General features: G+C 38.3%; 9 protein-coding genes across 11 annotated transcripts in view; 4 read left to right on the top strand and 5 right to left on the bottom strand.

Moving 5' to 3' along the window:
- Window positions 1-6,172: 6,172 nt before the first annotated feature.
- On the bottom strand, window positions 6,173-7,329 carry sst1.2 (somatostatin 1, tandem duplicate 2; the record flags this gene model as incomplete). Its single annotated transcript, XM_079481455.1, has 2 exons — window positions 6,173-6,382; window positions 7,171-7,329. The coding sequence occupies 2 exons, from the start codon at window positions 7,327-7,329 to the stop codon at window positions 6,173-6,175; spliced, it is 369 nt and encodes a 122-aa protein (XP_079337581.1).
- A 1,474-nt stretch (window positions 7,330-8,803) lies between these two features.
- col4a3 (collagen, type IV, alpha 3) lies at window positions 8,804-34,379 on the bottom strand. Its single transcript, XM_079480675.1, has 52 exons — window positions 34,177-34,379; window positions 28,135-28,191; window positions 25,092-25,181; window positions 24,455-24,499; window positions 24,312-24,356; window positions 23,820-23,882; window positions 23,545-23,598; window positions 23,271-23,297; window positions 22,750-22,824; window positions 22,603-22,665; window positions 22,446-22,481; window positions 22,327-22,374; window positions 22,097-22,171; window positions 20,839-20,883; window positions 20,648-20,710; window positions 20,445-20,489; window positions 20,238-20,291; window positions 20,105-20,146; window positions 19,913-19,994; window positions 19,693-19,728; window positions 19,437-19,601; window positions 19,019-19,108; window positions 18,700-18,795; window positions 18,528-18,598; window positions 18,209-18,397; window positions 17,964-18,132; window positions 17,714-17,806; window positions 17,518-17,622; window positions 17,352-17,446; window positions 17,089-17,239; window positions 16,878-16,991; window positions 16,620-16,787; window positions 16,429-16,518; window positions 16,204-16,338; window positions 16,014-16,112; window positions 15,844-15,933; window positions 15,595-15,734; window positions 15,146-15,272; window positions 14,948-15,028; window positions 14,745-14,846; window positions 14,618-14,665; window positions 14,342-14,527; window positions 14,132-14,262; window positions 13,801-13,873; window positions 13,619-13,690; window positions 13,276-13,401; window positions 13,099-13,197; window positions 12,789-12,998; window positions 12,395-12,572; window positions 11,588-11,702; window positions 11,251-11,423; window positions 8,804-10,921 (listed from the first exon to the last, which is right to left on the bottom strand). The coding sequence occupies exons 1-52, from the start codon at window positions 34,261-34,263 to the stop codon at window positions 10,846-10,848; spliced, it is 4,989 nt and encodes a 1,662-aa protein (XP_079336801.1). The 5' UTR covers window positions 34,264-34,379; the 3' UTR covers window positions 8,804-10,845.
- A 66-nt stretch (window positions 34,380-34,445) lies between these two features.
- On the top strand, window positions 34,446-63,870 carry col4a4 (collagen, type IV, alpha 4). The gene is made up of 48 exons (XM_079481452.1): window positions 34,446-34,682; window positions 35,549-35,698; window positions 36,219-36,261; window positions 42,507-42,578; window positions 48,824-48,958; window positions 49,050-49,094; window positions 49,222-49,338; window positions 49,657-49,725; window positions 50,441-50,476; window positions 50,597-50,659; window positions 50,836-50,871; window positions 51,019-51,060; window positions 51,153-51,233; window positions 51,446-51,490; window positions 51,673-51,735; window positions 51,970-52,014; window positions 52,129-52,182; window positions 52,299-52,359; window positions 52,440-52,544; window positions 52,653-52,748; window positions 53,207-53,269; window positions 53,599-53,688; window positions 54,047-54,207; window positions 54,306-54,378; window positions 54,493-54,599; window positions 55,099-55,282; window positions 55,378-55,446; window positions 55,516-55,623; window positions 56,013-56,231; window positions 56,740-56,901; window positions 57,225-57,392; window positions 57,474-57,617; window positions 57,706-57,813; window positions 57,993-58,174; window positions 58,306-58,369; window positions 58,446-58,520; window positions 58,671-58,778; window positions 58,974-59,081; window positions 59,210-59,281; window positions 59,382-59,510; window positions 59,724-59,831; window positions 59,921-60,076; window positions 60,268-60,375; window positions 60,458-60,598; window positions 61,191-61,307; window positions 61,434-61,622; window positions 61,709-61,992; window positions 62,070-63,870. The coding sequence occupies exons 2-48, from the start codon at window positions 35,655-35,657 to the stop codon at window positions 62,325-62,327; spliced, it is 5,007 nt and encodes a 1,668-aa protein (XP_079337578.1). The 5' UTR covers window positions 34,446-34,682; window positions 35,549-35,654; the 3' UTR covers window positions 62,328-63,870.
- rhbdd1 (rhomboid domain containing 1) lies at window positions 63,690-67,470 on the bottom strand. The gene is made up of 8 exons (XM_079481453.1): window positions 67,264-67,470; window positions 66,760-66,912; window positions 66,362-66,641; window positions 66,079-66,211; window positions 65,902-65,990; window positions 65,692-65,745; window positions 65,365-65,565; window positions 63,690-65,073 (listed from the first exon to the last, which is right to left on the bottom strand). Exons 1-8 carry the CDS (start codon window positions 67,264-67,266, stop codon window positions 64,985-64,987), a joined length of 1,002 nt encoding a protein of 333 aa, XP_079337579.1. The 5' UTR covers window positions 67,267-67,470; the 3' UTR covers window positions 63,690-64,984.
- Window positions 67,471-69,611: 2,141 nt separating this feature from the next.
- Window positions 69,612-71,413, top strand: seraf (Schwann cell-specific EGF-like repeat autocrine factor). Its single transcript, XM_079482117.1, has 5 exons — window positions 69,612-69,885; window positions 70,092-70,187; window positions 70,291-70,395; window positions 70,650-70,745; window positions 71,098-71,413. Exons 1-5 carry the CDS (start codon window positions 69,657-69,659, stop codon window positions 71,208-71,210), a joined length of 639 nt encoding a protein of 212 aa, XP_079338243.1. The 5' UTR covers window positions 69,612-69,656; the 3' UTR covers window positions 71,211-71,413.
- Window positions 71,414-71,530: 117 nt separating this feature from the next.
- vwde (von Willebrand factor D and EGF domains) lies at window positions 71,531-85,499 on the bottom strand. Its single transcript, XM_079480845.1, has 32 exons — window positions 85,185-85,499; window positions 84,299-84,489; window positions 83,851-84,082; window positions 83,604-83,669; window positions 82,925-83,157; window positions 82,760-82,849; window positions 82,532-82,661; window positions 81,983-82,197; window positions 81,402-81,475; window positions 81,038-81,314; window positions 80,709-80,905; window positions 79,511-80,319; window positions 78,764-78,900; window positions 78,124-78,270; window positions 77,942-78,046; window positions 77,369-77,483; window positions 76,989-77,239; window positions 76,546-76,765; window positions 76,308-76,457; window positions 76,139-76,225; window positions 74,643-74,786; window positions 74,173-74,544; window positions 73,997-74,092; window positions 73,821-73,916; window positions 73,621-73,716; window positions 73,423-73,518; window positions 73,245-73,340; window positions 73,026-73,121; window positions 72,812-72,907; window positions 72,553-72,648; window positions 72,347-72,444; window positions 71,531-72,258 (listed from the first exon to the last, which is right to left on the bottom strand). The coding sequence occupies exons 1-32, from the start codon at window positions 85,261-85,263 to the stop codon at window positions 72,250-72,252; spliced, it is 5,196 nt and encodes a 1,731-aa protein (XP_079336971.1). The 5' UTR covers window positions 85,264-85,499; the 3' UTR covers window positions 71,531-72,249.
- A 2,250-nt stretch (window positions 85,500-87,749) lies between these two features.
- On the top strand, window positions 87,750-88,905 carry cUnh7orf78 (chromosome Un C7orf78 homolog; the record flags this gene model as incomplete). Its single annotated transcript, XM_079480674.1, has 4 exons — window positions 87,750-88,196; window positions 88,300-88,384; window positions 88,582-88,724; window positions 88,825-88,905. 4 exons carry the CDS (start codon window positions 87,750-87,752, stop codon window positions 88,903-88,905), a joined length of 756 nt encoding a protein of 251 aa, XP_079336800.1.
- Window positions 88,906-89,402: 497 nt separating this feature from the next.
- On the top strand, window positions 89,403-91,932 carry arl4aa (ADP-ribosylation factor-like 4aa). The gene is made up of 2 exons (XM_079482313.1): window positions 89,403-89,530; window positions 90,431-91,932. Exon 2 carries the CDS (start codon window positions 90,459-90,461, stop codon window positions 91,104-91,106), a length of 648 nt encoding a protein of 215 aa, XP_079338439.1. The 5' UTR covers window positions 89,403-89,530; window positions 90,431-90,458; the 3' UTR covers window positions 91,107-91,932.
- A 33,865-nt stretch (window positions 91,933-125,797) lies between these two features.
- Window positions 125,798-126,764, bottom strand: part of etv1 (ETS variant transcription factor 1) — a 16,438-nt gene continuing 15,471 nt past the window's right edge. For all 3 annotated transcript variants that reach the window (XM_079480859.1, XM_079480861.1, XM_079480860.1), the window contains one exon: window positions 125,798-126,066. In XM_079480859.1, coding sequence (XP_079336985.1) covers window positions 125,845-126,066 — 222 coding nt within the window. In that variant the 3' untranslated portion in view covers window positions 125,798-125,844. The remainder of the gene's footprint in view (window positions 126,067-126,764) is intronic.

The raw sequence follows: 126,764 nt of genomic DNA, 5'->3' as shown, positions 1-126,764 counted from the left end.
GTTCTTTCCCTGCTGATGGTGCAGTGTGCAGCTAATGAAGTTAATGTTGGCCTAAAATGACTGGGAGGCAACACTTTCACTTACTGCCTTTGAATGTTTTGTTAGAAGACACAGAACCTCATTTAAAGGTGGAATGAAAGGGTCTCTTATGTAATGCAGGATCAGATACGACATACGGACAAGCTTGTTGGTCTTTATGGGTACTTTAAATTTACATAGCTCTTTAGTTATAATTAGTATAGATAAACCCCAAACTAACGGGTGGCATTCTTTTATTGTTGAAATGTAGGCCTACTTTTCTATTACATTTTGCAGCACTGCACAAAATATTTCTATAAGTGCATACATTTAGGGTATTTTCAGTATATAGCTGTCAATGTCTGTGATGTAATAAACAGATCTGTCATCAGTTTAGTAGTCAGCAGTAGTTCATCTTCATCAAAGCATATTTAAACATACACCACATGCTCAAACACACATGTTGGGAGATCCTTACAGAAGATATAGCTGTGGGGAGTGTGTTAATGGGATGAATAGTAGGTTGTAGCTTCTATTAAGAGAACCTCAAAGACTAATGGAGCAGTACAGAGCATGCAGACAGAATGCTGATCTTCTCAAACACACACACAACACACAGTTTGTCAATTATGAATATTTCGCATTATGCAAAAAGTCAAAAGCCAAGCAAAACTATATGATCACCTCACTGCAACCACTGTACACTTTGCAGTAAAATATATTGTAAATTGGTTATTGGCATTGGTTTTATTATATATTATATTTTTATATTGTTTTTTGTTTCCTGCAAAAAACTATACTCTGTAAAAATATTTTTCATGTATATTTGAAATACGGTAATAAATGCCAGCAAATTTACTGTTACGATTTATTTTTGAGGCGCCAAAATGTTGTTTTTCCTGTAAGTTTTCCCCAGTAATTTTATGGTAAAAATGTAAAAAAATACATGAAAGATCTGCAAAAACAAACAGCCAATTTCTTTAAAATTATGTTTTACATACATATAAAGTATAGATTCATATGTTGTGACAAAATAAATATTAAAAAATACTTGAATAATATTTATATTTATTTAAATGAAACGGAGCAATCTATTCCCCATCGGACTCACGTGAGCCTGACCCCCAGTTAACTTCCGGTTTGTGTTTGGCTAGTGTCTAATAATATCACATTATTTATTTATTATATAAATAATGTTCATTTTATTTTATTTTATGTTCATTTTAATTTATAGATTTTTTTACTGTATAATAATTGTATTGTGTCATGATTCTGCCTGCTCTTGTCTTGATTTTCTGGTCTAGGGGCAGAATCATGACAGACCCACGTGTTTTATGTGGAGAGGATCATATTATGGTCAATCAGGACATAATATGCGTTCTCTCCTGTCTCGTCATTTGGCCCTGCCCCTCTCGTTTCTAGTATTGCTCTCCTCCTGTGTCGCATTACCCACACCTGCCCATCGTTATCCCCTTTGTTAGTCTCCCTATATAATACCCTCTTGTCTATTGTCTTGTGCTCTTTGGTTGTACATATTCTTGTGTCCTGCCCTGTTGGAGTGTTCATGTTTCCTGATATTCTATTGAGTGTTTGCTGGTCTTGTTTGGTTTTCAGTTGGTGTCTTGTTTAATAGTGTTTTCCCCATCGAGGGTGTTTATGTTTTGTTCCTGTTTTATTATTAAAGTCTATTCGTTAACCCCTTCATCTCCGCTGCCTTGCAAGTGGGTTCTTCCACTACCACGATCGTGACAGAACCAAAGAGCCACTACAGAACCCAGCGGCAGCATGGACACTGACCGGTCCAGCTTGGCCCGTCGCCTCTGCAGTCTTCGCCAGGGGAATGAGACTGTGGATGAGTATGTGGGGAGGTTCCTGGACATTGCCGAACAAGGTGCGTTCGGGGAGAGGGAGCTGGCGGTGCTTTTCAACGCCGGTCTCAGAGAGCCACTCTCTCGCTCCGAGATGAGGGCGATGAGGCCGTTGGATTTCGACGCCGTGTGGTTAACTGCCGCAGAGCGTTCGGAGTCCGCGACCTCATCGAACCCATTTTACTCATCTCCGCTGGTAGCGATACCTGAGAGTGGTCCTCTGCAGATGGGTGTTGTGGGCATTGCCACGCACCACTCTCCAGCCTCTGCAGCCTCTCCACAACCGCCCACTCTCACTGGCAAGCGGGGGAGACGGGAATCCTGGGGGTCCTCGTCCGAGGCCTCCAATCCCGAGCTGTCCATCCTATTCTCGTCGTTCCTGCAGCCGACCACCAGGCGGGTGGCTCGGCTGAGGAAGAAGAGGCAACGGAGGGCGGCTCGGAGTCCGGTGGTCCCAAGTCCGGTGGTCCCAAGTCCGGTGGTCCCAAGTCCGGTGGTCCCAAGTGCACCCAGACCAGAGTCAAGTCCTGCCCTGCCGGCCTTCCAGCCGGCGTCAAGTCCTGCCCTGCCGGCCTTCCAGCCGGCGTCAAGTCCTGCCCTGCCGGCCTTCCAGCCGGCGTCAAGTCCTGCCCTGCCGGCCTCAAGTCCTGTTCCTCAGCCGGCCCCTCCCAGAACCTCTTGGCCTCCGCGATCTCGAGCGCCGCCCCCCAGGGTGTACCCTGGTACTCCGCGCTTCCGAGCGCCAGGGACAAAGACTGTTCCCCCTTGTGCCAATCCCTACGGATTTACCCCCATGGACTCTTGTGTTCCCCCCATGAACTCTTGTGTTCCCCCAGCCCCCCTCCCCTGTTTGTTATTTTTATTACGTCACCCCAACCCATTGATTATTCTTGCCTGTCTGCCCTTGTTGTTTTTTACCATGTTTTGTTGGATGTTGTCCGTTTCCCAGTCAGTCTTGTCTCGTTAGTCTGCTCCTTTGGTGAACACCAGGGGGCGTTCATTAAAGGGGGGGGGGGGGTCCTGTCATGATTCTGCCTGCTCTTGTCTTGATTTTCTGGTCTAGGGGCAGAATCATGACAGACCCACGTGTTTTATGTGGAGAGGATCATATTATGGTCAATCAGGACATAATATGCGTTCTCTCCTGTCTCGTCATTTGGCCCTGCCCCTCTCGTTTCTAGTATTGCTCTCCTCCTGTGTCGCATTACCCACACCTGCCCATCGTTATCGCCTTTGTTAGTCTCCCTATATAATACCCTCTTGTCTATTGTCTTGTGCTCTTTGGTTGTACATATTCTTGTGTCCTGCCCTGTTGGAGTGTTCATGTTTCCTGATATTCTATTGAGTGTTTGCTGGTCTTGTTTGGTTTTCAGTTGGTGTCTTGTTTGGTTTTCAGTTGGTGTCTTGTTTAATAGTGTTTTCCCCATCGAGGGTGTTTATGTTTTGTTCCTGTTTTATTATTAAAGTCTGTTCGTTAACCCCTTCATCTCCGCTGCCTTGCAATTGGGTTCTTCCACTACCACGATCGTGACATATTGAGTAAACGATTTGTTGAACATTCATTTTATTAAATTAACACGTTTGAATAGGTCCTGTTTTGACGCATTGCGGTTGAGCATGGTATCGCAGTCTAAATTCAAAATATTGTAGAGACAAGTTTAGCCAAGTAATGGTTCTTCTTGGTTTCTTTTGATTGTTATCAGAAATAATCCATAGGCCCTCTATCGTTTGTGAATGTGTACCACGTTAAGCTTGGGTTCACAAAAGTGCACATTGTGCAGTAAGGTTTGTTTATGTTGTTAAAATGAAATCGTCAATATAGAAAAATGTATAAATAAATAATGAAAAAGAAAGAAAGAATGTCCGAACACTCGACTGTTAATCTCATCACAATGTGAATTTAAACGCATCTGACAGGATTCACATCGACACAAGCGGTTGTCATTAAATTGGTGTTTAAATGTAAAAAAACTATAATAATAACTGTGAAACAACTAAAAATAGAAATTAAAATCCCTAATATATGCATTTTGTGCATTTTAAACCTAACTAGGCAATGTCTAATTTGTGAGAATTTGAATAGTCACAAAACCTGAAACTGGTAAACAAACATGTCCACTATGTATATATTATATTTATTATAAATAGAATATACGCGTAATATGTAAATACTTATAAAGTGTGCCCATATTTACAGATTTATACGTACAGGTAACATACAGGTATGTTCTCATTTTTGCTTGTTTGCGTCTGCACAGAAGTTTGGCAGAATCACGTTGCAACATAAGCAAATATTTGTGTTAAACACAAGCTTACTGAAATACGTCTCCCCAAATGACAGCTGCTTGTGGGTGGGCAGCACGAGCTGATAAAGAGAAATCAAGCAGCTGAAACCACGACTCACCAAATTCAGATAAACACTCATTAATTGTCTGTTTGATTGACAGCTGGGGACGTATCTCTATCTGACCAGACTGAAAAGAAAGAATAGTTAGGAAACGAAACGCCTATAGCATAAGCTGTATTCAAATTAATTTACTCTGGCTGTGTGCCCACTGATATTATTTGTACATGATAAAAAAGCATGAAAGACAGTAATGAGTCCTTTGTTTGGAGAGCGTGACACTGAAGGGGCTTTGCCAGAGCTGTTTGGAAAGTGAAGATACTCACTCGATTCATGGTGAAGGCCTTGCATTGCCCTTAATAGAGGGATTGTGGTATATTTGCGTTTTGTTTTTAGGTGGATGAGGGAAGAATGAGGTTGTTTTATTTCTTTCGTTTTTATGTATTAAAATAATCCAGGTAGTTGGTAGATAATGCAACTTTTGGAGTTCATGGCGCACTTCATGGATGTTGGCGTTATATTGCACATCTCATGAATGCAAATGTCGTACCTGTTACACAAATGTCTTGTGCAAGCACAATTCATGACCTAAGTGTGTCAGCATTAAAAATAATGCGCACGCGCACACACCACGCGCACTCAAGGAAATGTGTGTACTCAGTAAACACAGAGGCGAAGAGGAGTTTATAATGCCTGCCAAAATCTCCTCTCAAGCTTGCTAATCAAACAGTCCAGATGTGTCGAAATATTTGCGCTCCTTTCAGGACTATAATTAAATCACAATTACAACTGACTAACAGTTTTTTCCACCCTGTCTGTACACTTGTGCGCTTGCTGGTTTGTGTGTGGGGGGCACAGACTAGGAGCATGAACACGGTGTGTTTTCACAACCAATAACACTCTAATGAACAACACATCAAATAGGAGTGTGTGTGTGTGTGTTTGTGTTTCTGTGCGCGTTCGTGCGTGTTTTCTATTCACGTATTAAGATGAGGAAACGTGTAAATGGTGGAAAGGTGCAGAGTGTCCATTAAAACTCAATTACAGAACACAATGCACTTGTTTGATCTCTCTCTCTCTCTCTCTCTCTCTCTCTCTCTCTCTATCTCTCTCTCTCTCTCTCTCTCTCTCTCTCTCTCTCTCTCTCTCTCTCTCTCTCTCTCTCACTGTATGTCATTCTTAATCATACTGGTATGTCGTGACTCTCATCATCTCTAATGCCCGTTACGTGACACACATAGGCTACTGTGAACAAACACAAACGTTTGTTATAGTCCAGAGAAGTTGGATTTTACACTTTTAAAAATAAAGATGCTTCGCACTCTTTTTTATGGCGGAAATGAGCTTTTTAAACTATGAAAAGGTAAGAAAGAAATGTTTTGTGACATCACTATGTCACTGGTTTATGTTATTAGATGTAAAACAAAGTATATTTTATAAGATTTAAAGCGATTTGTAAACCACATAGACAAAAATAAACAGGATGACTTTACAGTGAAAATACCCTGTCAGATTATCATACCAGTTTAAAATAAACACATAGAATGAGTTTACAGCGTTATAAGATTTGTCCTGCCAGTAATAAATAAATATGTAGAATGATTTAGGAAAATACCCTATCAGATTGTCGCAGCAGTATAGAATTAACAGGTAGGATGGTTTTACATCGCAAAAATGACGTATTGATGTACGCATGCCTGATAGGAAAATCTGACGGGATGAAATTTCAGGACACCCGTTCTCGTGGTTTAGTCAAACCTGTAGGCTACATGACTACTAGCCTATAGTATCCATTTACCAACCACATCGAACAACTAGACCGTCCACAATAAAACTTTATATTTATTTCATATTTATTAAAATACAGTCAAGCAGATCAACTCACATAAATCTGAAATCATAAAATCGGAACGTGAGTTTCAGTGACTGGTGAATTAGATCTTCAACAAGAAGTGTAACCCTTCCAGTAGAAGTTTCTGCATCCTGATTTGCGTTCTCGAGGAGGAAGTGCGTTCGAGTTCTCCGCCGAGCGTTCTAGCTCCATACGCAGATTCTCATTGGCACCCGCTGGGGAAACATCATTCTCACGATCCTCCATGTCAGGCACCGACAGTGCAGAAAGAAGCTCCTCCAACTCCTTCCTAGTCCAGTCCTAAACACAGGAGAGATAGTAAATCGTGATTTTCATTTTTTCAGGATAAACACCCGTGAAGCTGTCTGATAAGGGTGAAGCACACGAGGTGCCTGGGAGGAAAGACAGTTTGCCTTTATTAGAAGATTTCATTAGAAATTATTCCATTAGTTATGTAGTAAAACAGAATGCATTTGCTTATCAGGACGTAAATGAAAGATTTCGAGAGAGAGAGAGAGCAAGATAAATGACTCAATTTAGAATTACATAGGCATCATTGTAATGTTTTTTTACTCCTATTAAAAATAGATTAAATCAGAGTCATAAGACAACCAAACAATTTGATCTACAGTACAATTGTCTCTAGAATTACTTTGTGTAAATACATTTTCATAACTGCTCATTTATATCCTGGCCTTTAATTCGTACCCTTTGAATTAATATTATTTTGAAACACAACATTGTAAGTGGATCAGAACAGTGAAATAATTGTTTTGGGTTAAATATGATCTATTCAAGATGATATGGTGTTTTTCATTAAATAAAATATTATTTAATAACAAAAATACAATAATTATTATTATTGTTGATGTTTACCCCAAAAAACTTTCAGTGCATAAAATTATATTATATGTTTCCTTGAAAATCAAACCCACACCCATGATGAACATAGAATGGCAGAAAAGGAAAACAAGTGATACGTGATGGTATGATGGTGCCAGCAACGGCAAAATCCAGGAAACAAACATACTATTTATAACCGCACAAGTACCTTGTGATTCACACTGAATGAAGTCTTTAGGACTCACCTGTGTGGCCACTCCGATGGCTTTTGCCCTCTGCAGAAGTCTGTGATGGCGACTGTCCAGGTCTGGACCAGGTCCCAGCTGGGCATCAGCACTGCGGCCACATAGCACAACAGACAGACCCAACAGGACCAAGTAACACTTAAGCTCACACAGTCTCATCTTAAACTTCTGATCCGGTCCGCTCATGAAACACTTCTCACTAGCTGGTGGTTCTGGAACTTCGTAAACCCAGGCGCTCTTTTTATACACACGGGATTGACTGACAGCTGCCGGGGTTGCTGGGTGATGGTGGATTGTGATGTCATAAAGCTTTTCGATTATTCTGCTTGCCCACTAATGGGATTCTCTCTCATTAAGATAACGCAACTGCACGAATCCTGACTTGACAATGACTTACAATGAAAGCATTAAACAGAATGGATTCGGCTAATCTAAAACAAATACAACAAAGACATGCTCGTGTGTTTCCCTTTCTGTGAAGCAAGCGCACAGTGACATAAGTGAAGAATAAACACTTTTGTAAACTTCATAATTGATTCTGAAGGTGTCTAATGTGTCTTTTATGTGGTGTTAACCAAAGTAGTAAGTGTGTTTGGGCTGGATACACATTCCACTTACATCACACATGCACCTCAGATGTCAAAGCTACATTGACAAGTTAAATGAACAAAATTGATGATTAATGAATGTTGAATAAAGTTAAAAGCATTGCTAAAAGACACAGTGACAGGATTGATTTGAAATGAAATCGAAGCCACGTCAACAAAACAGGAACATATTATGAAAGTATACTTGGATGTGCATCATTTTAACTTTTGTTAATACTTTAGGATTGGAAAGATTTAGAAGATGACACACACTTCTTCACTTTTTGTGCTACCAATATGAATTATGCTCCAAATCTTAGTTTGTTAAGGAGAGGGCAATGACCCACAACACCCATGACATTGTGACCTGCATCTACAAATCTAGTTCATTACAGTATATAATCTTTTGGGTGTATAAAATCTATTTAATAAATACATATTATTGGCAAGTAGGCCTACTTACTTTTGGCACTGTGGTTAAAAGAGTTTAAGAGTAGTTAAAATCTTTGAGCATTAACAGGTTGTGCCACTTTAAATGTCAGTTTCAATTAAAGTAATGGCTTTTTAACTTTACAAAAAATATATTTTTAAGTGAAAAGACTCACTATTCTGACATCTTGTGGTCAATATTTATAGATAGTATAAAGGGATGCTTCACCCAAAAATTCTGTCGTTATTTACTCATCTTCCAGTTGTTCCAAATCTGTATAAATGTATTTGCTCTGATGAACACAGAAAGATATTTGGGAAGAATTCTTATAACCAAACAGATCTTGCCCTCGTGGACTCCCATAGTAGGAACAATTGATTTATTCATTTCTTTGTTCTGTGGAACACAGAAGACATTTTGAAGAATGAAGGACAGCAAACAGTTCTGTGGAACTATCATCGTAATTTTTCCTACTATGGGAGTCAATGGTGGACAAGAACTGTAAGCATTCTTCCAAATATCTTTCTCTGTGTTTATCAGAACAAAGAAATGTATACAGATTGTTGGATGAAGTAACACTTTAAATAAAGAATTATACATTTGAAAAACAAATCTTAAACATGTAAATAGATTTTAATTACATAAAACATTTAACTTGAAATGTCCCCAATGTAATTTCTTATCATGTGGTGAAAAATATATTTTCATCTTTAAGTACAACTTACACACAAGACATACAGTATATTATCCAAAATATGTACTGAATTAGTGCAATGGTACTACACAAAATAACACAATCATTAATATGCATGAACTGGCGGAGTGTTAAAAAAACTAAAAACATTGCTTCTGCTAATTAAAATCAGTATGGATGAGCACTAAGTAGTTACAGAGAATGAATGGAACAGAATTAAACATGTTTTCCACAGAAAATTCCACATGTATTCCACAAATACAGTAAACTACAAAAAAATGTGACTTTGTATAGTTAAAAAACATTACAGTATTTTAATACAAATGGCACAGGTTCTCCCAATATAAACACTTCAGTCATAAAGATGAAGTTATAAATGTTAGTGCCATGTTTTGTGTTTTAGTGTCACTACCATAAAACACTATAAATTGTACAAAATTCTTACTTCCTATCAATCCTGCTTAGTCATCAGTATAACTAAAGTTATCAACATTAACCTTGTTAAAAAATGGTAAAGTTCCTTAATGAAATACGACAAGTGTCTCTTGAACACATAAATATACTATAAAACACATATATTTTCTCTAGTCGTGGTTTTCAAAAACTTTTCCTATTCACCCAACAAATAGCATCATTAAAGGGATAGTTCACCTAAAAAGGACAATTCTGTTATCTTTTACTCACCTGTACAAATCTGTACAAATTTCGATGTTCTGCTAAACACAAAGGAATATATTCGGAAAAATGTCAGTAACCAAACAAATCTCATCCCCCGTTAACTCCCATAGTATTTATTTTCACTACTATTGCAGCAAATAGAGGATGAAATCTGTTTGGTTACTGACATTCTTTAAATGTGTTCAGCAGAACAAAGAAATGTTTAGAGGTTTGGAACAACTTGAAATGATGACAGAATTTTCATTTTTTTGGAGGAACTGTCCCTTTAAATCATTTAGAGTTAAACATGAATGACCTTGCACCAGAAAGGCTATAGCACTTTAGGCATGACAGGAGGAAAACACGACTTTTGGATATTTCCACACAACAGATAGAAAACCCTAAAAATATGCAGGCTGTGCTTACTGTACATTGATCTTTTTTAATAGTCTTTCAAATAGTCTTCTGCAGGAATCTATTGAATTTCAATTTAGGATTATTAGGGGTTTCAATAATCAATGACAGGATATTGGGTATTTGACAAGTAATTTGTTACTGTTTGTTTTTAAAATTAGAAAACGCTATGGAATATCTATATTTATAGATTGTTAATCAAGAAGACATTAATGAGTAAAAGATAGCTTTACACGTTAGTTTTTCACAATCGATAAAGAATATTACCAATATGTTTTTACCATATTGGTCAACTATTTCTCCGTAGCTTTTCTACATTTCTAAATTAATTTTTAACAATTGAATTAAATATACAGTGTTTACTCAATATGAGCAACCCAAAATCAAAGTGCTAAAATATTCACGAGTCAATGTTTGAATGCTGAATTCATTATTAATTATCTACATCGGGGTGTTTCTGTAGATTCTGCAATCCATGGCTATTCCTACACTATACACAAATTACACTGATGTTATTTATAACCAAATGAAAGATCATTCACACCGCAGATTATGAAAGCTATTTCAAAGTAGTTTAGTATGTAGTCTCAATGGCAAAACTGGCTAAGCTTAAACGAACCGCGGCAAACCTTTGAATAAACACCACATCTTTAAGTGCTTGAGAGACAACAGAGGAGGAGCCACTGAAGAAATGCACAAATTTCTCTCTCTGTCAACAATTAACTTGTCTTCTAAATCTACAGTATACTGTCTTTATGATAAAGTAGTTTTGATTTACAAAACCCTAATGACTTTATACATGTCATGAAAATACTGTCCTAGTAAATTGTTTTATGTCATCGACCAGAGACATAAAATATTAGTTTTGCTTCTATAGGTCATGACCGCTGACCTTAGGGTTGCAGCTTCATACAGACCCGACAGCGGCTGATGATGTCTGGTTGCGGGGTTGTCCGACGGACCGGTACACTGAAGAGTGAAAGTTTAAAAACACATTTACAAATGAGCGTATTTAATAAATATCTGATTTAAAAGGATTGTTCACCCAAAAATGAAAATTCTATCACCCTTTTCTCACTCTTTTGTCATTTATGACTTCCGTTTTTCATCAGAACACAAGAGAAGATATTTTAAAGAATTTTGTTTTTTCTGTTACCAACTTTGTTCCAAATGTCTTCTTTTGTGTTCTGCAGAAGAAAGAAAGCCACACGGGTTTGAAATGACAAGAGGAAAGTAAATGATGACAGATTTTTCATTCTGGTCACCAAAATATTTTATTTTTGGTTCAGTTACATCACCTGAACATTTTGTCGGGGTCAAGCGATGCCAGCCAGTAGCTGTAGGAATCCGGGTAAAAGTTACAGGTGCCACGGCCATGACACTCGATAAAGGGAATCCTCCGAAACTCTTCCAAACATGAACCTGGAGAGACCAGCGACTGCCCGGAACCTTCTGCACCTGCGCCTGTTTGCTATGAAACACATACCCAGAGGTCAGAGATATAATATCCCACAATTTTTGTGAAATATATACATTATTTTCCATTTGAAAGATGAAGTGATTCCAACTTTTCAGCTTTCTTCATAATAATTCAAGGTTGTTAATGGCATAGATTACAAAATGTCTGACTCTTACCATTACAAAGGAGTAACCTTTCCACAGTGACAGCCATCCTGCAGGGCATTGTGGGATTTTTGTTGTCTGGCTATGAACTGCTATTACATTAGCTGGTGCTTCACATACTGCACATCTTTGAGAGAGAGAGAAACTAAGTTAATTTGTCATTCTTAATTCAACTACTAAAGGAACAGTTTACCAAAAAATGACTTTCATCTGTAACACAAAGGAAGATATTTTGAGGAGTATCTCAATAGTTTTGTGTCCATACAATGGAAGTCAATGATAGTCCTTGTTGTTTGGTTACCAGCATTCTTAAAAATATATTCTCTTGTGTTCTGCAGAAAAAAGGATTAACTATCCCATTAAAGGACCGATTCACCCAAAAATGATTCTGTCGTCATTTACTCACCCTCGAGTTGTTACAAATCTATATACATTACTTGTTCCGATGAACACAAAATAAGATATTTTGAAGAATGTAGGAAAGCAAACTGTTCTGGGCACCTTTGACTACCATTGTCATTTTTCTTACTATGGTAGTCAATGGTGGCCAAGAACTATTTGGTTATAAGCATTCTTCCAAATATCATTCTCCTGTTCATTGAAACAAAGACATTTATACAGAACTCGAGGGGGATGAATAATGTAAGAATCTTTATTTTGGGTGAACCGTCCCTTTAAAGTGTACTAACACAAAGAAGAATTCCAAAGAAACATTGTTATGTATTGCCGTCATATAGATTAATATAAGTCTACATACAACAGCTCAAAATTGCAGAACAACAGGGTATAAACAAAACCAGACCGGCAAAATGTGTTTACCTGCTGATGTACTCTTCCAGTATGTTACCAGAGATAAACGGTTCGTCGCTGGATATCGGTTTGTCTGTAGACAGCCAATAGGAATAATCATTTCGAGAGGCATAGCGGCAGGTGTTATCAGGATTACACACCACAAAAGGCATGGTGGAAAACCTCTGCATACAGCTTCCCAGCGTTCCTACACACACACACACACACACACACACAGATTATTGCCCTGGTTGAAATATGTGTGTTTGTGTTTTTAATTAAATATGGCTCTTCAGGACTGTATTGTTATATTTATGTTTATAATGTGCTCACATACTGTATAATTTTTCATCTCACATTTTCATATGTGCATGTGTGTGTCATCCTGTCAGTGTTTGTGTGTATGATTTGCTGCGTTTCATGCCTAAATCTTGACCATGTCCACGGTTATTGCCGTGGATGAAGAGAAGAGAATATCCATCATACAGACGTCTTGATCCTTTGGGGCAGGGTGGCACATTAATTTTCTGACTATGCTTGGTATAAAGAAACCCATCATTTGTGACGTTTTGTATTGGTCCCTGGGGACCAACCGCACCCTTGCGACCCACTTCGCCAGACAACCCGGGAGCACCTATATAAAGGACCAGACAATTTTTCTATAGTATGTGGTTTTTGTGATCAAATTGATTTCATGAAGGATATGTTCTAGGAGATATAGCTTTTAAACTTGCCTTCCTGTCCGGGTGGACCAAAGTCTCCTTTCGGGCCAGGGTTTCCAGGCCGTCCAGGAGAACCATCTGAGCCTGTGTCTCCCCTATACCCCTGTGTTCCTGAAATGAATTATGTAAGATTAATAAAACTGAATAAAAAAATTGTTTTTGGGTGTGATTTGTGTGTTTATGGATTACCTGGAGGTCCATGTAATCCTTGAGGGCCAGGTATTCCCTGTGTGCCCTTTTCACCGACTAGGCCAGGTAAACCAGGGTCTCCTGGAATTTGGATGACCTCAGGCACCACATCAGAACCTTTAGGACCTAATACAGTATAAAAGTTTATTTATTCATGTTTTTTGTCAAATGTTGAAAGAAAGGTTGTTGTTGTGTAAACTAATGATTGGCATGACAAAAACAAATCGGCAAAAATATTTTGGCTTCACATGCAAAAAACATGACCATAGAACAACTCAGATTATCAAAAATCATTTAGTCAGGATGGAAGCTTGATAAAGCATCACCAGTCATGAAATATCACCTTTAGATCCAGGAGATCCTTTACAACCTTTTGACCCAGGAGGGCCAGGTGGTCCACAATTTCCTTGTTGACCTGCAATACAAGCACAAAACACATTTTAAACATGTGTTTAAAATACATTTATCTACCAGTCCCACGTTTTTACATTTTCATTAGAACTACATCTAATTAGGATGTCTTACCATTTGGCCCCATGCAACCCAAAGGCCCAATTTCTCCTTTCACACCCCTGTAGCCAGGGCCTCCATCTCCACCCTGGAAAAAAAAAGAATTACCTCAGGTCTTAAAAATGTAATCCAACAAACAAATTCGGTGAGCTTCAGAATTTTGGTTTACATTTTTTCTTTTACCTACTGTATAAAGGTCATTTAAGTTTGTGTATTGTTCTTTTTACAAATTTTTTACAAATTAAAGAACTACAAGTTTCTCAAAAAATACACATGATGATGTCAAAATTGTTAAAGATCTGCTTAGGTTAACTAGCATACACATTTGTCTTTATTGTCCACTTACTGGTGTTCCTGGAAACCCCCGCTCACCAATGCACCCTGGCGGTCCTCTATGGCCCAGTGGCCCAAAGATGCCTTTATCTCCCTTCATTCCTGGACCAGGAGGACCGGGAGGCCCACGTGTTCCTGTGAAACCTGAATTTGCATATACATGCACAGAATTAACAGAATGAGAAATTGTTCAAATTCAAGAAACTCAAAGACGACTAACTACCGTGTCGGCCATGTAGTCCCATTGGTCCTCGATCCCCTTTTGGTCCAGGTATACAGATTCCAGCTAAACCTTTACATCCACGTGGCCCCGGATCTCCAAGCAGACCAGGGGGACCAAGATCTCCAACTGGCCCACAGGGTCCTGGTGGCCCACATAATCCTTGAGGTCCGAGTTCGCCTTTATTACCTAAAATTGTTATATACACCACACATATCATACAGACATAGTGAAGTGATAAAGATCTACATTTAAAACTGGTCAGCATTAATGACTTACCTTTCTCACCCTTGTAACCATGTGGGCCAGGATTCCCGTTAACAGTGGCTAAAAATAAAATGAGGATTGTTTAATAAAATTAATCCTGTATGTGTGTATATGCATGTGCTTGCATATGACGTCTTACGGCCTCTATCTCCTTTTGTTCCAACTGGCCCAGGAATACCATCCCTCCCTTGATCTCCACGGGGTCCCGGAGCTCCAGGATCCCCACACGGACCAGGAACCCCTTGAGAAAACAAATAACACAGACACTTACATGCATCCAAGCTCTTAAGGTTAGTTCTTTATCTAAAGGTGATCTAAAGTTGTTAAAGAATCAGATCATACCTGGTCCACCAGAAGGCCCTTGATATCCAGGTGCACCCGGAAGACCATCTAAACCATTATCACCAGGAAGTCCTGGAGATCCTTATAATGAGAATCAGAAACAAACAGTTTCTGTGAAATTGTACGTAAAGTTGACACAAAATGAGAAATAAATGGTGCATTCGTTAGGATTAGTATTACAAATTAGTTCATGAATACCTGGATCTCCTGGAACTCCAGTTTTGCCTTTTTCCCCAGGACGCCCCGGTAAACCTCGGAAACCAGCATTGCCAAATATACCCTTGTCACCCTTCCCACCTTTATTCCCTGGACTACCCGGCTCCCCCTGACAGAATCAGAAAGAATGAAAGTGGGTAGCCAATGTAATATCTGTGTTAATTTGCTTTGACAAGATAACTTCCGTTTTAAAACGTAGTAGGCTGGTGACCCAGCTGCCTAGTCAGTATAATCAAATAAAAAAATGCATATTTATTTTAATACTTAAAGTATTTTAACTCTTTCCCCACCATTGACAAGTTATCTCGTCATTTAAAAAAACAACCGTTCCCTACCAAAGACAAGTTATTACGGCAATCTGTGTTTGTACTGCAGGTGGCGCTGTTTCACACCTGGCATATTAAATTACTCCAAATTATAGGAGACAATACCTTCACACCAGGTGCTCCTGGAAGCCCGAGCCCAGGCTGGCTGGGTTCACCTTTGATCCCCTTTGGTCCATCAGATCCCGGGCAACCAGGAGTCCCAGCCTCCCCACGACCACCAGGTGAACCTTTGCTACCTTTCAAGCCTGTAAGAAAAAGTCCCTACATTTAAGTATGTAAAATAATATTAAAGCATCACTGCTGTTATAAATGAGTTCAATTCAAGGCACTTAATTGGTGTGCATATGAACATACCCGGAAACCCTGTAATCCCTGGATTCCCATTGCTGCCATCAATACCTGGATTTCCAGGAACCCCCCTTATGCCAGGGTCACCAGGAGGACCTAAGAATGAGATGTACAATTGTCTTCTAATATGTATAGTATGCTTTTTAAGGAATATGTATGAAGAAAGGCATCTGTACCTGGTGGACCAGGATCACCCTGAAGTCCATTCTTTCCACATGCTCCATAGTTGCCTGTGACTCCCTGGTCGCCTTTAGAACCAGGGAGACCAATAATACCTAAAACATAGTATTTTACAATGAATGTCTTGATGAGCCACCAACAAATATGTAAAACGTGCACAGTGTATCCCAGAGGCTGAAAAGTCACCTGGTAATCCGGAGTCACCAGGATCGCCTGAAGACACCATGCTTGTGGGCTCTCCTTTGGGACCAACAGCACCACGGTCTCCTGGTGTTCCACATTGTCCTATATTACCTGGCACTCCATTGCTTCCAATTAAACCTGAAAAGAGATTATCACAATCATTATGATAATTTTATCAAACAATACACATAAACAATTCTTTGTATTTTGCAACTTGTTTATTTAAACCTTTAGATCCAGGGGGTCCAGGAGGTCCAGGATTTCCATCTGGTCCATATGGGCCAGCGCTTCCGGGACTCCCCTGATGTCCCCGTTGACCTTAAACAAGCAGATAGAACAAAGGTGAACTCAATTAGGTTAATAAGTATATGTTTGTGTAACAAGTGTGCTATGCTTGAGTGTTCACGTATGTTGAGTACCTGGGACACCTGGTAAGCCATCTCGACCTTTGAAACCTTTCTGTCCCTGGTTACCAATCAAACCTGTCTCTCCATTTATCCCTGGTATCCCAGCCTCACCTGTTGTACCAGGTAAACCTTGCCCAGGTGGTCCAGTGTCACCCAGAGGCCCCATAGGACCCTTCAGCCCTGAAGAAAAATTACAATATGTCACAGGGAGTACAAGATTTTGGGTTACTTGTGTACTTTTGCTTTTCTAACAAATGTGAGATTTCTAACCTGTGGGTCCATCTTCTCCTTTGAGTCCTAAGGGGCCTTCATCACCTTTGGCCCCTGCAGTACAGGATCCTGGAAGCCCTTCTACTCCAGGCAAGCCATCAAACCCCTGCACACCTGTCAACAGTGTGAAAACAATGCATGTACATGTGTGCATTTGTAAGTGATTTTGATGAAAACAATTGTGTGTATACAGTATCAGAAATCCACCAACCATGTTCTCCTGGTGGCCCATCTCTCCCATTTTGACCTGGACATCCACGTGGTCCAGGAATGCCGCAGTCTCCTAGATCCCCGAGGGTCCCTTCTTCTCCTGGCAGCCCCTGCCGACCCATGGGCCCTGGACTGCTGAACGTTGTGTCCCCCTATAGATACAATTGAAGTTTATTGTCAGTCTGTTCTTGATCAATAAAGATGCACAGCCAGCTGACAAGTTCCATCCAATGGTACACATTCCTTCCATATCACCGCTCTGACCTTTGTGCCTGGCAGCCCTGGTGGTCCCGCTGGGCCAGGGCGGCCTATGCATCCTAAATGAGGTGGACCTGAACTCCCCTTCACACCCTTATCACCTGAGAAGAGAAGCACAGATTTGAGAACACCCATCCAAATCCAAAATCCACAAACCTATGACCTACTGTACCTTTAGGACCAGTAGGTCCACAAGCTCCCGGTATTGACAGCCCTTTCTCTCCTTTTAGCCCAGCTAGTCCGGGGAATCCTTGAAATCCGTTGTCACCTGTATTACCTTTAACAAACACACAGAGGAACATCTTCATAAAATCTACATCTGGAACTCTGTGCAGTTGTTCATACATCAACGCTCTCGTCTGCTTTACCCGGAGGTCCTGGTAGACCATGTGTACCACGGCATCCAGGCATTCCCGAGTCTCCGGGGGTCGACAGTACCAATCCTGGAGATCCTTTCTCACCTGTGTGATGTAACTGCAATGTGTGAGCATGTACGTTTACTTTGACACCACTAGTGGTACTTTACTGCTGTTTGTCATCACTTCTCTTAGAAAAATGCCATTGTCTTTTATTAACCTAGACTCACATACTTACTTCCATTTATATATTCTTGCATACCTGGTTCTCCTGGATTTCCCGGTTGGCCCAAAACTCCCAAGCTTCCTTTTTCTCCAGGTGGGCCTGGTTGGCCCACACCCACAGGTCCCTGATTCCCTGTTGGACCTTCAATTCCAGGTCCTCCTTCACGTCCTGGGTCTCCACTGTTTCCTTTAGGTCCTGGAGGCCCCTGGAAAAAACATGGTCAAAATATTTCAAAGCTGTTCCCGGTGTACAAAATTGGTAAAGACTATTCTAAAACGAACCAGATTTCCTTTTGCTCCTGCCGGGCCTTTATAGCCAGGATTTCCAGGTGTGCCAGCTCTTCCATGTATCCCAGATGGTCCTGCTGCACCAGGGTTTCCTTTCTGGCCCTTCTCCCCTGTCTCAATTACTGTCCCAATGTCTCCTTTGGATCCTGGGGGCCCTGGTAAGCCTGAAGGACCTAATGAACCCTATTAAAGATTTTGATTCTTGTTACAGACATGTTCAACAGTTTCTTGTTGAAGCAAAATGCGGAGACGCATTTGCAGATCATCAGGTATAGCAAAACATTTTTTAAAACAAGTGTGCTGGTAAACTCACCTGAGGACCAGATTGACCCTCTGGGCCTCGATTGCCTTGAGATCCTTTGATACCTTGATTCCCAACAACACCTACAAAGAGACAGGCCTTTATTAATAGTTCTCCTACCTGTTGCCAAACCCATCCAATCCGTAAAATCCCAATGAGCTTTAACACGGAGAGATGACTTCACCAGGATCTCCAGGTTGACCAGGATCTCCACGTGGTCCGGGAGGTCCAGGGTCAGCATCAATGATGACACACAACAAACACAGATCTCCTTGCTCACCTTAGAAAGAAATTAAGAATACATTTTATTCACATGTATCTACTCAGGTCGTTGTTAAATAGACAATTATTGAATAGACTGTTTTGAGTTTGTGTGTGCAAGGTCAAATCTGACAGCATGTCACAGGTGTCAACTTGATTTGAGCACAACAATAAAACCTTAAACATTCCTATATTCAATTCAATGTCAAAATAAATATGAATGAATGCCATATGAATCACACCTGGTTTTCCAGGATCTCCATGGAAACCCTCAGGGCCTTTTAGGCCTTTCTCACCCTGAAGCCCTCCTTGTCCCACATGGGCAATGACATCTGAGGGAGGGAACCAGACACATAGGAAAAAAAACTTTGATGTCCTAGATACCTTATTTATGTGCTTGCTGAAAAATATGTCCCTTGTGCATTCTTTAAATCTTACGATAACATAATTTGTTTTACTTAATTAAGATTCTTCTAAAAAAAGACAATGCCATAATGTCTTGCTCCGTGAATAAAATATATCCAAGATGTCAGACAATGTGTGAAAATATTATAATTTTAACCTTCTATATTATTCTGGACTGAAATAATGTGAGGTTCAACTATATTGTTCAACAAATATTGTTCATGTTCCTATTGAAAGTAAATAAAGAACACTTACTTGGGGTTCCTGGAGGCCCAGGGTCACCAAGGAGTCCTCGTTCTCCTGGTAGTCCATCATATCCTTTTGGTCCAGTGACGTAAGGTGCTGGTTCTCCATGGTCCCCCTTTACACCCCTTAACCCTGGAGGACCTGGAGGTCCTTGAGGTCCAGGTTTAGCAGTCCCTGACGTATTTGAGTAAAAAAGATGTTAAATGTGTGGTTGTGCGTAAAGATGTGTGGTTGAGAAACAGAACGATAAAGATGCATCATTTACCTGGTGGTCCTGGATTTCCTGGAAAGCCATGGAAACCTTGCAAAAGACAATTTTATAGGAATCTAATTAATTAATGTTTCTTTGATCTTACAACAGGCTTAAGTTAGATCATTGGTAATGTCAATGATTTGCTATTTGTTAGTTTGTTGGACTTTGTTTTTCTTTGTTGATTGTTTTTAAGCAACACAACATTAATTAATTTAGTTATTTAGTTACTAACCTTCACTTCCCCTGAGGCCACGACATCCTGGTGGCCCGAGAAAACCTTTTGGACCTTTAACATTCCCATTTACTACAATGAACTAAATATAGACACGCACATCACTTCTAAAACCAAAATAATATCTACATTTCAATAAAAAAAATTCAAAACCGTATAATAATACTTGAACTGGATGTATAGGGCAAGTACCTCTCCAGGGAGACCAGGGGGACCAGTGTCACCCTTCAGACCCTAATGGGAACAAATACTAACAGATTAATTTAGGAATGACTGAAATAAATTCCACTTAAATGAAGAATCCAGACAGAAACAGTAAATATACCATTTCCCCGGCTATCCCAATATATCCTTGATATCCGGGATCTCCATGCACACCCTGTGTAAACACATAAAAAATAACTTAAACCTTCTGTTCCATTTAATCGTTTCTTGGTTTCTTTAGATGAATGTCTGGATTGGCTGGTTAAAAATAGTTTGGTGACCTGCATGCATTTGTCAGGCGACTAGCTGTAATGGGTTAAGTTCTTACCGGTTGGCCGACCTCACCCTCTAGTCCATCCGAACCATATTTACCCTGAAAATCAAAAAACAGTATAACAAATCAGGTTAAACTGATTTGATTGAGGCCATAAGAAATAAAAAAATTCTGAATATATGAGCCAGAGATTTTGATAATTTGGCTAATGAATGTTGTGTTTTTTTTTATTAAAAAATTTGAATAATGTTATTTACTAGGCCGCCGGGATCCCCTGTTTCCCCTTTCTCCCCCTCTGAACCAGGAAGCCCAGGAGGACCCTGTGGAGCAAAGCGAATAGGATTTGTCAATAAAAATCTAATTTGAAGCTCTTCACAATTGTAAAAACAAACAAACATAACATAAACAAACATAACATTTCTGTATGTGAGTGTATTTGTTTCCTTACACATGGTCCAATGCAGCCAGGGTCTCCAGGATCACCCGGGTCACCCTGAAAACAAAAAAGTGACAATAAAAACTTATTTAAAAGTCAATTTAAAATATATAGCACTTTTTACAATGTTGCTTTGTTTAAAAGCAACTTTACATGAAATAAAGAAAAGACATAGCAGTACAGTAAAAGAGTGGAAAGAATAGAAACAGAGAGGTCCATCCTCATAAAAGCAATGTTAAAGGAATTTGCAGAAGATAATCTAATATCAGCAGTCTCCCGGTGAACAAGTCAACACGGCACTCTGGCAAGGAATCAAAAATCTAATGATGAAAAAAATTAATGGAAAAAACTCATGAGAAACCAGTATCAGCCTGGAGTGCCAGTTCTCCTCTGACACATTACAGATTCAGTAAGTGACTTTTGAGTAAACGTAAATTTTTTATGATTAACAAGGAGAGACTATGAGTAGTAATTGCTTTAATTTACGTTTGCTGAAAACAGTTTAGATATGATTTTGTGGAGTCATTTTGTGACTGATATCATCCAACAGATGGAGGTTTGGGCAGGGATAATAATAGAGGAATAATGTAACTGTGCAGCTTACATACACATACCTGTATACAGACTTGCTCAAAATTGTTGGTACCCCTCCACAAAAAACAAAGAATGCACAATTTTCTTTTAAATAACTTGAAACTGACAAAAAGTAATTGTCATCCACCATTGTTTATTCCATATTTAATAGAAATCTGACTTTTCTTTTGATTTTATTTAAAAATTATGGGAACCCCTTACGGGAATCCTTTTGAATTTTTTCACTGCATGCAAACGTTTTCTGTAGCTTGCGGCTGCACCCAGTGAGGTTGGCTACAATTCCATGGACCTTAAACTTCTTAATAATATTTGCAACTGTTGTCACAGTAACATCAAACTGATTGGAGATGGTCTTGTAGCCTTTACCTTTACCATGCTTGTCTATTATTTTCTACAATTTTTGATGTATTATCTTTTCTAAGGGGTACCAACAAATGTGTCCAGGCCATTTTAGAATATCTTTGTAGAATAAGCATATAATTATTATAAGCAAATAATTCATCTCTTTCCACAGCTTCTTTGCTTTATTCTCTGACATACCAAAGGCATGCAAGTATATATGATACAATAGGTTTTAATTTCATCACTCTTCAGGAGGAATGAAGCATTATTTCAATGAGCTGTAAGGGTACCAACAAATTTGAGCACGTCTGAATAATATATAGCTCTAGGCTACCTTAGGCTCCTTCGGTCCTGATGCAAATAACTTGACACCTTTGTCTCCTGGTATGCCAGGCAGACCCCTGTCCCCCTACAACAGAGCCACAGCAAATAGATTAATTACATAACAAAAGCCTTAAGAGATAACACAATCTAGTTTGCTCTGGATGTTCACATTAGGTGATGCACAAAAATTATTTAAAGAGTAAAAGTTCAGCAGTATAGCGTCTGGTTGGAAATACTGACCATCTGACCTCTGGGTCCAGGTATTCTTATGCTTCGACCCTCGATACCCTAAACATAATACAAACACATAGAGTATACCCATACTGGTCATGTTAGAAATCTATGTGAACAGGACTAACCTTCTCTCCCTGCAACCCTGGAATCCCCTGTATTCCCTATAGATATTTTTAAATGTGGTAAAGTTAGATAAATACATCTTTGAAATTATTACAAAAAGGATTTAAATCACATTGTCATTTGTATCAATAATAAAGATCAAAATGCTGAATAACTTACTGGTGTACCTATAGGGCCTTCTGGTCCCACCGGTCCAAGTATCCCCAGTGACCCAGGCTTACCCTACAGATCCACAACCAGACAACTGAACACACTGTTTGTCCACGTGTTTGTTCTAAATGTGAATCTTAGAATTAATCCTCTTACTTTCACTCCTTCTTTGCCTGGAAACCCACAAAGTCCCTTCACTTGCTCAGAGGGTGGGAAGTATAAGGTGTCTCCCTAATAAAGACAATAACATTTGGTTACATCGGCTTGGCCGTAAGGTTATTTCATAAAAGGATATATTAAATTGGACACATCTCCCAGTTAAAACTCCAATTAAGGTCTTGTGGTTTCATAATTTCCTCACCCTCAAGTGATTTCAAACCTGTAGGACTTTCGTTCTTCGGCAGAATAAAAAAGAAGATATTTTGAAGAATATGGTAACCAAACAACCCTGGCCCAGATTGATTTCAATTGTATGAATACAAAACCACTAAGACATTTCTCAAAATATCTTCTTTTGTGTTCCACAGAATCATATACAGGTTTTGAATGAGATGAGTGCGAACACAGTAAATAATGACAACATTTACATAGTTGGATGAATAATATATGTACACATATATTTATGTATTATGTCTTTTGTAGGGATTCATAACACTTAAAAACAAATAAAAACACACCTTAGGTCCTTGGATGCCAGGTTTTCCCTGAAACAACAGTTTTACACTAGTTTGGTTTTAAGTACACACATAGCAAATTAGAAAACACAGATAGAGGAAAATAAGCAGTGTTTGGTGCAGTTTAAAACTTTAAAGATTTTTATCTCATTAAACTGTTTAAGTTTATTTGGCAAAATAAAGCTGATTATAGAAACACAGCTTTTTCCGGTTCTTGTGTTCCCACCTTATAATGTCATTCAATACAAATTTACATTTACAGTTATTCAGAACTCACCTGCTGGCCACGACACCCCCTCAACCCAGCAATGCCTGGGGAACCAGGGTCACCCTGAAAAAAGCACAATTGAGGTATAGATACAAGTGGTTAATGTTAAAAATCTGAAGGTGAGCAGGACACCGCGTGTTGGTGCATTACTGAATTAAACCTATATGAAAATGACTTGACTATAATGTCATTTAAAGTCCAGTACGAAATAATAATACAAATTTGCTGATAAATAACAAATCGTTCTCAAATGGTGATTATAAACAATGGAGTCCTTTGTCTACCTTTGTTCCATTGCATCCTGGAAGACCCGGAGGCCCCCTAGGACCCTCTTTCCCATGGAGCCCCTGAATAAGAAAAACATAACATACTTTAATGAGTTTCTGGCCAACCCTGATAGTACATATCTCGGTGACATCTATTGGATGTCTGCATTTACATCTGCAAGATGTCTCTGAGATGTTTCCTGTGATCTAGAAGATGTCTTTAAGGTGTTTATGATTAAGAATGTATGTAAAACTGCCTTTTAATGTTCTTTCACAGAGAATGTTTTTTTTTCAGACCTTTACCTGACGGACGTACCTGTGCAATCTGGCATACAGTAATATGAGGAAGCTTGAGGCCCCATCCCCAAACAAATGGGGATGACATTATTATTTATAGCTTACAAGATTACATACAAGGTAAACAAAACATTTTACAAAATAGTGTGGGCGAGGTAAACAATTTTTTGATGGTATATCAAGCAAACAATGTAAAATATTCTGAAAACATACAGGAATGCCTGGTGAGCCAACGTATCCTGCTTCCCCTGGACTTCCCTAATGATGAGAATAAAAAAGAGCACAAAATTATGTACTTTTCAATTATGTAAGGGTCCCAGAGATTATATATTGATATACAGATACAAACGGCATACCCTAGAACCTTTCATTCCTGGTTGGCCCGGAATTCCCATATTTCCCTGTGATAAAAATTTACACATTATTGATATCAAACCACGGAATCCATGATACATAAAAATCACAGTGATGACAAGAAAATTCACCCAGATATTTGGACAGTATATACAGCCAAAGAGGAAATATAAGAGAGCACTTCAGTTTAGCCTTTATTAAGCTTTTCTATATGTATCAGGCGATTTTAGTTGCATTTTAATCCTTTACGATTTCTGAATCCAAACTGGTTATAAAATATATTTTAATATGAACTTGTTTTATTTGCAGTATTCAAGTTCTGTAAAAAATGTTAACACTGTTGGTAATGTTTTTTTACCAGTTTGTTTCAATTGTCTGCAAATAAGTAATAAAACATTTTCATTTGGAATTTGAAATAAATGTTGTCACTAGTCCACAAACTAAAATTATATATTTACTTAAACACATACAAAGATCAAACTAAGAAAAACTCAAAATAATTCTGAAATGATGACATATAAAGAGATACACTCAGCGTACACGCTAAGATATGATTAAAAACAAAAGCAACTTGAATAATGATTATCTTTCTTATATATTGTTATCTGTGATGTATTAACAAAACCGTAAATGACAAACATTTGGACCAGGGATTCCAGGAAGGCCTTCTTTTCCTCGATGCCCTTGAACTCCTTGAACACCATCCAACCCATGAAACCCAGGCGCACCCTGAGAGAGATACAGATAGAGAAGTCATGTCAAGTCACATTTGTTTCTTTTTATCTCTATAGCACATTTAAAAAAAGAGTTGCGTCAAAGTGCTGTACGTTTAAAACATAATGCATAAAACAAATCTTACATTAAAACAACTAATCTTAATCAAACGCTAAAGAAAAAAACTACTATTTAAGAGCAGATCTAAAACTTGCTGAGTGAAGGGACTAGCCTCACATTAATAGCCAAGCTATTCCAGAGCCTGGGAGCTGTAGCAGAGAAGGCGTGAGCACCTTTTGTTTTGCAGCGAAAACGAGGGACGATTAAAAGAGACTGTTTACCAGATCTGAGAGCACTTTGAGGAGAGTCAGAAGATCACAGATATATTTTGGTGCCTTACCCAACAAAGCCTTGTACACAATTTCAAAATAGATCCTGAACCTGACTGGGAGCCAATGGATGCTAAAATGGAGAGTAATGATCCCTTTTTTGTACCAGTGAGAAGCCTTGCTGCAGCATTTTTTGCAGACAATATCAGACAATTAGGCAAGCCGCTAAAAAGGGAGTTGAAGTAGTCCAAGCACTGTTATGAAGGCGTGGATTACAGTCTCCAAATCTTTGTGGGACAGAAGCTGTTTTTATTTCGCAACTGAACTCAAATGGAACAAACTTCCCTTCACTACGTTTCAAACCTGTTTCTCAAAATTCAACAATGAATCAAATACAACCCCAAGATTTCATACGTGAGTTTGAACACTAGCAGAGAGAGAGACCAAACCAGAAATGGTTATAGACCTAGGTTGGCATAAAATCAGAATTTCATTTTTGCCTTTATTTAATTGCAATAAATTATTAGTCATACAACATATTATCTCTTCAAAACAGTCAGAGAGCGTGTTCCAGGAATCCCTATTATCGATCTTTGCTAGAAGAAAAAACTATCGTCAGAACAGCAGTGGTACAAGATCTTATATTTCTTCAAAATGGCACCAAGGGGAAACATATACAGCGAGAAAAGTAAAGGGCCTAAAATGGACCCTTGGGGAACATTGCATGAAAAGGGAACTGGCTGAGAACAGAACTTCTCAATGCTCGCTGAGAGGGTTATATCCTACAGATAGGAGGCCAACCATTGTAACGCGACCCCCTGTATACCCACCACAATTTCCAGCCTATGTAACAAAATGCTATGGTCGATTGGTCTTATTCAGCAGGTGTCATTCTGTTAAGAGATACATGTACAATGTTCTCTGCAACAGAGTCTATTTCCATAAAATGTTGAATGTTCAATAGAATGATAACTAGCATGTAAACAAATGGAGAGAAACTTACATAAAAAAGGTTAAACAAACATAAAAGAGTTTCAAAATGAAATGTATTCTAGAACCGAATGACCTCAACAAACCCAACTGAGTAAATTTGTGTAACTGGATGTAATTTTAAGATATGATGCACATTTCAAGATTATTTTCAATTATCCATCAACAAAGAGATCAAAAAGAGCTGGTCAGCGATTCAGCAAAATAACTTTGCATGCATCAGATCCCATTTATAAATCCCTTGGCTTTTGTTGCAGGGAACATACCATGACAGGTATGCCAAACATACATGTATAGAAAGAACTGGAACACAGACTTACACACACACACACACACACACAGTGACATACAGAATAGCAGATGCGTGACTATTCTTGATAAATGTCTGTATTTTCGGGCATCAATAGTGTTGTAGATTATCTGATATGGACACCTGGGTGGCCAATTCATCCATATCTGTTGTGTCACGTAGAAATATCGAGGAGACCACCCACAACCATAAAACAACATCATTTTTTAATATGTCGTAGCCAAGCCCCGAATATTACAGTTGTCATAACAGCCACATCCAACCATTTATTTTCAAGAACTAGACAACTTTTTTAAAGTGTTTAAAGTATTTATTCTCATTTGTGTTTAAAAGATACTTTGTGTTTGGTGATTATTTAATCTCAGAAAACTTGATGGAGTTGTTTGAAATGTTTCAAATTGTTATACAATATCAACTTTGTCTCATGTTTCTCTAATTGTTCTAGATCTGTAGAAATGTCTTTGTTCTGAAAAGAAAGATATTTGAAAGAATGTTAGCAACTGACAGTTCCGGGGCACCACTGACTACCATGGTAGAATACAATTATAGGATAATAGAAGGTGCGCCAGAACTGTTTTCTTTGCTAAATTCCTCAAAATATCTTTCTTTGTGCTCAACAGAACAAAACAATACACATTTTTCCTACTATGGCAGTCAATGGTGCCTCAGAACAGTAAGCTGCTAAAATTCTTCCAAATATCTTTTTTTGTGTTCATCCGTTTCTTTGTTTTTGTTTCTTTAAAGGAGTAAAATTCTGTCATCATTTACTGACCCTCTTGTCATTTCAAACCGGTATGACTTTCTTCCGCAAAACACAAAATAATATATTATGAAGAAAGTTGTTCACAGCCCCCCATTTACTTGCATTGGTACAATAGAAGTAAATGGGGGCTGGGCTGTTCTGTTACCAACATTTTTCAAACAATCTTCTTTTGTTTTCTGTAGAAGAAAGAAAGTCATACAGCTTTGAAATGACAAGCAGGGTGTAAATGATGACAGAATTTTATTTTTGAAGGTGAACTACTCCTTTAAAGCATCTTTAGTAAACAGATTACAGTATGGATGAAGTCATAGCCTTAGATACTATGACTTCATAGTGGTTCTCTAGTGCTACCAGAAGGGGGCAGCACTTACATAAAGTTTATATCATACAGCTGATCGGGCATCTTCTGAGTCTAGACACTCTCCAAAGTACACACATGTATGTGTCTAGCCCCAACGATTACAAATTCTAAAAGTGTCGTGACCAATATGTGCACATATTTTAATGTGTATATATATATAATTTATTATCTGTGTGAGTCTGTGTATAGATTTATCTGTGTTCTTATACTCTTACCTTATCGCCTTTAATTCCATGACAGTCACACCGGGATTTCCCGCTGCAAGAACAGCCCTGTGTGAACAAACATATATGTGAACAAACATGAACACAGTATGACTTGTACATTTTTTTAAGGAAAATGATAAGGGTGAGCCCATGCAAACACAATGGTATAGTGTTGCACAGAGATCCATGACACTAGTTTAAGTGCCTGCTCTTTTTTTGGATTCCCACCAACCAAAAATATTAATGAGATGAATGCACACAGGATTTACAATGCTCATAGTTTCCGAGAGGGTCATAGTAAACAATGTCAGGCACGATGAATGCAATTTTACTGACAGTTTTTATCAAAAAAATATAAACAAGTATGGCAACACGTAGTTCAACTTTATTAAGCTGTTGGGGTTGGGGTAGGTGCAGGCGTTAGCCTGTAATTATAAGGCGAGATTTTGCGAGCAGTGACTAATCAAATCAAACAAGACTGAGCTAATGTCACGTCTTCAGCTGTTCAGCAAGACAAACGACTAATGCTGATTTAGATTAAAAATATGATTATGATTATGAAATATGATATTTTAAGTAAAATCTTTGCGAAAAGTTAAATGCATTGAAAAATTATTCCACAACCTTTGTATGGTCTGTGCTAAAAAAGGGACAGTTCAACTAAAATTAGTAGTAATGAAATTATCAAATGTTTTGACAATCACAATAAACTTTAAATGTTTTTATGACATTCCTACATCCCAAACACAGTTACAACTAATAGAATTGGGTGTGTTAGCTTTAAAGTGTGCTTGCAAATAATCAAACATAGACAAAAGTCGATTTTGTCGGGACAAAGGGGGACCCCCAAATAAAAAAATTTGGGTCTGGTTTTGTGTGTCAGTCAGTGACTTGGAAATCTCACGTGGATTGAGTCTGCATCGATCAAGGAAGTCAAATATACGTATTCAATAGGGAAAATCGAAAATTTTAAGTTTATTTTACTAAAGTAAAATTATTTTTTACCATAGTTTAGGTTATCACAGAGGGCCCTGATGGTTCGTTACAGGAACACACTGAGACAAAACAAGTCTCCTAGTGATCTCAGATTGTTGAGGCTGTTGTCATTGGGACAACCCTTGTAACTGCCATTGTGTGTGTGTGTGATGGAGGATGGAGTTGCAGTTCTAAAGAATGGGAGAGTCTGTAAAACATAGACACGACGATAAGATGGAGTGTAATAGATGATTTGTACACCAGTTGTTTGGGTTTTACTGTGCATGTGACAATAACATAAAAGAGAGATATACACATGCCAACAAATGCACACGTCAATGCGCTCACATGCATGGAGAGAGAAATGAGATAAACAGAATTGTGGGGATTAAACAGAGCGGTTCAGGAATGTTTATCAATTCAGAATCCATTTTACTTTGTTTATACATGTGATTTATATGTTGTTTGTGTGTGATGATTCGTGCAAAGGCCGGTATATGAACTTTGGTGAGTATGGGTTGCGCATGTGCATGTTTATCTTATCAGTTGTGATGGATCTGTAGTCAGTGTTGTGGAATCAGCTTCTGAACCAGATGCCATTATGGAGATACCAAGATAACAGACCAGAGTCAGATAAAGACCTGCGCCTGCCTGAAGGAAAATAGAATGTTGAGGGTGTGCTTAAAAAGTTTTGTTGGCTGTTGACAGAGGTGTTTTGTAAAGACGCTTAGTTGCAACGTAGCATAATCCAAAGATAATCGTTTTTAAATACAGACGTGTTATTTATTTATCATCAGTACAATCTGATTCCATCAATTGACTATGTGACTGTAACTCCAAAGTATGTTTTTGTGAGACATATATATATATATAAAAAAAACTTTTTGGGGGCTTTAATACCAAGGAAGCACTCTTCCTACTAAAGATTTGGAACAACTCGAGGGTAAATATAAATTTGGGTGAACTGTTCCTTTACTTTGCACAGGTTCTTAAATCAATTCATGTTAAACACCAATTCCCTGTTTCGCCTCTCTGAATTCAGAATTCTAAACTCTGCTGATGTTGTAGATAAGATGTATGGTGACGATACATACTAATACACACACAGGCCCTCAGCGACACATGTAATAAAATATCCAGCAACTGTGAGATCTGAAGATTATTTGAGAAAGGCCTCAAGTACTGGTGCACACATGCTGTGGGCTTCCCCCTGCTTCAAAGACGCCTGCAGAATGAGTTTATTTGTGCGTGCTCGCAGATGCACAGAGCCTCTATGCAGATAAGCTAAAGGTGAAGTCACGTACTGACAGGTAAACACAGACGGACTGAAAACATGTCATGTGTTAAACATCGATTCATCAATCGTTCCCAAAATAATTTTCTCCATCAAAACTAGGGATGCACCGATATGTACTTTTTGGCCAATAACGATAACCAAACAATTCTTGAACATTGGAAGCCAAATGTTGGTCGATATACAGAACAGTGCACCTAAATATTAATATAACATTTTCTGAGACTGAGAAATAATTTTTCCCCCCTGAAAATCAAGCACCAAGCCCACTTTTCACTTATTCAAGATTCTTTAACTTACAAACTTTTTTGGTATAATGTTTATTCAATAAACAAATTAAAGATGCAACCCAGAAAGGTGTTCTCAATAGCCACAAGTCTCACAGGTCTCAAGACAGCAAGCATTCAGACAGCAGTCGGATTCAAACAAATTGTTTTTACACATGAATCAATATCTACATACTACATGAAAAATGTTTTGTGAATGATCATGCGGAAAGGCAGTACTGTACTGGTTAAATGTGAGCAGCGTGCAGCTGAAGGGGTTCAGCCAGAGGAAATGATTCAAAGATTATAGGCTATAATATATCGGCTTAAATTTTGAAAAATGACCATTTATCGTCCGATGCCGATATGCCCGATAATTTATCGTGCATCCCTACTCAAAACAAAGTCCCAAAAAAATGAATGTATGTGATGCAAATGTGGGGTGTGTAGATAAGAGGTGCGTAAAAGAATGAAAGAATGGAATGAAAATGAAGACAGAAAAAAAAGTGTGAAATTTGACCGTGGCAAAGCGCTCCTGTTGATTTTAAAATAGTTGAACCGAACCCAAACTAAGAGCAGTGCAGCGATGAATAGAAAATATTCCTAAGCACCTCCCAGTCTATCAGCCCACAGGAACAGGCTCAGACTGACACACACAAACAAACCCAGATTCTTCGACACCTGTCTGAAATAATCAAGCTAATGTTTATCTGCTTGTGAACAACTGCCAAATGTCTCCTCACTTCAACATAAACTTCACGGTCAGGCTGTCAGTAAAACTCCAGTGCATTTATGTGTGATGTGAAAAAGAATTACACAGAATTTAAACAAATCAGTACGATGACAAAACAGCTGTAAAGTAGATAGAGGCACAAATTACTTCATTGGTATTTGGATGAACTTTTATTTGGGGGAATCTCCTTAAGTATTTTATGCATACATCTTCAGATCATAACGTTTGTAAGGTCTGAAGAACCTCAAGTGACCTAATACTTTAAAAAGTAATGCACATAATATATAAAATTACACAAAGACTCCCATACACGTAACTACCATAAATTTGTGAGAGTGTATTGGACACCATGATGCCACGAGACTTTGAGTGGGTGTCACGTTGTGATATTTTGATCTTCTATTGGTCTCACGCATTCACGTAACACAAATTCAGATGTCAAAGTTAACAATAATTTGGTTTGTTTAACAACGCCAACGTACGTCATAGGTCAAAGAGCATACAGGTCACATGATAATGAAAAACATGGCAGATGCAGTATGTCCGAAATGTATAGAACGTTTCATCGGACGCGTGCCTCAGCTAACTTCCGGTTTGTGTTTGGCTTGTGTCTAATAATATAACGATTGATATTTAATCTAATGTATATTAATATTCATTTGTGTTATTATTTTACTGTATAATAATTGCATTAAATAAACCATTTGTTGAATTTGTTGAAAATAAACCCTTTGTTGTGTTCATTTTTAAATAAACAATTTGTTGAACAGTCCTGTTGTTTGTTTGTAATTTAAACAAATCATATGGTACATTGACATCTAGTGGTTGAGCTTGGTATCAGAGTCTAAATTCAAAATATTGAAGAGACAAGTTTAGCCAAGTAACGGTTCTTCTTGGTTTCTTTTGATTGGTCTCAGAAATAATCTACAGGCACTCTACTGTTTGTGAATGCGTACCGGAAGTTAAGTTGGGGGTCACAAAAGTAACATTTATTTATGTTGTTAAGATGAAACCGTCTATTCTATATACACTACATAGAACGTACGCTCGATAGGTAGGTGCTTAATCCAAATCAGTCTGTACTGTGACAGTATGCGATTTCGGACGCAGCCACTGTCAACTCTGACTTCCTAAAGCTTGGAATGGCTGAGCTCGCTCTGGCCTTTTGATTGGTCAAACATGCAGAAAGATAAACGTGGCGGGGTCCATACTGCCTCAGTAAATCCACCAGGCCTGACAATTAGTCCTACGGCTTTATCTGAATAGAGGGAATCTGAATCAACAAGCAGCTTGGACAAAGGGCTGAATCCATGGACTAAAAACACACAGGTCAGAGCGGGATATGGGATTAGTGTTTAGCAGAGGAGAAGAGACGACAGGATAGGAGATGAGAAGAGAGTTTCTTGTGCTTCCCCTCTGATCTTTTTTCACTCCTTATTGATAACTTCACCCTGGGGGCAGATGCACAGGTTATTTCCTTCATAACATTCCGGGCATTTTCCCTGCTTATGTCCCAAATTTCCATCCCAGAGCAGAAAACATCCCGGATCACTTCAAGGCACACACAACAGTCTGTTGCTTGAAAACGAGAGACTTAATCATGTTTAATTTCGATATGCTGTACAGTATTTACATGAGACTTGTGTGTGTGTGTGTGTGTGTGTGTGTGTGTGTGTGTGTGCGCGCGTGCGCGTGTGTGCGTTTGTGCGCGCGTGTGCGTGTGTGCGTGCGAGAGAGAGAGAGAGAGAGAGAGAGAGAGAGAGAGAGAGAGAGAGAGAGAGAGAGAGAGAGAGAGAGAGAGATGGGTCTGGATAAGGGGCAGCATCTACAAGACAGAACCTGCAATAGATGTCTGCATGTGATATAAGAAGCAGTTCTCATAGAACCATACTGACCCCACAGCCACTTCTTCAACATAGCACACAATCCCCCAGAGAGTGAAACAACCTGGTGATTTCAGTATTGTTGTTTACAAAATAAATAAATGTAAGTAAACAATATTCAAATGGTTCACACCTTTAGCATTATCCTCAAGTTGGGAAATACAAAAAAGCGATACATAAATGAAATCAAATGGTAAGATGGTTGAATTTCACATAAATTCACATAAAATGTAATTGTATGAAAACAATAGTGGACATTTTTGGCCTCAGACAAACTTTAAACAATTCCCTGACACAAAAATATACAGGTCGTTAAACAAAATACGAGACATAATTTAGAGTTGTACTTAATTATTGGACGTGACAGATAAAGCGCCCCTACTGGATTCTGTAAAAACTAAAGTCAGAAAAGTATAAGGATTTCAAGAGAAGTAGAACAGAACATTTCCTGTTTCAAGCGTAGATTAATGCAACATTGTAACATATCAGATCGTTTGCTTATCTCTCATCCATACTGTCATAGTCAGGAAAAGTCCATATGGTTGATTTATGAATGACCCTGCAAACTTTGGTGTTTACTGTTTATACTTAAATTATTCTTATAATTGATAGACAACACCACAACACTTCTAATGGATTGGATGGTTATAACAAAAATGGTACTGGGGAAGACTATAATTGTCTATATTTGGGTTTTTACTGTTAATGTGTTGGGTGCTATTGGTGGGATGTTATATGGCGCATGGAAACCAATGCAAAACTATTAAATCCTACTGGACTAAGATCCAAAACACGTTACATAAACAAATATTGTATGGTTTCAATGGAATACAGCTGATGGTTCATGGGAACCATTTGAATTTGTATTACTTTTATCAGCAAAGTATTAATTATACTCACCCCATCAGTCATTGCTGGTGTAAGAAGTCCAAGCAGCAACAGTCCAACAAGTGTCGTTCGCAATATTGAGCAAGAATCCATTTTCATATTGATATTGGACGTGCGCGCAGTTCTCACAATCGGTCAATCCGCAGTCACCTCAGTCAAACTCTTTTTAGGCGTCCCGCACGGAAACGCAAACTCTCCAAATCCCTGCGACCATCTCGGGGAAAAAAGCGCAAACCTAAAAAAATGCAAACATGACGCCTTGGATGCACCAGTAAACCCACAGGAATCAAAGGTTGGACGGAGAAAGATTGTTTCCTTCTGCATACGCGCGTCTTGACGTCTCATTTATTACGTCATTCAAACGCGGAGCAGCAGTGGGTTCCCGTTCACTTTACCTACGCTGAAAAAGTTTATATCGTCCTTGTGAAAGCTTTCGGAGGTAATCGTGGTCTTCGTTTGGTGTTTTATTTTGCGCATTGATGTGGGACCGTGGTGGCGCACGAAACCGCAGGGCGCAGGTGAGCCAGAGTTTGATTTTGTTTTGCATGTAATTGAATGTTTGGTGATGGTCTTGAACTTGTCAGTGGCGATTACTTGTTGCCTGCAGGTAATCTTGTTACTGCCGCAACCAATATATACTCTTGTATTCATTTAACGTAATATATCTGTGGTGTCCAGTTTAGTTTGCGCAAACGTTAACATTTCAAGTTGCATGTTTTGAGGTCTTTGGGTGGATTTTTACTGTTGCAGCATTTTGCCACCTTTTGTGACAATACGCAAATGACTACATTGTATTTGCTCACATCTGCTGTTTTTCCCATCTAAGTACGCGCTGTACGGCACGGGGTGCGCGCAGGAACCGTGCACATCTATTGCAACAGTGGTGCGTCTTTTGCATAGCAGAATTGTTGATTTTAATTGTGCGTATTGTATTTCTAGATCGTGTTTGTATGATAACTGTATATTTGTAATAATGACTATGATTATTAATTATAAAATCAGATCATTGGTATCCATGGGTCGGTTTGGACATGCCGTCCTGTTATCTGTTCAATTTAGCCATAATTACCCAATAGTTATAATAATTCAAATGGAAAATATTTGGTCTTTATCTGGCGGTTTGTTGCCGCCATTTTCTGTGTCAAAGAGTTTTAAATCGTTGTCATTATTGACTTGTTGTGTTTGGGAAAAGAAGCCATCCGGAAAGATAAACTTTGTCTCCGCTTCATCTGTTGCATTAATTCTGTCTGTCATGTCCACCACCAACCACAGTGTCAGCGAGCAGGAATGTTGTGCAGAAGCATGTCAAGAGAACATATGTAAATTCCAGTATTTATGTTGTCTAGCTGTCCGGTGATCTATTATTTCTTCATGACCTATTCAGGTGGGTGAGCTGTCAACCAGGAGAGATAACTAGATTCCCTGACCACACCAATCTGAGTCAGTGGTGGAAGATCAACAGGTAGCACACGCCCTAAGTGGCGGCTGAAATGACACGCCCCTGCCAGATCGCCAGGCTCCGCCTCACCTTCTGGTAAGAGTCACCTTTTTCCTACAATTGTCATGAACCCAGGTTTCTGATGATACAACATATCCCAAATTTATAGGCATCACTGTCTTGTCCAAGCATATTTGTTCAATATTTGCTTTTAATGCAGGTTAGATTCATCAAAAATATGACCAGGAAAATATGAAAAGTACAAAATGGAGAGGTGTTGTTTTTTTTGCCGTAAAGGCAAACAGGGTTTCTGGGAATATGGATTTTATATACAGAATGGATTTCAATTTACAGAAAAACGAAAGCTTACAGGAAAGTAAGCACACACTGTCTTTGACAATATTGTGTGTTATTAGTAATACGCTTTGCACATTCCGGTTCTGTACGTTTTTGCCAAGCTTTCTTAAAATTGTTTCAAAGCTGAGCTTCAGTTTACACCACAAGCACAACTAGGCATCACACATAATAAATCTTTTACATAATCTGTAATATTATATTTGAATAAATGCAATATAATATAAATGCATTATTTAAATCATACAATGTCTTCCTGCAGGTGGCTTTTGTTGGCACATATGACAAAACAAACAGCTTTGGGGGTGAGTTTTCGAGTTTTCAGTTTATGTGTTTATTAAGTTCATGAACCTGACCACACTTACTCAAAAATTTTATGAGTTGGAGGTATTCAAAGAGTATTAAATTGATTGTGAATGTATACAAATCTAAATGAGATATTCAATACCTGAACAAGATATGCAATATTCTTTTGACACACACTCACCCTTTGATTTTCATGTCACGGCGGTCTGTAAAGTCAATTGTCACATGAACCAAATTGGCACTGGTGCCATGAGGGATCATAAAATGAATGTACAAGGTTACGCACATCAAAAATAGGGTGCAGGTGGACAGAAGAGATCATTTCAACTGAAAAGGGGAAATCGAGGTTTGTGTATGTAGTCTGTCCCTTTCCTTAAGTCTGTTGGACAGCGTGTCTGTGACTGTGGCTGTATGACTGAGTCCAAAGACACAGATGGATACAGAGCATTACTTTTGAGGGCAGATGGTTGCAGATTGCCATCGTTCCCTCACAAGCACGAAGAGAACAGGAGAATGAGGAAGCTAGAGACGCTGATAGAACGATAGCAGGGTACCATCGCTGAAAAGATAAGAGCTCATCGTCTGCATCGCTGCCCTTCCCTACTTCTACGCCAAAAGTGAGGAATGCAGACATCTGCTAATGTAAACAATCCGACTGAACGACTATAGAAAGAGATGGTACTGAGGAGAAGTGAGGTAACAAGTGAAAGTGAGAAAGGGAGAATGGTTGTGGTTTTACACAGAGCAGCGTGTTCGCTCGAGGCTGTCTGGCTGAGGGGGTCAGAGGGATGTCATAAACCTCCATATAAATGACCGGGTGTCACAAAGCAGGTGCTGCCTAACACACGTAAAAGAAGGGGAAAATGTGGTTTTCGAAACTTCTGAAAACTTTGGAATCTCTTTATTTGTTCCCTTCGGGTACCTGACACGCACTGTTGCGTGCACACGATCAGGGTCTAAAATGATAAAGCAGAAAATGCAAGTATCTGTTGCGCTGTCTCTGATTGGCTGAATGAATCCTGTTGAATGAATGAAGCGGGTGCACAGGTGAGGGAACAGCAGATGGATGGGGGGAAGGAAGAAAGCGAGGGAAATGCTAACTAATATATGTAGAAATAGGGAACAGTTCTGTTTCCTAATCTAATCTATGTTGGGCATTGTGAAGGGGTAATTCGACCATAAATTTATATTCTGTAAACTTTTATTCACCCTCATGTTGTTCAAAACCTGTATATGACTTTCTTCTGTGGATTGTTCATACAATCAAAGTCAATGGGGAAAAATGCTGTTTGGTTACAAACTATCCGCAAAATACAGATTTGAAATGAGAGTGAGTAAATGATGAAAGAATATTTATATTTGGTTAAACTATGCCTTTAAATTTCCAGGCTTTAAAGTTTTCAGACTTTAAAGTGATTGAATTGGCTCTGGATTATATAATTACTTCAAATCACATCATATTATGTATCATTTTACATTAAAGAAAAGTTATGAACTTAACAGCCAGTGATATTTACATAATGTACTTTTACATTCGCATTACATGCAACGTAAGCGTTTCTGCGATGTAAATTACTGGTGTGTGTATTGTAGGATATAAACGTACAGGGCAATAAGAGGAGAAATTAGATGAAAAGGAAAACAATCTCGAGAACAGAAGACACGCAGAGAACAGGTCATAGCTGTGACTCTTCAAGAGACAGCAATAAACATCCAGGAGAAATAAAGCTAGACTGACTGTTACCCAATCCCATATAACTCAAGACTGTGATTGCCAAAAGATAATGTCCTGTACAGGTAACATGTGGGAAAGAAGGACAGACCTGGAGGCAGAGATGGAGAACGGAGAGAATGAGGGATGCATGTCTCTCAGTCATGCGGCGACCCTCGTACCCGTGCACCCTAATCTCAACCATCAGATGAGCTAGGAGTGAAGCGTGCAGTTACGCTCATCAGCAAGTCAGCACGTACCGTCTCAGTCTTCAGAGCTGATGTCATCGCACAGCATTCCAATCCATTAAGTGCCCTGTAGGCCACAGCACCTCGGAAACAGCTGCCATGTGTGGATTGACAGTTGCTGCTATGCGCTTAAATGAAATACAATTACACACTGCCAACATTTGAAGAAGAATATTGGCTAATGGTTTCACATGCATGCATAATTGCATGTTTGAGATTATGTGAGAGATGCACAGACGTTCATATTTTTTACTGCTAGTGCTACATAACCACATGATAAGGAGAAGTATACGTTATTATAAATAACAATTATAAATCGTTTTTGAATAATGGCCTAACTATTCTATTTAAAAAAGTTAATTTTATTATACAAGTACAAAAATGAAGTTATTAAAGTGATTTGAAGAATGATAATTTTTATGAATTATGGCAGATCTCATCTCTCCACTTTTAATCTTCAGTTTATTGATTTTTGCACAGTATTTACACTGTAAGTTAGTGTTGTAGTAGGTTTTGTGTATTTTGTGGTTTTGTTCTGAATCTTTTGACATGCATAATCTTTCATTATTTGCACTTTGTTGTTTTGACTATGTTTAGAATGCATTTGCTGTTTACGTTGTTTTGTTAGGTTAGTCTTTAATCTTTTATGTGACTACTTGTGCTTTTTAAAGAAATAATGACTTTGTAGAGTACAAAAGAAGATACTTTGATAAACGTTGTTAACCAAATAACATTGGCCTCCATTGACTTCCATTGTATGGACACAAAACCAACATTTCTCAAAATATCTTCTTTTGTGTTTCACAGATCAAAGAGTCATTTGTGTCATGGTTCTGCCTTCCAATGTCTTGATATCCTAATCTAGTGACAGGATCATGACAGGGCCACATGTTATGTCTGGAGAGAGACACTCTCTCCAGTCTTGTCTTTGGCCCCGCCCCTCTTGTTTCCTTGTTAGCTTTCCATCAGTGTTTCATTACCCACACCTGCCTTTTATTAATGTACCCCTTGTTAGTCTCCCCATATAATGCCCTTGTTTCTGCTGTTCTGTGTGCATGGGTTTTTGCGCTTCTTCCCCTTTAAGTGAGCCATGAGACTTATTTTTGCCTTGTGAATAAGGCTACCTTACCCGTCTGGATGTTTATTATTGATCATGTCGTCACTTAATTTTTGTAAGTAGGTTAAAGTTATCTTGTCTCTGTTGTTTTCTGCCCCCTCGTTAGTTAAGTTTTCCCTATCGTGGGTGTTTGTTATTAAATAAAAACCCTTGTCTACTAACGCTGCAATTGGGTTCTTCCCCACCACACGCCCTGACAGTTTGACTGACACGAGTGTGACAAAAAAGATTAGTTTATTATTTTTGAGAGAACCATCCCTATAGGAACAATGCACCCTAAAATAAGAATTCTGTCATTTACTCAAGTTATTCCAAATCTGTATACATTTCTTTGTTCTAATGAACACAAGATATTTTGAAAAATGTAGGAAAGCAAAGAATTCTGGTGCACTTGAATACCATTGTCTTTTTATTTTCTACTATGGTAGTCAATGGTGGCCAAGAACTGTTTGGTTACAAGCATTCTTCCAAATGTCATTCTGTGTTATTCAAAGATTTGGAAGAACTTGAGTGTGAGTAAATAATGACGTAATGTTTATTTTTGGGTGAACTGTCGGAGACTTTGCTTTTTTTGTATAGCCTGTTTAAAGTCTGCCCATTTGTCAATGTTCCTTAAAAGTAATATTGAGGGTGATGTTTTACATTTTAACCTTGTTTAACAAATGTCAGTAGTTCTCTGTTTGTAGATGCCGTGCATGTGTACGTGATCTATGTTTATTTGTAAAAGAATGTCATCTGATTGCAAATAGTTTATCTCCCTCCCTCCTTCTCTCTATTCGTGGCCAATTGCACTACCTACACAGACAAAACATGTTTGATCTAAACTTCCTGTGCCTCTTGTACTTTGCTGGTCTCACATGTTTCATGCCGTCTCGCATATTATCTTTTGGTCTCTGTCTCTCTCTCGCTCTCCATGCCTCTCTTTCATATCTGGGTGTTTACATTCCATCTGTTGTCCTTGCCAACATGTATGTCTGTGATTCACCTGAGGCCTCAATGTCAAATATCGTGTTTTGCCACAGACAGTGAAAGAATCGTAATACACAGCAAAATGCTCTTGCGACTATGATTCAGAGATGACAATGTTTTGTGTGTGTCATTTACAGTATACAGGTATAGTTGAATCATATACTATGTGTCAAAATGTTGATTGATTTATGGCCCTCCTGTCAAAGGTCTGTCAACCTGTCACTCATGGTTCATTAATGGCCTGTCAATCTTAATGACATTTATGTTTTATGGTTGTTGGAGATCCTATGGTCTCCCTTCCTACTGTGCGCTCTCACCACACTATCCAAAAACTTTGCTTTCAGCCTGGCTGATGTTCTACTAGGCTACATGCTGTGAAAGCAAATTAGAGAGAGAGAAAGTAAATGTTCACGTGATTTATATTCTAAGAGGGATTTGCTTCTTTGTTTTGTGACTTTTTATCTGGCAAATGAGTGTTTGAGACTTTGGAGATCTGGAAAGTGTCTCTCTCTCCAGCAAGTCATGTCAACCAGTCAATCAAATTAGGTTGTTTTTTATGGCCTGTCAGTCTTGTTGACAATCATGTTTTACGACTTTTGTTGTTGCATACCTGTCGCTGTCTATCTATCCTACACTCACCCTGCAATAAAAGGTGTTTTCATCATGCTGGCATGACAACCTGCTGTTCCCACATTTCAGTGTGAAAGACGGTTGCGTTTTTAAATGAGAGAAATAAAGCTAATGTTTATGTGATGTTTCTTCTAAGAGAAAGTTGGTTTCAGGTTTAATACTTTTATCTGATGAATGATTGAAGTGTTTGGGTCCACAGTTTTATCATTAAGCCATAAACTAGTTTTTGATTAAAGGACATATGCTCTGACTTGTTTTTTCTGGTCATGGAGGAATGGAAGATTTGTTAGCACCTCTTGGGAATGCATTCTAACAATGGTATAGGCTTAAGACAATTAACCAAAAAAGGTTTGGGTTTCCATCCTGACTGATTTTCTGGAAATGTCTGTGTCTACGATCTGGTGTGAAGGAAATTGTTTCATGATTGTGTTAATGATTCTTTTTGGCATTAAAAATGCTGACCCAAACACTTTAATCATTTATCAGATAAAAGTATTAAACCTGAAACCAACTTAATAAGTAATATGTCTGTTTTATCAGAGTTTAAAGAAGGAAATTGCTAGTCATCCAATTTTTTAAATATTCGATGCACTCTGTCAATTTGGATAGCATAAAGGAATCATCTGGTCTTGATGAGATATATATCTGCATAACAGTGGAAGCTAATGCCATGTTTTTTAATAATGTTGCCAAGGGGCAGCATGTATATGGATAACAGTAAGGGTCCTAAAACTGATCCCTGAGGTAATCCATAATTTATTTGCGTTAGTTTTCATGATTCCCTATTTAAACAAATTTATACCTGTCTGATAAGTAATACCGGTATAATTGTGTAAGCGATCTAGAAGTATGTTATGCTCTACGGTATCAAATGCAGCACTAAGGTCAAGCAGGACAAGGAGTGAGATGTTACCTTTATCTGATGCTATAAGCAGGTTGTTTGTAATTTTAATGAGCGCAGTTTCAGTGCTATGATGCGGTCTAAAGCCTGACTGAAATTTGTCGTGTATGTCATTATTTTGTAAGAAAGAGCACAACTGAGTGGACTTTAGACTGGTCGGGGAGATTTGAAATCAGTCTATAGCTTCATAGTTCATTGGGGTCTAAGATTGGTTTCTGGATAAGAGGATTAATGACGGACAGTTTAAAGGGTCCTGGGACACGGCTTAGATAAATGGATTATTTGATAATGTTATAAATGGGCTCAATTGCCACAAGAAGTAACTCTTTTAATAATTTAGTTGGAATGGGGTCTAATGAGCATGTTGTAGGTTTAGATGTTGCAATACGTTTAATTAAATTTTACTGATTTATAGGTGAAACATACTGTAGCTTTCTTTTGGGGCGATGGTTGGTACTATCATAAAATACAGTTACGAAGTACCCACAATTGTTGCTTCAAATGTATGCTTTAAACGTAGATGGCAGTAGAGGCTTCGTAGCTTTACAGGAATAGTTAACGTAAAAATCAATATGTATGCCATAATCTATTCACCCTCATGCCATTCTAGGTTTACATATCTTCCTTTCTTCACAATATTATAGTTATACTATGTATTTTTGTTTCAGGGGGACAAGAACGAATTGTGCGGAGGTCGAGACTGCAGCGTGTGTCAGTGTTTTCCCACCAAAGGACAAAGGGTATGTTTTTTTACGTAATGACATCATGGCTATGACATCACAATAGAATGCAATAGAATAATTTCCTTATTTTTTATATCATTGTGATGTCACAATAGGATATGCCAGCTCTTGATTAGAGAACACAAGGTTTATCAGACATGGTGCATGTCTGTGTGTCTACAGACTTGGTTATACTATAAAAATATCTTTGCAAATACTTTATAAAATGGACTTACAGCAGCTGGTCCTCGCTAATAAACCAGGCTCATAAGCCAGGCAAATCATGTTTAACCTAAAAATAATGTCAACCGTCATGTGTGAGGCGTAGGTTTATGGTAACAAGAATTAAAATATAATTCTGTTATGAAAACAATAGAAGTCTATGAGATGTCCACACTAATAATGAAACAAACCTGTGTGTATGTGTGGCGTGAAGGGAAGTCTCTTCCTGTTACAGGAGATTTTAATGTCATTAACTAAATCTCAAATCATATTTATTGTGTTTTTGAACAACATTTACTGTATACTATCCTCTCTCACACAAACACTGGCACACTGACCCAGTTCTATGCCCATCATACAAGTCTGTTCATGCCCGTACAGATTTCCCGGGCATAATGCGGTTCTTTGTATGTTTTAATGTCTTAGAACAGGAAAAGAGGTTAAATGGGTTAATTAACATTTCAGAGGCACGCACTCCGATTAAGTGCAGTTTGACAATGGAATGTTACAGGGTGTGTACCTGTGTGTGTGTTGGTGTGTCTCAAAAATGTTTCAGCGATATTATTATACTGTCAGTTTTGTGCTTTGTTACTCAGCCAGCCCCTCCTCTGATGTATAAAAATAACTCTTATCAAAAACGACTGACGATGAAAAAATTTGTATGTTTAAAAGAAGGATAATATTCGTTGTCTGCATTTATAAACGCCTTTGATTTTATAATAATAATTTTGTAACCTCTAATCACCGATTTGATTTGTTTATTTTGAGCTATAATTATGTGTTTAGTTTGTTATTATATGTAGTTTTTTATATGCATTATATTTTTATTTTTATTTGTCAGATAGTTTTAGCTGACGAAGAAAACATGATGTGAAACTTAAGCTGAGAAACCTTAGATAGTTACTTTAAGGAACAGGTCACCCCAAAAATGTCAATTATTCCTGGCCACCATTGGCCACCAAACAGTTCTGAGCCACCACTGACTACCATTGTAGGAACAATTGCTTTGCAAATTTCTTTGTTTTATTGAACACAAGAGAAGATATTTTGAAGAATGTAAGAAAGCAAACTGTTCTGCGGCACATTTGACTACCATTGTAATTTTTCCTACAAGTCAATGGTAGGTTTCAAGCATTCTTCTGAATATCTTTTTCTGTGTTCATCAAAACAAAGACTTTTATAAAGATATAGAACCACTCAAGGGTGAGTAAATGATGGCAGAATTTTACAGTACTAAAATGACAAACTACATATTTTTGAGTGCACCAAAAGATTTACATTTACGCATTTGGCAGACGCTTTTATCCAAAAAGCATTTTGGAACATTGCATTTTCCTGTACAGTACATTTGTTTCTAAGTATGTGCAATCCCATAGGATCGAACCCATGGCTCGAACCACTGAGCTACAGGAAAGCTACGTAGGTGTGAGAAAATGAATGAATTATGAAAATAAAGTATAAAAGGGATAAAAAGGAAACAATTACTTACGTATGACAAGAATGCATAGTTTTGTGTGTCTGTGTGGCAAAGAGAGTGAACGTGTGTCTGTTCAAACGGTCCTTAAGTCATGATAATAATAGTCTTTAACACAAGAGCAGCATGTTTATGGTGGGCTCATAAAGACCAGCAGCCCAATTACAGTTCGCAATGCAGTTACAAGAGTGTGCACAGCTGCTTTGAGATCATTCCAGAACACACACATGAATTCTTTGAATTATATAGACAAGCGCACACACAATATGCAGGAAATATTTGTCATAGCTTATGTTTTTTTTTGTCTATATTTTAAGGTTGCAATCTGTAATTAGTTTTTTTAATGGGGTTAAAAATTAGGAAAATTTATGCATTAATAATAAAAACAAAAAAATGCCTCCTTAAAGGGACACAAATTCTGTCATCATTTACTAACCCTCAAGTTCTTCCGAATCTGTATACATTTCTATGTTCTGATGAACGCCGCGAAAGATATTAGAAATAATTCTTGTAACCAAACAGTTCTTGGGTGCTATAGTAGAAAAAATGACATTGATAGTCAAAAATGTCCCCGGAACTCTGCATTCTTCAAAATATATTGAACTGTTCCTTTAATGGTTTAGTGGAAAATACCAGTTTGATGCCATTTAACCTGCAGTTTTATGCTGGCGATAGAGCCTCTCTAAATCCAAAGCTATACATTTTATCTTTACTCAAACAGAAAATATGTGCAATTCACTGCAAAAAATGAATATCTTACGTGGGCTTGTTTTGTAGAACAAATATTCTGCAATACGGACACTATTAAGTGTTCTTAAATCAAAATAAATTTACCTGACAAGGAAAGTGATCTTAAATATTAAATCTTGTTATCTGAAAGAAAAATGTAACAAAATTTGGAAAACAAAAACAAATTTGTTTGATATTAACACACAAATTCAGAAATCCCAGAAATCATGCGGGATTAGGGCTTGTGAATGTAAAGTCATCTCCTATGATATAACACCCAAGAAGAAATAAACAGAAAAGCACAGGGACACATATCATCAACATGACCACTCCCAAGAGATGAGCCATTTACTTTTATCAGGCACCACATATATGAATCATTCGAGTCTTCATCCAATGTGAGTTTGAGACCTTGATCCCTATTCGGTGCCTGAGGTTTCAGCTATGGACAGCACTGCAAATCTGTTTACCATATTACCATGATTAAATTATCTTGTGTGTTTTCTTTTAATAGGTCCAAATATTTATAAAGGACACAAACACAACAGACCTTTAATTACAGTTCTGCTCCTAAATATTTATAAAAACCACAAACACAACAACTGTTAACAAACACTGTTTTCTCAGACATTCCGTTAGTGATTAAAGTGATGAACCGGAGGATATCTCTCTTACAACTGCACCGTGGTGTTACCATTGTATGCCATGGTATTGACATACATCAAAACAATATGGTACACGTCCAAGAAAACATGGTGATACCCATGGTGGCACTTTTTTGTTAAAAAATTAATCATTTTTATTATACCCAAATTCAATGTCAGATTCGTAAAAATGTATTATATAATGTTTAAGGAAAATGCAGTATACTGCATGGTAAGCAGCTTGTATTTTGGCCGAACATAGCGGCATTCCTTGAATCGTAGGAAATCTGCCTAAAGGAGCTTTTGAACCTGTGTCCTGATTTCTTCTTTTATAATGAGACCTATTGGCACAAGTTCACATGCCTCAGGACACATGTCTACTAGTCTAGTCTTTAACCTTTGAACTATTCCAACTTGATGTGATTTTGAAACCCTTTCTCTGGCTCCCGTAACCACAGGTTTTAAGATTGATAACCGTTTGTACTTTCTATAATGAAAGGTGTTTGTGTGTGTGTACGTATGTGTGTGCATGTGTAGTGTATTTTAAGTGTAATTGTCTGTGATGTCACCGGTTGTTCTCTCAGAGTTCAACTCTGGGACTCATAATGGTAAGTTTCAAGCACATTACAATGAGCAAATATTTATGTGTTTAGTCACTGTTGTGTTTCTGTGTGTGTCAAGCGTAAGTGTGCACCCTGGGTCCACGTGTCATGCATTGGTCCGACGGAAGTCATAAGCAGAGATTATTGGAGGGTTTTAGCATGGCTGCTGTTAGAATGTTTGCATGAAGGAGCTTATGAGCTCTTATGAGCAGGCATTATCTTCATCACATGAAAATTATGTGATGATTTACTCCCCCTCAAGTTGTTACAAACCTGTATAAATGTCTTTGCTCTGTTAAACACGAAGCAACATATTTAGAAAAATGTTAGCAACTTAGATTTCTGGGGCACCATTCACTCCCATAGTTGGAAACATGTAAATGGTAGTCAAAGGTGCCCCAGAACCGTTTGTTTTCCTTAATTCTTCCAAATCTCTCATTTTGTGTTCAACAGAACAATGAAAATGATACAATATTTTTTTTCTACTATGCTAGTCAATGGTGCCCCAGAAATATCAGTTGCTAACATTCTTTCAAATATCTTTCTCGGACATTTATACAGGTTTGAGGGTGAGGTTATTATAACAACTTGAGGGTGAGCAATTCATGACAGAATTTTCATTTTTGGGTGAACTATCCTTTACAGGCTTTAGTATCCATAGTCACAGATTATTATAAATATAATACAATATACAGCACAGTTGTTTCCAAAGCCAAAGAATGAAGACTTACTGTATACGTGATACATACTGTATCATGCATCACTCATTATATCTGAGAACACTTGATCTGAATACATAAAACCAATGAGAAGTTTGTCATTTTTGTGAGTCATTTATAAATTCCTGTGTTTGGGGTGTTGATATTTTAATGAGTTTGCGTGTGAAAGCATGTCTGTGTGTTGTGTGGACAGCTGTATTCTGCTGTGTGGTGGTACTGGGGGAATCCAGTGGGTCTTTAGTAATTATCACAGTCAGTGACTTTGTTGAAAGAGACCCTCAAACACACATTGATCTTTCACTGTCACATCCACTGAGTTTACACTGCCAACACATACTTCTCACGTCACAAAATCTTTGTATCTGTCCTGCGTTGCGTCTGGTTTAAAGCTGAAAATAAGTTGAACATAAGTCTGGCTGAAGACGAGTTTGTGCTGAATGTTGAGGAGGGTTTTAAAGGAGCAGTGTGGATATCTAGCGGCATCTAGTGGTGAGGTTGCGAATTGCAACCGATGCCTCACTCCACCCCTCTCTTTCGAAGCACTGCGGCAGCTAACACAAAGCTGAAATGTCGTTACGTTTTCGCTTTTTTCGTCAAAGGAGATAACGTATTTACGAAACGTGTTCTGGAGAGCAGTTTGTGCGTTGAGAGCTACTGTAGAAATAACGTGGCGAATTCCATGCAAGGGGAATTATTGATGTATGTATATAGACATAGTTGTTGTATTACACTATCAAAAGGGAAAACTTAGCTTAGTTGAGTTCTGGTATTTTAATTAAGTGTTGTGAAACTGAAACTATCCAGGAACAGCTGTGAGAAGAACCTGCTATTAGTGTGTATTTTCCTCCCACTCTGGGTTATAAAACTGTGTGTGTTCAAGTAGAAGTTAAGTGTCTATGTGAATGTGTATCTTTAGACTGCTTTCGGTTTCATCGTTTTTACGTACTCTTATGTATTTAGTGTACATTATGCAGCAGAATCTACACTAGTTTGCCATTCTTAACATTGCGTGTGTGTGCATAACCCTTTCCAACCACACTCAAGCAAACTCTAGCATTTAGTGACACACAATGGCAAGCATGTTGTATTTTCTTGATGTTGTGTCTCACCCTGGTGGTCATTTTGTAAAAACACATTTCAAAAACTTTAGTCACCATGAAACAGAAGTTTCGATTGACTTATTTTTCTTATCATGACATATATCCGAATTAAACAGCTTCTGAAATAAAAAAATGTAGGGATGGGCTTTATTTAGCCGTTTCCTTTTTGATTGTTTTTTTGTAAGTTGGACCTGGAGGGGAGGGCGGAATATGCCCGGCCATTGGACAGTGAGTGTTGTCCGACCTCTTTTGTGGTGAAGAGGAGTTGTTAAGAGCAGGAGAGGAGCTTAATGTTTTTGATTAAAGATTACGAGTGCAAATGAATTTTGAAAATAATGGTGTGCACGGATAAATCATTTATAATAAACACTGCAACACTGTGTAACAATGTTTGATTTAATGATGACTTTAAGAGTAATATAGTTCACTTCCAAAGAACACCCTCATATCATTCAATACCTGTGAATTTTTCTTCTGTGCAAAACAAAAGAAGATATTTTGAGAAATGTCTTTCTGGGTTTGGGTTCGTACAATTAAAGTCCATGGGGTCAGTGTTGTTTGGTTACCAACATTCTTCAAAATATCTGAACATTTGAGTTTCGTGTCCTGCAGATAAAAGTACAGGTTTAGAATGAGGGTAAGTAAACAAACAGAATTAACATTGTTATGTGAACATATCTTTTTTTAAATGTATATAAATACTACTAGTCAGATCAATTAAATGGATGAAAATAACAAATCAGGAATGAAAATAAATATAAAAAAAATTCTAGGGGCCTACCGGTGCATTAGGTGGGCAGGGTCCCCAGGGTCCACCGGGTTTGCCGGGCATTCAAGGATTGCCTGGCGAGAAGGGTCAGCGAGGAACGCTTGGATTTCCTGGGGTGACTGGCCCACGTGGAGACAGAGTAAATACAAACACGCACATACACATCCCCTCTTCTATTCTATAACTCAACATAAAAAATTGATCTTGTTGCAAAACTGTGTTTGTTACAGGGCAGCCAAGGAGTTACAGGCCATTCTGGTTTAGATGGCGTCTCAGTAAGTTACAATACTTTACAGTTTAAACTGTGTAGCAGATGCATTTTGTGTCTGAAATTGACTACTTAATATTCTATGTATTAGCCTATATACATATGTGTGTAATCTTGTTTTTTGTGCACTTAAGGGTCTTCCTGGTCCTGGTGGTCTTACTGGGCTTCCAGGGAAGGACGGTTGTAATGGATCCAGAGGAGATCCTGGGCTGGTCGGTGAAATAGGGCAACCCGGACCCCCAGGAGGGATGGTACGACTCCACACTATAGCAAACCCATGACAGACGTCCTATGGCGCTCAGACCATCTGTAACAGAGCCTGTGTCAATAACTTCTTATTTATGTACACGCTATACTGTATAGTGGTCATGTCATACATTATTTTATCATTTAATTTCTAGCTAGTTATTTGTTATGTCCATCAATGATGTTAATAAAATACATAAATCATTATGTTTTAACACATTAAAGCAGCACCATTTTGTGTCAGTATAGTTTTTAACTGAGGCACCCTGAAGGTCTATGCCAACAGCATCACAAACATGTCTTATTTTGTCTTTTTTGCCCAGGGTGCACCTGGACTACAGGGTGTCAGAGGAAACGCCACTTGTAGAACAATATACATGCCTGGAAAACCTGTATGTATAATGGCTTTAAATAATGCATTAATAATGTCTGTGCAACATATGTGTGTGTTTTATCTCATGATCAGACAAAGGACGCTTAAATGTTTGACATTTTAAAGAGTGAATAATGAAAGAAGAGTAGGTGACACGTCAAGAAGTTGGTTTATGAAATACATTTTTAAAGATTTTGAGTTAAATTCAAAGATGCTAAAATATAGCATAGGTCTTGTTTATTTTTTGTATTGTTTACTAATTTAATTGTCTATTTTTAACAGTGCATAATGAACTTTCAGTGCAGATAGAATCTGTCTGTCTGTCTGTCTGTCTGTCTGTCTGTCTGTCTGTCTGTCTGTCTGTCTGTCTATCTATCTATCTATCTATCTATCTGTTACCCTTAGTAAATGCATTAGCTAGCATTAGCTAACAATGAACAATTTAGTTTTTCAGTATTAATCCTAGTTAATGTTAGTTCATGTCAGTAGTTATTCATATAAATTCATGGTGCATTAACTGTTAACATTTGATTATAATATTATAATGGTAAATGCTGAAATTAACATGAACTAACATTAATAAATGCTGTATCAGTCTTGTTCATTGTCAGTTCATTTTAGCTTATGCATTTACTTATTGTTAACAGCACCTTATTGTAAAGTGTAACTGTTATATTACATTTTATATATAAATATTCATGTCTCATAAATATGCACGTTATCTTGATTCTCAGGGTCCGGATGGACGACCAGGAGTCCCTGGACCACGAGTATGTACTAAGTACAAAACATAAGCCCCTATGAGATTTAATTCATTGCTTGGTATAAACTTTATGCAGTTGTATTTATTAGTTAGGTTTGTTTTCTTTGTGTTCTCATGTGGATCAAAGGGTTTTGATGGAATTGTCGGTCCACAAGGTTTTCCAGGACCAGTGGGACCTAAAGGCCTCAGGGTGAGCACAGCATGTTCTCCTCCTCATGTTCATATGTGAAGCTGCTGATGTTGATCAGATCAGTTTGTACACTTTTATTTTGGCATACCATTTCTTTTCACTTGGCGGCCTTTGTGATTTTGCATACCAAAGTCTATACCACGAGGGAAATCTCTTTCTCTCTCTCTCTCTTTTAGGGTCCACATGGTCCACCTGGTCAAAGAGGTCCATCAGTGAGTTCTGCGACCTCACACCTCCTCATTCAAATATGTCATTTTTGTCCCTATGACATGATTAATTTCTGTCCAAAATGCATTCAGCATTTCTACTTTTATACGTCTGTCATCTTTATTTGTAAACCATGATTTATTTTGCTTTAGGGAGAGCCAGGAAGATCACTCCCTGGACCTAAAGGAGTAGAGGTAAATAACACATGGTACTGTGGGATAATATACAGTATTAATAATCTTACACTGAATGTTTGACATGGTGCTTGGTTCGTTGTCTCGTACAGGGGGATGAGGGTCCAAAGGGTGATCCTGGTCCCTTTGAGTTTGTGGAGCCAAACCCAGAAGACTGCATTAAAGGAGATAAGGTAAAGTAACTCAACCCATTTCCAGGTGATGATGCTGTGAAGTTATATTGTCCCAAAAAATCATCTGTTATTATTTACTCATCCTCATGCCATTTCAAACCTGTATGACTTTCTTTTTTCTTTTTTTAGTCATCATTTATGATAATTATTTGTAAGGATGTCAGAAAGAGCAAAGAAAGTTACCATCCTTATTGTTTTTGATTTTTGTATAGGGGGGTAAAGGGGAGAAAGGACTTTGTGGAAAACGTGGAACAGATGTGAGTATTAGCGTGTGCGTGCATGGTTGTGTGTTTTAGAGCTTTTAAAGCTAAATTTGGCCTGCAGGTTCTGCTGTGAGTTGAATTATTAAAAGCTCATTGATATTGTACTAAATGTAATATCTTATGTCATTTACTATCATATAAAATGCTTTGTATTCATTTTTTTCTTCGTATTTGAGGGTCCTGTTGGGCCTTCGGCAGAGAAAGGAGAGAAAGGCGGGATTGGTTTCTCTGGACCCCCAGTAAGAATATTTATCATTTTTTAAATCAACAGATCACTCCAAACCAAACACTATAACAATCCAATGTAACTGATCACTGTAGAATGTAAACATATCATAACACCCCAACAAACCAACCAACATTTACAAACCATCTCAACATAAAATATTTATATTTAAACCAGTAGTAAGTAGTTGATGATTACAAGTCTTCAGTATCAAATGCATCTTGTATTTATTGTAAAATTATTTTAGGGTCCTGATGGTTATCCTGGTAGAACAGGCGTTCCAGGACCCAAGGTAAACTTCACAATTATCATGGACATTTTGGGGGATTCAAATCTTGAAAACGTTTACGTTATTTATATGATATGCTTTCGTATAATATATTGAAATGTTTATTTGTTTAAACAGGGGCAGCGTGGAGAAAACGGTCTTCCTGGTCTTTATGGCAACAAAGGAGAAAAGGTCACACACATTTTTGTGAATCGTTTTCAGTTGCATTGCACAAATTAAAAAGTGATTCATTTATGAACTGCATTGTTTTGTAATTTAGTCACTGACACAGCTTTAATGTGTTACAGGGAGACCCAGGTGATCCTGGACCTAAAGGAAGTCAGAGAAACTTTATCAACGATAAAGCAGGTAAAGTTTTTATATAAGAACAGTGCAACAAAATGTTTACAGTTCCTTATTGTCATCTGAAATATGTGTGGATGTTCTAGGACCGTTTGGAGATCCAGGCTCTCCTGGTGAACCCGGGCAACCTGGTGACAGGGGACTGATGGGTATACCCGGCTTCCTTGGTGAACACGGACCAACTATTAGAGGTGTGCATCTGTACATGTGTCAAACATAAACTGTAAACGATGTCATGTCCTCATTGCAATAATATACATATGTTTGAAATATCAATGCAATGATTATTTTGCTGTTAGGGGCAATGGGTGAGTTGGGTCTTCAGGGTCTTGCAGGGCTTACAGGAGAAAAAGGAGAAAAGGGAAGATTCTTTGTCACTCCAGGTGACACTGTGGGTGAGTGGATAGTACATTTGTTGTCAGTCTTAAAGGGATAGTGGCTTGCTTTCTTCTGCAGAACACAAATTAATATATTTGAAAGAATGTTGGTAAACAAACAATGGTGGTACCCATCGAGTTGCAATGGTTTTGTGCCCATACAATAGATGTAAATGGGTACTGCCATTGTTTGGCTACGGACAATCTTCAAAATATCTTCTTTTGTGTTCGGCGGAAGAAAGTCACACAGCTTTAAAATTACATGGGGGTGAGTAAATGATGACAGACATTTCATTTCTGTGTGAACTATCCCTTTAAATACAACCAGTCTAGTCTAAAAAACTTTATACATACAGAAGATAATAGTGCTTTCTCTTTTTCAATTTACAAAAGTAAAAAAGGCGTATTTATGGCAGAATGAATGTGTGAAATATTGTTTATAAAGAAAACAATGTGTTTTGCAACCTTTCTACCAGGGGAACCCGGGAAACGGGGCCTTCCAGGGACTAAAGGAGTTCAAGGAAATCCTGGCCCACCTGGTGAGAAGTTACAGAATTTCTTTGACATTTTATTGTCTTTATTTTGGACTGTGTCCTAACCCATAGCAGCTATAAAGTGTGAACCGTTGGTTGGAATTAGCAACTTCACCGCTAGATGCTGCTAAATGTCAACAGTTAACCTTTATAATGTCTTTTATAACATTTAAACAATTGCCTGCATGTTGGTTTGTAAATAATTTTAAGTGTAAGTAAAACATTCACTTCATTTTGTTGATAGAATTGAAATAGATGACATGATGTGAATGTCACATTAATGTGTCAGCATGTGAAAGAAATTTGTATATATGTACTGTATGTCTGTGTTACAGGATACTACTGCATTCCTGGGAAAGGAGGAGAACATGGAGAGCCTGGAGAGAGAGGGCCATGTGGATTACCAGGTGTCACAGGGAGAAAAGGTGAGTTTTGACACATGAACATATCATTTAATATTCATATGCAGTATTCTATATTAGGCTGATTGGTCAGTTTAGTTGATTTAAAATAGGTTTAAAATCAAAGCTTATAACTTCTAGTGCAAGTCCCACGGGATAATTTGAGATTTATATTGTTTTATTGTTTTTATAAAAATATTAGTGTTTTATTCTAAAAATGCTTGTAATCGATGCAGCGTCTTGGTTGGTGCTGTCCGCGGTGCTGATTATTTTGGATTATTTTTAAAGGATGTAGTGTGTATGGATGTCCCTTAGGTGGCAGCAAAACGTCTTCTCCAAGTAGGGGGACATGTGCTTATTTTCTCCTGTGTGTTTCTTTCAGGTCCTGATGGGGTTTGTGGTTGTAAACCCCTTGGTGATCTACATGGTACGCCTGGCCCTCCAGGTCTTCCTGGTGACCCTGGTGATCCTGGGAGGACAGGGCTCCGGGGACCTTTCGGTGATGTTGGGCCCCTTGGGGTGAAGGGTGAAGACGGTATAAGAGTATGTAAACCGCTAGATATCTTTAAAAACAAACACATGCAATGAACATGCATGTATGTGGGTTCACAATGTACTTTGCGTAATATTCTGTTTGACAGGGTCCCAGGGGCATCAGAGGTGTCAGGGGATTGAAAGGAGAGAAAGGCGATGTGGTTGTAGAAAGTAGAAAAGGTCAGATATGTTTGTGATTTTATACAATTTATACTATATAAAATATTGAATGTATTGGTTGATTCACTCCTTAGTTCTAACTATTTTGGATTTCTGTCTGCTTATTGTTTTAAGGAGATAAAGGTGAAACAGGATTCTCTGGATCATTTGGGGTGCCGGGATATCATGGGAGGAAAGGGGATGATGGGGAAACGGGTTCTCTTGGAGATCCTGGACCTTCGGTCAGTCACATCATGTTACTTTTTTATTCAGTGACGCTAAAAATATGAAAATGCTACAGATAACACATGAAGTGTTTGAACTGTTAGGTGAAATAAAGTTTATTTATAATCATTTATTTACTCATCATAACTGAAGTTTATTGTGTTTTTATTAGACAATGTTAAAAGCACATTCATCTGAGCAGTATGTCTAGGTTAAGAGCTGTTTAGTTTGTTAGCCACTAAATAGCGCTATTGAATCCTTTGTGTTTATTTGAGGTGCTCCCCAAAGTGTGCATAGTTATAAATATTATTTAGACTTTGGGTAATGGGTAATGTAAATTGCTAAATATTTATTAAAATAAAATAATTTCTTTTTTTTGTCAAAAAAGAAAAACATCTAGTGGCTACCAAAGTATTTTAATTTTTGTGGACAAACTGGTTTTATTGTTAGGTTTTGTGTACTGTTGTAGAAATAAAATTGTAACATTATTAATAGCTGTCTTATTATTTTTTCCAGGGAGATCATGTTCTTGGTTTGCCAGGTGAAAGAGGATGTCCAGGTTTAACTGGTGCAAAAGGCCGCAGAGGTCCAACTGGTCCTGCTGGTATATGTATTATGGGGTCGGTGGGGCAACGGGGCCAACAAGGAGACCCAGGACCCTATGGCCAAACAGGACCCCCTGGTCTTAAAGGAACCCGAGGTTAATGAAAAATGTCACACTATCACACCCTTATACAACTGGAAAACATCTCCTTTATGTAACAAAGACATGTTATGGATTCATTCTTTCAATAGGTGATACACCAGCTCATGGTCCTGGTATACCTGGAGCTCCTGGTTGCAAAGGGCTGCCTGGTTTCCAAGGTACAATATTTAAAATGTCACAGAAATCATAAGCAACCATTATGGCCCAAATATTTATGTTTTTTTTAGGTGATAAAGGACGGTCCGGCGATCTAGGATGTAGAGGAAATATTGGACCAAATGGTCCCAGGGGCGATAGAGGTGACTTGGGAGATTGTGGACCAATCGGTATCAAAGGTAAATATTGTACTAATGTAAACAATAAACAGAAATGTTTAGGAAAACTTTATTTTTAATGAATATATGAATGTAATTGAGTCTATCAATATTAGTATTTGTATGTAAAAGTGCACGAGAACATATAGAATATTGTTATTTTGGAGTTAAAAACAAACAAGAATATATTATAGTCAGTCATAAAATTAGTGCAAGCATTCGATTCCCAACGTACCGTAATCCAGTTTATAATCCAGATTTTTTAAATAGATTGTTTAACTCAACTCATGTAAAGATAAGTATGTAAAATAACATGAGGTTTTATGTTTCAGACAGAGATGGCGATACATTTGTAGACGGACGTTACATGTTGCAGCTTTACTTATATATTCCTAACTTATCTTCTATAGGTTTTCAAGGACTTTGTGGAGATCCAGGTGACACCGGCTCTGATGGTAAAAGTATTGACGGCTCACCTGGTACACCGGGTATCCGGGGACCTGAGGGTCTGAAAGGGTCTTGTGGAGAGTCGGTAGCTGGGGCTTTTGGACCAGCTGGGCCCTGTGGGCTTCAGGGAAGACAGGGTCCTAAAGGTGTTCCTGGACCTCCTGGACCACCTGGAATACAGGGTATCCACATTTGGATAATACTTTGAATAGAGATGACAGTAGTTAGTAGTCAGTCTTAAGATATAGTTTTAGACGAAACAGACAATACATTGAGCTAATAGTATTGAAGAGGAACGTAAAGGTCCAGTGTGTAATTTCTTGGAGGGTCTATTGACAGAAATGCAATATATAATATACATAACTGTGTTTTCAGAGGTGTATTAAGACTTTACATAATGAAACATAATGTTTTTATTACCTTAGAATGAATTAGTTATTTCTGTCTACATAGACTGCGGGTCTCCTTACATAGAATCTGCAAGTTGTTTCTACAGTAGCCCTAAACGGACAACATCTTAGTCCTGTGTCAGCCACCGTAGTGCTTCGAAAAGAGAGGGTGGGGTGAACCGTTGGTTGCAATTCACAACCTCGCCACCAGATGCTACTAAAACTCATGCACTGGACCTTTCATTTTTTATGATGGTTTTGATACTTTGACATTGAGTTTCAGATTTTGGTTTTTCAATAGGTTTTTCTGGTATTCCTGGGCTTCCTGGTAAAAAAGGGACTAGGGGAGTAGCTGGTATAAGAGGACCACCTGGTCAGACAGGCAGCAGACCAGTTCGGTGCGATAAAGGAGACCCTGGTCTACCTGGCCGGTGTGGAGCACCTGGGTACCCTGGCAGGCAGGGTAATTTATTTATTCTTAATGTCTTAAGTCATCATTTCAAAAAATTATATTCAATAAAGTTTGTTGTTTTTCTTTTAGTTAAAAAACTGAATGTTGGCACAAATGATGTACTTAATCAATATTTAAGCATGCATTTCCATATTTAAATATTTTTAAGATTATTGGAAACAATTTAGTGAAGTGACACCACACTTTAAAACCATTTGTATATGACAATATGAAAATATAAAGAAACTGTTTTCCGAGTTTCATGTTTCAAATCTATAAAACCTAAAGGTGGAGTTTAGTTAAGATGGATAAATAAGTGTCCTCATGTGTGTTAGGTTCACCTGGAGAGAAGGGGTCACCTGGTGAATTAGGATTTGCTGATTTTGGAGCCAAGGGCCGCCCTGGTAACCCCGGTATCCAAGGCCATCCAGGACTCCCTGGACTTCAGGGTCCTCCAGGACTCAGAGGAGACAATGGAATTTGTGGAAACGATGGAATAAAAGGTAAAGAATTTAGAATTACAAAACAAAGATGTCACAGGGTCTTGTGTTTCAGGTCTATAAACAGATGTGTTGCCATGTAAGGTTTACCTGGACATCCTGGACAAAATGGCTGTGTTGGCAATCCAGGGCAGACTGGTCCTCCAGGTCCCCCTGGACCGAAAGGCATAGGAGGGCTTGACGGATGTCCAGGTTTTCCAGGGGAAAATGGATCCAGGGGCCAGAAAGGTATTTTGCTATTACTGTATACTGTTCCTGTGCCAGGATGGGAGTTAAAGGGACCAAATGAACATGATCTGGAATCTGTGTAACGCAGGAAATGCAGGACCACAGGGATCTCCGGGAGAAAGCATCTCTATTCCAGTGAAAGGACAGGTCGGCCCACCTGGACAACATGGAGTGATTGGTTTCCCTGGACAAAGAGGTGAAATAATTAAATCTGTCATACTTGGATATTAAAATGTCTCATTTGGTCAGATTTAGATTTATCCACGATTAAAGCAGTTTTTAAATGCACACAGCATTTCATTTCTGGTTCAAGCTAGTTTCTTTTTTCAAATGCCAGACTATATGAGCTTTAAGTCCTTTTTTCTTATTTCTAAGGTGACAAGGGTGTACCAGGTCCTCCCGGACAACCAGGGCTTCCAGGATTTAACGGACCACCTGGGTTTGAAAGTGTAAGTCGTGGACCACCGGGTGTCCCCGGACAGCCAGGTGAGCCTGGAAGACGCGGGAGGCCTGGGCCAGTAGGCATTGTGGGATATCCTGGGCAGAATGGTGAACCAGTAAGAGCATACATTTTTAAGAGCATAAGAGTTTTCATTCTTATCATAATTCACTCTTTAAAGTTGGTTGTCTGAGTTTGTTCTTTAGAGGATTTAAAAATAGATACTGTACATGAATAATTTTATTGCAGGGTGACCCTGGATTGACTGGTATGGCTGGGACTCCTGGTTTTTCTGGATATGATGGACCTAAAGGTTCTGTATAGTTTAATATAAAAATATATTTTTATAAACAAAAATGCATGTGTTAAATCTTTCTTGTTTTGAGCAGGTGATATAGGAGAATCAGTTGGTGAACCAGGATGGACAGGTGCAAGAGGCCCTTCTGGAGAAAATGGCTTACCAGGTGTGAAGCCGTCAGCAATATTTGTCCAATACCATCTTGGATTTAAGCCTCACCTTTTTTGTTCATTTAATACAAATTTTGGTCATTATTATTTTGCATTTCTGTGAAGAGTAAAGAGATATGCATTCAAAAACACTCTTCTCTCTTTAGCACCACCTGGTGACAAGGGAGACCATGGTGACCCTGGACCTCCGGGGCCATATGGAATCTGTGGTCCACACGGACAACCTGGATGTTTAGGCCTGTCTGGATGCCAAGGTGAAATATCCACTACAAAAATAACAATATGCTGTGCGTACACTAACACTGCTAAAGGGATAGTTCACCCAAAAATGATTTCATCAATAATTCACCCTCATGTCATTCCAAACCTTTATGAATTTCTTTCTTCTGCCGAACACAAAAGATACTTTGCAGAACAATGGTAACCAAACATTGTACCACTTATTTCAGGTGTGGTTGGACCCCCAGGTCCATGTGGCAGGCATGGTGCAGAAGGCCTTCCGGGACCACCTGGTGCACAAGGACCTAACGGAAACATAGGAAACCCTGGCCCCAGAGGTCTAAATACGGAAACAATTCACAGTCAAACTGTTTCCATCTCAAATTTAAAAATAGAACAATTATATTTTTTATTTAAATGAATTTGATCTGTTGTTTATTAATAAACGTTGGGTGTTCACTTACAGGACCCCCAGGTCCACCAGGGCTCCATGGGCTAAATGGTCTGAAGGGGGTCAAAGGTGCAGTGGGGTCACGAGGTGAGTCAGATATATCAGCCAAATAAATTTGCATTACAGATGGAGTTTCTGTATATCTCTGTATTGTTTCTGCATTTCTCTCTCGTTTCTTCTCATTTAGGATTGAGTTTGAAGGGCGGTGAAGGACCTCCAGGGCTGCCAGGAGATAAGGGTATTCAAGGAGATCAAGGGTTGCAAGGAACATCACAAGCAGGTGTCCGGGGTCCTAGAGGACCACATGGGGTTCAAGGTACGTCTAGCATGTAGAATTTCCATCCCTTATGTGATGTACCATATGTCAATTTCATATTTCGAAAATTAAATATATACAATTTAATTTTGCTAGCAAATTCTTCAGAATACATGTCCACTTACAAAAAAGGGGGAAAATGGCTTTTTGAGTAACTTCAGCCTCTACCAGCAGTCTAAATATTGAACTAAATCATCCATTCTCTCTCTGCAGGAGAGTCTGGTTTAAGGGGCCCTCCAGGTCCTCCTGGTGATGACTGTAAAAGTCCTTTACCTGGAGAAAGTGGAGAGCCGGGGTACTGTGGACCAGATGGACCACCAGGTACGTGTACATCTGGAGATAAATTTGTAGTACATAATAAAGAAATATAATTGTGTTACGCGTTACGCGTTACGCGTTTGCAATTCCAGGGCCAATGGGAGATATGGGAGAGCCAGGCAGTGTGTTCCCAGTTCGGGGGGATTTCGGTGACCCAGGTGCCCCTGGGTTAACTGGCGATAAAGGTGAAAAAGGATGCCAAGGACTTGATGGTCCCCCAGGATGTCCGGGCTTAGAAGGTCCAAAAGGTGAAAGAGTAATATGAATGAAATGTAATGTAAAAAATACTATAAGTAATCCTTTCTGTTTTATGCGTCATTCTACTATGCAATTTATTTTGATAATACATGGCCATAAATGTGAAAAATTGCTTTTTGGCCACATCTCTGAGGAATTCTAGCTTCTACCAGCAGTCTAAAAATCCACAATTGTCAAACAGGTGAAAGAGGACAGTGTGGACTTATGGGCCTTTCTGGACCCCCCGGCCCTAAGGGTAATTGTGGTCCGCCAGGAGTTTGTGGTGTAAAGGGAGACAGGGGAGATCCAGGTCAGTTGGAGCCTCAATCATTCATTTGACAATTTTTCTCCATCTTAAAAAAACAAGTCTCTCTCTCGCTGTACATTTGTAGGTCAGAAAGGAGACCCTGGGACTGTAAAACCTCTTGAACAACCATGTGCTGTTCCAAAGGGACCTGCTGGTCCTCGTGGACTTCGTGGCCCGGATGGTATTCAGGGTGTGCCTGGACCAAGTGGCACAGCTGGCCCGAAAGGTAAATCCCATCACATGTGCACACTGAGAGAGAGAGAGAGAGAGAGAGAGAGAGAGAGAGAGAGAGAGAGAGAGAGAGAGGAGAGAGAGAGAGAGAGAGAGAGAGAGAGAGAGAGAGAGAGAGAGAGAGAGAGAGAGAGAGAGAGAGAGAGGGAGAGAGGGAGAGAGGGAGAGAGGGAGAGAGAGAGAGAGAGAGAGAGAGAGAGAGAGAGAGAGAGGAGGGAGAGTTTAGATTGATTAGGTTGATTATCACATTATTATTTTGCCTTTAAGACTGTGTGCAACGAAGAGTTAATTTGCAAAAGCGGATAAATTGAGTTAACAATTGTTGTACATTGTCAAGTATGTCAAGTAACATCAAAACAACCCAAAACTGCAGTTTGATTGGTAAGTAAGGATAACTAACTAAGAAAAAATACAGCTAACTAACAGAATATAACACAATAAAATCATAATAACAAATCAAATATTTATTTTAAAAGCCGAAGATTCTACTGAAAACTAAATGAAATTTTAAAAGTTTTGCCTTAAAACTCAAAACAAACTGGTATGTTGAATTAACACAGTCTGATTTGAGCCTCTTCTTTCTAAAGGTAAAAAGGGTGCCATTGGGGCTAGTGGAGACCGTGGACCACATGGGTTACCAGGATTAGATGGAGCACCTGGATCCCCCGGAGATCCTGGCCTAAGAGGACCACTAGGCTCTGAGGGTGTTTATAAAGACTTGATTTGATTTAATTACATTCAAATAATAAACATTCAGTTAATAACATTTGGCTTTATGGGTATCGACCCTTTAATTGAACTATATGTATGTCCGATATCTTCTACTCCAGGACCCCAAGGACCCACAGGTGAGCCGGGTCTTCCTGGACCAGAAAAGAAAATAACCTCTGGGTTCCTTTTGGTGATGCACAGCCAGTCTGAAATCGCCCCTGCTTGTCCGTTTGGCCTGACTCAGTTGTGGGAGGGATACAGCCTGCTATACCTGGAGGGTCAAGAGAGGGCGCACACACAAGACCTGGGTACGAGGTGTACGCACACACCATAGAAAAACAATACTAAGTACACGTACATAAGCTTACACAAATACTTTGTTTGTGTTCCTCAGGCCAGGCGGGTTCATGTGTGCGTATGTTCAGCACAATGCCGTTCTCCTGTTGTAATAAGGAAACGTGTGGATATGCAAGTCGGAACGACAAATCCTTCTGGCTGTCCACAACGGCCTTCAGTCCCACACAGCCTCTGGAGGGGCTGGACATACGGCCACATATCAGCAGATGTGTGGTGTGTGAAGCTTCATCACCAACCGTTGCAATACACAGTCAAGACATGTCTGCACCACAATGTCCACCCAAATGGAGAAATCTCTGGACGGGATATTCATTTATCATGGTAAGGAGGATACATAAATAAACAAATAAATAAAATGTAATTAGATCACATGGCATGACATCATCTCTGTGTTCCAGCATACAGGATCAGGGGACGAGGGAGGCGGGCAGTCTCTGACATCAACAGGAAGCTGTTTGCAGGACTTTCGCAGTCAGCCATTCGTGGAGTGTCAAGGTGCACACGGAACGTGCCATTATTTCTCCTCAAGTTACAGTTTTTGGCTGACTAAAGTGGACAATGGGCATTTCAACCCTCCCCATCGCGGTACTGTTCTGCACAATGAAGCGGAACAACGTAATAGCGTCAGCCAATGCAGCGTATGCTTGAGGGTGTGATGCCCACTACAGATAAATGATCAATGGCCCTGAGAAAGCACATCAGGAGGTCAAGTGATCGAAATCTGACCTAGTTTGTGACCTTAAATAATGAACTGCAGGCTGTGAACTTTATATGTTTCCTGAATATGTTGCTGCACAGTCAAACGTAAAATCTTTACCTGGTACACCTTTGTTTCCAATTGTTTCCATTGTTGTTGAACAACCCCAATATGGCAGACGATTTGTGCATAACGGCTTATAGAAACCGCTGCTAAGTAGACATCTATGTATACTCGAGATGCACCGATATATCGGCCAATAATCCGTATCAGTCGATAAAAACACTATCAGCCGATAGTTTAAAAACACCCGATGATCAATCAAAAGAGGAGAGGAAAATTTTATGAATTTGTACGCTGTAGTATGTAGGTAGAACATGTTTGAAAACATCAACAATTTGATGTTCAATAAGAGTCATTTTATTTATTATTAAAAGTTAAGAAATATTAATTCAATCTTCAGATTCAGCATCGCCAGTCATCACTCTGAATAATCGTATCGTTGAATAAATGTAGTATCAATGCATCTCTATACACTGAATATCTATGCAATTTATATCGCAGTCCATACTGTATGAATGCACCTTTGCAAGTGCTAGTTGGTTTTCATTGGATGAAAATCAAGCAATGACTGCGAAATGTTTGTCTAAAGATCACTGTAAAATGTTAACCTCTCTCACTACCTTATTTCTATTCACTTCCATTTATTTTAAAATGTTGTGGTAGTCCCTCACAACTTCATGATTAAGTGACCTTAGTGTAAAGTAGTACCTGCAATTGCTAGCATCAGGCCAGATGGGCTAAAACCAACAAACATACTTACCCTCGTCTCAGGTATTTGATGTCAAAGGAACTGAATCTTCTTACTGTGGTAGCAAAGATTTTTTTAGTGGAGGGATAAGGTTGTGAATGCAATTGGTGTATTGGTTTTTGCATCTTTGTGGAAGTTTTGTTTAATGTAGGCAAAAAAAAAATTCTTCGTGAAATGATCATTACTATTGAATTTCACTGTCATTGGTATTGAACACTGGACAATCTTCCCTGCTTTGTTTTACTTTTTGTTTGTTTGTTTGAAGAACTAACTCAAGCCATTAAAACTAAACTAACACCCTCAGTATTCCACTGTCCATGAACATGGAGGCCTAAGTCTTATAGCAGTTCTTGCTTTAAGCATGGCATGTTTTTGTATGTAAATATGATTGCACTGTTAAAAACGGCTTTGCTTTATATTTTTACTAAATGTTAAGAGTATTTATTTAGCTAGAGATTATTGTGGTGTTATTTTTGGAGGAGAAACAAATTTAACAGCAAATGAAAGATTATCGTTTTGGGTCTGATTTTAATATTGGGACACATGTGAAGTACTGTACCGTTACATCTAGGGATTGAATACAAATTTGAACGATGCTATTGGTTATAACGGGAGATATAGATATGTCTGATTTTTACAACTGAATTGTAAGGTTTCATTTTCACTGTATATTAAATGTCTAATAAAAGTAGTGCTTTTTTCTAATCATTTTCAATAACATAAGGATATGTGAAATGATCTGCATGGGGTTCACATAAATCTTATATTATACATTATTCTATAGTTTAACAGAATTTTCATAAAGCAACTTACAAAATATGTTGACTATGTCAACATATGTTTTTGCATTGCTACAAAAACAGGTAACATGGTAAAAATGAATATCGTATTATTTGTTATGAGACATACAAATCAGATCAGTACAGGTTTACACAATATGGCTATGATGAGAACAGCTGTGATGTAAAACACAGTAACACTTTACAGAATAAGGTTATATTTGTAAACATTCGTTAAAGCATTATCTAACATGAACTAACAAGGAACACAATAATACTGCAACATTCATTCATCTTATTTCATGATCGCATTTACTAATATATTTTTTTAAATGTATCGTGTAAAAATGTATTTTTGTATCTTATAACATTAGTTATTGCACTGAGAACTAACATGAACAGTTGTATTGGCATTAACTAATATAAAAATTATAATGCTCATATTTAATTCATGTTAGCTAATGCATTTACCAATGTTAACAAACAACATTATTGTAAAGTGTCATCAAAACCTAGAAACTTGGAACCGATGCAAAATCATTCGACAAGAACATGAAAATGTTTTACTGTTTGTTTACAAAAATATACTGTCTTGAGAAATTGTTTTAAAAGTTTTTTAAACATTGCAAGTGCCTTTGGTGACACAATAGCAGTAACATTTTCACAAAATTTAAATAACTGGTAAAACATGTTTGCAGATTAAATACACATTTAATATATACTGCATGGAAAAGGCACTTATAAAATCATGCATCTCTAATCACTATCATCCATCATTAAGACCAGTATTTATTACCAGAAAGACACTGTGTACAAACAGAAGTCCTATAATTCAGTCACAACCCTTCGCTGACTCACCACACGTTAAGAATATGTACCAATGCAAATTCACCGGTGACTTCATAAGGCCGCTTTTACCAACAGTAAGAATCACATCATCTTATTTTTGCATTGGTTGAACATTCTTTACTGTAAACCATCTAGCAGTAATTGCTAAATTTGTGTCCCGTGTTATCTAGCAGGTGCTTATCTGTTAAATCTCTGAAGTCGACGCCATCGGACCTCTTCAGCGATTGGGTCAGAGTGGCCATGTGATCTTGTTGGCATAGATCCCCCTGTAAAGCACAAATACCAAACAGCGTGTTGTAACCGCTGGAAACATCAATTATCACAGCCAGCAATACAGGTGGGAACAGCTTGTCAAGTTGCCAAGTGGTTAGTGGGGGGCAGCAACATCACATATACAACGGAAAACTATTCAAATGATGTGGTGGTTGTTCTGGGACACAAATTTAATCCCTCTCACTGACAAACTTTTTCCAAAAGTCACGGAGCATGCAAATCTATACACATATCTCTTTTATTCAGATTTAGTTTTCTGGCCTTCATAACAGCGAAAGACTTACCTCTGTCGTTCAGACTGGCCCTGACAGCTGCCTCATACTGTTCCTCATCTGACAGACCAGCTGTATATGTGTGCTGGGGAGGTGCAGAGGGCATGTGTGTGTTGTATGTGTCCCTGTATGGGGCGTTATTGTGCCTGGGATTAAATGATTGCTGACCATAGTAAGAGTTTGGAGGATATTGTGTCCCATAACCACTGTATCCTGCGGACATAGATGTGATAATCCTTAAATGTTCAATCTAAAGTCAGAGGGGATGGAAGCTTATTGATCATTTTAAATAGAGAAATAGTGACGATTGAAAGATCTGTGAGATCTGTGAGTGTTTACCTGATGAATTGTATATCCGCTGCCTTCCGAAATTGCCATTCACTGTCACAAAACCTAAAACGTCAGGAAACATCTGGTCATGTAGCTAGAAGCATTTACTACTACAGTACATTGTGTTCTTACAGTATATATATATATATATATATATATATATATATATATATATATATATATATATGCATGTTAACAAAACAACAGGGTCACACATACCTGCACATGTTTTCATGAGGCTTCTCAGAGGTCCTTTTGCATAGAGCAGTCCAACCAGAATGCCAGCAAGGTGTCCAACAAATGAGGTGCTTTAAAAACAAAAATGTGTATTAAAAGAATACTGTGCTGTGTATGAGTGTTTTAACTTCGTGCCGTGAATAAAAGTGTCATGCCTACCCTGGGTTCATGATATGGATGAGGATCAACTCCACCCAGCAGGCGTAGTGACTGGAAACCGGCACACCCATAATGTAAGTGGTGCTACCCGGATGATAATGATTATTCACCACCTTCAGCCCAAACAGAACACCTGAAATAAATCATCACGTTTATTTTAGCGACTCATCATTACGCATTGGATAGACCATCTGGTTGCATTTGATGAAAAACGAATTGAATCAATGCGCACTACATCATAACAATTCAAAGAATCCTTGTTCGGTTCTACACTACCGCTCACCAGAGAACCCCACCGCACACTGCAAACTGTACGAGGAATCTTCCGTCACGTGCGTCAGTCCGACCTCCAAGAGCAGGTAGACCAATCCGGTGAGCACAGAGAAGACAGACAGCAGGTATGCGAACCAAGGCCCTCCCAGTTTCCTCTCCAGCTTGATGCCTTTCCAAAGAAGGGAGGCCATGTTGAAGTACAGGTGCATGTCATCGACATGGTGAAACGGAGATAGGAGCAAACGATACCAGTCTCCGTACCAGTATGCCTCACGAACACTCAAACATGTCTGCAAAAATACAGAAACAAAGAAATGTGTATCGTCATCTGCATCTGTGGTAATAGAGGGTTTTTAAACCATATGTCCTCTGTATTTTTGCTGATGGTGTTGGTATTGTAGTATGTACCCGTAACAAGGGTTTGAATGGAAACAGGAATAAATAAACATTGAGTCCCAGTGTTGCCAGAGTAACAGGTGGGATGTTGTCTAAACCCAGCTGGAAAACCTGTGCGGCCAGCAAGAGCAGGCCGAGATTAGATCCCCTCTGTCTGGAGCGCATCTGAAACACAACAGGCTTGTATCAGACTAACACATATACAAATGTGAGATATTGACATTAAAAATGACATGTCGGAACATGGCTCGAGCAGTATTATTAATTACAGTTGAGGGTACTGTACCCTTAATAACAATAAAAGTCAGTAATGAATTTTCATGGCTATAAAGAAAAACTTTATTGAGCAATACGCTATGCATAATAACATATCGCGATCTTTAGCCATAAACAATGCATATATTATACAGATAATATACTAGTGTGCATAATCTATTATTATCAAGCAAACGGACATGTGATTCTAACTCTGTAAGTTTAACTCAACTTACGTCAAAGAAAATGTTCGTCACTTACCATTTTACGGTATATAAAGATATTGATGTTGTTTCAACGGCCTCCGTATTTCAGTTTAAAGTCCTTATGTTACTACATAACTGTTCTGCTTCACACACTTCTTTCTTATATACAAACAGCAGTGAGACACGTCACATTTTACTTTCATTTCTTGCAGTTTCATCATGGGACGGCGTAAACGCGGAAGTGAATGCCGACGTCGTGGTCACGTGGACACGAGGTTTGTTTATGTTGCTTTTTAAACAGTCTATTTATCTTTTTTCGTGGGTCACTAAATTCCACCACAAATATTTTTCCTTGACATTGATGATTAGATGATGTTGTTATTTTATTCTGTTTCATTTTATCTTGAAATGGCACTTTTACGTTACATTTTGTGATGACGTTGAACGTTTATTTTTAGGGTGATGATATATCAACAAATATATATTTTTCCTTAACAACATTTGTGTTCTATATTAGTTACAAAACATGGGTTATTTGTTATTATATTATGTTTATTTGTCCAAATTGGGCATTGTTTCATTCATTTACTTATTATTCATAAATCCATTCATTTCGGGAGGTTCTGAAGCACTTTTTAAGTCCACAAAAACATTAAAATATGTGAACAACTAAAAATCAAAAGATTGATTAGTGTTTGGTTATTTATTTTATAACGAATATACAGTCAAACCAATAATTATTCCTACACCGGATATAATTGTGAATATTTCTTTACTTTCCTTTATATTTCTTTCTTTTTAGTGTAGTTCATGTATATAAATGAGGATAGAAAAATAAAGTAAAGTACTATAAAGTAAGTGATATAATATACCCCAAAATACTTCATACAGTTGACGACCAGTAAAACTATTTTATAGTATAAACTATATACATTTGGGACCAAAATATTCAGACTTTAATTGCTAATTTCTAATATCTAAATGTGTACTTAAATTGAACAGATGACACATTTTCAACCAAATCCTTGAAATACCTTTCTATCAAAGTTATCTGACATCATCAAGATACATTTGTTCTGATACAGTTTGACTCGGAATTATTGTCATATTTTATTACCATATTCTAAACTTATACACTGTAATAATGTGAAAAATGTTGATGGTGTATGTATAATTTTGGGTTTAACTACGTTTTTTTGGATTTAAATCCACTTACTTTGGTGTGACTTCCCCAATATTCCACTAGATGGCGCAGTCGCAATGCATACAGGAATGCTAAAGTAAATGGTTCTAAAACATGTCCCCAAAACAGAACGCATACTTATAAATGCTAACTATATACATTTGTTTAAATAGAAGTATGTTCCATTAAGTTTTGCATATTTCGATGACATAATTACAACGGAGACACGCACCACTTTTATCAAATGTTAACTCGGATTAAATGTCTCTTTGGTTAATTACCTAAATGTACTTTTTTCTGTCGGATAAATTCCTGCATCTGAAATAAAGTAGAACAGTAACATTATGGTTGGCCCCTAAACTTAGGCTATGTGAACATTTACAATTCCCCAGTCCCACATCTTCTGAGTGACTCCGCACATCTGTCGATGTCATTTAAGTCTCACAACTGCAGCTCTCTGGTTTCACTTTAATGTTACTTTGAAACAATTATGAGTCTGGGATATGTCATGCCCAGATTAAACAGGAATTAACCATCAATTTAATGCATATATAGTTACAATGTTTCTTTTGTGAAACATTTAGGCTACGAAATGTTGGAAAAACATATTTACATAGGTTGTGTTACTGCACACGTGCTGCAGAATAGCCAATGAGACTCGAAAAAATGAGCTATTGCATTCACACATACAAACGTGGACAGTTGAGGATGGATTAGCAGCATGAAAACATTGAGCTGGAATTGCATTCAGGAGGAGGGAAATCCTCAAGACATCTGTAGAATCCATTTCCTCACAATCCCTGGGAGGTGAAAATTCTACGAGGTATTTCTTTACACAACATTAACAAAAGTGCTACAAAATAACCATATGACTGTTATTTAACATGTCCAAAATCATGTTTTCAATAATGCCATAAAACACAACTTATCTGTAAAAAGACAGAGAAAAGTAGAGTAGGGTGACAAATTAAGACGACGTCAAAAGACAACATACACATCAACATATACTGATTTACCTGAGCAAGTAGGCAATGACTGTAGAGAAAGACAAACGTATAGAACAAGGCATAAAGCATTCAACACATTTTTGGCACAAATGGAACCCCATAACACTCACTTATCCCCCAGTTAGTATTTTACCAGATGTGTCTCTTGCAGCACTGCGTCTCTCCAGTAGGGGAGTATGTGAGCACAGTGCTGTATTCTATCCAAACACACTTTCTCCTGTTGTCTCAGTCCGTCTGGTTCTTTGTGAGAGTGTGGATATGAAAATGGGAGTGCTTTGCTGTACATCTCTGCAGCTTTGGCTGGCTGCACTGGTCAGTATGACTGGGATCTGTATGGGAGGGTCTGACGGGCCCCGTGGGGTGGCTCTTCCATTCATCTTTGACCTCAAAGCAACCTGCGAACCACCTTGTAAACACGCTGGCATTTGTATCCGAAACAACACCTGCTTCTGTATGAGAGGATATGAGGGAGAGACATGCCAATATGGTAATGTAACTTATCCATTTTATTCATGGTGTGTTTTGTGTGGAGAGAATATTGAAATAATTCAGTAGTTTCTGGTTTTATATATTTTCAATAACAGAGTAAGTTTAAAACGTATGGTATTCAGCACCGAGACAATATTTTACGAGAGTCAACTAAATCCTGGTTTTAGAAGCTAAATCTGTGTGACAAATACTTGCTTCATACAGCAAACTGTCATCCAAAGTGTAAAAATGGTGGAGAGTGTCTGAGACCTGGAAAATGCAGATGCCCTTCAGGATTTGGAGGACTATATTGTCATAAAGGTAAGTGAAATAATTGTATTATAGCTGAACAGGAAGAGAGTCAATAGGTCCAGCCACACACTTTATGTTAAATACAGCATTTATATGTGTTTGTATTTGACAGTGGTTTGTGATGGTGGATGTTGGAACGGTGGTGAGTGCACTGCTGTGAATGGAGAAGCAAAATGTATCTGTCCTTCCAGTTGGACCGGCTCCAGATGCCAAGATGGTTTGTTGGTCTTTATAGTGTTGTTAACATTTTACAAAACCACAGTATTTGAGAGTTTCATTAAGTGAATTTAGACATATTGTTAAGACATATTTTTCCGTCTCTTAAACGTTATTTGCATCCGTGTAATCGCTTGGTTATGATTAAATGGATACATCTATGGATTGTGTAAGATTATACATATTTATATGACGTTGTTTATGTCCAAACATCAGTGTTGATATACAGTGTGGTGAGAATGTGTTTTTCTGCAGCGATCTGTCCACAGGGATGCAGGAACGGAGGCAGCTGTGTTGCCCCTGGAATCTGCAGCTGTCCAGAAGGATGGATTGGTGGGGCCTGCCATACAGGTGGGTTTTCTTACTGACCTAGCGGTCACACTAGGCATATTTTAAAAATTCTGTCATTTTTTTTTTGGTTGCTCAAAACCTGCATATGCATACAGGTTCTGTGGAACACAAAAGAAGATTTTGAGAAATGTCACATTTTACGTCCAAACAAAGGAAGTCAATGGGTCCAGTGTAAATTGGTTACCAACATTGTTCAAAAAAGGAAAGTTATACATGTTTGGAATCACATGTGGATGATTAGATGATGGTAAATGATTTTTGGAAGATCACAGGTCTTCCTAAACTGAACCCTGTTAATTGTAAACAAATGTTTGCCTGTTAACCAAATGATACCGTCTGCTTCTGTGTGCAGCTGTGTGTAAAAGACCCTGCAAGAATGGGGGGAAGTGTGTGTCGCCCGACACCTGTCGCTGTCGAGCTCCGTTCTCTGGACCGCTGTGTGAGGAGAAGAATAAACATGTTTGATGTCACAACGGTCTGACCTCTGACCTCACTGGTGACTCTTCAAAGTGGTCCTATAATGACACGTTTGCTTGTTGAAATGTATTGAGCATGTGAGCGTGTGATGTGTTTTCCACATTAACATTGTACATGAATTCACGTTATTTTAAGTAGTGTTTTTAGAATAACCGTTTGATTTCTTTATCGATCAACAAATAAATGGTTCTAAAAATGATGTGTTTTATTTCATTATTATGAATATTATTAGTCTTCAAATTGGCATTCCAACCGAGACTTCTGTTGTTGACTTTCTTAACTTATAAAAGTGATACCCAGACCCATTTTAGATCAAATGTTTTAATTTTGGCAAACTAAAATACAAATATACTTATGACAGTAGTTCTGGCATGAAACTCTAGATGGTCCTAAAATTAAACCAATCTGATATGATAACTTACTACACGGTGGAGCTGATTGGTTCCTTCCGTATCAGCAGCCAATTAGCTTGCTGCTCTACGTATTATTATAGCAGTGCAGTGAGTTTTAGAAACCCCCAGCTCCACCTTTATAGATCTGCTTTATCGGTGATCATGTAAGCTATGGGGGTTTGCAGTGTGTAATATATTATATGTGCAGCAGCAGCATTCCGTATAGGCACAAAGCAGCCTGTTGTGGATGTATTTGGCAGTAGCAAGTCACCGTACTTGCTACGCCGCAGCAGCATAGCAGATCTGTTCCGCCAAGACCAAATACATTCATATGACATGAACACCACCATGCCAAACCCTACGAGAGTTGTCATGACAGAATTGCATTTATTTAAAACCAGTTTTTAAAACAGTAAAATATTTTTACAAACCCTTTAAAATCTGTGCTCTGCATAACTAAAAAAAGACAAATGTAACCATATAATATGAAACACATGGAGACATCCACACGAACATACACACGCTCATAGACATGGTCCATATTCTTAATCCTGTTCAGCGTCCTGGCGTTTTAGGGCACTGATGCATAATGTATACATGCACACACACCCTTCAGAGCTCTGTCAATATCTACATCATCGGATCTGTAGGGACAATGGAAAAAAGTGAATGATTTTAATACAACACAAACATTGTAATAGCTTAAAGGCAATGCTTTGGAGAAATGCTCACTTTAGTAGCACACGAATGTCCAGTGTAACCTTGGCGACAGTGGCAGAAATTTGGGAATGTGCATTTTCCCCCATTGAGGCATGTTTGACGACAGATTGCTGTTGAAAAAGAAACCGATTAAAAATAATATTCTTCAAGGCAATTTCAATAATGCAGAACGATTTCAGTGAGTGAGTTTAATCAAAATTCAATTCATCAGGACTTACCCGTTTGGCACTGCAGACCCTCCCATCCAGCCGGACAGTGGCATGTGTTTGGCCCAACACACTCTCCATCGTTTATACACTTCTGTAAGCACACAGCTACACACAAACACACACACACACACAACAAAGAGAGTATGTTTTGGTGTATATATTTAATGTCAGACAAATCTTTGGCTAATATCACAACTAGTCAACTATTTTAACTATTTTGGTGTTGGTACATAAGTATACCATAAGTGCATATATAGTCCATACTTACGTATATTGCAAATACTTCCTATCCATCCAGACGGGCAGGAACAGGTGTTTGGACTGACACACTTCCCATTGTTCATACACATGGGATCACACACACCTGTAAGTGAACACGTCGCATGTTGCCAAATGTATATTATATGCTAGACATCTTCAGATTTATAGTTGAATAGAAAGATAAAATCGCAACAACAAAAATGAAAGCTTAATACACTCACTTTTCTGACATCTCTTGCCGGTGTATCCTTCAGGACACGAGCACACATTGTTTCTCATGCACTGTCCTCTGTTTTTACATGGCGGATTACACAGAGCTGTAAAGCATATGCACTTTATTTAATATCACATTGTATCTTAATGATCACATAATAATGAATATTGATAAATCGAGCAGAATTATATATAATTAATAACAGTTTGTTATCAAAAAGATGTACCAATCTGGCATTGTGATCCATAGAAGCCACTGGGACAAGCGCAGGCGTTTGGTTTGATACACGTTCCTCCATTTAAGCACACAGGTTTACAGTCAGCTAAGAGGATACATACATGTATATAAATATTTTTTTGGTGTAAATTTAAAGTAAAGCACAAATATTCGATGAATCAGCACACCTGAGTGACACGTTGGTCCATACCAGCCCGGTTTACACTTACAGACGTCAGGAGAAACACACTCGCCACCATTTTCACAGTGTCTGTTACACACCACTGTAAACATATATCCGAGTTAATCTAAAAAAGCACACGCTTATTTTGAACATCAGCCTTATTTCTTTTTCCGAGATGTGTGATGAAAAAATGTGCACCTACTGGTTTCACATCTTGGTCCCACATAGCCGTAAGGACAAGTGCAGAGATTTCTGGACAAACAGCGCCCCCCATGTTGACAAGGGGGATCGCAGCTGGCTATGAACAAAGCCAAAAAGTGTAATTTACAGCCTTAATAGTCCGAGTTGCATTAAAATGGCATACATTCTTGAACATGGATGAAGTTTATTAAGGCAGTTGACCTTCCTCACAGGTGGCTCCGTTGTAACCCAGGGGACATTCACACACGTTTGGATGCACGCACTTTCCTCTGTTCTTGCAGTCTGGTCGACACACAGCTACCGGGACAATTTTAAAATGTTAAAAATAATTCCTCAAAATGTTAAATGTACCTTAGATAACATGCTAGGCTACCAACCGATGTGGCAGTTGTATCCTGTATAACCCTCTTTACAGGTGCAGGTGTTAGGCAGCGAGCACTCCATATTCCGACCGCACGGGTAACGGCACACAGCTGCGGAAACACGCTGGCAATGTTTTAACAATGTTATGATATCAGGAATCAAGAAAAATACACCGGGATAATGTGTTAACCTCTGCAGCTGATTCCATTTCCTTCGTATCCATTCGGGCAGGAACCACATCTGAAGGAGCCGGACGGTGTGGGTTCGCAAGGCACTTCTGAGAAACATGGGGAATCGGCACAGGTTCTGTTATCCTCAATGAGTGCAGATTCAAACTCTTCTTTATTTAGCTTTACTCTGTTCAGAGTTGATTTTGCTTTCGAGTTTGTCCTGTCCAGGGTTTGTGTGGTCTTTCTGTCAATTGCTGGGGTCCATGTTTTGCTGGGGTTAGATCTTTCAGCTCCAATAGGAAGTTCACTTGATTTTCTGGTAGAGGAAGGTGTGACCAAAGAGGAAGTGACATCGGAGGGTTTGTCGCTTTCCTTCTCAATTGATGTCTGCCCTGCATAGAAAAGATTACACAATATAACTCAGAATTATGTAGTAAATAATATATAAATCATAAAAGTATGTCATTGCATTTTTTGCAAATTAACTTACTGTTTGCTGTCCGTGATGTGCATGTTTGTCCATTGCCATTGAGCCCAGGGGGACACGGACCACAGATGTAACCAGCAGATGTGTATGTGCTCTCAAAACACTGGACTCCAGGGTAACAAGGACGAGTGGAGCATGGGTTCTGGACTTCAGCGTGGCAGTGGTGGGAGTAAATGTTATTAGTTACTGTACTTAAGTATATTTTTGGCTACTTTGTAGTTGTAGCAATTATTAATGACTTGACTACATCTTTTAATAATATAATAATATATGTACTCTTTACTCCACTACATTTGTAATGACTAATGCAATTACACATTATGTTTTTCATGGCACCTACTTGTTTCTGCAGTAGTTTATTTCTGCTACAGAGGAAGCACTGTTGCCATTTACAGGGCATTGCAGGTACTATATCTTGTGCGTTTTGCCCTGACTTACTGAAACGTGTCAACATGCTTCTTTAAAGCAAATGCGGGTACATTATCAGGCAATTGACATGGCTGGTGTTTTATCCGGGAAGAGGACATGACAAAATCAGTATGTCCAGTGCAAAAAGGCTTTGAGTTTTGTAATTTTACTTAACATTATTTTTTTGATCCGTTTTACTGAAGAGAGCTTTTTGAAGGATATTGGTTTCCTTATGAGCACTTGAGCTTAAAGCCACAATATGTAAATTTGGACCGGTACATGGTGCACAAAACAACAACAAAAAGCAAAGCTTAATGACGTTAGGTAATAGAGTGGAATTATGTGACATGTCGTTTTCACCACCCAGAGGCATATGGAGATCGCACATCATGTTCACGGACGAGGTAATGAATTAATTGTATTTTATGTCATCGTAATGAATTAGCTTGCAAGAAACGTAGAATGTAATGCTACGTATGCTGTATTCGGTGGTTTTACAGATGCTGTAAAACCACTTCTGCATTTTCGTGTTGCTGTAGTTTCTCCAACCGGAAACTGATATGAGACAAATGCAAGGGACGGGTCATTATTTTAAATAGGAATTTCTCTGGATTTGCAAATTCTTGGGAACATTCAGGATAATGTAAGTACACAACTGCATGAAATATAGCACACTGTGCAAGTGATTTGGGAATATTTCACAACACCTTTCTTCCATATTGTGGCTTTAACTGAGACTTGGGTGTTTGTAATAGACATTGCAATTTTGAGGTGTTCAGTTTGATGCGATTGTTCTCCTCCCCAAATCAACTGTTTCTTGTTTTTCACTGACATGTCTCTTAAGTGTTGAGGACTAGTGCTGCTTTGAGCCTGCATTCAGTATGAATAAAATACACAAGTCCTGTTAAAATCAGATACTCCAAGACTTTTACTTTTCAGGTTCTCATTATACCTCTGCAGAGTGGTCACAAAGAATTCAATGATTAAATATGGACATCAATTATTGAAATATAGCAAATGTCTATTGTCAGATTTTTAAGGGAAAAAGGGGTAATGCAAATTTCACTGAAAGTGATACATGATTTACTCACCTGCTGAAGGCTTTGGTTTAAAGGAACCGTGGTTATTCTCACGTTGTAAATCAATTCCACGATTACCTTCCTCGATTTTATCCATAGCTTTTCCAAAAACGAGTGAAAAAAAATGCTTATTTTCCTGATCAAACAGCCATTACACCATTAAAGTTTAAACTAAATTCACCAGGTAAAACCGCACGGCAGGTTCTCCCATCCCCGTTGAGGTGGTCCGGACAGGGTCCACACACAAATGAGCCTATGGTGTTACTGCAGGCCACACCTGGATAACACGGATCTGATAGACACTCATCAACATCCACATCACAAATCACACCTGTAGAGAATCGCATCGAAATATTATAATCTTTCACTTTACTGCTAGTATATTAATCAATATGTGCAATACATTAATGATGATTGACCTGTGAGGCCCTTTGGACAGATGCATGCGAATGAACTTATTTCATCCAAACATGTGCCGGCAAGACATGGATTTGACCAGCACTCGTTCAGATCCATTTCACACCTCGGGCCCTCCATTCCAGAGGGGCAAACACACAGGTATTCACCAGAGCCCGGGGGGGAGACAATGCTGGTCACACAGGACCCTCCATGCTCACAGTCACAAGTCTGAACTGAGATCTGAAAATATAAAATTATAATTGTATATGCTAATTTAAGTACAAATATTTCACCAATACTGATCCACTAACCCTATAATGAGTTATATTGAATTACTGAAATGTAAATATTCTGACATTGTGTTAAAGCCAGTTGGCAACCCCTAGTGGTCAAAAGCATATGCGCTAAATTAATATCCAGTTTCATATTATTTCATATTATTTATCAAATAAATTTTTCTCACCTGTACCGCCACCCGTGTCTCTGCATTACAGTCATCAGTTACAGACAGTTCTAAGGTCACTGGTGCGGAAGACACGGCTTTCCACTTGAGCAGACCGACTGGAGAGAGAACAGCATCTCTGGGTCCCGACTGAAGAGTGAAGAGAACCGCAGAGCCCTCGGGATCAGTGGCCGAGAAATGATACACAAAATTCTCTCCATTGAATGTCTTCAGGTTGTCTTGGCCTGCGTTTAACACCGGTGGCTCATTTTCTATAAACATAATAAAGAACATCACAACCTGCATCTTATATTATTTTTGCTGTAACACAATTACTCTTAAAAGCAAATAATTACAAAATGAGTCAAATAAATATAGAGTTTATTATAATACAAACATACTCTCAGCAACAGACCAGCCGTATTTGGAAAGATTCGGTCTGCATGTTAGACACATGCTATTCGGGCTGTGATCTCCCTCTTCATAACACAATCCATCAATATGACAAGTTCCGTTCTGAGGAGATCATTTCATTATTTCAGAGAGCATTCGGAGGAATAAAATTGAAGGAAAAACAATACAAACATTTCAAACATTACAAAAATAATACAAATAGTGTGTATAAACAATCATTACAAAATGTGCACAACATCTGTATCACCTGCTGACTACAGAAGAAACATAATTTTAACAAATCACAGACCATGGTGGAACAAAACCTTATTTCTCTAATATTTCCTGAAAAATGTAGTTTCATGTTGTACAGTACTAGGGTAAAAGAAATATATATTATACTGGACTGTACAACATACTTATGTAAGTGTGCTTGTTTTATGTATGAACCTTTACTATTTAAATATGTTCGAATTTGGAAATTTGGGATAAATTGAACCTTCTGTAATGGTGATGATAATATTATGAGATGCATTTCACAAAAGCGGAAACCAAACTGATTTACAATTTATTACAAAGACCTTGAGGGTGCAGATAACCGTAGAGCTGATTGTGCAAATCTGACACGTGCCATCAAACAGAGTCAGTATCTTTGCATTGCTGAAGCTGTGTCCATCACTAGAAACCTAGAGAACAAACAGAGGTTACTTTCTACCAATTTGTAATGATTCGTAACACAAGAATGAACCACAGTGACATTTACTTTGATTTGCCAACGTGAGACTGAGGGGTGTGACGTGGTGGAGGATTGTGAATTGTCTAAAGGAAGTTGACACTCCAGTGAAGAAGTGCTTTGAAATGTTGCAGAAACCAAATGAGCATCATCCAAAGACCATTGACCATCTACTATCTGTAGAAAGTAATAATGAAACACACATGAAGGCCAATATACTGTACATTACACTTGTCATTACACTCAAACCAATATAATATCCAATACAATATATTTACAGACAACTCAACCTTGAAGGTGAATTTTACTTCAGTTTGAAGCAAAATTAAAGGCGTTTCACCAGGCTTGCCAGGTCTGCGTTTTTTCCTTCAGATTCTGCTACTTTGAAACTATTTTGTTGTTTTGTATAATGCAGGTTAAAGGCTAAAGGATTTTGTTGGTTTAAAAAACAGAATTGTGTTTATGATTATTACCACAGAGTTTTTGTATTTTTAGAAAATATGTGATGTATTTTACAGTTACTGTAAAATGTGTATATAAGTTATTGGAGTGATATATTTTACAGTAAGTTTGGGTATTTGGGTTGGGGTCATAGAGCTATGTTTTGTTACGCAGATCTGGCAACCTTACCATACATAGCCAAAATTCACTGTAATAGTATTTTTTTCACCTTTTCCGTCACAATTTCACACTTAAGGTTATACGACTTTTTGAAGCCAAGACCAAGAACTCTAACAGAGGAGCAGACACCATAGCGAACATCACAAAGCCCTCCGTTCTCCAACTCCGTGATCTCTGGGGTCTCATCTGCAGAAGAAAAACACATTGGGGAACATGGGTGAAATTTAGAAAACAAACTGTTAATAATATAGCATATTATATAATTATAATCAATATTTATATTTATAATATAAAATATTATAGAGAGATAAAAGACATTTAACTTCATTGTAAGTTTTTTTTTTCAAAGTCTTTGCCATAGAACACCTTTACGGTATATTTGTCAACTACCCAATTACTAAAAATATAAATCATGAATTTCCCCTGAATATATATATATATATATATATATATATATATATATATATATTCAGGGGAAATTCATTCTGCATATATAAATATATTAGTGCCAGTAAGTAAGTTGACACTACTACATAGTTGGTTGCAGTTGCACCCGTTTAACATTTTGCTTTAAACGGTCCATAAAATACAACATAAACTATAAAGATAAATTTGAGAGGCAAAATCCTGTATTTTTAATTCAATAGAAATTGCACATTTCTTAAACAAATATTTGTAATTATTATGACTATAAAGGCTATATGTATAATAATTTGAAAAAGAAGCAGATATTATAAAATGCCATTTGGTTTAAAATGGTATCTAGCATGTGCATGTCTACTAAAGATCCACTCACCAGACACCCGGCTGCAATCGTACGAGCCAAACCCAGGGAAGCACGAGCAGCCCCATTCTGTGCACTGTCCGTTTCCACTGCACATGCTCGGACACCTGAGGAGAGTCTGAACATCCTTGCGCTCCTTCCTCCTGCTGACTTCCTCCACCACCCACCTCTCACACTCATTCTCCAGGAGGGGCACGGTGGCACCCAACCAGGCCCGATCGTCTTTTAACTGTTGATCCATCACACACATTTCAACCGCCTGCTCTAGCACCTGTCCTAGGAGACGTCTACAACCCGTTCCCACCGTGGAGTTCCATAACGTTTCCTCGCAAAGCCGCCGAGCCTCCGATTCCATCAGACCCGACTCGGTGGGCCAAGATGGTACCAGTGCTTCTTGTGAACTAGAAGAGTGGTCTTCTGGGAAAATATAAGTAGACTCCAGGTCAGACGTTCTCACATTGTGATAACCACCCTGACGCTTTTCTCGACTCTTAACACGTCTTTGAGTTTGAGATCTTTGGGGGTGCGTGACACGCCTCTGAGTTTGGGTTCTTGATCTGCTACCCTGAGATGGGCGGTGTTGAGGAGATCTGCTGGGAGGGATGGACACCACTCGAGGAGATTGCGCAGACTTGTATTCTGACTTCATGTCGAGTGTAGGGATGATGGAGGGAGATCGGACATGAGTAAAAGCAGAACACTTTGGAAATGTTCCAGATGGTGGCTGGCGTTTTTCTTGTTGGCATTGGCAGTAGTGGCGGAGACTGGAGTTGCTTTCGTAGGTGGGGATCTTATCAAAGAAGCTGCTACTGGGTGCTAGCCTGGGGGTTAAAAAAACATAATAATCAATAAGATGTTTGCTAAGGTACTTCGCAACTTTAGAAAATGTAAAAGTGTTGTTAAATAAGCACAGTTTAAACATATATTTCACAAAATGCATTTAACCCTTGTATGGTGTTCATGTTTTTGTTAGCCTGCCAATGTATAAAAAATCCATATCAATACAGCCATAAAAATATATGTAAAATTACCTCATTCTGACTGCATTCAACACTTTTTGTCACTGAATATTTGTCTTTTTTTTAAACGTTAATGAAAATTGTGTCCCCGCCATTTCCACCATTAACCTGAATAATTACTTCATCATTAAACAACAAGTCTTTCTTACAGTTATTTCACATTTTTAATATGAAACATAACCAAGTCTCACCTCCATGCATTGATAAAGGAAGTGCTGTCCTTCACAGTCTCTCCTCCCTCTTTGTGGAAGTCATTGTTTGGTTTTCCATCATAAGTTCCACACAGACCTTCTGTGTGCCCACGATCAGAGCCCGGGGCTCTCACTGTCAGACTCATTCCCCAGTCAGCCACATCCACTCGAACAAATGCCCCAGATGAGAATGTAATCTGACCGATTAAAAACCTTGTATTTATTGTCATATACAGCAAGAACGTAACAGACTCCCTTGCATAATACCTTACATTATTACCTTTCAAGTTCTATTTTTTTAATAGATGAGAAAATAAATGATCACATACAGTGATTTTACGGCCCTGGTAGGATTCTGTGACGCGAATGCCACCTTTAACCAAGTCTCCTCTCTTCAATAAGAGACGTGGCTTGGTCTCTCCTGGCAACCCGTTACACATGTCAAAGGTAATGACATCACCCCCATCCCTGGCCGTGAAGCCACAGACACATGACGTGGGATATGGCGTCATACTAGCGCATTCCCACTGTCTAACGTGCACCTCGAACGGCCGAGCCGTGCTCCTGTACAGCACAAAGGTACCGATCTGGTAATTGTCATACCTCCTGTAGACAAAAGATGATTTTTGTTTGACTAACACTTTAGTCGTGTCAGAAAGTCATAATGTATTTTTATTCATTTAAAGCAATTACCTTCCGTCAAATGTGATGATGTGAGGGTCAGTAAAAAAGTAACAGTACGACGAGGGAATGTCTTTTACAAGAATCTGAAAGAGAAAGTCTAGATTCAGTGTTTGCAGAGTCAAAACATACGAGAACAGCAATGATCAATTGATTTAAATCTGTACATCTGTGACATTGAACATCTTTTCATTGAACATGTCTCAGATTTGCACGTTTTGTAAATAACTTACATCTTGGGTTATAGGATCTTTTGTTAGTCAGTGCTCTACTTACAAGTACAAATGATATATAAGCTAAATTAAAAACTAAAACTTTAGTTAAACACCCACAAAGACCATTTTATGGAAAGCCATCATCGTGTAAGGCGCTCGTTGCTTTACACGTTTTAGATTAAAAAAGAACTGAGATACCTTGTTGTATACGTGTGATATGTGCAAGATGTTGAGTTATTTATATTAAAACATCTCCATATCAGATGACATTCAGAATACATTACATATTTATATTAATATATGTATGCATATGCAAATGTATAAGTACCTGGATACCAAAAGCATATGTTCAAAAATGCATAAATTAAATTTGCCCACCTGCACACTTTGAGGTTTGTATCCATTCCACAGGAAGTTGCTGCTGATTAAAGGTTTGACGTGTATTTCTGTGCTTCTGTCCCCATCCAGCCATATATCTGTAACAGCACTGTAGTGTACAGAAGCCTTGCTACATACTCCATTACGACAGGTGCTTTGAGGAAGCTCTACCTCACAGGACGACAGGACTAGATCAGCGCCCAGGTCTTCCTCACCTGCATGAAGAAAGTGTCACATTTTCAAAGATTTCAAATATTGGATCAAACCTTTCGATATTCTGGTAAAACAGAAGACGTTCAAAATGGTGAGGACATATTTGTTGCACACTTTTGAGTGTGTATAGTATTTAGTACTATTTAGAAGGATTATGAGTCCAAATATATGAGTCTTACTGAATGAATCTACATTCACATTTTTAATTAATATAATTTTTATGTGAGATGAATAATGATTTATTAATTCCAGGAATGAGAAAATTGAGTTAAATAATAAATTCTACTTGATTTTCTAAAACAATTTGGCAAAATATGACCCCTGAATGTTCTCTACCTTCACTACTGGTGGTAAGATGTAAGGACACAACACATCTCTCTGCAGAACATGGCACAGGTATAGTGGTCCTCACTTCTAGTTCATACTCCTTTTCATTTTCTGAAATAGAGGACGCTTGTGGTTTCAGCTGGAAAAGAATTCATAAACATACATTACATCTACTGGAAATTGTGATACGTTCTGATATGCAAATATTATTGAAGTGAAGGATCTAAAAGCACGTACTTGAATCCCCGCATAAAACTCTTCACTCTCTGCAGGAAGACTTTGTACATCTGGAGAGTCCAGAAAGAAACTAACCACGCTGCAACGGATCTGAGACAACGATATATACGTTACATTTCATGAATATGAATGTGAATAAATGTGAATAATGAAAAGAGTGGTTACCCTGTCTCCGAGACGCAGGTTAATCCCATCCAGCTCGATTGAAGCAAAAGTCTCTATTGTGGTGTCTTTCCTGAGTTCCTCTGTGTTGCCTTCGGGCGACAGTCTCCACCATGTCACTATAAAACCCAGAGAGCTGTTTCCACTGCTGTCATCGAACACACATCTCAGGTACACGCCGATGCCCGACATCTCAGCAGCAATCTGTGGTACTGAAGAGGACGGAGGCTGTGGATCTGAGAGAACAAACAATAAAAGCTTTAATAGTGGAACAAAATATAAAGCTACAGTACACCTTTTTTTGGAATACCACAAATATGTTCCTAACTGGTTCTTGCATGTCTTGTGACTAGTGCTTTTTTTGTGTGTAATAAGAATAAAATACACATTTTGTTATAAAATGTTTGTTTGATGTTCACAACATAAATAATGAATTTTCATTTTTGGGTGAACTGTTCCTTTAACTATGTCTAAGACTTTTGGCCCTAAAATGAGGTGACCATCCTGTCAAGGCAACCACTCACAAATATATGAACATCTGCTAGATTCATTAACAGGAGAAGACGGGGGCAGAAACATTCCAGAATGATTGCCAACTCCAACTTGTTTTGGTGAAATGCACTCTGGGAAGGCAAAATCTGCTGCATTGTCTTTTACTGCACTGTATTTCAAAAGCACTGACCGCTGCAGGAACCGTCACTATTTCTTTGTCCTGGATCACATCCCGTTTGAATGGAGTCAGACATCTCTGTACAAATCAACAGAACATGAAACACATGTTGTATTTAGTATCTTCATGTCCTTAAAATGCTTTTCAAGTCTTGGACAAAACTATAGGGCAAACTCCTATCAATGCTCGTTGGCTATGTTTATAGTTATGTTTCACCATAACATAATATTTAATACCTCATAAATGCTAAACAAAATACCTTCTGCACAATAGCCCATGCATCCCTGCGTTGGTTGAAGCAAGTAAACATAAAAGTCCCCACAATTGCGTACAGTGACGGGCAGTCGGAAAAGACAACAATCTTTACTGCCACTTCCGAGGAACTGCCAGGTCGCACAGGCCCTCAAATGCTTCACCTCTAGGGGGCCTGGAAGACTCTCCCCCTCACCCAGACTGAGCCATATGGGGGCTTGTGTTCCACACCGATTCACCTGTTGGGTTTCCATGAAACAAAAACACAATTTTCACTGGCAAAGTAGGTGTACATCATTTAATGTGGCTTAATATTCAAATTCTTGATGTAAATTCTGACTTCTTGATAAGCTTCACCCTCGGCCTAATGTTATGGCTACAAGATTATTGTTAGGTCGTAACATAAGGTGTATGTTATTAAGCGGGGTTGAGCTAACTTCACAAATCTACTTTACCTCCACACATGTGGTGGGCATACGGGCAGGTTTATCAAAGATCTGAAACTGGTACCATCCGGCAGCAAGTGAATGGTCACAAATGAGCTCTTGCAGAGACGACTGGAGAAGATGCTGTGAGCTGAATGTGGTGCTTCTGTACGGGCTCTGGAGAACAGTGTAACCACCCCGACTGCATTCAGGAGGTTCAACTACAGACAAAACAAACACAACCTTTAAATCACACTAAAGACAAAGTTGTAATGTCATCTCTTAAAAAAACTATACTAATTCCAAAGATTTCCATTAAAACATATGTTTCTAAACATTTACATAATAAACTTTGGACGAAATTGTTATGTTGTATTTTGGGTCTTATTGCTTTAGATAAATATTGTTCTAGTGGTTCCCTTACGCAGTTAATCCCACCAACACATTGTACATTAAAGTTTCCAATAAAACTAGTATATTTATTATTAAATTCCTTACATGTCTCCAAGTTTTGTTTGTTTTAGTTATAAGAAGAAGGGCTTAAGAAGCATGGAGATTACATTCTGAACCCAAACTGTGAAAATAATATTGATAATTTTCGTCCAAAGTTTAGCCAAACAGGAAACATCTGGTGAGATGCAACCAAAAACACACTTACGCACGCACGCACGCACGCACACGCACAGTCTGGTCATTAACCTAAAAAACAGTTACACTGAGAGCCCTTTAATTTCTATACCATTTATATATAAAGAGGTTTTTGTTAGAGCTGGTCTGCAGTCAGTTCATATGTTTCTTTAAAATGAAACGGGAAAAAACCTGCCGTCCTTTAGTCTAAAACTTTTGTGTGCCTCTGTCCAGACGCAAAGGTTAAAATGCAACGTAAGATTAACAGAACGTGAATCGGTCTGCTTACCTTTTTGGCATCTGACGGTGTTGTTTAAAATGCCAAAAATAATAGCGAAGCTAAACCGCGTACACAGCTTTAGACGCATTTCTCTCTCCAAAGTATTCAAGCGCGATTTCTTAAGCACTAATTCAATCTCCTTTGTATTCAGAAGGAAATCGACATCATGATTGTCAGGCTATTGTACATTACACAAAATAAAAATAATGAAAAATAAATATAGCCTATATATAGAGAGAGAGTAACGCGTATTCAGAGTCTTTAAGGTGAACGAATGCTTCCCGAACAGACGCACCTCCTCCCGCTGCTCGAGCATCGAGCATCCCCCATAAATGCCTCATTACCCTTGTTTAATGTTGCAGACTTACCCTGCATACTTTAACAACAGCTAGTATACTGTTTCTGAATAGTATGCACAGTACTATTATATGGGCAACACAACGTATTCAATGGGAATTTTATTATAACGGTGTTTGAGGGTCTCTTCTGGTGTTTGGTGATATTGGTGGGATGTTGTGGATGTGAACAAGTAACATCATTAAATCCTACAGAAAACAGACCAAAACACACTACATAAAGCATTTTTTTATTTCAATATTATTTATACCTTAATGAAATAAATGCTAATATTTCAGAATAATGACAAACAATTAACAGTATATCTCTGCTAATACTGAAAAACAGCTTTCTAATTCCCATATCCAGAGGCCATCTGTTAAACTGTTTTTTATCAAGGGATGTGTGCCACTCCTTCGCAACGATGTGAATAACATTTACGGGATGAAGACTGAGAACCATCTGCTTCTCTGCGAAGGGTGTTGACACGGTGTATGAAATCATTAAATTCTTCTATTTAAAGGTCTTTTGGGCCAATAGCAGAGCTTTGAATTTGATGGAGCGACTATAGGGTACAAAATGAACAGAGGAGTGACATGTTCTCTCTTCGGTTCATCGAAGACAGCTCTTGCCGCAGCATTCTGGATCATAGAGGTTTGGTTGTGCAAGCTGGGAGTCCAGCCAGTAGCGCATTTCAATAGTCCAACTGGACAGGACAAGAGCATTGGCTAAGACTTGCGTAGCAAGCTCGGACAGGCAAGGTCTAGTTTTACTAATGTTTTAGAGGATAAATCTAAGGACAGGGTGGTGCTGGCAACATGATCCATGATCTAAGACGGTCATGCCTTTGGTGTTTTTGTGTGATCTTTTACTGGGTTCTGAGGTCACACGACCCACACATGTTTCTTAAACTAGGATGCTTGTTTCTATCGTTCGAACAGGTTCATGATGCACCTCAAGTCTTGTCAGCTGTTTACGAAAGCTTAACCATCCGACCGCTCCACCAACTTATCTGACTTATACCTTTTCATCATAAGAGCTTCTCTTCTTTTAAAACACAACCCTCATAAAACCCAGCTGTGACCTTTGCCATACTGATTCAACTGTTTCTTGGGTTCGCTCCCATTTTCTCTATTCTCCTGCATTGAATTCCCAATGGAAACAGATACCTCTTCATTTACTGTAAAGTGTATATGTACTGTACCATTCAGAATATTTACCACTTTCACTTTAATGGTGTTAAGGCTTTTAGTTTAATTGTTTATAATCTCTGCCTTTAAGTTAACTTTTAAAAAACTATTCTCAAAATGTTAGTAGTCTGTTTTATCTGTCTGTCCATCACAACCCCCAATTTTAAATCCACAAGCATGGATATTGTATTTTACTCTGGGTTTTGATCTGTTTCACAGAACAATACAGGCTACTAAATTATGGTTTGTGTTAGATATTTGAAAAGATTCAACTTTTTAGAATATTTTCAAAAGGGAATGGGAGTAAATCAAAACTAAAAGTGTATATTAACCCAACACATTTAAAGACTTCAGATTGAAGATTTGAGGCTAACATGCCTAGCTTTTTTCAAATGTCAATAAATTATTATGGTTCGCATTTATAAATGAATATTTTGTATTATTGACACTATATATAACATGTGTGTTCCTTGTAATAAAAAGTTTTAACGTGTCCCACGCCGACATGACTTAAATTCAGTTGAATGGTTGCTTAGGCATCTCTTTGTTTCATGAACAATGTCCTGTGCTCTCTCTCCCTCTGAATGAGAACTTGAAACTCACGCTGCCTGGCAACATCTTTCTGTTGTATTTCAAGCTCCGTGGTAAGCTGGACACCTTTTTATCAATCACACCAATTTAAACTATTATATGGTCTGGTATGCATGACCCACCACTGAGATGTAAAGGTAAAGGTTTGCATTGCTTCAAAAGTGTGTTCCCTTGTTTGAAATGTTTAGATGCTAAAACTTTTACACTGTAAGGGTTACTGTGTTAATGATTCTGAAATATGGCTTCAATTCCTAAATGCAATTGTCTGTGCTCTAAATTAAGCTCTTACTTTTCTGATACTTGTAAAAAACATCCATATAACTTAAGAATTACACAATGCAAGAATCTTTATTTAGATTTTATTGCAGTAACAGCAAATAGTCACTCCACTGTAAAGATTACATATGCATTGTACAGTTTATTCCCAGGACACAAGGCTGATTCACGATGAACCACAATGAATCTTTTCAAGACTTTGGATACTTCTAGATCTGCCGATATCAGTAGAAAGATGCTTTTCCCTGCGACTCAAAACTTGACCTCTGGTCACAGTTATATACACGTCTCACAACACCCAGCTGTTTCCTCTGATCCATGGAGCATCAAAGCACCTGACTGCACCCCGAAACTGTACACATCTATGGGTCTGCCACGAATCAAAAGAAAAAATGCTCACCTTCTTAAATCCAAAAATAGCCTGGATGATAAATCCGTCATTAAGGAAAATTTGAACAAATCGACTCCCTCAATATTACCTGGACTTGAGCAAAAGAGATATAGGATGAAACCTTTTATCACATGTTACAAACCACCAGACTCACTAGAGTCAAAGCTGTTGTTTGCGAGAACGGGGAAGTATCCTATGGGGCCATACAAAGATCCCAAACCTCATAACTTTAGACTTGTAAGTGTCTTATGAGATGACTGCTCCTATAGCTGTACTGCACAATATAAACACTAGATGGCAGCATTTATTTATAATCTACACACTTCTTTTCTTATTGCAGTGTGCTGAAGGAATGCCGGACATAATCACCTCTTTGGACAAGGATCCTGGTGGTTTGATTTTTAAATCTGAATACCTAAGAACAGGTAAAGTAGCTTTCATAAAGACACACAGATAAGTGAAGACATGAATGAATGGTAATTTTTTAGTCTTACATATTTAAAATTGATCAAACAGAATATTGATTATGCATGCCTAAAAGCCAGATGTCACACTGATTCACCCAGTAGTCTTTAAACATATGACTAAAATGTGTATTTGTATTGTATTTTAATATCTTCAGTCACAGAAAACCAGCCTGATCTGAACATTTCTCACAGAGACAAACTGAACAAAATGGACACTGTCAAACCTGCTGAGCCTAAATGGGACTCAAGGCTAATTCTACCAAAAATGCCGTTTCCACCAAAATCTGCATCTTATACAGTGAGCAGAAAAAAGTGATATTTATGACATATAAACGTATATCAGACAATTTCATGATCCTTTTGATTTATTAACATATGAACATTCTGTGTTTTTACAGAGACATCGGCGCAGAAGAGGTGCATATAGTGCTTTAATGGAGAGAGTTGAGGAAAAGTTGACCAAGTCCTGGGGAAAATAAACAATTTTAATACAAAAGAAAGAATATTGTGTCGTCTTATAATGCATAACCTTACAGATAATGTTTCTGCAGTCGTGTCAGATAATACATCCGCCAAATGCACGTTGAAGAACTATTCTGCATCACACCATAAAAATAAAAGTAACCAATGTGGGTCTAAAGTTCTTCTACAATTGTTAAACAAATAGTCAAAATAACCATACAAAAATAATAACTTTTTCATTTTGACTGATGATTTTTAATAAAACATTTATATTATTTATAGAGATGCTTTATCGGGAATAATTAACAATAATATGCACACAATCATCTACTTCTGGAATGTGTAAACATTTTTTGTAAATATTATAAATATTTGTAAGATATAAATAAAAATAAAAAATAAGGACAAATCAAACTAAATGAGGATATTTGTATTTTTGGACCTTCTTGTGATGGTTACACGATGGACTTGAACCCTATACATATTAATAGCGCGTATCCGTCGCTGACCAATCAGTTTAAAGGTAAACAAATGAGCTGTGCAGCGCGTGCGTGCAGACGCGAGCTGGCTTCAGTAGAGAAAGAGAGCGAGGACGTCAATGAATGACACATTTGTAACAACGTATAAAAACGCTAAATTACGGTAAGACTTTATTTATTTTACATCTGTAGCACAACGGCGGAAATGCATAGGAAATATGGATACTTATTTAATAAAGATAAAAGAAAGTTTCACAATCGCGTTATTATATCGGCCCAAGGCGTGGGCTGCGGTCCACGCGCTTACTACATCTGAAAACGACCACAAAAGTTGCAGTCGTGTCGTTTGGTCGTGTCTTTTGTTTTATATATAACGACTAAAATCACTGTTTTGCCCGATGGGGTGTGCAATGAACTGTTTGGTCCGATACGAATGTCGATTCAACAGGTGGATCTTCCTGTAGCTTCCAGAGAAAGAAGCTTCCCCGCGGCGTCAGCAGAAGTCGTTCATCGGTTTGCTTTTATTGTTAGATCTCCGTTCCTGGGAAATAGTGTGACGACTAAAAAGCAGTATTTCAAAATGTGTTTGTCCCTACAAATTTATTGAATTTGCTATATATAAGTTATGCCTAAATAAGGTTGCGTCTTTACAAAACTATGTTGAATTATAACAAATATAGGTCTATATATATATATATATATAGGTTTTGCTGACTTTAGTTTATAATATGTTGTCAATACAAAAAAAAATGGACTGTAGACGTTTGTGCGTGACTTTATAACCACACCTTACTAAAGCATATTTTTTGTGATTCTGTGTTCCTGTAAAGCATATGTCAAACAAACATTTACATTCAGTCATTTAGCAGATGCTTTTATCCAAAGTGACTTACAGAGAGTTTGGGGAGCAATAAGCGATATGTCATAAAAGAGCAATAGTACATTAGGTGCTAATACAAAGTTATTAGTTTCAACAAAAGCTAGACCGCTACCTGTTGAGAGAAAAGAGAGGGTTAGTGTACGGTTTTCATATTGATGTAATGACTCTATCTTTGCTTTCTAGGTATGCATTGGATGTGAAACTGTGATTCATGACATATGGAAGTTCAGCGCCTATTATTTTCACACTCTTGAGGGAAATGGGGAACGGAGTATCAGAGCAACCCAACTTTCTATCCAGTCTTCCGTTTTGTAATTCTCTACACATCGCTATTCTGGGCCTGGACTCCGCAGGCAAAACTACCGTCCTCTATCGTCTGCAGTTCAACGAGTTTGTCAACACTGTCCCCACCAAAGGTTTCAATGCAGAGAAAATCAAAGTACCTTTCGGAGACTCGCGATCAGTAACGTTTCACTTCTGGGACGTTGGAGGCCAGGAGAAACTGCGTCCTCTGTGGAAGTCCTACACGCGGTGCACGGATGGCATCGTGTTTGTTGTGGACTCTCTGGACGCGGAGAGAATGGAAGAGGCTAAAACTGAACTTTACAAAATCGCACGTTCCTCTGAGAATCAAGGCGTGCCTGTGTTGATTATCGCTAACAAGCAGGACATGAGACAGGCTCTGTCTCTTCCACAGATAGAGACCATGTTGGCATTAAAAGAACTGGGACCCGCCACTCCGTGGCACCTGCAGCCCACCTGTGCCATCATTGGTGAAGGTCTCCGGGAAGGACTAGAAAGACTTTATGACATGATCTTGAAAAGAAGGAAGATGCTTAAAGAGCAGAAGAAAAAATAAGTGTATTATATGGAGGAAAACCAAGCGAAAGTCATTTTGTCATGTGCCAAAAAAGTTGGTTAGAGCTGACAAGCACTTTAGTGGTTCGGTTTCTTGTTGTTTACAACTATAGTTGTTTATTATCTGTCGTAGGCATTTTTCTTGAATAATGTAGACTTAATATAAAGCTTTGTGTATTGCTGCACTAAATGATTATTCTTTTGGAGGTTTTTATTTGAAATAAAAAGGCCTTCTGTGTTTTTTCCAAACTTCGACGTGTGGAACTTGCGTCTGCCATTTATAATTTTTTTACAACCATTGGAATACAGTTTGGATATTTTGAGGGCATTGACATTACATATTGGGTTGTTATTGGCACAAATAACATTTTTATTCTTGAACACCCCCTTGTATGTCATTGGTTAACCCAAACACATGTATTTGATTTAACCAATGTATTAGTATAAATTTATGAATGGCATCTGTCTCCACGTTCTTTTTCTAATGAAAGCTTGAGTACTTGGTGCCTTGCACTGCCACATTCTTTTTTGGTTGAGTAATACTAAAGTATCCTACAAGACCTTAGACCCTCTGTCTTCTGTAATCAGATTAGAACTCTTATCTAGAATGTGTCAACCTTTGCAAACATATATAAAAAGAAACCCACCTGAACTGGATTTGTGGGACTGATTTAGGGATTCAGCTATATCACACGCTCTTCTAAATTCCAGTCTGTCCCATAAATCCTGAGAGACTGGGACTCTTCCCGCTCATGCCAGTAATCCTGAGCTGGGATGGTGACGGACGGTAAATAAATCTGCAGCTCGGTTTCCTTTCCCACACTTTCGCTAAACTGATTCAGGTCAATGTCACAACTGTGTGTTTTGATAATCTGTTAATTTTCCTTTACAGTGAGAATTTATCCAGTGTGAATGTCAATGCGTGGAAAATCATAACATTGAATCAGTGATAACAGGATTCTCCCCTAACCTTTTCTTGGCCATGTTTTGCAATAACCTAAAACCATTTGGTTTTGATGTGATTTTACATCAACTAACGTTAGATAACAAGGAAGTATACAAATGTTTGTATAGTATTTGAACAATATATATATATATATATATATATATATATATTGTTTTATCAACAAATTTCAACCATCCTGATCCTTATTTTACAGATTCTAGTTCGTTGTTGCAGACTACTGCCGTCTATTTACGGTAGCCTTTTGTTGGGGAGGAAAATCCAAGAATAGGTGAATCCTCTGTCTCTGTTTACCTTCACTGAACTGAGTCTAAAAGACAAAGGGAGACTTTTTTGTTTTGTTTCATGAGCATGTTATCTCTGAACTCCTGCGATGAGGTTGTGTGGGAAAATGAGAGGTGTAGCGAACTGGTGCTCCATGCAGGCCTCCCTAACTCCTCCGTCTGAATCTAATGAAGACATGTTGGCAGACTGCTTTTGTTTGGCTCTGCACTCCTCTCATTCCAGCATGAAGGATGAGGTCAAGGTGGGTCTAGTTGCTGTTTTTCACCGTCCTTTTGTCTGTAAAGAGTTCCCAGCAGTCTGTGGAGTTCACAAAGGCAAAGTAAGTTCGGTAAACATAACCATGTTAAGTGTTCCTTCTGGCAAATATAATGTGTTTAGGAGACTGTTGTGGTGTTTTGAAATCAAGTAAACATTGTCTGGTTGTGTCGGTGCGTTGTCACAGAAAGTATTATTAACGCAAATATCGTAATCATGTTCAGTGTGATGAATGGTAGCGGACTGGTATTGGGAAGGTTGTTTTAAACTCCAGCAGGGCGCACTGAACCTCAATTTTCACCGGGAGATAGAAAGTTGCTTTGGATTGTCTGCTAAATGCTGATAGCAATTGAATCCCTATATAGCCCTAAAGCACAGACTGTATTCATTAAGATGTTCTGGTAGTTTCTGATTCCGGTCTTAGACAATAAATGACTGCACTGGGAGCGTCAGTGAAGCATTTAAATGGAGAATTACAGCTGTCATAAGAAGAAAGCATTAGCGCATGTGAATGAAAGACTAGCTAACAACACCTGTGAATACAAGAACAACTCAGTCAAGTCAAACTTGTTTTATTCCACATTCTGTAGTGCGAATCCCCCCGCCGCCTCTTTGCCCTTTATACAAATGCTCTGTTTAAATGAGAAAATCTGATAAGGGCCACACTCTCTGAAAACAACATATTATCAACTTTCAGTTCAGGGGAAGTTGGTTGTTTTCTGAAGCTCAAAATTAATCCAGGGGAGAGCAAGATATGGGAAGAAGAAAGATACAACAGTGGTGTGCCTCAATGTGGCTGTTTTTTTGCAACGGTTGTGTAACTTTTAATAGAGCAGACACGTCTTTACAGATCGGCGAAGCAATAATTAGTTGTTGCAATACAATTTTTGTGTGTAAAGGTTGAGTCACCATGAATGCGTGCAAAAACATGCTGACACAAACCATCAGCATTTCACAAGGTATTTCATGAAATCTTTTTTTACGCAATAGCGAGAGCTAAAACGCTCCACAGTTAAGAGTATATGGCTTTGATGCTCTTACGCACTCTTCATCTCATGACAACAGTCCAAGGAATGTCGTAAATGAGATTAAGTGTTGACCTGTCTGTCCAACCATGAATCCAGGTTATAACAGTTATCTATTGTTAAGATTGACCGGTGCAATGTAGGGGTGTCACACCTTTATTAAACATTAAACCTGTGGAATCATTACAAAGGTCATGCCTGCCTGCAGTAGATTGCTGTACATACTTGTAGGATAAAGTTTCCCAGTGAGTCACCTTCATTTATAACAGGAAATACAGGAACCAAAAAATGCATTTCCTCTGACTTTCAGCCTCCTCACAGCAAAGAATGAATTTCTCACTTTTGTTATTGTTTTGCAGTATCTACAAGTATCTACATTATCAAACAAAGTATCTTGCACGCTACAAATTGTTAAATTAAGATACATTTCCTTGGACATCAAGTCTTGTTTTCTGAACAAAAAAAAGTTTCAGCTTGGAACCAAAAAAATAAACCTCAATTAAGTGTCAAATTATCAAGAATATTTTATTGGTCACCCTTCATGTTTTTATGTAACATGTGGATTTTATGTTTAAAAAATATAGTACTTGATACCTTTCACAAGAGTTAATTACTGAACAAAATTTGTGTTTGAGTCAGACAACCACGTTGATATATAGGCCTAAAAAGTATAGAAGAAAAAATACTATTAAATCACAAAAATGTATTAAATACTCTTTATTTGGGTGGTTCAAATCACGTTTCACAAGTGACAAGATATATTTTACCATATATACACTATTTCACTATAGGCCTATATGTAAATTTAAAATAAATATTAACAGGTAAAGTGTAAGCTCAAGTAAGGAGCTAGTTGCAGTAATTATCCAAAACCTTTGTTATAAAATAATCAAAGAGCCTATAAAATGCTTTGTAAGTCATTGATTTTGTTGTATATACTCTTTCCAAAAGCTACATGGTGTGTAGCTGTCAGCTAGGCATTAACAGAGCTTTAATAACAGTTTTCTCTGTCACTTTCTAATCGGCAGCTGTTGAAAGTCTTTCTTCAGCCCTGAGGACCACACTGCTGTTGGCACTTTTGGAACTGTGAGCGGCTTGAGCTGATACGCCTGCAAACACAATCCCAGAGTCCTCCAGGGAGCCGATGACGTGGGCTCTGTTGTCATTTTCTGTGTGCTGCTGTGGCAAAAACTGTTTTCCACAGGGCACAGGTGCATCCTTCTGAGGAAATCAGAGGTGTCCTGGACAACACTGTGCTATCAGCAGCTCTTTCAGTGAGGAATAAACAGCCATCACATGGATAACAGGAATCTTGCTCGGCTACGCTGTTCTTTTTCTTGGAAGAATTTGACTGACTAGGTGATTTTGTGATGTACTGTGATACATGTCACCCTGTATGTACTGTAAATGAACAATCTTTTAAGTGATCTACATTTTAGTCTTCACTCTTCATTAATATCTGGATTCTCATCTGATTTCACAGAAGGAAGTAAATGTGGCTTCATGGTGTCTCATGGGAACAATTGTGTTTATTAGGGGCCTGTATATTTGACAAAGTTTAGACTGTTGCAGTAACATTATTAACCCTATTCATCTTAAATTGTTGCTGCCTGATAAAACATTCACCAACAGAACATCATCTGGAACAACAAACCTAAAACAATTGTCATTATGTTATATAATGAGAGGAAGTCAATAATATTTTCTATTGAATAAGTATAAAGCAGCTGCACTGTCACCACATGCATTGGAAAAATGAAGGTGTTTACAAGTACATAATTTAACTTGCAAACATGTTCTGCCTTCAAACTCAAAGGACAAGACATCAGTCTGTTTTAGATGATAGATTTAGATAATAGCTATAAGTGTTTTGCTGTATCCTGTCATGTTAACAGGTCATTTACCAGTGACTCATTTCCTGTGAGGATGTTGCATGTGGTGAACATGACTTGATTAGAGCTGCACATGCACACACTCGCATCCTCTGATACAATTAAAGAGAGAGGGAGAGAGGGAGAGAGGGAGAGAGGGAGAGAGGGAGAGAGGGAGAGAGGGAGAGAGGGAGAGAGGGAGAGAGGGAGAGAGGGAGAGAGGGAGAGAGGGAGAGAGGGAGAGAGAGAGAGAGAGAGAGAGAGAGAGAGAGAGAGAGAGAGAGTCTGATAGTTCTTTCGGGAACCCCACAGTGTACACAGTGCCTTTACTGTACTTTCATACTTTCGAAAAACACAAATATTATTTAACCCCTTCGGACCTGTTTGTATTCAGAGTTTAATGCAGGGACACGTTTTATCATAACATCGAATAAGCTTAAAATATCAGTTTTACATTATTTCAGTATCTACTTTTTAAATTGATTTCTGTGTGTGCGGCCGCACACTGACAGTAAATATATTTCCGAAAGTAAGTTTGTAACTGCATAAACTTTCCCACATCATTCAGTGGAATGTGGTTCCTCGTGTCGTGGGTATATTCCTAATCCTTAAACATTAACATGCAAAAAATGAGACATTGACAGTGAAAATCTGATCCCAGAACAACCAGATATAAGCACACTTCCCCATGTTCTCTTAAAGCCCCTCTGGAGGCTTGAGTATCCTGTTTACACTGAGCTGTTTTTGTGTAATAAATGTTGATTTTGTTCAGGCCATAATTATGCTTGAAAGCCTAGTGTGCCAGTGATATCATCTGGGGATTAAAGTTGAATAGTCCCTACAGTATAGCAATAATGGTACTGTATATGCTAATGCTGATTATCTCTCTCTCTCTCTCTCTCTCTCTGCATATTCTGCTTCTTAATGTGGTTGATAAGACTAACAAATATTTTGCAACAGCCTCCCCCCACAACTATTCCTTTAACCTTTTTCTTCCAAAGACTGTTCTGGCAACAACCGGAGACAAATTTTCGAAAAACAAATAAATTCTTACATTTTCATCTTTGAACTTAATGTTGTTATAAAAACCCTCTCCTTATTGTTGGCTTCAATGTCAAATTGTTAAATAGTCTCTCACCACTTTGGTTAAAATGTATACTTAATGATAAAATGTAAATGTACCATCACATTTTTCTTAAACAGGTACTTCTTTTATTCTTTGTCTTCGAGTTATCATCGAGTTCCACATACTACCACTATTTGAACAACGTTTTATTCTACCTTCAACATAATCCTCATTTATGCTTAAACTAATTTAAAGTGTGTGGATTGGCAGGAATTATTGCACTAAGAATGCTAGATGTCCCTCTACTGGCGATGAGTTGTCAAGTCAAGAATGGTCTTTATTCAGCAGAAGAAACAACCAACAAAACAGAGGTCAAGTTCAACAACAAGAGATGCACAAGAAACAATTTCTGAAAATATTGTGTGTTTGTACCAAGTTTATTCACAGGTCCACAAAACGTTTTCTCCTCCAAAGGTTTCATTATCTTTTGTTTCATAACTACTGTTAGCCTACACAAAGTCATTTATTATTGCGTAATCAGCAATTAAATAGCAGTGGATTTGAAATGAACACCCAGGTGAAGTTTATTATCATCTGCAGTGTGACTTCCCATGAAAATTGATTTCCTCTCCCAATTTAGGTTGTTAAAACACAGGAGATGAACTTATCAATTAACATTCTTTAAATTTTTCTTATCATTTTTACGACTTGTACCGTTTTTCATTAAAACATTTTGACTTCAACACAGGAGAATAAAAATATCAGTGGGGTGTATTAAGATGCTAACTGTAGACAATATAAAAAAAAGTGTTGTTCATGTTAACTGTTGACCGGATGTGCACTAGACTTGGAACTTGGCTATGATAAATTCTAATTATTTTAATATGTACATTTTTATATAAATTCGTTTATCTTTCGTCGGACCCGAATGTTTTAAGCAATGCTTTTCTAGTTTGATGAACCGCAAAGGCAATCTTTTTTTGAAACAATAAAAAACTCAATTTTTCCAAATATTTTTTTAGTAGCCTAATGAAAAACTTGCATCTTATAAATTATTTATTAATACACAATTTAAACGGTTGATAATAGTACGCCTCGTTGCCAAATAAAAAAAGTACGGTAGTCTTATTTCGCTAGATGGCTCCATTGTGTCTCAGATTTAAAGAAAGTAACTCGCCAACTTTGATAAAACTATACTGTCACAGGTGTCACTCGTAGTCTTCACCCTTTAAATATATTTAAAAGGAATACAAAATGATCAATAAAAAACTAAACGTTATTTAATTTAGATTGTTTTGAGGAAATTTAAAAAATCCAACATCCATTTGCTATTTTTTTATTAAATAAAATTACTGAATCAACTTACTAACTGGACTCACATTGTGACTTACTGTTTGCAAACATTGGTTAACGTGGATATTGACAATTTATTGAAGAATTGTGTTTTGTTAAATGGCTTAGTTTTTCTTGGTAATTAATTTCTTGGTTTTAATTCCATCACCTTCACCTGTCTGCATCTAGCCTATTATGACATCATCCTCCAGGAAGTGATGTACTTTGGATAGAGTGCAACGGCATAGACATCAGTAAGTATTAAGAGGCATTTTATTATTATTGTCTTATGGCATTAATTGTGTTGTCCCTCTCTTTATTAAAAGACAGAAATAGTTATAACGAATAAGGCACGAGCTTGAAAGGTCTAATTGGTTTAAAACATTCAGCGCCAAACGCTGGTCAAAAGTTTTAAATAATTGAAAGCCCAAATGCGCGAGATGCCAAATGAAATAACTTTGACAAATAATCACCGACTGATTTTGATCGTTTCTCTCTTTTTTTCTGGCTTTACGCAAACAACAACACTTGTGCGGGCGCGCGGCAGCCTGTTTGATATGCGCGCTCACGGCCCCTCGCTAGGCCATCGCTTTCTGCCAGGCTCGTGATTAATTAACATCCAGTTCGTAACCCTCCAAATTAGCGGCGAAGCACGCGAGCTAATGAGTTCACTGTGATCCTGAGGTTACAATAACTCCATCAGATCCACATCAGACACTGCGGGCGCATCGGACTCTCGAGCTGCCGCTGCGTGTGTGATTCAAAGGGACCATCACCTATATAGGCTACTGTAGCTACAGTCCAGCATCAAACCAGATATTAAAACACGAATAACATCACATTGCATTCTAATAGGGGGTTAAGTCGTACAGTAAGATATGAAACGGTGCACATTGTTCATGGATATAGTGTGGCATGCTGTCAACTTTATGTCATTAAGCAGCCTATTATCCATTGACAAAACAGCAGTAAACCAATTATAAAGCACAAAACTATTCATTAAACGCCAAAAAGTAATAGAATGACAGAATGAACTTTTGAAAAGAACGTTTTTTTGATCCATTATGAAAACATGCTATAAAATATAGCTACTATAATCCACTACAGTAACAGTTTAACCATGGTATTAGTAGTACGGTGGTACTACAAATAGTAATTCATCTGCCAAAACATTCAAGGTTTGCTAATATGAAACCACGGTTAATTTTCCCAAAGGATAGTTTAAAGTTATCCTACCTGACATTTATAATGCATACTCTATACTTGTCTATGTCCACTATAATGATAGCAAGTGCACATCAATCGTTATAATTATTTGAATAAAACTATTTGATACGTTGCTTCAGTGTTCTCTTAAGGGCAGTAAGTAGGTGTACTGAACATCTTTGAATTTCAAACCAGTTCAGTTCTTTTCTAAAATGATCGTGTCAGCATTTCCTAGTAATACCATAACAAGTGCTATTTTGCTGCTTCAGAATTTAGGCTTTATTTAGTGAAATCCACTTATGCTGAGACTTTGAAAATTGCTAGGTTGATCATTCAAAATGCCAAAAAGTATAGTTTGGTGCGCTTTTAGTCCTCTTGAAAGTTTCTGATATATGAGAAATCTAATGGGTGGCATTTGATTGGCTTTAGTTTCGTGTCATTGGACGCAGAACTGTTATGTAGTGGCCAGGAGGCTTTTGATAATGACGTTGGCACACGGACAGAGCCTCAGGTGCAGTCGCCACGGTAACTACCGCACCTCTGATCACCTCTACCAGCCATCTGTGAAAAGCAGAGTAGACTAATCTAGAAGTAGTCATCCTATAGTATCATTTTACACAAAATAGTTTTAGGGTGTTTTTTTCAAAGAATATTAAAGGGCGGTTACCCGGACAGGGCTTAAGCCTAGTCTCAGACTAACTTACTGTAAATGTGAGAGATGCCTTGATCGGAAGCAACTTGCACTTACGTATCTTAAAATATATCACTGCGATTGCCTCAAGATGCACACAGTGATGTTTTTTTGTAAAGTATGTTTTTTTTAAAGAACTTAATTATCCTAATTTAACTAAGGCCTAGTCCTTGTTTATGCTAATCCTTTTCCGGGAAACCGCCCCAAATGTTTTTATTATGTAGTCTGTAAGAATAATGTTTTTGTGTGTGATTTCTTATAAATAAAATATTTTCAACTAAAGCTCTAAACTTTCTGCTGTTAGATACAAGGACCTTAGTCCATTATTTCTTTTTGTAAATTTGCTACAATTATTTAAAACCATATAATGTTACTAAATAACGCAATGTAAAATTCAGTTTTAGTCTCCCAAAGGGAGAAACAGTGCCCCAAATATGCTAAAAAAAAATCTGCATGAATCATAAAAGTTAAACAGATATATATTAGTCCCTTTACTTTCCCGCTATTTGCGGCAGCCAATTCTTGCTAACGTTAAACGCGTGTTTCTGCGCTCACGTGTTTGCACATGCATCGCCCCGCACTGTCCCAGGGGACGCCATTAATCCATCCTCTGTCCGTCGGCCATTTTCACCGGGGGTCGAAGGTTTTAGTTAGCTCTTTAAAACGTGAAATGCCATATTTATAAGCCTGTATTTATAAACACATTTGCATAGATCAAGATGAAGAAGTTGTTTGAATTGGGGGGCCATTTGCATTTGGCGAAACATATGGCAGAGCTGCGGAAGCCACGGGCCATGCCTTCATTAAGCCAGCTTCGTTTCATCAGAGCGGAGCGCTCCCCGCCACGCTCCCCCGCCGCGCAGCCTTCTGTCCCCGAAGGTTCCACTGACAGGGGACAATATGTGCCCAAGGTGAGACGCACCCCGGTCCCAATGATTATTTATTCTGACTCACGCACCGCTCCTTAACGAGAAGGGACAAAGTGGCATTTTTTTGGATTTGTCTGACGGGAGGGCTGATCTACAGGTGAGGCGACTGACACGTGTTGTCTGAGGATATCGCGCCGTTCTCTTGGACCGTGGACGGAGGCGGTGCACACTGAAGGAGATGTGCATGTTTATGCCACTCTGCCTTGTTTTTATAAAATTCACTAATGTTTTATTTTTTTAGATATATAGGCCCTTACGCCCAGAGCTCCTAAACCACCTGGAGACAGCTGTATATTGGTCTTCCTTTTCATCTCAATTTGTTAAATTCTGCTATTTTGCAGATGACTGGGCCCAGATATTTTTAGCCTATGACCTGAAGCTGTAAATGCCATGTGAATATTACTCTGGAGCTGAATGGTTGACATGCATAGGCAATCTCTCACAGGTTTAATAGTTATTTTGAAGAATATTGGCAACCAAACAATATTGTCCCCCATTGACTTCCACTGTATGAACACAACATTTCTCCAAAAATATAATTTTATAAAACACAACATTAGAAATGTGTAGTATGTTGCAGTGTAAGTCGCTTTGGATAACAGCATCTGCCAAATGCGTAAATGTAAATGTAAAATGAATAGGTATACAGGTATAAAATACTGGTTTTGAACGACATGAGCATGAATAAACGTTGACAAAGAATATATTTTGGGGGTGAACTATCCTGAAAGGTATTCAGAGCCCTTATGAAGCTTCATTAAGAAGGTACAGTAATGTTTTTGGACGCGTGATAACCACTCTGGCTGTAGCCTTTCATAACCATGTGTTATTCTCAGTACTAAAACTCACAAAAAGAACCAGAAACAGACTCTCCACTCTCCAGGTTTTTATTGCTAACAGATTTCTTGGTTTTGCTTTTTCAGTGTTTCTAATATTAGGTCCAGGTGTCTGTTATAGCATACGGTCCAGATATATCCACTGAAATCTCCCACATGTGACCACCTGTGTGGTTTAAAAAACTGTTGCTGATGTGTTTTTCTATTTAGAAAAAAAATACGTTTGCCTGTTTTACCGAGATTGTAATTCATTAATGAGAAAATGTGGGGAGAAAGGTTTACGAATGGCCTTGTTGAGTACATTTTGGTCTGTGTTAATAATATAACAGAATAATGTTTAATGTGTCTTCTAGTTAACCAATGTTTTGATGGCTTTGTGGTTTAAGCAGAATAAAAAAAATTGTTGAGTAACCAACACATAGTAGTGACCAACATTATATATATATATATATATATTATATATTTAGAAAAATTATTTATCTTTAATTAAACCAAATATTGTTTGCTGCTTTTTGTTAGTACTGTTGCTCATTTTAGCTTAAATGTAGTTGAACTACTTGAAAATATTGCTTAAAAAGAAAATTCTGTCTGCATTTACTCATTGAGTTGTTCCTAATCTGTAGAAATGTCTTTGTTCTGATGAACACAGAGAATGATATTTGGAAGAATGCTTGTAACCAAACAGATCTTGGACACCATTGACTACCATATTAGGAAATATTGCTTTATTCATTGATATTTTGAAGAATCTAGGAAAGCAAACAGTTCTGGGGAAGTTTTGACTACCATTGACATTTTTACTATGGCAGGAAACTTCAACTTTAAGTACTTTGAAACTGAAACAAGTCTCCATAGGTCATTTCAGGAATTATGTATTAGAAGTCAGACTTATCCAGTGTATGCTTTCATTAGATAGTCGAAACTTTTCGCAGACAGCTTTCCTCCCAGAACATCGATGGGACGGTAAATGATTTAAAACGCATCAGATTGTATAAGCATCCAAGCAGTCTTTCCTCCACTGTCACCAGGGCCCTAGAGAACAAACTCTACAAACACATCCCGCAAAAATACACATTCAATTCAAAATACTAGTTTAACTAATCTGCCCCTATGATAATGAGTCCAACTGAACTAATAACTAAACTTTTGCTCTTTATTTGTGGTGGCGATGGCGGTAAGTAATGCAAATATTTTTCTGTCGTTTAAGTGAAGTTGAGATCCGATGGCTTGCGGTATCAAACCACCATTCTACATATTCCAGCTGGGGAAAAGCATCCAGTCCCTTTAATAAGTAATGATTGCCGAAGATCAGAGGATCCGTACAGTGGAGCAAAACAAGTTAAGCGCGAGTTTTGATAATGATGCTTAATAATTCAAAGTGTATAATTATCCCTTTATAGGGAAGCACAACAATGGCGGGACACTGAGGGTGTGTGGCTGCAAGAACGAGGTCAACAGAACAGATCAGATCTTAGCGAGTGTTAGGGGTGTGCTAACCATAAAAGAAGAATGGATTTTTATTTTAATTTTAGTTTTAAGGCTACACTGTAAAAAAACCTGTAATTTGCACTGTAAAATGCTGTAATTTGCTTGTAAAATGCAGTTTTTTGAAAGATTTGATGTATTTTTTTTAAATACGGTAACAAATTGTAAAGTTACAGAAAAAGACATCAAATTTACAAGAAAAACGGTGGGTGGTTGTAATTTTACAGGTTAAAAACTTTATTTAACAGTTAATTTCTGGCGCCCCAGCTTTTTTTTAACAAGTGGTTTCACAAGTTTTTTATATGGTCAAAAACTAAAACGTTACAGAATTAGAAATCACATTTACAACAAAAGTGAGGAAAACTATTTAATATATATCCTATACAGGGGAAGCAAATATTTTACGGTATATTTCTGTTATTTTTACTGAACAGTGACAGAATATGTTTTTGTCGAATGTTTTAGAATATGTCAGAATACAATTTGCCGTTACGAAGTGGATCATCCACAATATTGTTGCTCAAATGTCCTTCTCTAAAAAATGTCAATGTGTATCGCAGGCAGTTTACTTTAACAAATCTACACATTTTTTGAGTTTGAGAATTGTAATGGAATGTTTTATTCATGCTTTATTTTGCCTGACCTCATGGCTCGGGTCGACTCCTCTCGTGTTTTTCTCCGTGTCCTTGACTCTGTCCAGCGCTCTTGTTCTCCACGTTTTGGTGTTGCCAAAGGTCTCGAATTTGCAACTCAAATAATTGGGATTAATCGTCTCGCTAATCACTGTATTTGTCCTCCCTCCATTTGTGTTTCACAATACGTGGGGAGGGGAAGAAGAAATAGCTGAAAAGAATCAGTTCTCCTATTAAATCACTATCTTTCAACAAGCAGCTCTCTCTATTCACACGAGAGGGCATTCAAAGAGGGCTGCTTGGCACACATTGTTCGCTTAAATGAGTAATCATAACATCAATGAGGCGCTGAAATGCGACGCAGAGCGCATTGACAACCTTTGTGCCCCTGCGAGGAGGGGGAGTTAATTTGATCACTGCGATCTGGGCTTTATTCAGCCACGCGCCACCGCAGCCAACAGATGGAGGGGGTCTGTGCCCTCGAACGCGCGTGCTCCTGTGGCCGCTGAAGATCCATGATCAAACCTCTATTGAAGAATCGAGAGATGTGGTTCAATACAGGACACCCGTTTCAAAGCTGCAGCGCTCTCAGTTGTGGGCGGCAGGCCAGTATCAAGCGTCGTTTCTTGCTAGTGTCATGACGAATTGTCTTGCATTCGGTTGTTAAGCTACATGAACCCTAATTGCCAGATGGTGGATATTTATCTCCCCCTTCTTCTCTTGAAAGTTGCATTAATTGCAGGGCTGCCCGGGGGCCAGCTCTTGCTGAACGGTGTGATGGGAGGCGGCATGACCCTGATTAAACCCCGCATCCAAACACCCCCTCTCGGCCCTGGTGCCAGGCCTCCCCGGCACACCACGGCAAAGGTGCCGCTGACTTTCTAGATGGAGGTGGGGGTTGAAACCGCCTCACCCGATCATTTGCGTATCAGGCCACCTGGGCCTTGACACTTGGTGGGGGTGATTGTGAGCATCATGGTAAATAACTCCAGTGGATCAGCTTGGGGAGGTTTGTCATGGGTGCCTGTTTTCCGAGACCCTCCAGACCCTCCCTTGAGCTTTATCTCCTCCAGCCTCATTGGCTGCCTGGTGGCTGCACCCTCTCCGATCCCGGGCTCGTTTGCATATCTCCCAGAGATGTAATTGAATTAAATGAAGCTTCTGGAGGGCAGCTGTGGCAGCTGCTGTTTGTGGCATGTCAAAAGGCCTGGCACTTTAAGAGCACTTACATATGCTCCAAATTAGCAGGTCAGATAGGCGCACACTCTCTATGATAGGGGTGATGCTGCCAGCACAACAAGGGGCCCCGCAGCTGTGGGCAATTCAGCCTGATGGGCCTTTATCACGGGTGTGGTTTCGACGTGTGCGTGTGTGCACGGGTGAACCGGGTGGAGTATGGCGCGGGTCAACGACAGGAGCTTGCTGTACTAGTGGAGATGAATTATTTGTGTGGACTGCAGATCTGAGAGTGATGGCATGATTTGATTTAGATTTCATGACCACATTCATTTGGTGAAAACCTACATTTTGTTAATAAAACATTAAGAAACATGTAAAGACAAATTTAAAAGGTAGAGCCCTACAGCAGATGGATGTTTTTTTGCTCGGTTTTCACAAGACAATTATGGCAAAACGTCATCAAAACCACAAAATAACACACTGGAAATTGAAAGATACGGTGATCAAAAGGTTTTAAAGCGTTTTTTAGAGATCACGTCTGTGCATTCTTGCTCGACACCCACTGACTGATTCTTTCATTTCTGCTGCATATTATTAAGAACAACGATAAATAGATACTTTACTCCCCCTCAGATTTTTTCAAACATGTATACATTTTCATTATTCCAATTAACACAGAGAAAGATATTTGGAAGAATGTCAGCAATTTTCAGTTCTGGGACATCATCCACTATCATAGTAGGAAAAAATGGTTTGTGTTTTGTTTTATTGAACACAAAATTAGATTTTTAAATAATTTAGGAAAACAAACAGTTCTGGGGCACCTTTGACTACCATTTAGTTTTTCCTACTATGGTAGTCAATGATGTTCCGGAACTGAAAATTACTATCATAACTATAATACAATCCATTCTTCCAAATATCTCAATATAAGTAATTTATACAGGTATGAAATAACTTGAGGGTGAGTAAATGATGACAGAATAAAAAAATGTATGTGAACCATCCCTTTAATTTTTCTTTTGTGACGAAATATAGATACGATTTATATGCAATTTCAACCTTTTCATACTAGTGTACATTGTCTAAATCTACACTTTGACCAGATGTAATTTCAGGATTTCATCCTGTGGTTTCTCCAGAGTCAAATTAGTTGGCCTTTTGATATTCCCAGAACCTGTTCTTAAACCCCTGTAATCCACAGGGAAAATATTTACACATTGTGTAATTTGTAGGAAAAGTGTTAAATCATTTCCATCTTCATGTCATACTTGATGTAATGAATCTAATCGTATATTTGTAACACAGAGGTATCACTTTGCATGCCGACAAGAACTTGCTTTGCTTTGGTTTCCAGGGAGATGCTGTGATATTTGAATAATACTTGTCATAGACTAATCAGCTGTCGTGAACAATTACCTAATAGCTTGTCAATCAAAGCCTGTCAGTCAAAAAACTGTTTTGCAATTATGCTATTTTTATTCTGAACTGGCTGATGTTTATGAGAAATGCGGCTCTTATGTAATTGCCGTGAGACTCACCTGAGACGAGTTCTGTCTGATTAGCCACCAGTGTGATTGTGAACTGACTGACTCTTTGCTTGAAGAAACTACGCAACTTTCAGAATAATGGGGAAAAATATGTCCTGTTATTGTTATGTTTTATATATATTAAAGCTGCGGTGCATAGCTTTTGTCTATACAGGGTTTCATCACCTCTGTTTGAAACATAAGATCAGAATCAGAATCAGAATCAGAACAAGCTTTATTGCCAGGTGTGCTTACACACACGAGGAATTTGTCTTGGTTACAGAAGCTTCCAGTACACAAGTAAGGTTACAAGACAAGTAACAATCAACAAAGGCAACGAAAGTACAGAATAAAAATAAAAGTTAAGCACACAAAGGTGAAAGTGTAGTGTGACAGAAGAGCTCCGGAATTATTGTTTAAAATATACAAGTTATGAGTTTATATATGTGAAATGTCTGAGGGAAAGTATTGCACACATTTATTGCACTGTAGGGTGTATGATATGTATATACAGATTCTATGAGATATCTACAGGTGTTTAAAATATACACATTTTAAGGTGCTATATACGAAAAATCTGGCACAAAAATATTGCACACATTTATTGCAAAAGGTGAACAATTAACTGCAAAAGGTGAACATTTACCTGTTAACTTTTAACTGTTAAGATCGCACTTTGCGTACGTTTGTTAATAATAGGCAGAGTGACATTTCCCATTAAATTGGACCAAACCTCTCAATTTATAAATGACTATAAACTTACTGTTGTGAAGTGGAGTAAGATAAGAGCTGTGTCCCAAATGACATAATATACACTATGCACTCAACCATCTCGTGTATGCATTTTAGAAGAGTAGTATCGCCCCAAATGGAAAACTGGAATAACCAGAATATATTGGTTTCCTAGACGAGGGCAAATTACGTCGATCGCATTCGCACAATGCGTGTGTATAAAAATCTATTTGTGAGTTGTTTTCATCTGTTTTGCCCAGCAATATTTTAGTCATCATCAGATTGAAGCGTTATCACTCTGCAGGAGAGTTACACTAGGTAAGCGAAACTGTGACCGTTGAAGTGTCCCAGTTCCACACTTCATATTTTGGGTTGAAAAAGTGCATCATCCGGGTACTTAAAGTGCACTTCTTTTTTTAATGTGAACGCAGTACTCACACAATTGATGCTACAAAATGACGTAGAGTAGTGCACGATTTGGAACGCACCTAAGGATCCAGTTGAAAAATGTCCACTAAAATGCACTTACATGTATTCAAAGTGCTCTATTTTCACACATTACTTGGTACTTAATTTACCAAAGATTGGTCTTTATTACTTTTTAAAGATAAACTTAAGAAGTGTACTCAAATGTGCTATTTTGAGACATCATGATTAGAAGTAAAGATTATATTTTCAGTATATTATAGAGTACAAATGTGTGAAAATAGAGCACTTTAAGTATAATAAAGTATATGATTAAGTTTAATACACTTATGAAAGTGTATTTAAATATAGTTTATCTTATGGCAGGTTTAGTTTTTACCTGGGGGTAACTGATTTTTTATGTACTTGCTCAATATCAGATTTTTGCTTATTTTTAACCAAACAAAGAGACAGATTGCAGTGTTGCATAAAATCTAGTTCTTGCGACTCAACTTTCTGACTATTTTCTAAAATTTTTATTTTTAATGTTTACATGCACTTTACCACCACCGTATCGGTCATGATTCTGCTATCATGTCAGGCTTATTCTTGGTCTTGCAGTGGCGTCATGGCATAGCCTTAGGTTTTGTGTGAGAAAGACATGGCGTTGTTTTGATTTTGACTTGCCATGTGCTTTCTCGTGTCTCGTCGGTGTTTCCCGCCCTTTTGTCTCGTTAGCCTTCCCATTAGTGTTTCATTACCTACACCTGCCCCTTGTTAATTTTCCTGTGTTTCCCATTTAAAACATCCTCGTGTTCATTGTCCTGGGCTCGTTCGTTGTACTTGTTTCCCTGTATAGATGCCTTGCCTGCACTTGGGTTCTCCCTTTAACCAAACCGTGACAGTATCCTTAACTAGAAAAAATTAAAAAATATAGATAAAGACAAGTTTATTTATCCATAGGACATATATTCTATGACACAACTGTCTTCGAAAATGGCCTATTGTACTCAAATTAAACTAAAGCCAAAACTTTACATAAAGTGTTACATTTTGTTATGTTAACATAGCACTAGAATAAAATTGGATCCTAAGTCATATGAAAATGAAATGCTAATATATACAATTTTCAATAATTATATTTCCTTGCGTTCGAGTCTTGATAGTTTAACCAAGGCAGACTACCATCTTTATCGCGGCTCTCGGTTCCAATTAGATGTTTCGGAAAGCACAAAGTCTGTGACTCAGCTGTTTGCGTGGCGCATTATAAAAGAATGGCAGCAAACAGCGGCGTTAAAAATGCATGAGGCGCTACCCAGCACTGCTCTCGCTGCCTCGAATAGAGCTATCACGCCTGCCTGTTATCTCCAGGACCCCCAGGTAGAAATGGTAATGATACTACTTAACACCGCTCCACATATGGAGAGAAAATGGAAATGCCAACAGCACCTCAACTATAAAGAAAATCAAATTGAAATATTAATCCGCTGATTAATATAACATTATGAGAGCCCATTCCCTTTGTTGTTTAACAACAAAGGATTGCAAAATAAGCAACTGCCTGAGAGGTAAGGGCTTGAAAGAAGTCCCACAGAGGTGTTAGGAGCGCTTTCAAACATCATTACCACGCGTAATGTATTCACTTCCACACTGCTGAGGTTTTGATATTGATGTTTACTCATTTATTTTTTAATTAATGTTCTTTGTTAATGAATTCTTTGATGAGAGGCATTTTGTAAATCATTATCCCATGAAGATGGAGAAAACGTTCCTGGGTTTGCCCATGAAACTTGAAAACGCAAGGTGTAAGGGAAAAAAGTTGAGCTTGAGGTCATTGTTAGTTTTCTCACTTGTAGTTAGTTACTGTATGTGTTGTTAGTTACTGTGGTCACTTATTTATTTCGGTTTAAAATGAGGATTGGTACAGCACTGAGCGTTTTGTGATGTTGAACATTCACTTGATTCCATTAATACACATCCTTGTTAGAGCGTCACAAGAGACCTTTACCAATGCACTCTACTGTTTCACTTTTGCTTTGTCAAACATGCTCCTACTTCTTTAGCCGTTTTGTAGAACTTTGTTCTCATGTCTGTTATGATGAATTGCTTGTGTTGTGATATTCCACTTTTGTAAGGTGTGAATAAAAGCATCTGCTAAATGATTTAAAGTTTGTGTTCTCAGGACAAACCGTCATTGCATTACTCTTTGCAGAACCGTACGTTTTTCAATTTTTCAGTTTAATATAAAAAGGAAAATGGATCACTGGGGATAGGAGTCACATTGTCATCTTTGTAAAATACAAGGATTTGAGTCAAGTCCAAAATAACGCTGATTTTTTAAATACATTTTGACCAGATTAGTCAGAAGTAACTTAAAAAAGTTAAGCTTTTATCATATGTATCACATCACCACATTTGCATTCGTTAGGCCATGTACGTACTAAATAGGATTTTATTTTGTCACGTTAACTTTTTTAAACGAGCCAACGGATTTCAACTATTTTAAACCTCAGGAGTGACATAAAGTCATCCAACAGCAATGTGAAAGACGGACAGCATGACAAGACAAGGTTATCACATAAAATATATTTTTGAACCCTTCCTAAATACATGTACAAATATTACAAGTGAATATGAACCTATTTGAGATATGATCAAATACAGAGCATCTCTTATTTTAATCTCTTTCTCCAATTTGCTGCTAATAAAAACAATATTTTTATATAAAATTTGGGAGATGTTGTTAGTAGTTCATAGAAAAAAACTAAAATGAACATTTTACCTAAACATACATATAAATAGTAAATTATGAAAAACTGAAAATGGTCTCTTATTTTTTTCCATGTCTGTATTTCCATATAGAGCCAAAACTAGTCACGTATTATACATTTATTGGGAAATGCTTTCTTCCCAGAAGAATCTTACTGTATCTAAAAGTTCACATGAGTGCCATATACCATAGTTTGAGTTTGTGTTCTTAGTGCGATATATACTGTAGTTAGCTTGAAGATGCTTCAACTCTGGATAATAATTTCTAAAATGCACATAAGAAATAATTTAAGTGGGCCTATTAGTTAATTTGCATGTACAACTGTGATGTATCACTTTTTTGCTGAATGCCACTTAAATGATACATGAAACACAAAATCTGCAATCGAGAAAATGTCTGTGGGCTTTGAATTTATTCAGATATGCTCTCCAAGAGCTCTCCCCTTCAAAACCTCAAAAGTTTGCAGGCAGCACTCGAGTTGCACATATGCACACTTCATACAATTCATATGTGGCCTTTTGCCATCTTCCATTCAGCGCTGGGTTTAGGAGAAAACATGCATTTTAGTCTACGAGACAAAGAAACAGTTTTTTTATTTCACCCCACAAATGACTGATTGTGTTTGCAGTACCCCACATACACCACGGTGCTATTTTTCTTTCTATCTTTCAAGCCGGTCTAAATGAAGCCAAACTCCACAGCCTTAAAGGCACATTCATCACAGTGTGCCTGCGAGCTCCGTGCAGATGTAATGCAAGTAACTGATTGCTCTCGCTTTCTCATAGGCAAGAAAAAAATCTCGACTAGAATTAGGGCTTTTCATCGGCAAATATATTTCACTTGTGATTAATTGCAACACTCAAATCCCGATCATTTTTACACAAGAGAGAGCATTTCGGCTTTGTAAAATTGATATAAAGAAAATGCAAATCGTTGGTGTTCTTGGCACCAAACATATGCTGCCACGATGCCAACAAGCCTGCCCCTGACGATCCCAGCTGGAAGCTTGCAAGACGTGCTTTTGGCAAAAGACTTTTTTCCACCCCGTTTTGCAAATGATCGGCAATTAATATGCCAAGCATCCAGAGCTTATTCTGCACCTGTTTACGTGCACGTTTAAACTTTGGGAAATGCATCGACTGCAGGTTCAAATGCGTAGGGTTTGTTCTGTAGCCTCTTATTCATCATTTGTGCAGGTTTTCTGTTTTTATTTAAGAAAAAACTCCCTTCTTCTATTCACGAAGTTTCAAAGATTTCACGGGGGGAAGAAGCAGTGTATAGTTTGGGTTGGTGATTACTGTTCTGGAATCTGAACTGTGAGGTTTTTGTACTTTGAGGTTGTCATGCAGAAATAAACACGGAGATCCTCTTGTATGTGTAGTGGATTTTTGGGAGTGTTGGCATCAGGACCTGCAGATCAAAGCATGAGCACCTGTGAGTAAGCTTGTAAAATTATTTACATTTTTCCAGTCATCCATTTTAGGATGTTAAAATGTGGTCAATGCAAATAAAAATTAGGTGGGAAAAGAACATATTCAAATGTAATGCCTGGATTTTACGCAATTGGAAATCGCCCAAGTGCAATGAGCATTCACAGCTCGTGATTCATAACTCGACATTATTTCTCCAGTTCACCCCAAAATAAAGATTCTGTCATGATTTACCCACCCTTGAGTTGTTCTTAATCTGTATAAATCTATTTGTTCGCAGAGTGAACACAGAGATCGCTATTTGGAAGAGTGCTTGTAAAAATGACAATGGTAGTCAAAAGTGCCTCAGAAGTGTTTGCTTTCCTACATTATTCAAAACATCTTCTTTGGTGTTCAACGAAACAAAAATGTATATAGCAATTCTTCCTACTCTGGAGGTCAATGGTGGCCAAGAACTGCTTTGTTACAAGAATTTAAGACCTTTCTGTTATGTATACTTACATGGACAAAATACACAAAAAACAATGATGAGAGAATTTTTTTAAAAGAGCTGTCCATTTAAATTGATAAAATAGGATAAGAGACCAAAATTGCAATATTTCACGTCATTTTCATATCGCACAATTGTTTATTTTCCTATATGTGCTTCACTTATGATCTGTTAGTTGCTTCACTGATAACTCCAGTCTAGACAGGGACGGAATGGGTGTTAATCTTCCTCTCTCTCTTTTCTCACGGATCTTCCTCCCCGCACAACTTATGATGGATAGGAGGCCTTAATGAGCTTCTTACAAGCAATTAAATAATCAGGGAGCCCTGCTGTTTGCCGATGAGGCTTTAGAGAGCGCTGACAAACGGTGGCCCATCAGCGCTCCAATCAACAGGACATGGAGCTCGGTGCTGTCACCATTTCTATTTTAAACAATGACTCTTTGCACACTGCCGAGAAAACACTTACAGGTATTATGTTCTCAGGAGTAGGGAAGTTTCCTACGAGCGTTTACGTCAGTGTTTTGCAGTGGCATCTTTTTGATAATGTCTATAGGAATCCAGTACAGTTGGGAGATACTGATGCGATGGGAAACAAGATGTGGTGTTACATTTATTTATGCATTTGGCTTTTACATTTGTGCATTTGGCAGAGACTTTTATTCAACGCGAATTACATTGTACTATACATTTGTTTCTGACTATGTGAAATCCCCTGGGAAGGAACCTATGACCTTGGCATTTCATATGCCATGCTCCAACCACTGAGCCACAAGAAATCTTTTATCCAAAGTGACTTACAGTGCATTCAACTTAAAAAAAATGATTTGTATTTAGGTCCCCTGGGGATCAAACTCATGACATGTGTTATACCAATTGATCTATAGAATGTCCCTGTATAGTTAAAATAATGGTTTCAGATGCTATTGCAGAAATATAACTCATGCAGGAATGCATTATTTTTTTGATCCTGTATAACTCTTAAAGAGACAAACATTTAGTCAATTATTTATTCATCCTCGTGTCCTTAATGACCTTTTTCCTGCAGAACAAAGATATGGTTTTGTGTCCACACGCTGGAAGGTCAATGGGGACCAGTGGGTCACCAACGTTCCTCAAAACATCTTCTTTAGTGTTCTTCAGTAGAAAATGAAAAAGAAATGGAGTAAATTAAGATTTTTGGGGGTAAACTGTCCCTTTAAGAGTCATATACTGTAAATGGTTATTGGGTGGAAAGATTGGGCAGTAAGGAGCTTAAACCGTTTTTGTAATGAATATTTACCAGTCAGTCATTTTGAAAGGTGTGACTGGATCTCCCACAATTTTTTATAACATTAAAGTAGAACAATTTTTTATCATTGATGATCATTGACTTAAAAACAGTATTTACTTTCGCACCCGCTCCCAATTTAGTATTGAAGTCTTTGTTTTTCAGTTTACAGATTCAGTATACAGCTGACACATACGCCGACGGTCTTGGTGATAAAGTTCACTTCCAGACCCCGAGATGGGTTATCACCTTGTTATGCTTCATAAAGTTCCACAACATCATCTTTATAATTAGCCGTATTTGGTGCGAGCAGCGTCCTTGTTGCAAAAGTATCATTCCCGCTGTGACAGATAAGGAAAAAAGCGAGTGCGTTTAATTACAAGAACTGGCATATTCAAAACAGGGGGAGACTTGGGGCTACGACACGCCGGTTCTCAGCTTCTTAATTCTCACTCAAAGGAGACGGGAGCCGGGCACCCCTGGGTGCCATGACACCTCTGCCGCAGTAGTGACTTCCTCTTGCACGAGCGCGCCGCGCTTCTTTCGCTCCTCCGGCGAGGCGATGCAGGAAAACGCCGCAGCGGGCGCACGCCGCAAAAAGTAAATATGTTGCCTATTAATAGGCTGGTGGACGGGTAGAACCTCCAGCAGAACCGCGAGGCGCTGGGGTAGAGTGCCAGGATAGTGTGAGGGCGTGTGTGAGATGAAACCGCTGAGGGAGCAGATTCGCAGCGCAGCGCTGGCACAGTACGCGCACACACATATTCGTGCGTGCACTTGTTAGCGCTCAAACTCGCGGAGACGCACTCATTCACTGTACATTATGAATTCAAATAGACGTGGCTTTGCCATCACACTTTACCTTTCGTGAACAAACAACACGTTACGATTTTATCCAAAGTACACTTGATCAAGTAGACCCCTGTTAGTTGTCACAGGAACAAATTTGGCCACAAAACCATGAAACCAGAACGATTATCTGCATTAACAAGCACTAGCCCCACATTGGCCGAGAACCAGTTGAATCAGAGCATTTGCAAACTTCAATGTTTGTGTGGACATACTGTCACAATAACAAAGTGCTGGCCAGTTTACATCAGCATGCGTCCATATGGCTGCCTGCCACTTGGAGAGCTACACTCACTCACCCAGAAACACACACATAGATATCCAAACACGCTTAATCAGCATTTTAGATTTCTGGATCAACAACCTTTATTATTAAAAACACCTTTTAAGTCCACTGTTTAACGGGTGGTGATATATGAGCACATGTTACAGCGCGCTAGAGATGCATTGACAGACCGAAGCCCGGCTACATGCCTGGTTCCATGCGGATCACGCAGGATAATTGTGATCTAATAACTGGCAGACCGTCCAGCATTATTACAGGAAGAGAAGGTTAAATGAATAGCTTATCATCTGCCCTCCAAATCAGTCATTTTGTTTTTAATGACGATAATTGTGACATTAAATCTTCATTATTTGTCAACATCATAAGGGAGTTCTGTCAATTTGCAGCCTCAATGAGAATTGAAGCAAGTAGTGCTCAAACTACAGTCTGTTTTTCAAGCGAGACTTAACGTCATTACACCGGGCCACATCACAGAGACGAGGCTGAGACATCAGCACTCTTCATTCTAGAGATGATGTGTACCTGCAAGGCCACAGGAGAAAATGAAGGGTCTATTGTGGGAATTCGGTGCTTCAGCCAACACTCGCCAGTTTTTGACCAGCTAGTAACGTCCTAAACTAATATTAGGTTAATGATGGTTTGGTAGAAAGCCCCCAAACCTGTACTAAACCATTCATCTTAAACATAATCTGTCCCTTTAAATGCACTTACATTTTCTTGGACCATAGACCCTGAAATGTGCTTAGCAAATTAAACAGGATTATTCACTTTTAAAATGTAGAAGAGTTTTCAATATAATTACAAAAAATATAGAGGTTATATATTATAATTTTGTGCCAAAACAAAAATAACTGTACCTGTCCCTTTAACCAAAAGTAACGTTAAGCATTTCGGTAGGTAAAAAACATTTGTTTCTATTCAACCTAGGATAAAATTTCACAACCAATTCATGTAATTTAAGTACTTTCTCATGTTTATTTTTAATTACATTTAGATGTTTTGTACGTTAACCGTTTTACTGTGTTGGGTCACCATATTCAGTTTGGCTCCTGAATCATAACCACTGTTGTAAATTCAATTTATGTTACATTATATATTCATGCTTTCTGCATCCTGGTGAATTACACTCAAAAACTATTTTTTTCCAGAAAAACAGGAAAGCATCATCTCAGGTTGAAATACACCATTCGGCTGGAGCTCCAGAACCTGATGAGACCATCGGAGACATGAGAGCTTTAAGGAAGTGAGTACAGCCTGCTGTTTAATTTTCACACGCAGCTTCAGGCTAAAGATCACATCTAAACAGAGAGAGAAAGAGAAACTGAGACCTTGCATCCGTCATTAGTGAAACAATGTCTCCTACCCAACAATATCATGGCCGTGTTCACTACGGATGGAGAGGGTGTTACACAGGACGAATTGTCAGATAAATCTAAATCAATCAAATGTCCTGTACAAACAGTGCCAAGATGTGACATCTCGGAGGCTGGAACAGAGCAGTGTTGAGCAGGGTGATCTGTGTGAAAGGACTGTCTGTGTGCTGATGATCCACAACAGTCAAATCATTATGACATTAATGATACACTGTTACAGCAGAAAAGACATTATACTGTAAATGACCATTTTCTGGGAAATGCAGTATGATCATGGCCATACAAGAGATAATGTCAAGAGGTTTTTCCTGGAAGTGCATTTGGCTGTTGATCCAGTGATCTTAAAGTGAGCTCGGGAGTTTAAAATGACGATGGGTAAATGTAGATGTAATTTAGATGTTACATTCTAGTCGACTTCTGTAATATGGCAATACACAAGCTTTTGAGTCTGACTTCAGTCAGTTATCGTACAGATAACATTTATTGTATGTTTTTTGCCATTTCAGAGCATCGACTTCAATATTACTGAAAGAAATCACCAATACATTCTTTAAAGCTAGTATGTAACATTTGCATCTAATTTGCCATCTTTGTTTGAAAACTAAAAATTGTACTTTGTTTGTACTTTTGTATCTTTGTTTGAAAACTAAAAATTGTACGTTACTTTAAAACATCAAACTTTTGGCTGTCAATTTCTTGCTAAATCATACCTGAGAGCAAAACGTCAAAACCTATAATCAACATTATAAACTTACAGTTGTGAATTGTGGTTAGTTAAGAAGATAGTTTAAAACTTTTGCTCGAAAAAAGTAATTTTTTTTAACAAAATAGTTATGAATGCAGCTTTAATGACGTGTATGTTTAGCGGCATCTAGCGACGAGTTTGCAAATTGCAACCAATGGCTCACTCGCCCACCGCTCGCCCCTCCCTTTCGAAGCACTACAGAGGCTGACACAGGACTTAGATGTAAACACGTTTTTGCTTCTTTGTCAAAGGAGATAACGTATTTACGAAATACGCTCTAGAACAGTTTGTCCGTTTAGGGCTACTGTTGAAACAAAATGGTGAATTCAATGCAAGGTGACCCGTGGTGTATGTAGATAGAAATAGCTCATTCTAAGCTAATAAAAACATAACGCTTTTTTATGTAAGGTGTTTATACGTCTCAAAACATAGTTATGGAAATTATAGGCTATTGGATTTTTTCAATGGATCCTTGAAAAAATGACATATTGGACCTAACATGATTTCTTTTGTATTTGACAGGCAAAAGAAATACCGGGTCTGGGGCGAAATGAGGTAAGCGCTGACTGGATTTTCATTTTCGGATGCACTGTTTCTTTAAATGTGTAGTGTGCCCGTTACAACATTATAACCCCTGAACAAACAACTTATTCGTGCAAGTGTGAAAGCATGGAAAATGTGTATGAGTCGTCTGAAATCTGAACAGTTTCAGCTGAAAGATGTGTAAAATTGGCCAATTCCTGCCGGGGTTTGTCCAGCCACCCAGTACCTCCAGAAATAATGAAAAGGAAAAACCCAGCATCTATCAAGATTAGAAATTGCCAAATTGTTTTCTCTCTCCCGTTCTCTTCCTCCCTCGCTCCCCTTCATCTCTTTACCTCGTTTCTTTTCCTAACCACCTGCCATATAAATAACCTGTTAAAAATGGACACCTCAAATTGAGCTCTGGCTAAAACAACCAAGTCATTTCACCTCCCGACAACAATTGATCAATTGTAATTACCGACCTGCGGATTGGACCTGAAGTCTGCCTGGTGCCCCAGGGGGACCCAACAGAGAAAGCAAACACCAGTTACAGGTAGACTCTGTAGGACAGAACAAGAGAGAGTGGCTTTTAATTGCTTTGTGCAGTGCGTAATTGAAGGTTCAAGTGTGTTGCCATGAAGAGTGTGACTTCACTTGGCCTTGTCTAATTAATCCCGTCACACGATCCTTCTGCCTTCAATTTTCACGTTTGCCTCTCATTGTTAGGTGCGAATAAAGCTGGAAATATAGGAATGGTAACTGTATGCTGCTTGCTGAGACAGATGCCACACAAATAAAACCATATGGAGAGGTCCCATTGTTATGGATCCTGGATAAATGACTTTAAATCTTGAACGCGCAGCAGCGGAAAATTGAAAACATAATGTGCTATCATTGACTGTATACTGTATGCCTAAAGAAAAGCCATTATGAGGTTATTGCTCATTGTATTGTGACACATTTTTAGTCGCTGTCAAAAAATTGTTTTCCTGATTGTTAGGGTTTTGCTTTTATCTTTTATATTGTAGACATATGTTGACATAGATGTTTGGTGTTCTGACATTGACAAAGTTCACCTTCCAGAGCAATTGTTAATCCATTAAAGCAACTGGGCATTTTATTGTTACACACCCTAGTAACCCATATTAACATTTCACAATTGGCTTTTTGTGACAGATTTCTATTTGGAAGGTGAATTTCTTTTAAGAAGTAGCCACTAAAATAAATTAAAATGTATAGATGGTTACATCAGCTGCATGCACTGGCACGAAGTTAACTTCCGATCTGTGTTTGGTTATAATATAATATAAAATTATAGATTGTATATTAATTGTATTAAATTAAATTAAAACTTCTTAACAGTTACTCTGACAGTTTCTGCATATCTCATGTTAATTTTGAATCCTTGCAGTATAGTATCATACCATTCAAATATCCGTGGAGTCTTTAGTTTGATCACATTTATAAAAGACAGATACAGATGGACGATTCCGAAAGCATATACGTGCGGGGGGGGATGGAGGGGCAGAATTAAAGTACGTGCACACCCATTGCCAACAAAACATAGACATACAGTATGACTCAATTTCACTTACCGCGTGCGGTTCATGTCCGCCATCTTTTAGCGCTGGGATCTATCAGTTTCAAACGATCTCCAAATCCAGCGTTATATCCACCTTTTATATAGCATCCATCTCTAAAATGCTGTGAACAAACAAACACACAACTGTCGCAAGAGTAGCGAGCTGCAGCTGCAGGCCCACAGCGCAGCCAATCTCGTCGGTTGACAAGTGGGTGGGCTATTTCTTTCGCCTTGCATGCTTTTCCAGGAGAATCGCCCAATGGGACTAAGAAAAGTTGTCACGAAACCGATTTCATGTCAAAAAACTTTCCAAAACCTATACGAACGCTGGGGGAGTGTATCGAGCACAGAAATACTACGTCATACGTCCAACTTATTTTTTGACCATGTTAAGGATGAGAGTACAGCACGTTTAACATTGTAAATAAGACAGAATGCATGAAACACCGTTGCATGCGCCCTTTAGATTTGGGCCACATAACTTTTGTTAATGTATGTTTATATAGTAGTATTCTTTTAATATTTGTGTCACAACTGTTACAGATGGTTTGCTAATTGTGATTTGTTTGTCGGATGTTGGGTGGCGACATTCTCATTCTAGAAACTTTTTTTGTAGATTTCCGAAAAGATTGTAAATTGTGCTGGCAGCATGCTGTAGGGAAATTAATTTGTTACATAAACTAAACTTTTTAACATAAAATAATATGATAATATGAAGCCCCACCCCTAACCCCGCCCCTAAAACTGAGTGTCACTGGTGTGAAAAGGAGATTGCACTGAAATGTACCAATTATAAAAAATACTGTAATTATCATGAGCTTGTGTTGATTTTACTACCTTCTCCATCGATTTCTCTACATCCAAACAGCCAAAGCAAATAAGCATCGGAATCCCTCTCCTATATTATTTCTTATGTATTTTAGCGCTGCACGCAACATGCTGATTTGGAATCAGTTTCCCCTTGAAATATTAGCCTAATAAACCACAAAGGAGGCACAAGTGGTCTTGAGCACACACTAAATAAACACCCTATGTTCTTCCCAGCAGGCCTAATGATGAGCTCTTTGGCTGACTTTCACTAGAAGCTTTTCTCCCTACACACTGTTTACACGGTTACATATGTCTGGACTCACAAGAGCGCTGGAGGGTTGTGTGGCCCGTCGCGGGCTGAGCGAGCCGCGCCGCTAACGTGAGAAACTCGGCGCAACAGTACGTACCACCTCACGTCCTTCTGTTCCCTTCGCAGCACATCTGAAGAAGGCAAACTGCACTTCTACCAACACCCCTCCCTGATACCCATGTTGCCGTTGGACTGGAGCCACCGATCACGAGCCAACCGAGTTAACACAACTTCCGCTCAGCACAAGGAACCATCTGTTTTTTAAGGGCGAAAAAAGGAAAAGAAATAAATAAATGCATGCAAACCAGCACACGCTTGCATGAGTAGCCTTGCGTCGATCAGAAGTTGCTGCACGACATGCACGTTTTAGATTATCTTTCATCCTTGACCACATCAGCATCTGACTTAGCATGATGTCTCAAATTTTTAATGAAGCTACATTTCTTTCAAACCAGGAAATTCCGACATGCAAGGATTGAACGTATTGCACTTCGCTCTTAGCACCTCTACTTTAAGGTGTTTTAAATTATGAAAGCAGTTTTTGGGCTTTGAAACATTCCACGTTGGTACCCTGGTGTTCTGAAATGCAACCGTTATAGTCCCACTGTCCTTTGAGGTGGAAGAAGATCCATTTTCATTTCTTAGAGCTGAGGTACATTTAAAAAAATTCATTATTTAGTAGTTTTGACACGGGGGCCATACGTTAACACAATGATCCAATTTCTGTATAAAAACTAAGCAAAGTAGAGACGTCATTATTCAGGCGACCTATTTCTAGGTCTCTTTTTTAAAGCCTATTTCAGGAGCCAGTGGTGTAATGAATGTGTCTGACTAAATTTACCTCAGCAACATTACTCTTGACTCCACCTCTTACTGGTATATTTTCCAGGCGGTGAGATGACAGGACTTCATCTGCCAAGATGACATGACTGCTATGTGGCTCTTCTTTTTGGTAATGCATTATGGGACGTTTTTCCCCTAATTGTGATTTGGTCTTACAGACACAGGAAAGAACAATGGGTCTCATTCACACAGTATTTGTGTCTAAAATCTTTTTGAAAAACAAATCAGGGTTCATCAAAAATATTCAAACAGGTAAAAAACGACTTGCATAATAATCACATAATAATTCTACACATTTAGATTATTGGTTTTATTATAGACTCAGATTATTCTGAGTGCTGTGTTGTGGAAAGCTTATTATGGAACTGGTTTTGGGCGTGAATTATGTAAATTACTAACCTCGCTCATTAAGAACACTCCAAATTCATCAACATAAGAGCGAGGTTAAGAACAAAGTTACGTGCGTACACACGTTGCGAATTAGCTGAAAAGTTTTTGGGCGAAGTTCTCAGTTATTATTCTACGTCATGAAAGCATTTAACATCTCATTTAGTACTAAGACATGTTTTTTATATCTCTCTCCTTAACCCCTTTCTTTTTCTCGTCTCCTCTCTCTCTCTCTCTCTCTCTCTCTCTCTCTCTCTCTCTCTCTCTCTCTCTCTCTCTCTCTCTCCCTATCGCTCGCTCTTTCTCTCTAGTGACAGATGGGATGGCCAACCTCTCTGAGGACAGTGTAATGTGGACCTGTCTGTGCTTGACAGGACAGCAGAGATCAAACGACATTCTGGAAGGTGAAGTGCCTTTCCTTTCGCCAACTTCCTTGTGTGACGTGTGGCACAAGAGAGTATTCACAGCCTAGTTGACCACGGAAATCTTTAAACTGCTAGTACCTTGTTGTGTGTACTATTTGCATATTAGCATCTGTTTTTATACCACTTGATAATAATGGATATTGTCCTGATGATTTTCACCTCCGTTTTCTTTTTTACAAGTATGTTTATTTAAAGGTCCAGTGTATGATATTTAGCAACATTAAGTGGTGAGGTTGCGAATTGCAACCACTGACTCACCCCACAACTACCCCTCGATTTTAAAGCAGTATGGGGATGACACGGAACATATTTATGAAACGCGCTCTTTAGGGCAGTTTGTCCATAGGGCTACTGTAGAAACAACATGGTACATTCCATGTAAGGGGACCCACAGTGTATGTAGACAGAAATAGCTCATTCTAAGGTCGTTAAAACATAATGCTTCATTATGAAAGGTTTTTATACGCCTCTGAAGACACAGTTATGTACATTATAGTGTTGTTCTCTCAATAGAACCTCCAATAAAATCCATATATGCATGCTTATTAAAATATATTTCATGTTTACTTACAATCCCAATATTATCATAATATCACAAAATGATAAAAAATTTAAGGTAAGAATTAAGTGTTCAGACGTATTTCGATACTCTTTTGTTCTGTTCTATTCATGCGGGAAACTCTTTCCAAATTTCCTCCTCATTTCAACCAGCATGGATGCATGTGACCCAAAGCTAAATAGCACTGCGCCACAACCCAATTTCACTGCTTTCTGAGCACAGATCAAGAGCGATTCATCACTGTCATACTTGCAGACATCTTCCCAAAAGCCCGAGCCCTTTTGTGTTTTTATCTGCCTCGAACGTGCAAAGTGAACATCACAAACGATGTAATGGGTGTCAACCGGTGGCGATGCCCGAGTTCAGTCTGTGCTCAGCATCAATTATTGTTCCAACACTGTGATCATCTCCAGAGTCAGCAGCATCTACCGGCCCGATCTTTGATCATCTCGCTACGTAGAATCATCAAAGGTGTGTCAAACAGGTGTAGACTCACAATGTGGTTTTATTTTAAACAAGATTGCACCTAAATACTTATGTGGGACCACGATGCAATAAGTTAAAATTATTCGAAATGGACCATCTGTGCACAAAAGAAGATATTTTGTCTATACAATGGGAGTCAATGTGGGTCGGTGTTGTTTGGTTACCAACGCTCTTCAAAATATCTTATTCTGTGTTCCGCTAAAAAAAGAAAGTCATACAGGTTTGGAATAACATGGGGTGAATTTAAATTTTTGGTGTACTGCCCTTTTAAGACGATATGAGATAACACAAAATATGTTTATCATCTTGAATATTTGTTTAAGCTAAAACACTTTTCAGATTGCCGTTTATTTTATGTGATTAAACAGTGTAAAAGGTGGTTTGATTATAGCACGGCATCAGTGCACTTGTTCCTCTGAATTGCCTCGTGAATGATTTATGTCAGTGCGGCCCTTCAGGCACGAGGGCCAGTAAATGTGTTTTCATAGGCGAACGCGCCACATTAAAAGCTCACTTGTTGGGACAGTTCAAAGCCGTTTCTGCTACACAGAGAACATTTGGTCTCATTTCACTTGTCAAACATCAGAGTGTCACAACCACTCAGACAACATAAACCATTTCCCACAGGTAAACACGGGCCGCCGTAAAGCCGAGCACGGTAGCAGATCACTAGGCAAACACAGACGTGACCAAAATGAAGCAAAACTGCTACATCTGCTTTACTAATGGATCCAGCAGCTTCAAAATATTTATCTGCTGACTGGAAAATGGTATGGGATGGTCAATTTATCGCTTCAGTGTGAGTAAAGACAATCTCGGAGATGTTTAGTGGTTTTCGGTGTCAATGAAGTATTTTTATTTTTGGTATTTTTATGTTTTTGGCACAACACAATTTTTTATTAATGTTGTCATCGTATTACCGTAAAACAGAATGATGTGGGTCAATAGACACATGAACGATTTAGCGTGAAAGGTGCTTGAAAGAAAACGTCTGTTGGCCCATTGAAAGACTATTTTCATTGAGATTATCCAAATTTACACAGTCCGTTTTTATCCTCTGACCTCTGTCCTCACTTTCCAGTACACCTACCATTCCACCACATATTTAGAACACAGAGGGTGTTTGCATGAGATTTCAATGATCGATGTTTGAATAAACCACTGTCATTTGCGCTTTTTTGGTAACCGTGACGATAATTTTAACAGCCAAATTTGACCGCACCTTCGGGCCGATGTGTGCGCTTTACATTATGGGACAGTCGTCAGATAAGTTCACACTGTTTCATATGTTTTTACAGTATGTGTAAAAACTGTGATGGTTTATGGCTGTATTGAGATTGTTATTAACCACCCAAGCATCATTTTAGTATTGCAACTTAAAAATAAAAGCAAACCGAAAATGTTACCTAAATGTATTCCCCTTGTTGTTTTCCTGTTCTTGTTGGCTTTTACTAGTAATTGTTTTTTTAGGCATAAATTCCACGTTGTCTTTTTTCCCTGGGCAGCATTTTGGCTGAATGTTTCATGATAGTGCCTCTCGCAATGCGACAATTGAATCAGAAAAAACACATGCATTACGGAAGTGATAGTACATTGACTACTTTGAAAATTACATTGTGTCCTAAAATAAATATGAAGTTTCCAGCAATATCAATGGCATGGTGTCCATGGCATCTCCATAGTTTAAATAAAATATTAGTTCTAACAAAAATGAAAACTATTTCAACATTTACTCACCCTCATTGCAAACTTGTATTGAAGAACGTTGGTACCAAACATTGGCTCCCATTGACGTCCATTGTATGAATACAAAACCAAAATGATTCATTATTCATTTTTGGGTGAACTAATCCTTTAAAAGTATCCTGTACTTCTGACAGGTCTCAATTTATTAGGAATCTGACCATGATTTGGAAAACAATATACTAATTTTCATACTCATAAAAAACAATCCAGCTGTATTTCAACACTATTTTATTACAGAACGTCGTAGCTATTGCCATTCCTTTCTCAGTTATGTATATATATTTTTACAGTTCATAAACACTGATTTTTTTTCAATGTAAAAAAAGAATAAATAAAATAATGAAGGTACTGCACAGCGTAGCTGCCGTCTGATCATACGTGACTAAAATGACACGAAAAGCAGCATTGAGGTGCATTAACCTGAATATATACGTTTATATTTTCAAACATGGAACGGGGGAGCGAGTAATGGAACAACATTTACTTTAATGATAATATAATAGAAAAAGCAATTCGTCATTCTCACCATAAATGAAAACGTAGACACGTGAACCTTGTTTTCGATAATGTTTTTGATTCATCAGTCATATTCTGTGAAATATGGTCCCAAATATTTAACTGATGCTGACCTGTACAGTCTGTGGATATGTTTATTAAACGTCAAAGAAAATCTGAGCAGCATTTGAATGGTAAGATTTTAAAATCATGCTTTAATGGGATTTTTTAACTTTCATTAATTCGTTAAGATTTTCTTGCACCTCCCTTTATCAAAGATATTCATTTGAGAATATATATATATATATATATATATAATAACCCTTTATAAATAACATAAATGTGTCATTACGCTGTGCTAGTATATAACCACCAAAGGTAATCTAAGATGTTTTTAAGTCCAGGACAGATCGAAAAGGGATGTTTATGGAATGTTTGCCATGTGAATCTCTTTAGACATGTGCTCTCTTCACATCAACATGGAAAGTTTAAAGGACTTTATTTCCATAGTAATACACTGTATTATTTACTCAGGTACTCAGTATAACACCAAGGGAGAGAAAACAAACGTGTTGAAAACCGTGTGAAAATAACAAAGCGCTCCACAAACAATCCGAGAAGAATTTCGGCGGTAAAAGAGGCCGGGGTTCATCCATCCGCGCGCTCCAGACTCTAACCTGTCTAAACAGATCAAAACATCTGTCCAGAAAGAGGCCACGTCCCCTTGATATTACTGCATGCTGAAACATCCTCTTCCACATCAACAAAAACACCAAAGGAGCATCTAAAGAAACTACGGAAAGTCTGTAGGTTGACACATTGTTACTCTTTGTCCATAAAGTGCACTTCCTCTTTGTCCTGGGGAATGACTGAGAAGAAAATCAGGGAGTCGGAAAGTTCCGTGTTTTTTAAGCACACTGTTCCCATCTCTCAGTGTTCAGTAGACGTAACCCTCGCTGTAAGGGTGGGGGTTGCAGTAGCCGGCGTCTTGAACGTACGCCATGTTCTCATCGAAGTGCGACAGCGGTACGGTGTCTTCCTCGTTGATCTGACGCTCCAGGTCGGTCTTCAGCACGGGCCGCTGATTGTCAGGGAAGGCCATGGAGAACAAGGCCTCGGGGTCGCAGACGAACTTATACACATATCTTTCACCTGCCACCTTGGGAAGAAACAGATTGTTAGTATATATTTCTAATGTGTTGGGTAAAAGCACAACCTACAGTACGAATGTTTTCAAATGAATAAATAAACACATATTTGCATTAAATGAACTTGTTAGCTCACAACCTTAAACAAAAACTACTTAAAACCCACCCATTCTTAACACTAACCCTCTCTCTTCTCTCAACAGGTAGCGGTCTAGCTTTTATTGAAACTAGTTACTTTGTATTAGCACCTATTGTACTATTGCTCTTGTATGACATATCGCTTATTGCTCTCTGAACTCTTTGTAAGTCGCTTTGGATAAAAGCATCTGCTCAATGACTAAATGTAAATGTATATATTGAAGTACCAGTTCGTACATTTGGGAAAAAATCATAGGTGCATTTTTTTGTTTTGTTTTAAAGTATAGTTTTCCATAAGAGAATTATCACATGATGAGGGCCCATATTCCTCGCAATGGGCACATGAAAATTTTAATATCTATTTCGTGTGTGCATCCATTCTCCATTTTTGGGGTATTTTTGGTTCTAGTTTGTACATTTAAATTCACAGAATAAGGTTTTCTCTAAAAAAATCAAAGAATTTTCTCTCTTTTGCAGTCGGCATGAAAAGGAAGCAGCGATTGTCTTTTTTTCTGCAACGTGACATATTGCCAAGTAAAACGACTTCTGAAATGATAAAAAAAATATAGGG

This window comes from Barbatula barbatula, assembly GCF_947034865.1.
Source record: "Barbatula barbatula genome assembly, chromosome: 19".
NCBI lineage: Eukaryota > Metazoa > Chordata > Actinopteri > Cypriniformes > Nemacheilidae > Barbatula > Barbatula barbatula.
Note: the sequence above shows the minus strand (reverse complement) of the source record. Positions and strands in the feature narration are given on the sequence as shown.

Excerpts from the sequence above, each read along its gene's own strand:
- col4a3 (XM_079480675.1), bottom strand. The coding sequence starts at position 34,263 with ATGAAAATGGATTCTTGCTCAATATTGCGAACGACACTTGTTGGACTG. Across the intron at positions 18,796-19,018 it reads TGGAGATCCTGGAAAACCAG|GTGAGCAAGGAGATCTGTGT; the intron begins GTGTGATTCATA and ends TTTCTTTCTAAG. Across the intron at positions 15,029-15,145 it reads TGGAGTTCCAGGAGATCCAG|GATCTCCAGGACTTCCTGGT; the intron begins GTATTCATGAAC and ends TCTCATTATAAG.
- seraf (XM_079482117.1), top strand. The coding sequence starts at position 69,657 with ATGAAAATGGGAGTGCTTTGCTGTACATCTCTGCAGCTTTGGCTGGCT. Across the intron at positions 69,886-70,091 it reads GGGAGAGACATGCCAATATG|CAAACTGTCATCCAAAGTGT; the intron begins GTAATGTAACTT and ends TGCTTCATACAG. Across the intron at positions 70,396-70,649 it reads CGGCTCCAGATGCCAAGATG|CGATCTGTCCACAGGGATGC; the intron begins GTTTGTTGGTCT and ends GTTTTTCTGCAG.
- arl4aa (XM_079482313.1), top strand. The coding sequence starts at position 90,459 with ATGACATATGGAAGTTCAGCGCCTATTATTTTCACACTCTTGAGGGAA.
- rhbdd1 (XM_079481453.1), bottom strand. Across the intron at positions 66,642-66,759 it reads CATTCAAACCCTTGTTACGG|ACATGTTTGAGTGTTCGTGA; the intron begins GTACATACTACA and ends GTATTTTTGCAG. Across the intron at positions 65,074-65,364 it reads GGCCAGTCTGAACGACAGAG|GGGGATCTATGCCAACAAGA; the intron begins GTAAGTCTTTCG and ends TGTGCTTTACAG.
- vwde (XM_079480845.1), bottom strand. The coding sequence starts at position 85,263 with ATGCGTCTAAAGCTGTGTACGCGGTTTAGCTTCGCTATTATTTTTGGC. Across the intron at positions 78,901-79,510 it reads CGATTGCAGCCGGGTGTCTG|ATGAGACCCCAGAGATCACG; the intron begins GTGAGTGGATCT and ends TTTCTTCTGCAG. Across the intron at positions 77,240-77,368 it reads CGGCTGGTCTGTTGCTGAGA|AAAATGAGCCACCGGTGTTA; the intron begins GTATGTTTGTAT and ends TTATGTTTATAG.
- col4a4 (XM_079481452.1), top strand. The coding sequence starts at position 35,655 with ATGACACGCCCCTGCCAGATCGCCAGGCTCCGCCTCACCTTCTG. Across the intron at positions 51,736-51,969 it reads TTGGTTTCTCTGGACCCCCA|GGTCCTGATGGTTATCCTGG; the intron begins GTAAGAATATTT and ends AAATTATTTTAG. Across the intron at positions 58,370-58,445 it reads TGGATATGATGGACCTAAAG|GTGATATAGGAGAATCAGTT; the intron begins GTTCTGTATAGT and ends TGTTTTGAGCAG.